A 144179-nucleotide genomic window follows, 5' to 3' on the forward strand; every position below is an offset into this window, starting at 1 on the left:
GTTCATCCCTCTTGGTTGCTGGATCCACACTGAGCACTGACTTCCAGTGAAGTTCTTACTTATATAGCAGAGTGGACAGAAGGGTTGGAGCCATGGTCTTCCACATGTGACAGCCGAGGTCTTCCTGAGGAGGCTCCTCTATTCCAGGGGTGCCCACACATTTTCAGCTTGTGAGCTACTTTTAAAATGACCAGGTCGAAATGATCTGCCTACATTAAAAATTATATATATGTATATATATTATATAAAGTATATTCATGGTATTTGTAGTCTGAATCACAATCTGATTGTATGGATGGTTACCTACCAGGTAAAGCTTGTAGTTGGTCTGCAAATCGGCAAACATCTGCCATGGTGCCCTCTTTCAGTTGCGAGAAGCAGATCATAGAATGTTGCATAGTTTTACTGTCAAATAATGCAAACAGTACGCGACACGTGTTTCGCCCTAATTCTGGACTCATCAGGCGTACACACTCACTGAACCCCCTCTCAGGAATCGAACCTCGGACGTCAGCGGCAAAGCCTCTTACGTTGCGCCACAGTGTGTGGTTTCGTTTATTTGACAGGATGTAGATCGGGTAATTACATTCATGACATTCGTAGTCTGAATCACAATCTGATTGTATGGGTGGTTACCTACCAGGTAATATATATATATATATATATAAATATATATATATATATTTACTGAGTATACTTTATACATACTGTGGAACGAGCCCACAGACAGGCAGACATGTTTAAAGTCACCACCACACGTTTATTAACCCTAATATTTACAATGTCCAAGTGCACCACAAACCCCAATCTTCCCCAAAGTCCAGGCCAAACCACACTGCCACCTCCTTCTCTCTCTTCAATGACCTCGTCCGTCTTCCACCCGACTCCAGCTCCGAATGAAGGGAGGCGGCCCCTTTAAATAAGCACCCGGATGTGCTCCAGGTGTGTTCCCGGCAATCTCCCACCGACACGCCCCAGTATGGCGGAAGTGCCGGCTGCATACCCGGAAGCACTCCGGTTGTCCCCACTCATCTTCCCCCCAGAACTTCCTGGTGTGGTGGATGTGCTGGGGTACAGGGTTCTCCAGGCATGGGGGCGCCCCTACAGGGTTGAGCTTCCCAGCCCCCAAAGGAACCAGGGCGGTCGCCCCCTCGTGGTCTGGAGGAGGCCTGAGCCCTCCTCCTGTCTTCCTGGGCGTCCCGGCTGGGTGCCACAATACAATATATGTTGTCGTACCTTGCATAACTGAATAATCTTTATGGCACAATAACAATTCAACACATTTATGGTCACTGCAGTATTTGGATTTAATAATCTTCATGTGGGAAAAGGCTGACTCGCATAAATAAGTAGAGCCGAATAATGCAGTCAAGGAGTTAGCACATTTCCTCATGTTTCGGTACTTTTCCAAAACTGTCCATGAGCCCTGGACTTCAGCTGAATGTCATCCTGTACTGTCCAGTGTAGAGGAGTTTTAGGTGAATCAGTGTTGCAATTTCTGATGCGAGTGAATCACCCTCAACATCTTCCCTAAATGGACAGCACTTAAATGTAGCGATTGGCTCAAGTAAAGCTGAGTCTTGAAACCGTCTGCCAAAGTCTGACAGGCAATTTTCAGTCTGTTCTGTGTGGCGTATGCTATCAAGTTGCGCACACGCCTTCCATTGCGTCTCCAGCTCTGACGCCAGGTTTTGGATGTTCCCCAAATCAAGGCGCCGCAGCTTTGAGGACAGATGTTGCATTTTTCGTTTGAAGGCATTAACTGAGCTAATCATATTGACCATATTGGTTTTCTCTTTTCCTCGCAGCTGTAAATTAAGCTCATTCAACATGTCGGTGAGATCGGAAAAAAAATGCCACGTCTAGCGGCCATTGATCGTTATTAAGTTGCTTGCATTCTGCATGTTTAAAGACGAGGAGAAACTCCTTCTACTCCGGCCAGGGGTCTTGAAATCTCAGCAGGAGTTTCTCCCTAGCCATCTGCCTCAACGAAGGCCTCTTTTTATCATCTCTCCATCTTGGAAGGACTTCTTATGCGTAATGATGGAGTGACTCACCCGGAACGATGCTTCAGGGTGTCTGCCTTTGCTTTTGAATTCAGCCGAGTGAAAAATGACGGCTGTCCCATTAACTGCGATTTTAGTTCCCTCTCCTTTCTCTTTCTCAGATTGCTTTTCGGAAGGAAGTCAGTTTCGTAGTTTTTATGAACAGTTCGAAAGTTCCTTGGAATAGCAAGGACAAACACACTTCGATTGTGAGAGAAAAAAATCCTCTTCCAATTCCACATCCAGCCCATAACCTCCCCAAGCAAATTTAAATCCCCTGTTTAGTTGATATAAATTGGAAGGCTAACTAGGTCACAGCCGGAGTTTTGCAGTAGCTAGCGCGTTTGATCGTTCGTGCGGGATGACCAGTGTGTTAGAAGAAAAGAGATCTCGGACTGGCTGCCCTGTATGTCAATCAAGTGACAAACACCATAGGGAGGATATATGATAGAATAACGTTTAAAAAATGTATTTTTTAATGCATCGTAATCTACCTGCACTAGCTTTCCAATCTACCGGTCGACCGCAATCGACGCATTGGGCACCCCTGCTCTATTCAATAGGCAGAAACAGAAGAGTGGTTAGCTCCTATGGCACCCCCAGTTTTCCCTCTGCACGATCCCTGTAGACATTCCCGATGCTCACATGTCTGACAGTCTTTAATTTCATTTTGGAAATTGCAATTTCTAGCTTTTGAACTGTAGTAATTCAGTTAGACAATATAACCCCATGATGCTTTCAACGCAGCATCCGCGATTCTAGATTGTTGATTGTTGTTTGATTTTTCATTCACGGCAAATCTTCATTCTTGCTTCTGTGAATATATTGGTGGCCTCGAGGATTCTGATTCCAGTACCGTTTTGAGTGTAGATTCTCAAGGCAGCTGGTTCTCTGGTGTTGGGGATTCAACCCTCAAACAATTTCAGTGTGTGCGATCAACGTATAATTCCGCTTTTGACGTTGGTAACAGTATTGCATCTCGCTTTAGTGACAGCATGTCTTTTGATTTTTTGCTTGTGGTAGTTGATCTTTCGATTTTGTCGCCGGTTTTGTGAACGTCTGGCTACGGTTTTGTGTTTCTGTTTAGACAATAGATTTCATTATCATTATCAATCCTTGTACTCTGAGCTGCATGTGTACCTATGAAAGACACTCTCTAAATAAGGTCATTATTATCAGGTACGATTCCAGCAATATGTGCTTGCCTACAAACATGAGTAGCGAGGGGTTCAACGGCAATTGCAAAAAGCACTGGCAACAGAGGGCAGCTCCTCTGTCCAGTTCCACAGTAAGAGTTTGCCTCGCTCCCAGCCACAGACGCTTCTGAGCTTGAGTATAATCTTTTATTCCCTGTGTGAAACTCCAGTCCAAACCCAACTTTACATAACACAGCATCCGTCAAAGGCTTCTCCTGTATTTGAAGATGAGAAGACCCCGGGAAGCTCAACAGCTGTGGCAGCATACATCACAATGAACATACATTGAAGAATAAGAACTTTAACTGTACTGACTGGACACTCTCTTGACAAAAGTACAAACGACTTCGGTGTCAAGAGCCACAGGAGCAACTTTTTCACTTTTGTTCTGAGAGTGAAATCAGAGCCGTTTGAGGCATTCTGTAAATGACTGTGCAAACGTTTGTCTTTTGACCACCCTTTGTGTGATGTTCACGTACTTAAGTATACAAACCAAATCTTCTAAAATGCTTTGTAAACGTTCACACACTTCAGGCTCTCTTTTAAACCACTGGACACCGCTGCCATCTTTGTTTGGGGTCTCTTCAAACTGCAAGTCTGGTCATTGTGGGGTCTCCTTAAGTGCTGTGAGCCTCAGCTTATGACGAGCACAATATTGTCATCTTCAGGCTTATGATTTTTATTACTCCAACTATCGTCTATCATCTATGGTGGGGGGGGGGGCGAAAGCTTTAGATTTGTCAGACATTTCGATCTCCAGTTTTCGACGGATCTCGGAGTTTTACGGTCCCCTGGATACTGAAAATAATCAGTGCTATGTGTGTGTGTCTCACAGTTTCTAGACCTACAATGGCCGAACGGAAAATACCAAACTCGAAACTTAAACCTGTTATGAGATGATGATGTGCTGATTCGTTTTTGAGCCAAATTGTACAAGAGAAAGAGGCGTTATAGAGGAACCCTCAAATACTGACATTCTGCAATTAATTAGGAATTCTAATTCTTCTCGTCAATTGCTATCGCAATGACCTGTTTTATGATCAGAAAGGTCAGCATCAGAGCGGTAAATAATTCATGACATCTTCTAGAACAGTAACTTGATTCCGAGGGTGCAACATCTACCGATGCTCACATCCAGATTTCTTCTCTTACTATTTTTCCATCTTGATCTGCCACCATCTGGTCTCCGTGCTGGGCACTTCCAGGGTGAAAGTAAATCTGAAAAGACACCAAGGCCTGGTCAGCTCTCTTCTGATGGACTTCCCAGGACTGGGACAAGCAGATTGATACGTGGCGAGGGTGCGTTATGTTATTGAATGAAGGACAAATGAAGAGCTGGGGGTCCCTGGGAGGAGACCTGGAGACCTGGCTGGTAAGGACTGTGCCACTCTGCACAGCAAGCTGAATGGGCACAACCATGAAGAGGCCTCTCAAAAGCATGGCTCACATGCAAGGGTGGTAGCACAGAATTCTGGGCCCAATATATAAGCGGTCTCTGTGGGCAACCCAACTTTCCATTCTAGACTTCAAGGCCAAGAGTGGGCCCTGGGTAATCATTACCCTTTAACTACGACGCCCATGCTCACATGAGCCCCTTCCCTAAGGCAGAGCCCCCACGTGCCCCCTTATGACACTCATATCTCAGTCAGCGGCGTGTTTTCTCTGTGAGGCTTAGCATCTGTGCGAGTCCTCCAGGGTGTGTCTGTCGGCACAAACAGGATTTTGACAGGCGAGCCGGAATCAGGTTACTAAAATTAGAATGTCGAACACCTTTGGGAAAAGGTAAGCACACCACCTCTCATTATTCGCAGAGCAGACGCGGAGGAGAGTCGACCTGCTGGGACCGATTAGCGGGAGTGAAGAGGACCAGAACCACCCCCCCCCAAAAAAATGCCCCAACGGACCGCAGACAAGGATGTTTACCTCCATATCCGGAGGAACAATGAGAGCCTAAATCCTGGAAGGAGGCTGAGATGCATCTGACCAAGGGGCTCCATCTTGTAGGGCTCCCTTCTTTGTTCTCACACCCCATGATGACAAAAAAAAAGTGAATTACATATTAAAATAAAAAAAAACCTTTGTAGTGAACTCCTTCATTGTTTAAGATTATTAGGAAAATCGAGGACTATCAAGGAATTAAAGATGGCAGGAGAAGTGATAGACTGGAAGGTCAAATGGGACAGCAGAGGGCCCCACTAGCAGTGGACAGAGTGACCACACGGAGCCTGCAGCTGCATGGTGGGGCTGGGGCACCTCAGGATGCCGACCTCTTAGACCAGTTACAGATGACCTTCAATCTCAATAAAGAAAATATATTTAATAAAAATATATTAGGGAAAAATTGAATTAAGCAAAATTAAAATAACAAGTGGATTATGTGCTGTTAAGGGGGCTGATCAAAAGAAAGACTGATTGAATAAGTCCTGGACTCAATGAAGCAAGGCGTGCAGTGATTGGCTGGCCAACTGAATAACTGGTTGCTTGATTGACAGATCAGCTGATTGATTAACGGATGGGTTGATGGATTAAGTGATGAACTTTTTCCTCTCTGATTTCAGTTGGGATGAGTGATCCCTAAAAAATGAGCTCTGCAGTAAGGACCGGTGGGCAGCACTCACCCAGTCATCCAACAAGCAGATGGCGCTGCTGTGCAAAAATCTAACAAGTGGCAAATGCACCCAAATAATTAAACACATTAAACTCAACTTAGTCGTCATAGTTAATAATATTCTAATATTCTATGATATGCTTTCTATTTCTCATTAAAAAAAAAAAAAACATGCTGTTAGGAGTGCGGCGCCTGTTTCCGGGTTGCCCGAGCCAACCTTAAGGGCCCTGCCATGTTTTCACTAGACCTTTGCTCAGGTGTGAGCATTTTCAGTTCCACCTTTAGCCTTTAACTGATTGGTTGAACATTGACATATCTCACTGTTTTGGGGTCGACATCATCAAGAATCATGTTGATTTCTTACAGGACATCAACTGGAAATTTATGAATTTTCATTTGTGTTTCTAATTTTAGTGTTGACTATTTGATGTTGACGTTAAAATATCTTTAAATCCTATCCTTTTAGTGGTTGTACTTTATTGAAAAAGGTTGAAAGATCTTTATTGTTTAATAGCTGTTCCACCTATTGAAGACGGGGTTGAACCTTAACGTTAATGTTTGCGGTACACCAGCTATTGGAATGTATTTTGTAATGCATATAGAAATAAAGTGCATTGCACTTGTCATTCCAACACATGGCGCATCACAAACATTTGCAGTGATAAGATGCGTTACTACAAAGATGTATTACTACAAATGTTTCTGATGCACCATCTGTTGGAAAGACAAATGCAATGCTTATGTCTCTGTTGTATGTCATTTGGCATGGGATTTGCAAAAGCAATGTTATAGTTTGTGATGTGCCATCTATTGGACTGACAGAGACATAGCATCAGATACAGAGACACACAGACACTTGTCCTTTTAGTAAGGTGGATGATTTTTTTATGGCACATTTGGCTGACGTTTAATCACCACCGGTGCCAGTAGCCTAATCCATTGTGACATGTCATGCCTCTCCTTAACTCCCTCATGTAAGGTTTACTGCAGGCCAACTGCAGGACACTCCCATTCTTCCATGGCCACTTCTGTGCAGCTCCAATGATTTCTTGCTTAGCCGCATCTCAGCCAGTACTTTCACACTATCACCTCTACTTCACTCCACACACTTGTGGTCAGCGGCAACACCCTCTGCTCTAAGTCACCCCAACTTTGTGAGTTAATTCAAGCCAGGATCCTCCTAGAGACACACCGGCAGCCATGCACAGAGGCCAATGAAGTAATGCAGAGGAGCGGGTCTCGTACGGGATACTCTCACCAAAGCCAGCACTCCTCCCAAGATTACTGAAGTGCTGTACTGCGATCACTTGGCCATACTTGACGGCTCAGTGATGTAGCAGGCTGCATGACAGTGGGCTTTCCTGTCAGTTGTTTTAAGGGGTGCGCGTATCTTATCAAGGACTGAAACCACGGCCCATACCTTCAATTCAAGGGTCACGTTCAAGTCAGACCAGCAGCGCGATCACTCGGACGTACAGTATTTGTGGTGGTGTCAAGGATGTTTACTACTACTACTATTACAAATAATATCTGCAATTATAATAATATCACTGCTACTAATACTACTACTATTAATAATGCAAAAACTATTACTATTACTACTAATGCAAAACCCATTACTACTACTGCTAATACCACTATTACAACTAATCATTATAATAATAATAATATCAACTCTGCTACTAATACAAAAAGTACTACTACTAATACTAGTGTGGTACTACTACTAATACAAAAGCAAAAACTATTACTAATAGTACTGCTACTGCTAATACTACTACTAATAATAATACAACTAACATGATTACTATTACTAATAATTAAATATTAATACTACTACTACTAATGCTAATAACACTAATACTAATATCACAACTACTTCTAATACTAATAACATGACTACTATGACTACTATAACACTACTACTCCTAACAACAATACTAATAACATAAATATAACTACTACAACTACTGCTACTAATAATAATAATATTACTATGAATACAACTACCACTAATACTAATAACACTAATACTAATACCACACTTACTTCTACTACTACTAATAATGCTAATACTAATAACACTAAAACTAAAGTAATATTGATAACACTACTACTACCAATAATAATACAGATATAACTAATAATGCTAATACTAATACAACACCTACTACAACAACTACTACTACTAATAGTAGTAATAATACTACAACTACTACTACTACTACTAATACTAATAACACTAATACTAATACCACACCTACTACTACTACTACTACTACTACTAATAACACTAATACTATAGTAATGCTAATACCGTTACTACCACTTTTCTTAATAAAATTAAAGCTAATGACACCACTACTACTACTACTACTACTACTACTGCTGCTCCTAGCACTAGCACTGCTAGTAACAATGGGGGTCTGTTGAGTGGTAGGCGGTGCGACTGTCTCACAGCTCCGGAGGCCCCTATTTCAAGTCTCCACTCTCTTGTGTGCTCTCAGCATGTTCTTCCTCTGGATGTCACGCTAGGTTCATTGCCACATACTGTGCCCATGTGTGAGTGTGTCCTATAACAGACTGGCACTATGACTGCTGAAAAAGCAGAAACTTCCATTACCCTGAACTGAGTCAGAAAATGAATGGATGCTAAATTGTAGTCTTCATTATCATCATCATCATCATCATCATATTATTGTTATTAATACCACTGGTCAGCAGAGATTTTTTCACAGAACAACTTAAGATTGTTTTAAAGGTTCTTTTTCAGAAATATTTCTTTCCGTCAGCCACAGCTTTTGAGTTATGTCTTTGTTTTAGGTTGTACTGTATGTTTAGTATATAAGCTCTTATTTAAAACAAAGCATTTTTGCCATTGAATTCAGGATTAAACGTTTCAATTGCTGTTTGTGAACACTTTATGACTGTCCAGAAGGTCATACAATCAGTCTGCCGCGCTCGAGTTTACAGGCTGTAACCTGCTTCGGCTCACCTGTTCCCCATCTAGGGCACAGCTCCGTGCCAGTTGTCTTTACAAATTCATCTCTTGGATTCACGTTTTCCTTGGTAATCTCAGAACAAGGCAGGCGGAGTTCCAGTAGGCTTGCCAACTACTGCTGGGCCCTTAAGAAGGACATCCCTGAGGCCACCTTTGCCTTTTAGGGGCGAAGCTCCCAGCATGTGCAGAACATGCAAGTCAGTTGTGTGCCACTTAAAATCCTTGCATGGTAGAGAATGTCTGATTAGATATTTGAATTCATAAGAAATAAAAACAAAGCCTGTAAGGTTCCCCACCTGCATACTGAGTCGTGTGTTTCGTTTTGTTACCCAGCATTCTCCTCACTGGCTAACATGCTGTTACCTTGAAGCCTCCGACCAACAGGCACACTCAGTTCTGCCCTCCTTCTCGGCCTGCTTTCCAAATGTAGGTCATCAGCTGTGCGGGCGTCGGTGGGATTGTGGTGACGCTCTGCAGGTGTTTAGAGCCCCCCGCTGGGGTCTGCCATTCTGAAGGTGTGGCTTTTCTTCAGGCGCATTGGCTCAGCACGTTGCTCAAGCTTGCACCACAGGCTGAAACTTTTGCTTTGGTTTACTTTCAGATTGTGTTGAGCCCTTGTCCCTTGACCTACCTGGAAAGGGGTCTCTCCTTGAACTGCCTTTCCCAAGGTTTCTTCCATTTTTTTTCCCTACTAGGGTTTTCTTTTGGGAGTTTTTCCTCATCTTAGAGACTCAAGGCTGGGTGCCTGTCAAGAAGCAGGGCCTGTTAAAGCTCATTGCAGCACTTCTTGTGTCATTTTGGGCTATACAAAAATAAATTGTATTGTATTGTATTTTCTAACCCGTGTTGTATTGAACATAGTCGCGGGGGTGCTGGAGCCTATTCTAGCCAGCATAGGGTGCAAGGCAGGAACAAACCCTGGACAGGGTGCCAGTCCACCACACGCACACACACAATAGGACCAGTTTAGTGTCGCCACACCACCTAACCTGCATGTCTTTGGACACTGGGAGGAAACAGGAGCAAAAGCCACGCAGACATGGGGAGAACATGCAAACTCTACACAGGAGTTTGAACCCATGGCCTCCTAACTGGGAAGCAGCAGTGCTACCACTATACCACCCATCAAAGTTAGAATGCTAAATTCAATTTTAAATTCAAGGTTTCTAAAGCTGAACTTGCTAAATGACCTTGTCATGTAATGAATGACCTGCATAAGAGCATTCGTGAGAGGACGATGAAGAAGGTGAGTTAGAGCCTGGCATTCTCAAGCTCGCATAATCCAAAGCAGTCGGCCCAGGAGGGGGGGGCACACACACTCACACACACACACACCCAGGCATTTGAGAATCACCGGTCGCACTAGTATGTGCCCAGCATTCAAACTCGAGGCGGTGGATGTTTGCTAACCAGCGTGCCGCTCGGCCATTCCAGTTTGCTAAAAGGCTTGGTGTTCTGCTCTGATTTTTATATTTGACATCTTGCCACTTCTGTTAGGAGTGTATTTGTATGAACACACTCTCACTTATACACGTCACGCCAGTACTGGGTCATTAAAAATGTGCAATGAGGGAAGCCGTGCAGGACAGTGTGGCGCAGTGGTTAGTGCTTTGAGCTGAGGTTGAGGGTTCAAATCCTCCTACTACTACCCATCTATGTATATATGCTAACCACTTCACGGCTCTGCCGCTCACGGATGTACATGTTATTTTCATGGGAATTGTTACATATGCATAATAGACCTAACTATTTTACGTTACAGCGAGTAATTAACCACAGTAAAAAATAGTATCCATCCATCATCCACTGCAGGGTTACGGGGGTCTGCTGGAGCCAATCCCAGCCAACACAAAGCACAAGGCAGGAAACAAACCCCGGGCAGGGCGCCAGCCCACCGCAGTAACAAATAGTAAAACGTAATAAATTGAAAGAAAATTATGTTTCATGTTGCGTTAGAGGTGTTTGTTGTGTTATACGTTCTGTTTTACTTTGAAATTAACACACAAATACTTTTTAAACTTACACTTTTACTGTAAAACCAGTAAAAACAATATCGCTTAGAATTTTGATTCCATGTGTGGACTTACATCGTGACAAAGCAACGTATAACTGCCCGTGAGTGAATATCTCTTCTTTCTCTCTAATAAATAAACCGACTTTTCGCATGTTTGTCCCTGTGATTTGTTAATTGTCACAGCAAAAGCTATTCTAACGGGAAACTGAAAAAGTTTTAATATGAATGGCATATCAAGATCTCCTTTGGAGTCTAATGTTATCCCCTGAAGATGTCCTACATTACCTTTCTTGTCGTCTGTTAAAATTTTACGTGTCAGAATTGCTCAACCAATACAACTAATCTCGTCCTATTGCACAGCCCATCACTCAGACATAAATTACACAATAACATTACGATGCTCCTTCTTTCAACAGTAATTCGGCCGGTGGTAGACCGGACAGTGTTAACGGTTGTAGATATTCTTTGGGATATTGTAAGTTGATGTTTTCATCTTCCACACAATCACCACCAACTTTTTCAGCAAATGATACGCATTTAACCAATTTGCTGTGTAACCGATCAACAATTTTTGCGTTAATTTGTTTAAATTCATCGTTTCTCGGTGCTAGGATTGCCCGTGTAATCATTTCTTCTGTTGATAACCCTTCAGGATGAAATTCTTCAATAAGATTTGGACGTAATAAGTCATCTTTTATTGGGAACTTAAAGTGAAGAAAACATTTTTGAGAGCAGAGAGTGCAGGAACTACGTCTGACAAAAGTATTCACACGAATGAGAGGTGAGAGGACCGCGGGCATGGGCTGTTAACCTGGCTTGGCAATAATCTTGTCTTGTCTCAAGATTTCTTATATATATATATATATATATATATATATATATATATATATATATATATATATATATATACACATATCTACTCTCTATATATAAAATCCTAAGCCTAAAAGTGGAACAATTTTATGTGACGATTTTATGTCACTTTTTTGTCATACTTTAAATTGGGCTTATTTTAAAACCTACATATATATGTTTAGTATCATTCTTTTCAGAATTCATCGAACTTTAATGTGATGTTGTTAGATTTTCAGATTCTTATTCCATTTTTAAATTATAAACTTAAAAATATCAATAACTCATGTCTCGCGAGAGAGGACTTTGTACCAAAAGATCTAACCACACCCGGGGCTGGAAATAGAGCACAAGCAGTGGCACAGCGGCTGTACTGGCTTTGAAATGTTCACAGCGCCGCACGAGATGCAAGCCAGCAGCTGATCGAGCAAAGAGGAGCTAAAAAAAACAAAAAAAAACCTGTATTTGTTGGCCATTGTATCACCGTTTAAGAGGGGGTTTCAGAGGAGCGGCCACGTCTCTTTGAGGTGCATTGAGCCCCCCTCTTCACAACATGAGCAGCAGAGACGTGAAGTGGTTGGTGTGTAGCGCAGGCCGGAGGGGTTGGTGAGCGAAGCAAGCAGGGGGCGAACCCCCTAGTGTGTGTATATATATATATATATATATATATATATATATAGAGGAGGTCCTCAGGGTACAACATCTCAGTATACAACATTTCGAGTTTGCAATGCTCACTCCCATAAAAACTTTTTTTTACATTCATTTTTTCTGTTACTACAGTACAGTATATTTATGTCATTTTCCTTTTTCTGTGGCTTAGTTGTGTTTTTATGTTCTAGATTATAATTTTGCAAATGTGTTAGGTTAGGTAAGTGACTTAGGCTAGGGTGTGTTTTGACTTACACCAAAATTCGGGTTACATCACTGTTGTAGGAACGGAACTGTGTCGGAACCCGAGGACCCCCTGTATACAGTATATATATATACAGTATATGTATGTATATATATATATATATATATATATATATATATATATATATATATATATAACCTTTGGACGACGTTTTCCCTTGCCCGGACGCGGGTCACCGGGGCCCCCCTCTGGAGCCAGGCCTGGAGGTGGGGCTCGATGGCGGCGCCTGGTGGCCGGGCCTGCACCCATGGGGCTCGCCGGGCACAGCCCAAGAGGTAACGTGGGTCCTCCTCCCCATGGGCTCACCACCTATGGGAGGGGCCAAGGAGGTTGGGTGCAGTGTGAGTTGGGTGGTGGCGAGGCGGGACCTTGGCGGTCTGATCCTCGGCTACAGAAACTGGCTCTTGGGACGTGGAATGTCACCTCTCTGAAGGGGAAGGAGCCTGAGCTAGTGCGCGAGGTCGAGAGGTTCCGCTAGATATAGTCGGACTCACCTCGACGCACAGCTTGGACTCTGGAACCAATCTCCTTGAGAGGGGCTGGACTCTCTACCACTCTGGAGTTGCCCCGTGAGAGGCCGAGCAGGTGTGGGCATACTTATTGCCCCCACTTGGAGCCTGTGCATTGGGGTTTACCCCGTGGACGAGAGGGTGGCCTCCCTCCGCTCGGGTGGGGAAGGGTCCTGACTGTTGTTTGTGCGTATGCCAACAGCAGTTTGGAGTATCCACCCTTTTGGAGTCTCTGGAGGGTTGCTAGAGGGCATACCTTCTGGGATTCCCTCGTTTTGCTGGGAGACTTCAATGCTCACGGGCAATGACAGTGAGACCTGGAAGGGCGTGATTGGGAGGAATGGCCCCGATCTGAACCCGAGCGGTGTTTTGTTATTGGACTTCTGTGCTCGTCACGGATTGTCCATAACGAACACCATGTTCAAGCATAAGGGTGTTCATATGTGCACTTGGCACCAGGACACCCTAGGCCTCAGGTCGATGATCGACTTTGTGGTCGTGTCGCCGGACTTGCGCCATATGTCTTGGACACTCGGGTGAAGAGAGGGGCGGAGCTGTCAACTGATCACCACCTGGTGGTGAGTTGGCTTCGATGGTGGGGGAAGATGCCGGTCAGACCTGGTAGGCCCAAACGTGTTGTGAGGATCTGCTGGGAACGGCTGGCAGAGTCCCCTGTCAGAAGTAGCTTCAACTCCCACCTCCGCAGAACTTCAACCACGCCCCGAGGGAGGTGGGGACATTGAGTCCGAATGGGCCATGTTCCGTGCCTCTATTGTTGAGGCGGCTGACCGGAGCTGTGGCCGCAAGGTGGTCGGTGCCTGTCGTGGCGGCAATCCCCAACCCGTTGGTGGACACCGCGTGAGGGATGCCGTCAAGCTGAAGAAGGAGTCCTATAGGACTTTTTGTCCTGTGGGTCTCTGGAGGCAGCTGATAGGTACCGCAGGCCAAGCGAACGCTGGCGGTTGTTGCTGAGGCAAAACTCGGGCATGGGAGGAGTTTGAGAGGCCATGGAGAACGACTTTGGACGGCTTCGAGGAGATTCTGGTCCACCGTCCGCGCCTCAGGAGGGGAAGCAGTGCAGTGTCAACACCGTATATGGTGGGGATGGTGCGCTGCTGACCTCACTCGGGACGCTGTGGGTCGGTGGGAGGAGTACTTCAAGACCTCCTCAATCCCACTAACATGCCTTCCACGAGGAAGCAGAGCCTGGGGACTCTGAGGTGGGCTCTCCCATCTCTGGGACTGAAGTCACCGAGGTGGTCAAAAACTCCTTGGTGGCAGGGCCCCGGGTGGATGAGATCGCCCGAGTTCCTTAAGGCTCTGGATGTTGTAGGACTGTCTTGGTTGACACGCCTCTGCAACATCGCATGGACATCGGGACAGTGCCTCTGGATTGGCAGACCGGGTGGTGGTCCCCTCTTTAAAAGGGGACCGGAGGGTGTGTTCCAACTATAGAGGGATCACACTCCTCAGCCTCCCTGGAAAAGTCTATTCGGGGTTCTGGAGAGGAGGGTCCGTCGGATAGTGAACCTCGGATTCAGGAGGAACAGTGTGGTTTTAGCCCTGGTCGGAACAGTGGACCAGCTCTTCACCCTTAGCAGAGTCCTGAGGGTGCATGGGAGTTTGCCCGACCGGTCTACATGTGTTTTGTGGACTTGGAAAAGGCATTCGACCGTGTCCCTCGGGAATCCTGTGGGGGTGCTCCGGGAGTATGGGGTACCGGACCCCTGATAAGAGCTGTTCGGTCTCTGTACAACCGTGTCAGAGCTTGGTCCGCATTGCCGCAGTAAGTCGAGCCCGCTTCCAGTGAGAGTTGGACTCCGCCAGGGCTGCCCTTTGTCACCATTCTGTTCATAACTTTTATGGACAGAATTTCTAGGCGCAGCCAGGGTGTTGAAGGGGTCCGGTTTGGTGGACTCAGGATTGGGTCACTGCTTTTGCAGATGATGTTGTCCTGTTTGCTTCATCAGGCCGTGATCTTCAGCTCTCTGGATCGGTTCGCAGCTGAGTGTGAAGCGGCTGGGATGAGAATCAGCACCTCCAAATCCGAGCATGGTCCTCAGCCGAAAAGGGTGGAGTGCCCTCTCAGGGTTGGGGAGAGATCCTGCCCCAAGTGGAGGAGTTCAAGTATCTCGGGTCTTGTTCACGAGTGAGGGAAGAATGGAGCGTGAGATCGACAGGCGGATCGGTGCGGCATCCGCAGTGATGCGGCTCTGCATCGGTCTGTCGTGGTGAAAAGGAGCTGAGCCGTAAGGCAAAGCTCTCAATTTACCAGTCGATCTACCTCCTACCCTCACCTATGGTCATGAGCTATGGGTAGTGACCAAAGAACGAGATCGCGAATACAAGCGGCTGAAATGAGTTTCCTCCGCAGGGTGTCTGGGCTTTCCCTTAAAGATAGGGTGAGAAGCTCAGTCATCCGGGAGGGGCTCAGAGTAGAGCCGCTGCTCCTCCGCATCGAGAGGAGTCAGATGAGGTGGCTCGGCATCTGATCAGGATGCCTCCTGGACGCCTCCCTGGTGAGGTGTTCCGGCACGCCCAACCGGGAGGAGGCCCCGGGAAGACCCAGGACACGCTGGAGGGACTATGTCTCCGGCTGGCCTGGGAACGCCTTTGGGATTCTCCCGAAGAGCTGGAAGAAGTGGCCGGGAGAGGGAAGTCTGGGCCTCTCTGCTTGCTGCTCCCCGACCCGACCTCGGATAAGCGGAAGAGGATGGATGGATGGATGGATATATATATATATATATATATATATATATATATATATATATATATATATATATATATATATATATATATATACCTATACCTGTATATATATACAGGGTGAGTCAAAATGATATTAACACTAATGGATTATTTTTATCTCAACCACACCTTTCCAGGTCGATTGATAGGTGATGGTGGACCATCACCATGGCCTCCACACTCCCCTGATTTGACACCCTATGATTTCTGGTTATGGGGTATGGTGAAGGATCGCATGCATAGCAGGAAAGTTTGTGATATCAATGATCTGAAGGACAGAATATGGACTGTGATGACATCTATTCCCCATGAAATGTGTGTCCAGGCTTTAAATGGTACTGTTGCTGGTTGGTTTTTGAGTGTTGAACGTGATGGCAAACAGGTTAAGTCATACCTGTAAATCATCTTGCACATATCAAGCATGCTTTGTGAATAAATTGTTTCTGTTATTCAAATGTTAACATGATTTTTGACTCACCCTGTGTATATATATATATATATATATATATACACAGTATATATATATATATATATATATATATATATATATATATATATATATATATATATATATATATTTATATATATATACAGTATATATGTATATATATATATCTATAGTCACGCATGTGTGTCAGAGGGTCCCTACCATGCTGGCACATGAGGGGGCACTACTGCTGACGTTATTGTCTCCTTTCCTACCCACAGCTCAAAGAGACCACCCAATCAAGTCAGCTGACTCCTTTCCGTCTGGTCCAGTGACCATAAAGCCGAGATTCTCCTGGAAAGAGTTGCCTAATTCCAGGATGAGAAGTGCCAGATGGAGCTCCATCCTGATGCGTTTGATTGCTTCACAGAAGCTTGCTTTTAAAACTAGAGCCTTGTTTTTCAGTTATTTTGTACCATCGAGCGCCTGTTTATTTTCTGGACTTACTAGTTATTAAACTGGGAAAACCAGGTTGGCGCCCCAACATTTCTTTGGTAGATGTGTATTTCCTCACTGCAGTCAATGACAAAGCATATTGAAATGCATATGTGCCTGGGGACCACCTTCCTGCCTCTGGTCAGATAAGCAGTTCCACCCCGGGGTCAGAGGGGGCACTGATGCTAACAATATCTTCTCTTTCCTTCTCCGCAGCCAGGAAAAGACACCCAAAAAAGACATCTAACCCTTGTCCCTCATGCCCAGACAAAGTTCTGCCCCTTCTGGAACAAGTGCTATAAATTTGGTCCACTCTCAGAAGGTGGCGTCAGAGGTCAAACTGACACCCAAGACAGAAACAGCTCCTGATCTTTTGCTGGTTTCTGATTTGCTTAACGCTTACTGTTTTGAGCCATTTGCTGGCTGTCTTTCCTTTTTGTTATAATAAAAGAGGTTACCTGGCTGGTACCCCAAACTTTTTGGCTGTCAATCCTGCTCTGTTTTCAAGGCCACATAATTTTATATATTGTTGTCAACAGAAGGATGATTGTAGTCCCAAAGAAATGTTAGGGTGCCAACTGGGCCATCCAGTTTAATGTAATTGTCCAAAAGCTGAATAGAAGCAAATGCTTGATGGCGAAACAGAAAACAGAATTCTAAAATACAGTCAGAGACAACTAGGCTCTGTACAAAAAGGGGCTTGTCTGAGTCTGAGTGGGTCAGTCATGGGGAGTTCCAACACATGGAGTCTTCTTCCTGAAGTGACACTCCTTCTTCTGGGAATGACTCAGTTTTATTATGTTCCAGTCCACAGGGATGGGGCTTCTGGGACACAGTGGGCGGAGTTCAGCTGACCTCAAGGGGCGGTTTCTCGATGCTGCAGAAACAAAAAAAAAGATGCCATGGTTAGTGACCATGCCCCCTCTCATCCTGGGGTGGTATTAAACATCTTAGTAGAGTCTGGAAGGTGACTATATAATTTTTTATTTAGGTTTTCTATTTTCCTTCTCTTAAAAATTACCATTTGGGGCCAAAAAGTACACAGTATCTTAAATATTTGCATAAAAAGATACAAAAATAGAAAACAGCAATTACAGAAAATGGTTACTATCATATATTCTAATGCAGACATCACTTATATATATATATATATATATATATATATATATATATATATATATATATATATATATATATATATACCAATAACATGGCTAACTATATATACCACTCTATATTCTCTACTGACTTTTAAAAAAAATAAGGAATGATGAATGTAAGAGAACTACTTGTTAAAGATTAATAAAGCGGCAATTCAAAAAAACGGGAAATGAATTACTGTAGTTTTGGGCAAGTCAAATTACGTCAAGAAAACAGTTTAATTGACAGTAAAGGGCATGTCCTACTTCTTGGAGACCAAGCGCACTCTGGCCTGAAGAGTTTCGCTCAGTGTAGCTCAGCTGTGGCTTCCCATCCCCCCCACCCCCAACGCCGTCTTTCTCCCACGAATTGTCCTTTTGCGTTGCTCTCTGGCGCCCCAAGCGGTTCCACACTACTCTACGCGGATTAAAACGAAAACAAATAATCGAGCGTGTATTGGTCGGCCGGAATGAGACTGAGTCCAATGACATTCCAGAGGGCGGGCCTCGAGCACGGAGCCCCGCCCCTTGGTGCAGTTTTTTTTCCGCTCCCAGTCTTTCACATGTATATATCAGCAGGAGTGACCCAGAAACAGACGTACACTGAAGTCGGGAGTCAATGTGCAGGTTGTGCGGGATTTTGGAAGGTTCAGAGGTTCTAATGCAAATCGCAGCAAGCCGTTGAGTTAACGAGAAGCTAACAACCAGGAGGATACACGAGCAGCGGTAGGCTTCGAGCTTTATTGTTCTTAAGCGGGACACAAAGTAGCTTAAATAAAAACACCTGGGGGATTCCGTTTGGCAAGTGCGTGCGGCTCCTGCAAAACAAAGAGGCAAGGCAAAGCGGGGGAGGGGAGGCAAGGCAAAGCCTAGCATTGCAAGTTCTGGGGCTCCGTTGCTGTTTTGGAGTTTACAATTCAGAGCCGGAGAAGAACGCTGCGCCCCCCATCGTGAAAAAGCGTGCAGTCTCGGATTCGCTACACGGTTCCGGTTGCTGTTTGGACGGACTGCCTTGAGCACAGTGCAAAACCGAAAGGTTTCTTTGTCACACCGGCCTGGTTAATGCATACTCCGCCCGGTAAAGCCTGGCACACACCGGCGTTAGCAAAACTGGGTCAGAACCAGGAGTGGCTGTCCGCGGACCGGCCATTGATGAGTCTGAGAAATCGTCAGCTGAGCTTCCGAGGCCTACATGTTCGTAAGAAATGGTGTAGATCCGGGGTGTGGGAGCTTTTGATTTTGCCCGACTCCCAGACGGCATTGTTGGCCTATAGGTAAATAGCATCAACTTGGAGCCGCCGAGTACCCTGCAAAGCTAAGGCTGGTGTGCAGCGTCTCCGGTGTGCCAAGCAGGCAGTTGGGAAATCCTGGACTGGACTTGCTGCCCACTTGGCCGGGGAGGGGGGGGGTCACAGAGAATCCCGCCTCTTTGTTGTTTTTCTGTAATTTCACTAAATCGCCGTTTTAGTTGATTGGTGGTTTCCGCCGGGCGTCTTCCTGGAAGAGGCGAGTATGAGAGATCAGTAGAGATTAGACTGCGCACTTTTAAAGGGCCAGACCGGAGGGTCAAGTGACCGAATGAGTGCTCCACTTTCAGTTGGGTTTGGTTTTCCAAGAAGAGTAATTCCAAAAGGGGGGGAAAAGTGTGTATTCAGTAATGTGGACCCTCAAAATCGGAAAGTAGTGCTCTTCAAGGGACCCTCGGGTCAGTGAAGCCGCATCCCTCGGCTGCCCCCCTTCATTTTGAGGGTCCAGTCAAGGAGAGACTTGTTGGTTCTTTACACTTTGTGTGTGTGTTGCCAGTTCCTAACCGTGTGGCCTGCCATCCTGAGGGAATATGCTTAATGCAAACAAATGTACTACTGATCAGCATTTGTGTTTTTATTTACATCGGAACGTCGCTATATAAAGTACCAGTTGGTCATTTTGGCTTTGTGGCCAAAATACCAGCAGGTTGAACTTTGAGTCCTAGGATTTAATTTTGTCCCTCTTCTCCTCCTGACCTTGAATGAGCTAAAAATTTAAAAAATCGGTGACAAAGTGCAGCACAACTAGTGTAGGAGGAGTTAGTATTAGTAAGACACTATATATATATATATATATATATATATATATATATATATATATATATATATATATATATATATATATATATATATATATATATATATAAAAAAAGTGTTTGGTGGTTTAGACTTTGTGACCTAATGGCTAACATGTTTTACTGTGGATTATCCATTGAGGCCCACCCCTTATCTCCACTTTTTAAGGGGACAAATGCAACAATGCTCTGTAACTTCTGAAACACCCAGGAGGGGTGTTCACAGTGGAAAGGCGCCACATAAAATGCCAGTTGCTGAATTAGCCTATGCCAGCTTGTTGACTTTTGCATGTTTGACCTCAAGTGAGCTCCGACTGTGATGTCCATGACAAAGAGCCCCCCCCCCAGCTTTATCAGGAGGTGTTTTTGCATTGGAAGGTTACATTATTTAGTTCAAGGTTGGTCTTTGGTAGTGTGACCTAATGTTGTACTTTGCTAGTCCCTGCCAGACCTTGATTGTGCTCCATTTGTTAAATTGGTGACAAAGAGTCGCTGGAGCTTGTAAAGCACAGTAGGGTGGTGGTCACAGTTTTAAAGGCACTCTACGTAATAAAGGTTGGTCAATTTAGGCAGTGTGAAGTAATGGCCAGCATGCTTTGTAACTGTACAGGTGGTGTTTACGTTGCAGAGGTGAGATCTATAACTATTGTGCTAAACTTTGTACTTGTAATGCATCATGGGACATTGTCACACTGGAGAGGCATTATATAAAATAGATCGTGGTCATTGAGATTGCTTGTTTGACCTAATGTCCAGCATTATCCTGTTTTGAGTCACTATTAGTCTGCCCATCACAAGTGTGGCACAGCTTTGGGATGGTGGCTGAGTGCTTGTTATTATGAAAGGCACTATAGGCCACAGTGTTTAGACTTGGTACTCGTGCGATTTTAAAACTGGGTATTTTGTTCTGTTAAAGTGTTTTAACTTCCAGTGTGTTTATTTATTTGGCACACTTGATGGTGGCCTGTGTCCCGTCCAGGGTTTGTTCTTGCTAGATGACTGCTGGACATCCGATTCTTGGCGGGCCTCTCATAAGCAGTCCATGGGACGTGAGTTTTGTGGTCTACTCCTGACCCCAGCCTGCCTGTACATTTGCTTGTGGGTCAGCATTTTTCAACACGGTGGTCCGTGCTGCTTTGTTAAAGTGAATTCATTGTGTGTCCACTTGATTTTATGTCTCTTGTGAGATGTTACTGGCATCAAACCCACCACTTTCTCTCGGAAGCCAAGGCTGGGACTGTTGTGAGGGGCTGCATTTATGTGTGTTTGTGCCACTGATGGTGACTTTGCACAATTGCCACTCGCTGGCTTGTCTTTGTTAATCTGTTTGCAGTGGCAGAGGCTCATCTGGTTAATATTTTGGTGGTGCCTGCCACTGTCCTGTCCTGGGCAAAAGTGCCAAGGGCACTATATAATAATAAGGTTGGGTGGGTTGTAGATTAGACTTGATGCTTTAGCACTTCAGTGATAATCTGAATTATTTATTTATTTTTTCCGTCTTCCAAAACAGCAGAAGACCATGGCTGACCACTTAATGATGCCAGTGAACCATGGGTCTGGAGGTGGTGGTCTGCACGGATATCGTATGGGAATGAACCCTGGCATGCAGGGACCCCCACAGCATCACCCACAGCAGGTTGGCCTCAGGGGGGTCCCTACTGGTCAAATGATGCACTATAATGGGAGCCCTACTGGTGCAATGGAGTCTGTTATGCGGCAACGGCCCAGCATGGTCAACGGAGGGCAGATGGGACATCCCCACCATCAAATGGCTAGCAGTCTCATGTACAACGGGCAGAATCATCACATGCAGCAGCAGCAGCATCAGCAGCATCAGCAGCAGCAGGCACACCACGTCTCGCACCCGCAGCAGTTCATTGGAGGAGGTGGTGGCGGACTCACTTCACAGCAGCTCATGGCTAGCATGCATTTGCAGAAACTCAACAACCAGTACCAAGGACACCCTGTCATGTCTATGAATGGGAACATGGCTTCAGGTCCCCCTTACAGAATGCCACCAAGTCAGCTGGCGGTGGGCATGCAGCACATGTGCCCTCCAGCTCTGACACTCAACATGATGGACTCTGATCTGGTAGATGAGGACGTCTTGACATCTCTCGTCTTGGAACTGGGCCTGGATCGCATCCAAGAGCTTCCGGAACTGTTTTTAGGTCAAAATGAGTTTGATTTCATCCCAGACTTTGTCAGTAAACAGCAGCCGAGTACAGTGAGCTGTTGAGGGCCGAAAATGTGGGTGGGTGGGTGGGCGGGGTTTCCTGGATGAGAGCCCCAGGAATGATGAGCCTGACCGGACAATCTGTTTTGCTGTTTTTAATTTATGATACTAGTAATTAGAATAAAATGATTTGCACTGGATAGCCACTTCAGGAGTCTTGGCGCTTCCGGGATACAATTTCATGTTACTCTTTTGGTCAGAGGTTGCACTCTTCTTTGTCTTGGTGGCTGAACAATTTTGTTTCCCTCAGGCTTCACATTAAGACAATGGCTAATGGCTCTGCTGGAAGGACGACTTCAGTAAGAGCCTACTGTGTTTGCGTGTGCGCGTTTTTTTTTTTTGTAATTTTTATTTATACATTTTATTGTACAACAGTAAGCACATTATGTGCTCGACTGGAGAAGAATGGTAGACTTGTGTCTTCATCTCATTCGACACAAAAAGAAAAGCAAAGCATCGTACTGTTGGTGCACAAGTAAGTGAAGAATGTGGACTATTTCTGTGAGAACTAGTGGAGTGTGTACACCGGTGACCGCTGAATTAACGTGGAGGTGCAACCCCCCCAGTTTAGCCGGTTTGCTTCACGTTTAAAAGATGCCTGTACAATTCCATGTTTGTCCACAAGGGGATGCACTTGACACCATAACTGGATCCATTTACCTTGAACCTTCTCCCATTGCTCTGTTCTTGTGGACACTCTCCAGGGTTCTGCTCCAGTGTCTGTTTTTTTTTTTAATCCCCCCCCACAGTGTTCAGAGCCATGCTGAAGGCTGTTTTTTAATCCCCCACAGTGTTCAGAGCCATGCTGAAGGTGAACCTCTGCTTATGATATATGCAGTAACTTTTTAGGCGTGTAAGAGCAGACTTGCGCTGTACATATAACATTAAACATTTCTGAGATTCTCCACACCTTATTTTTGTAACAAGCTAGGCTGTGTCCAGCAGTGGTGTATTACTGTTAATGATCGTTATTTATTGTTTAATGACATATTTATTGGGCTGGTGGCTTATTTAGCCATCCTGTCGGTCAATATGGTGACTCTTGAGATATCCTTTTTCCAGGGTGTCATCCTTGCTTTGTGACCAATGGTGCAGAAGCCCTGCAGCTGAAATGAGAAGAGTCTCCTCTTGGACACAGATGAAGAGTAACTGGGAGTTTGGTTGAGCCTGTGGGGCTTTAACTAATTTAAACCTTTCAGGTTGTCAAGTCAGAATTTCTCCTACTAGGACGGAACAGTGAAATGATCTTCATCCACTCCCCTTCCTCCTGCAGCTCTTCTGAATTATTGAATGGGCTTCGTCGCTTTATCAGATGCATCGAGCTGAAAGCTGATCTTGGGCATCATTGTCCACTGCCTGCCATGCCGGGTGCCACTCTGACTTGGCAAAAAGCAAGGGGTCTCCTGAGCGGATTCATCTTTGGGGAATAATTGTAGAAATGGTTTGGTCATTCTTTCTGTTTAAGAAGAGGGGGGGGAAAAAAAAAAAAGTTTGCCTTGTTGATTTGGACGGTACAGTGCTGGGGCCGAAAAGGGGTTGCTGTTTAAAGGCTGGTCCTGTCTTATTTATAAATAGGTCCTAACTTTATATTTTTTTAAAAGCCAAAAAAAATTCTCTTAAGGTCCTGTACCTCATTTTTTTTTGTATATTATCTGATGCAATAAAATGTGACTTAATTTTTTTTTTGAGGCGTCACTCTGCTTGTTGGGTTTGGGATGTGTGTTGGGTCGGCCGGATTATTTCTTGATGTGTCTGTATCCTTGTTTTTGCTTCGGGGGGGTGGTGGTGGTCCTGTGTACAGAGGCTCAACTCAGTAAGTACACTTGCACCCCAGTTTAAACAGATTGTAGTAGTTTTATCATTGTTGATCAATGACAAGACTAAAATGTTGAACAGTTTTCAAACTTTGACAAAAATAAAAAAAACTATCAAACAGGTTTTTTTTGGACCTGCCTCTACCTGTTCTTTATATTGTAGCATTTTTCTTAAGAGATGGTGGGCAATATCAGAATGGGTAGCCTCTAGCATTGAGGCTGAGACTCCTGCTTTCTTATTCTGTATGATCAATCAGGTTGTAAAGTGCAGTGAGTTTATCTTGATTGAACCCACTTTGTTCATCACTGATGGCTGCCAGGAGCCAAAGCTTGTGGGAGCAGGATGGGGTGCCAGCTTGTCATGGTGCTTACCAAGCCAAGTTGCTCTTTAACCCCAACCTGCATCTCTTGAGACGTGGAAAGGAAGGAAAAACCTCAGTTTGAAAAACAAGCAAACTCCATGTACAGGCTTACCAGGCTGGGTGGTGTCATGCTGCCCACCTTCTATGTGGGGGTCTGTGTGGAAATAAGCTGCCTCACAGCCCAATTGTCCCATGTTAGACCTTCACTGCTGCTTTTTACATACAACTGGCATGTTCTCTGGATATGTGAAATGTCTTCCCAATTCCCTAAGGTGTGGGCGTCTTGGGTGACGAGCCTGTGATAGAGTGGCATCCCGTCCTAGGATTTGGTGCCCGTCTTCTGTGCAGTGCTGCCAGAATCCGGGAAGATGGAATTAGCATATAGAGGTACTGTGCACAGGGGTTCAAGTAACTGACCTATGGTTGTCTGAACTGCTGTAGTCACCAGCCCACCACACCATGCCAATTTTATGCATGCCTTCAGGAAGGAAGTGGTGGACCTGCTCAAGATCTGTGCTCAACTCTTGCTACTACAGTGCTCACCAAAACTTTAGAACTTTGGCAGTACTAGGGTGAAAGCATGAACTGATGCCACCATAAAAATTAGGATCTATCCATCTGTCCATTTTCAAAAGCATTTGTCTAATTACAGTGTAGCTGAGGGTCACTGTTGACCTGTGGCCAACCTGAAGGCCTATGTTGGTGCCATTCAGGCAAGAATGGAGTTTAAGGGGTGACTCTAAACCAGAGGAGTCAGAATCTGGCATCCTGTCCAGGGTTGGATAGTCTCTCCACTGCCCTGTGACATGGCACTACACTGGATGGGCAAATTTTACATCCAAGTGTAAGCTAAAATCCACAGATTTGCAGATGGCAGTTTTGCTTAGGGTCGCTTTATCAAGCTCAAGTGTCCCTCAGATTCTTAGTCTTCACTACAGTGTCTATGGGGTGGACAAGTAGCACCACTTATTGTCTTTTAACAGAGTACTGTGTGCCACTAACCAATGATGGTCTGGTCCAGTATCATCCCAGTACACACACCACAGAGAAACACACAACAGGAAGCACTTCTTTACTCGGATGTGAAGACAAGGAAAAGACTAACCAGCATGGAGTCAGTGTGATGGGCTTGTAAGGATTACCTGGATGGGACATTGGGACCAATAAGCAAACTGATTCACTAAATGCAAGTTTTTAGAAGGGAAACAACTAGTCTTCCTGCTAAGACACATTTCTAATTGATGGGCATAGACAGCATACAGATTTGGATGGAGAAGTGGCAAAGTTTAATGCAAATATGTAATGTAATGACAATTGAAAGTCACAAAGGTGGACAGTGTCAGCATGTATGGAAAATAAATAGAGCCGATGAGTATACGGTGTGGATTATACATTGGGAGGGTGAGGCAACGCCAGGTACTTGTGCTCTGGGAGAGTCACATACACCAGTGGAAATTAAATGGAAGTGTAGTTAGGACTGAAGCCTGGAAGTACTCGTATATACAAAGAGTTGTGTGAATTGGGGAAAAAGCTACTAAGACATGGAGCTGAAGCAGAAACCGGAGCCTTGACAAACCTTTAAGAAGAATCCAAATGAGATGTTGGGACAGCTTAGCTATTAGCTAAACAAAAAAGACTGATGGCCCAAATAGCCTCCTTACATTTGTCAGTTTTTTATGTTCTAATAGCAAAAGGGGAAGTCTAGAGATAGAATCTCCGTCATCCCCTAAGACCAGGGTGGTAGGAGCTTTATAGGATCTGTACATCTTAAGTGAACAGAGTGGTGTCTTGTGGCTTCAAACCCTGGCACAGTCACTGCCAGTAAGCAAGTTCTCTTCAGTGCTAAAGAAATACCTGTTGGGCAGACTGTTGTCTGTAAACTGGCTTTTCGTGGGTGAGCATGCTCAGCGTGTTGGTTCTTATTTCATGCCAAATGACAGATGTACAAGCTCTGGAAAAAGCAAGTTCTTCTGTGTTCAGTAAGCATGTTGAGGTTGACTAGCAGCTCGACAGGATGTCTGTGTCTCAGGCTCACTCTCACAGTAATTAACGGACATCCCATCCAGTTTCTACTTTGGATGCAATGCTGTCTTTGTTGGCTCAGGCTCCCTGTGACCCGGGAATGGCAAAGGTGGTTCAGAAAAAAAAATAAAACTGGTTCTCTGAATTTTTTTTTTCAATGCACTTCTGCTGCTAAACATTAATGTTAAAAAGCAATCAAACTGGAAAGGTTCTCCTTACTGCATATCATTTAAAGACGAAAAAGAAAAAAAAAATCCAGCAATCATTCAAAACAGAGACAGATGCTCATCTCTGAAGAACTCAAAAAATTAAATTTAAACCTTCAAAGGGAAACTTCAAAGAGAAGGAAAAAAAAATCTCCATGTACTTTTCAAAAGTTAAAATGAAACAGAAGAGCAGCAGCAGCATGAGAAAGTAACAGCTGCTGGGAGGAGTCAAATAAAACCAATGGGAATGGAGGAGCAAAATCCTGCAAAATGGTACTCTACTGCCACCTGCTGTGCACACAGCATAAAGTTCAGTCTACAAATGGCTGCCTGGACCGTAGTGTGCTGATCTGCAACTTTCCATCACACTGTTTGATGGATTCCTTTTCACTGGTTAGCAGCTGTACCTGCTTTACTGGTCCACTATGTCCATATTGTGCCACCATACCAAGCAGGTTACACCTACCACAACGTGACTGAGATCTTCTGTCTGCTGCAAATCTACCTCCTGGTCACCATTACAGACTTTATTTAACCTCTCAGGCTTGACGCACCGACTTTTTATCTTTTAACCTCTCAGATATTGGGGGATTCATCATTTCTTGTACTACTCACTTTAATTTATAACTTAATATGTGGTGGTGGTGCCTGCCATGAATTCTTCAATAATACAGCAGTTGTATGGTTGGTCTAGTATTTTTTGAAGTACTTAAATGCAGAAGCCACTTTTCCACACCCCTGGTCTAAGCTGTACAGAACACATAGGAAGGGAAGCACAAGAACAACAACATAACACAAGCCATCAAATGCTTTAGTGTTATAAAACACACCAGTGTTCGGTACAAGGCATAGAGAGGTCTGGAGCAAGTGTGCATATTCTCTCAGTATTTATTAGGATTTTCTTTAAAAGTCCGACTTGTTTTACATTAAGTGCCACCCAGATTTTATAACACAGACAGAGAGGCACAGACTGAGGTAAATATACGAGTATGAGAATGAGAAATAGTTTGTGGTAACGTATTGTCTGTTTCCTCAGAGTGATTCTGACATTCTAGTCTGTCTCTGCTGTAAGAAATACACTTCTCAAACAGCCCTTGGTCTAAAGAAGTTCAAGTTAATAGGTGCTCACAATTAATACTTTTTTTCTTTTCATACGGTGAGGTTTGTAGTATATCAAGTACATGTTTTTATCTATCTATCTACCTACCTGTTTTACAAACCAATTTGGACCAGTTTAGTGCAGCATGGACCAAACATTTTGGCACAAGTTAAGAACCAGCCCTGTAGGGGCAACCTGTTCACTGCAGGGCACACTGGTCCTATTTAGTCTCCTATCATCCTGCAATGGTTCATACTATATTTTCATCTTTGGAAAACAAATCTGTGATGTACAGTACATGTTCACCCCAAAGGACTTACTCATACAAGAAAGGATGGACATGTTTCTGACTAAGTAAAATGACAGTTTACTAGATCTGTTTTGGATGTTGTGCCCAATAAGATATGGGAGACAACTTCCCATCAGCACTCTGGAACAGAACAGCCAAGATCAGAGAAAGGGTGTATGCCTGAGGAAGCTGTGCTATTGATGAGGAGAAAAGAACTTTCACTTGTGTGGTATTGAGAAGACCTCAATATGTTTACACAGCATTAAAACAAAATTAAAGATAAACTGTTTTTTATTCTCTTTTTGAATAGTTATGTTATAAAAAGTGTTGGTTTGTAACAGAATAAAAAAAGAAAAGCTCCTCTGAGGTTTCAATTTCTGCACTTGACTTCACATCAGCTTGCTACATCGGGGCTGGGAGAGACTGAAGGGAACACCGCTGGCCCAAAATCTCACAGAGTTATTGTGCTAGGACCTTGCTCCACCTTCTCCTTGTCATAGAATCTCTTATTAGTGCATCAGTTTATAAAAAAAAAAGTATTAAACACTTCCTTAGAACTTGCCCTGTTTGAGTCTGTCTATATGGAAGGTGAGTTTGAGTGCAGGGCCTAACTTTAGGCCCATGTATTTCATCATCATGTCACTGCGCAGCAGGAGTAAAGCCTTCCCATCAATTTCCTGGAACAAAAAAGACAAAAAGCTGTAAAATGGAGAAAGTAATCTTTGGTGAAGAATATTATTATCATTATTATTGCAATATTATTAATACCCAAGCTTAACAATAGGTAAACCAGTTTAAAAACAATCATCCTGTACATTATACATATTCTTCAGTTTCTTGGATCTTCTTCATTGGTTATTTAAAGATTCTACAAATTGTGTTTTAAACAATGACTTTCACAACATATTCATTATTGTAAGACACTTTATAAAGCAAAAAAGGCTGGAATAAGGTCTCACAAAATGTTTCTGTATTACAGTTGAAACAGTGGTCAAAGTATAGAAGTAAAACCTTGATGCATGTACTTCAATGGATAAATCTTTGGTTTACATTTAAAAACAGAGAGGAGTCTAGAAAATGTGTACTAAACCATACAAATGGCATATATGGTTAAATGGGGTAAAAAAAAAAAAACTGTGCTCGGCAAATTTAGTAAAGAAGAACAGCAAATAACATTGAGAACCTCAGATTTGTCATCATCTGTTTTCTGTGCAGTTAGGTTGATTGCACTGTTGGTATGACAAAGCACCAACATTGGGATGTATGAAACAAACCAAATAATACCAACTTACAGTTGAGGAGAAGTGGAATAAAATTCCAAGGAAATATAAGAAAAAAATCATCTGCTGCTATTACTGAGTGTAAATCAAATGCAAACATTAGCCTGAAGATCATAATGTCACTTTTGTGCACACCAGATGTGTTCCCTGTCTTACTCTCCAGCTACTGTAACTCAGTTAGAGAACAGCCATTGCTTACATTATGTCCAAGTTAGGCTTGCTTAATATTTTCAAATCCTTGTACATATTTTACTGTTAAGATCCAATGTTTACAAACTGTGTACAGCTGAAGTCCTCAATTACAGTCCTAGAGGGCCACAATGGAAGCAGGTTTTCATTCCAACCAGTTTCCCAATTAGAAGCCTCAGTCCTTTCTTATAACCAAACTTGGTATTTAATCATATGGCTTGTTAGTACGGTCATTCTTTGAAGACAATTTTTTAACACATTACATATTTTCCTTTTCTAAGCACATTACCCACATGTTTTGTGGACAACAATGGATTTGCACTTCATTGCTCTTTCCTCTCTCATATTTCTAAACATTTTAACAACACAGGTACTTCATGATGCACATACTGTTTTAAATGTCAGCATGTTAGCCAGAGAGCGGGTGGTTCCTTAGTCATTTGCACCTCACTATTAATTGGTGGTTAGTTAAGAAAAAAAGAAGTAATTAAAATGTAAATGCAGCAGTTTAAAACTAAAATAATGAATTAAGGAATCATAACAAGTGAATTAACGGATAACTTTGGTGATTTCAAGTCAAAGTTATTTCTTCGCAAACATGGTATATATGCATTTACAGCACAAAACTGTGTTCTAAAGTGAAGTGTTTTCTATAAATTCTATAAAACACTTAAAGAGTTTTTATAATAGAACCTTATGGGGCCTGGATCACCTGGAACACAAAAGCCTACAAACTTACCAAATACATCAATTTTTCAAAGCCCAAAAAGTTGTCATGCATTGATCTGCAACTTGTGATTATACATACATTGTAAAATAGCTCATATATGTAATTTTCCAAAAAAAAAAAAACATATTATGAGATTCAGCCATTTAAAAGAAAGAACAGCAAACAGTCCTTCACTCAGTAAGGAAATAACTTCGACTTTAAAAAAAAGTCTAAACTTAAATCCAGAAAAGTATGTCACTTTAGCAGTATATACTTGGATTCTAATTAAAACACTGATGTGAAAAAATGCAGCCACGTTTTTTTTTAATTGTAAAAATTTGTATTAATGCTCACTTATTCTCTTCAAGTGACAGAACTTTCTCATTAAGAGATTATACTTTTTTCCTGTTTATTCCTTTTAAGAAACTGAAAAAAAACATATTCCAATCTAAAATATAAATACATAAAGAACACCTTTCACAGTTTATATATGAAGTTCATTGATAGTTATTTTTTATGACAAAGTCTTTGCCATAAAAATGTAAGATAGTAAAGATTAGAATCACAAATATGTGAATTCTTCATCCCCTATGAAGCAAAAATCCCTTCCTTACTTGCTTTGGTCAGCAAGTTGGATAACTGTTATATGATTACCATTTTCCTTCTAAATGATGCTATAACAATGACGAAATATTAAAATATAAAATAGCAAATGATAAGAATTTACAATACTTTTTCGAATCCCTAATATGGCTTATTTTTAACACAACTATTCCAGATAAAGAGTCTAAACATACATGTTTTCTGAAAAGCTCAGCATGTGGTCCAAGCTGGGGATCAGCATCTCGAACAAACTGCATAACATCATCAACCGACCAAAGATTTGGATCCCTGCTTAAGGAACGTGGGCTGTCTCGTGAAGTTAAGAACCGGTCTAAGGAAATATGACATATAGTGAGATATATAATTAATCAGTGGTTCCAATTTCTTACATGTAATCTTCAAAATAACATGAAACCGTATTTGAAGCCAAGCATGGAAGTATCATAAGAACCGTAGGGCGTGAGCTGATGTTAACTTACCCCCGGAGCTAAGGCGCTGCAATGAGTTTGGCAGACTGCTGCTTTGTGTAAGTGTTCTGAAGGATGGCGAACGGAAGTCTCTCCTGGACGGGCTAGCAGAGTTTATAGATGCAAGAGGTGACTCAAAGCTGTCGAGACGATGTTCAGTTGCTGCAGGGAGACCACTCTCTATTTGGAACGTTTCCGCTAATACAGAAGATAGAACTCAATGTAACCCATTAGTATGCCACTAATGTATCAAAACATTTCAAGACATGAATGCAAATGAAACAGCTGGAAAGGTTTCTCAATCTAATTCTAATCTTTGATTAGTATGAGCTCTTTCATAGACTTGCTTCATTTAAACCTGCTAATAAGGTTTTGTGAATTAGAAACTGAATATGTTTAAAACAACTGTAATAATCATGACTATATGTAAAGATAAACAACCAATATATTTCAAGCATTACTTTTTACATTTCTTCTGTTTATGATGGAATTGGGATTTCTATCTATCTGACTCTAAATTGATGAAAAAAAAATCTAAAAAACTGTCATTAATTTGAAACCTCATCTTAATCCAGTCTACACAAAATGCCAATAGAATAAACAAGCAAAAGTTACTAAAAAAAATGTGAGCTAATTAAATTTTTAGTTGGTGTACATTCACTATAAAAGTACACTTTATTCTTTTGAAAAATGTAATCAAAGAATAAAATTTTTAGTAAAAGGAGAACTTAATTTAAACCAGGAAAGCTTGTATGTGGTTACTAACATCAAAGAGTGTATGTTAAACAGAAGGCATTACTTTTCTAACAATGGATAAGAACTTTGCCTCTGAGTTCATATACATTTGTACATTTTCACGGAGGATTAACAACTCCCGTGGCTCTGTCTGCAGGGTCCTTTTATGAAGTCTGTATCAAACTACTACAATATTAGTACTAAAAAGACCTGAGGACAGTAGGATATTGCCACATTACACAACTTTACAATGCAAGAGAAATTTCAAAAGGCAGAACATTAGTTCTTTTGAAAGGTTCACTGTCTACTGTATGTACAGTAGTTCTCCTTGTTATTGGCTAGCCTTTCATGTAGAACTTTAAATTGCAAATCTCTCTCAGACCTTTATAAGTCCTTATGCCCATTCAATAGTCAACAGTATTTAACCAGATAGGTTTATACCTCAAATTCAACAACTGTGTCATATAAGATGAATTCCTCTTATATCTTATCTCAAGTGGTTTGTGTTATTCTTTTGGAAATAAAATAAGTCACTCTAAAGGGTAATTTGTACCTTCTGTGGGGTGTCGGTCATTTTTAGTAAGTTTTGGGGAGAGGGGAGCACTATAAGGTGGGGAATCCTGGTATCTTTTGCTTCCTCGACCAGGAACAAGAAGGGGACTTTCACCATAACACTTCCTATCTGTGAAAAGAAGAAATGAGAATTTAATAAAAATACACTACAGAACCCTATGTAATTAGTAATTTTAACCATTGAAGTTCAATTACAAGGCAAATGAAGTGAAACATTTTATTTCATTTTGACACTGCAATGTTATTAAGTACACACAGGCCAATGACTTTAAATTACAAGTCAGGTGATCAATTGGTCTATTCCATTTATACTCATTGTTTCCATTACTGTGTCTTCAAACATAGTAAGGAACCAGACACATAATTACTTGTGTCAGTGTTACAAAGAACTAATCCAGCTCTCCATAGCAGTTATGTTAAATTTGATAGCATGTGTTATAATATTTCAAAACCAAAGCATTACTCTAGAATATGAAAAGGAAGAATTCTGTAATAGAGGGTTCTTTCTGTAAAAAAGATTCATCTCAAAATATGTTGGAGTGTAAATAATTATTTAGGACTTCAGGTGACACTGAAATTCTTTATAGAGCAGATGTTCCTGAACTAGGATTCAAGTGGTACCTATATATTTCCAAATGCATCATTCAAACTGAAGACCTAAAGAGGGCACAATAAATTTGTTTAAAAGGACTTTAAATAAAAGATGGATATATTTTAAGGAAATATTATTACAAACAGCTACTAACATCTGTGAAGTCAAAATAGTAAGACAGGATTCTGAGCAACAAAACTAAATGGTGAAATGAGGAAGTAAAGAGCAAGGTGGCAGTGGAAAAAAACAAGGTATGGAAAAAATGCACAGAAACAAAAACGGAAGAAGACAGGGTAGTATATACAAAAAAGCAAAAAGAAGTTAACAAAATTGTAAAATCAGCAAAGAAAAGTATAGATAAGAATTTGGGAAGAAAATTGAGGGGGGAAAAACACTTCTGGAAATGTAACCAAAAGTTTAAAGGGAAATTGAATACACAAAATTAGAGTAAATAAAAAATGCAAAAAGAGAGGCAGATGGGATACACAAAGCATGGAGAACTAGTATTCAAAAAAATGAAGAAGTAATGAAAATCCTATAGAAAGGGAAAAATGAAGATGGATGCGGAAGACCATGAAGGAATAACAAAAGAAGAAGCAATAATGCTCTAATTAAAAGCAAAGACAAAGCAGCTGGGGCAGGCGGGTTAACAGCTGAAATGTTTAAGAATGGAAGAACAACAGTTGGCAAATGGCTAGAGAAAAACTTCCAGCAAGTATGTCACATAGAGGGAATCCTAGAGGAATAGGAATGAAATCGTACCAATATAAAAAAAAGGGACTCCCTTACAAAACAATATGTTTTTCATCAAGAAGTATATTCAAAGTCAACAGTAAATAGACTGAGAATGGTAATCTATACTAATAAAAGGCAAAGCCCTCACTCACTCACTCACTCACTCACTGACTCACTCACTCACTCATCACTAATTCTCCAACTTCCCGTGTGGGTGGAAGGCTGAAATTTGGCAGGTTCATTCCTTACAGCTTCCTTACAAAAGTTGGGCAGGTTTTATATCGAAATTCTATGTGTAATGGTCATAACTGGAAGCAGTTTTTCTCCATTTACTGTAATGGAGATGAGCTTCAACGCCGTGGGGCGGAGTTTCGTGTACCATCATCACGCCTCCCACGTAATCACGCAGTACATAGAAAACCAGGAAGACCTCAAAAAAGCGCTCAAGAAAACATGCATTATATAATTGAGAAGGCAGCGAAACAATAAGAAGTGAGCGAGTGACATATACAACCATATTGATGAGTTCTGCTACTTCGGAAACAAAGCACGATGTAAACCTACACTTTAAATTAAGTTCATAGACAGGCTGCGCTGGCGTTTGTAATTTAGTGCCTGCCCATATAAGGCCGTCCGTCAGCGGCAATCCAATAGCAAACTGCCACGGGTAAATATTCACGGGTGAAGGACTGTGCTTATGGAGAGGAAGATGAGATGGTCAGGGTGGCGTTTGACACAAACTCAGCGAAACTGCGAGAGAAAGTTTTAAGTGCCAGGACTAAGGTAACATTAAATACAGCCATGGACATAGCACGAGATGGCACCAGCACAGCTGGGAACCTTCGATGCAAGTACACCGAGTGGCTCATGTGAACTGGCGCGAGTGCACAGATAAAAAGCAACAGTTCCAAAGAGCGCTGAACAAAAACCGAATTACACAATTGAAAAGGCAGCGTCTGATAAGCATATTCATAAATGCAGCTACTGTGGAAACAAAGCACACGGTGGAAAAAGTCAATGTCCGCTAAAGGAAGACAGCGTAAAAAACCCGTGCATGCAGTGTGTCAGGTCTCAGATAAAGAAGAAGACGAGCTGTTTATTGATGCAGTAAGAAACGAATCGATGAATGAAACCTGTCATCTTTACAACGATTGACAAACACGGAATGTAACTTGAACACAACACATCCTACAAATACGAACCTGATTGAAAGAAATAATGATAATCAAATCCTTGATGACAGCAACACTCAGTAACACTCACAAAACAAATACTGTATATTGACAGTCATGTTACGTTATTTTTAAAATGTTCCCTTTTCTTTTTCTACCTTTTTTAACACACTACTTCTCCGCTGCGATACGCGGGTATATATATATGTATATATATATATCCCGCTCTACATACTCGAATAATGGATACTTTATTCGCCATCAATGATTGTTTTGGTAAAGCCATACTCAGTGTATTCATTAGATGAGCGGTAAAAAGTAAGAGCGAGGGAGGATGACTCATTGAGGCATGCAGGCTGTAGTCTTGCGTCAACTCTATCTGAATTGCGTGATCACATTTGAAAAATATATCTTTTCAAGTTCTATTTAGTCCATATGTGTCAAACTCAAGGGCCGGGCCACATCCGCCCGGCGTGTAATTATATCCGCCCCTGAGATTATTTTATATACTGTATTATTGTTATTAAAGCCGGGTATATGAAGCGCTGGTAACACAATAAACTACAGATCCCATAATGCAGCGCTTCAGCTGCCTTGCAACACTTACCGCGTTAATCAAGTCTACCTTATGATGCTGCAAGTTATTGCAAAGCTAGAGTTATTGCGCACTGAGTTTGCACGGCGCTTTGGTGACTTTGAAGAACAAAAAAAGTCCGTCTACATGCGGCTCGAACCTTGCGCATGTTTGCTAGCACATATCTGTGTGAGAAGCTCTTCTCAGTGATAAAGACTAACAAAACAGCACACAGCAGTCGCCTCACTGATGAGCACCTGCAATCCATCCTGAGAATCTCCACAACACAGAACCTCACACCAAACAGAAACGAACTTGTGGCCAAAAAAAGATGCCAGGCGTCCAGCTCTAAAATGACATATGAGCAAAGATAACTGAATGATTTGATTTGTTATTGCACGTAAGAGCGGAGTCAACCGTTTTAACAAACAGCGTATTGCACTGATACGAAATAGCTGTGTGTGTATATATGTAGATATGTATGTATATGTATATATATGTGTGTGTGTATGTATGTATATATATATATATATATATATATATGTATTTGTGTGTATATATGTGTGTGTATGTATGTATATGTGTGTATATATGTGTGTATATATATGTAGATATATATATATATATGACAACAACACTCATCACTCACAACAGTGACAAAACAATTACATTGACAATCAGGTTACGTTATTTTCAAAATGTTTCCTTTTCTTTTCATTGCGTCTTTAACACACTACTTCTCCGCTGCGAAGCGCGGGTATTTTGCTAGTAGGGAATAAAATACAGTGATCCCTCCTCGATCGCAGGGGTTGCGTTCCAGAACCCCCCGCGAAAGGTGAAAATCCATTAAGTAAAAACCATACATTTATATTGTTATTTTTATATTGTCACGCTTGGGTCACAGATTTGCACAGAAACACAGGAGGTTGTAGAGACAGGGACTTTAAAACACTGCAAACAAACATTTGTCCCTTTTTCAAATGTTTAAACTGTGCTCCATGACAAGACAGAGATGGCAGTTCCGTCTCACAATTAAAAGAATGCAAACATATCTTCCTCTTCAAAGGAGTGCGCGTCAGGAGCAGAGAATGTCAGAGAGAGACAGAGAGAGAAAAGCAAACAATCAAAAACCAATAGGTGCTTTTAAGTATGTGAAGCACCGGCCGACAAAGCAGCCGCAAAAAGGGAGCAATGTGAAGTTAGTCTTTTAGCATTTTTTAGAGGAGCGTCCATATCCTCTAGGCCAGTGTGCAAACAGCCCCTCTGCTCACACCCACTCCGTCAGGAGTAGAGAATGTCAGAGAGAGAGAGAGAAAAGCAAACAATCAAAAATCAATAGGTGCTGTTAGGTCATGTAACTATGCGAAGCACTACGCGGGAAGCATATCGTATATCATTGAAGAGTTTTATTTACTACATAATACGTGCTCTGATTGGGTAGCTTCTCAGCCATCCGCCAATAGCGTCCCCTGTATGAAATCAACTGGGCAAACAAACTGAGGAAGCATGTACCATGTCCGCAGAAATCCGCAAACCAGCGAAAAATCCGTGATATATATTTAGATATGTTTACATATAAAATCCGCGATGGATTGAAGCCGCGAAAGTCGAAGCAATATAGCGAGGGATCACTGTACAAGAAGCACAAGTAGTATACAGACTAGGAAGACAAATGTGGGATCACATTTTTCACTGTGAGAAAAATAATTGAGAAAAGATTACATACAAATAAAGATGTATACCTAGTGTTAATTGATTTAAACGCATTATTTGATGCAGTACCATAAAGATGTATGGTTGCAACGGATGTGCCCTGAAAATCCAAAAGCTTCATTAAAAGTAGTGATGCTCCAATTGCTTGGTTGAGTTAAGAGTTAGTGTTGGCCGATTTTCACTACAAAAGTCTCATTTGGTGTTCAGTAAATTGGACTATCATAAAAAACAATCTTTTCGGTTCATGCTTTGAAAGCTTTATGGTAAATTAGTAGTAGTGCTCCTTTACATTAAATATTAAGGTAGATGAGCCTCTTTTTTTTTGCAGTGAATTTCCTATAGTCTAAACTAAGAGCAGCGAGTCAAGGCTTATTTCACCAGAGAGCAAGTGACAATTAAAATATTAGTCTTTATGTTAAAGATCATGGAGTAATAAACCGAGAAAAAGGAAATGGAGAAGTTGTCCCGTGTATTTAGACACATGCAATAAAAGCTAGCTTAATGAACTCAGACCTTTTTCTTTTTGTCCTTCAATTAAAACGGACACCGCTTGTCTGAGTTTGGACAATGAGCTTGTGTTAAGTACAGCAGCTCACATTTTCAACTGAAAAAAGAAAAAGCGAAGAATTTTAAACTGCTTCTTAGTAAGCAACAGGCTTGTTAACTTAACAGCAAAATGTGTCTTTTACTCGTAAACTTGTTCAGCATGTTAGTCATGTGTCTTCTTGATAAACACTTTATGAACATTTGATACATTTACATTTTGGTAAGAAACAAGTACTGCATAATTAAAATGGTCATCGATATTTTTGATTACATCTAAAGAATTATGACTGTCTAGCTGAATTTGGTTGCGACTGCCAAACCTAATGTGATGTAGGAGACCACAGACCCTGAATGTTGCCGAGGGCTGTGTTCGTGATGATGGTGTTCCCAGAAGGAGATGTTTTATCTCGCAAGGCACGCTGGATATCATTGAGACGCGTCGCAGCGCACAGCTTGATGGCAACTCTGGTCTGTACCGGGAACTGAGAAGGACAACTGTGAGGGCTTTCAGGGCAGATAAGGAGGCATTTGTTAGAGAAATCTATGAGCAAGTGACACGCCATCTATGGTCTAGTGACCCACATCATGCTTACAGAGGAATCGAAGCATTATGCACATCTGAAAATGTTCCTCAGAGAGTCGCAGTCAGGGTGGCTAATGGAACAGTCCATATGGATGACACTGCAGTTATGACCCGCTGGGCTGGCTACTGTGAGCAGCTGTTTAAAGCTGATCCTCCAGCTAGGATGTTGGATATCTCTGGGTCCAAGGTTCTTGAGGCTTATCCTCCAATTAGCTGTGAACCACCCAATCTCACACAGATTGCACAGGTGGTGAACCACCTGTGGGTAGGGAAGGCTGCTGGGATCTGTGGCATCCATTGTGAACTTCTCCAGGCTGGTGTCATCCCAGCTTACTGGAAAACGAGACTTGTTGTCCCTATCTGGAAAGGGAAGGGTAATCATCTGGATTGCAGCAACTACAGGGGGATAACACTGCTCTCAGTGCTGGGTCATCCTCAATAGAATCCGTGATCACTTATTCACCTACCACTGACTAGTGCAGTCTGTTTTTACACCTAAGAAGTCTATCATCGACTGCATCCTGGCACTCAGGGTTCTTGTGGAGCGTAAACGTGAATAATGGCAGAGTTTCTTTGTAGCCTTTGTCAATTTTTGTAATGCATTCAACTCAGTTGACATATGTGGGGCATATGTTGGTGAAGAAAGATTCAGAGACTGAGTGAGGAGTCTAAGTGTCTAGGATAAAAACTAAGATCCAGGCCTTTAATGACCTCTTCGGCACAGCAGTGTGTTGGTCTGTGGAGAGGGTGTCGACCTTGTTGAGTGGTTTACTTACCTCAGCAGTGACATTCATGTCTCTGGCTACTCTGGCTATGAAGTCAGTAGACAAATTGGGAGAGCACAGGGGGTAAATGAGGTTGCTGGAAAGGGGTGTGTGGCGCTCCCGATATCTTTGCAAAAGGACGAAGGTCCAAGTCTTTAGAGTCCTGGTGCTTCCTGTCTTGCTATATTGGTGCAAGACATGGACGTCATCCAGTGACCTGAGATGAAGACTGGACTTCTTTGGTGCTTTGTCTCTTCGGGGAATCCTTTGGCACTGCTGGTTTGACTTTGTATCGAATGAGTGGTTCCTCACGGAGTCCCAAATGAGGCACGTTACCTTCATTGTAAGGAAGCATCAGTTACGGCACTACGGTCATGTGGCGCCATTCTACAAGAGTGATCTGGCTCGCAGGATCCTCATTGTTGAGGACCTGAGTGGCTGGAACAGGCAAATAGAGGGTCATTTCCGGAGGGTGGGACTGGACTGCGTGTTTACCTGGGGGGTTGCCAACCTGGAACCTGAGCTGTTTCGTCATGTGTGACCTGACCTCAGTTGGCACACTCTCAAAAAACCTTTATAAATATAGTAAATAAGAAGTTTCAAAACTAGACTTAATGTTATTTTAGAATACTGAAGTAGATAGGACTGTTGAGCTTTGTTGCACTGAAAGGTCTGTTCTTGTTCAGATTATTTGAATATTCTAACAGCAATTATATAAGAAATAAACAATTTTTAAAATGAAAAAATAAAAAGCTGTAGTGCAATTAGTGATTAAAAATGAATACAAACTATAAGTGCATGAATATTTACATTTAAGCTGTGATTAATTGCAATTAATTGATTGTGTTAGTATATATATATATATATATATATATACACACATACTGTATATATACAGTATATATAGTTGGAGAAATAGTGAAGACAACGTTGTTTCAAATTAGATACATTACAGAAGAAATTAAACAAAATGAAAGCTTGATATTGGAAGAAACATTTCATTTTCTTTAATGCCATTATGTATTATGGATAAATATTTTTGTATATGTTATTAGTTAAAGTATGTATATTGTACTAGTACTTTGTATTAGTATTTTAATGGTCACTGAACAATAAGCCTATAGAATTTTATTTTGTTAATGAAAAATGAATAGTTAACACCCATGCTCCATAGTTTAACTACAAAAATACCAAAGTTACCACTTTAATATTGGAAATAAGGCTTCTGTCTGTCGGATTATGCAGAAGCTTCATGCAAAAAGTTTTTTTAAAGGGATAGAGAAAAAAAAAGAATTGGTATTGGAATCGAAATCGGTGATCAGTATTGGCCTAAAAAATACCTGATCAGAGCATCCCTATTTAAAAGTATTAATCAGAAATGTACATGGTACAGTTAAAAGGACAAACATCAGAACAACGGAACATGGAAACGATTATTAAAGAGGAAAATAGTCTAAGTCCTTTACTATACTAATTTGGGATACACTGAATTTAAACCAGCATTGACTCAGTAACTTAACAGTAAGTGAAGATGGAAAGATGGGCGAAGAAACTAGAAACACAATAAACAAGACAATATAGTATACTAGCAAATTAACAACACCCTAATGGGAAAGAAAGAATTAAGTATGAAAGCAAAGATCTATAAAAGAAAAATATATATAATGTCAAAAACATTATATGCTGCAGAAACTTGGGGAACAAAGGATAAAAAAAGATGTAAAATAACAGTGTGGTAGGTAGAACAAAAAGAGACAGGGTAAGAAATGAACAAATCTATAAAGAACTGGAAATGCAACCACTCATGGAAATAATAGAAATTAAACAGCCACAGTGGTATGGGCACATAATAAGGATAAATTAAATAAGGTATCCCAAAAAGTATGAAGGAAAAAGACCGAAGGGAAAACATCAACAAAGCAGCCAGAAAGGAAAGGGTTGACCATGGAACAAATGAAGATCTTGGCAAACAAGACAATAGCATTATTATCTCAAAACCCCAAAACTGTAAGGTATGATGGGGAGAGAAAAATAAGTCAGTAAGGAGTAAATAGCATACTGCCTCAGAAACACCAATAGTATGAGTAAAGTTTTAGTACTGCACAGTCCCTTATCTTTCTCTACTGTTTAAGACCAATAGTACCATTTTTACCCATAGGTCACTTGAACAGACTACTGCATGGCAATTTCTATTCCCATGCAGCAGTCTGTTCAAGTGGCCTATGGGTAAAAACTGTCCCTGAGTATATCTAAAAATATATACTGAGTATATATATATATATATACTGTATATATACACATATACACACACCCACACATACATATACAGTACACCCCCAAAATTTGCGGGGGTTACGTTCCTAGAGCACCTGCAGATTGTGAAAAACCGTGACTTTTGGATGTGGTTAGAAAATGCCTTTTAAATGCCTATTTTTATAGTTTAAACCCTAAATACAGTATGCCCCCAAAGCAGTTTAATTTCGTTGCAAACTCAGCTTAATGCATTACCTAAAAAATGACCTTAATACATTACCTAAAAACAGAATGTAAAGGTAAACCCATCAACTGTACAGTACTGTACTGCTATGTCTCCCGTGGTGCTAGAATGTAAAATACCGATGTTACCGCTATACGTACTGTAATTCATGCAAGCGCGTTTTCTTTGGTATGCGATGTCATTTTCTATGTTATAAGTAAATACATAATAATTTCATTTAATTAAAATACAGTAAAATCTATGGGTGCTCACCAATGATGAATGATATTGATGATGGTGATGATGATGAAGTAGCTGTGCAGTAAGATGCAGAGGATTTAAAACTCCTCGGGTGGCGCCTATTCTTCAGGTGCTTCAGGAGGAGTCGTATCTTTGGACGGGTCTTCTTCTGGTGGGGTTTCGTGCTGACTTTTCTTTATAGGTTTCAGGAACATTGTGATGGAAAGTTGCTACATTGTCTCCTGTAGCGAACTGCTGGTACAATTTCCGTGCTTTCTCACAAATGATGTTGCCGTCCAAGGGGATGTTCTTCTTCCTGCAGTCAGTGATCCACAATGCCAAGGCAGATTCTGATATTTTTATTCCTTACACTCGTTACCTTTTTGGCACTATCACAGAAAGTTACAGATTCGGTAACTCCAGATAGCTGCTTTGTTCTTTTTTATGTAGTGTGCGGTGCTTTCATTAATGCCATAATGGTGCGCTACTGCAGCATAACTTTTTAGTTCCCAGAGCAAATCCAGTAGTTCAGCCTTCTATTGGAGTGTTTTAAACCTCTTCTGGTGCTTAGGCTCAGTGCCAGAAACGTTTAGAAGGTGCAGAGCGATTCAGCATCATCTTGTGCATTTAAGAGTAACAAAATGAATACAATAACAAAATGGAAAACACGAGGACACTCAGCTAGAGTCGTGTCACAGGGCAGCAATCAATCAGCAGCAAGGAGAAATGAATAATGCTCTTGGATTGGCTACTTTCACCATCCCAAACCGCATTTCCCTCAGCGGTGGTAAACCCACTTACCTGGAGACGCGTCACAGGGCAGCAATCAATCAGCAGCAAGGAGAAATGAATAACGCTATCGGATTGGCTACTTTCATCATCCTAAACCGCTTCCTGTTCTCTCTAAAGCACGGTATTGTCACGAAAAAAGCTATAAAAAATTGTGGAGGATATTTGCGCTTTCCGCGAACAATTAATAGTTAGGTTCTAAGGAAAAATCCGTGAACCCGGAACCGTGACTTCGTGGGGGTCTACTGTGTGTGTGTGTATATATATATGCACACACACCCACACTTTTTTTTTAATCATATTTAAAGTAAGGCTTTTGACAATTTACAGTATGTACGTTGGTAATTAACCATACAAGAAATTAGACAGTCACATCAAATAAGCAAGTAATGATCTTATTTTGGCAAACATGAAGACGTACCTGGGATGTATGTGCCGCACTCAAATTCTAAGGAGTTGTGCTGCACGACAGTGCCAAGTGTAAATGGCTGGTTTCCAAATAAGTTGTCACTACGCAAATTGTGGCACAGTTTCTCCAAAAATCGGAGAATATAAGTAACACTGTTGACTGCTGGAAGCGTCAAAGTATGCTGTTCTCGGTCAAATGTGGCTGAAATAGAAAAACAAAATAATTTATCATCAGTCTTTGTTGTCTTCACATGGGCAGCTACTGTATATTGACGTTTCATAATTTTAGACGCACATTAAATACAAAAATCTGAACTGAATTTCTGAAGAGCTGTCAAAATGATAGCAGCAAGAACAGAGCTCCAATGTTCTAAATTTAAAAGGTAAATAGGTTAAGCCATTTGTCATGTAATCAATAATAATGCTAAGAATCGTTAAAATATGACATAGGAAGTTTATGTTAAAATGTTGAGGAAAACTAATACTGTACTCTACAAAGTATCAATAGAAGTCTTTCACCAAGTCTTATAATATGATGCTTGGCTGATGAAAAGGAGGGGGCATAATGTTTAGCAAACCCGTCAAGCAGCACTAGAACCCTAAGTTTAACTCCAGTCCTGGCCATCACTTATGTGAAGCTGAGCATATACTGTATGGATTTTTCTCCAGATACATAGGTTTTCCTCCATTACCCCAAAGACATGTTTGTTACAACCACAGGTGACTGAACATTGGGCCAATGGTAGTAAGCTTGCTCTGTGATTATTTTCCTGTATTAATTCTGAAGGAATATTTGGAAAGCTGTCACACTTTTGAATCAATGGTGGAAGAATAGTGATACTATGTTGATGTTCTGTGGTTTAAATTTGTATCCTAATTGTTTTTTGTATAAGGTAAATGACCTTTGTATTTACCTGAAATCACTTCGCCTCCATGACCTTGTTTAAGGAACGAGAAGACAGTTTTTTGTTGGTAGGCACAGTCAATACAGGCCTGGACAGACTGTTGCAGAACCACTGATGCTCGAGCTGGGCCAAAGTGATCCGGAAGCATCTGCACTTTCTTCTTGTCCAAGTGAGGGCCAACATTGCCACTTTTGTTCAGATACACACACACTTTTCATTGAAATGAGAAAAAAGGAAAAATATGAATAACAATTACTATAATTACTAATTATATTTCTTTAGAATGAAATTAAACAATGCTACTGTATAACTATAACTGCAAAGCCACAAGTTTTTGGGCTTGTCACTAAGAAAGTACAGCATATAGTTTTTTTTTTCTCTGATTTTTGCTTAAAGGTTTTGTTTCCAGTAAAAATACAAGGCAATGGTATACAACCTAATCTATTGAAAATTGTTATATTTTCCCACAAATTTAACAAATATAAATTTCAATACAGTAACTTTATTTACAATAAAGGACTGTGAAAATGCATTTGACCTGCAAATGTATTCAATCCTCTATTTTTGCAGATATTTAATCAACATTCATTAAAAAGCTGCAAAAAAGCTGTAGGTACAGTGACATAATCAATCTTTGATCATCTTGGGGTGAACTCGTTGAGGTAAGTCTGAAAATGTTGCCAATATCTTCATCATCACTAGGCAGAATTGTGTCAACCATAGATGGAATTTCTAAAGACCTTTTAAACATAATTTCTAATGTGCATATAACAAAAGTGGCGTGCTATACAAAGATTGTATTTCATCCATCCATCCATCCATGAGTTAAATGCTGCATAAATTAAGAATGGCTGCAAACAATGATTATCATACACAGGATCAATTCAGCATATCGTCTTAGCTTTAACATGTTTCCTACATTGGCATTGTATTTTGAGTGTACGCTGCACCACTGGATTAGTAATAAATTGACAATAACTGGTATATCCAGGGCACTAAGCACATAGTGAAAAGATTAAACAGGATTTCCTTTCCATGATTAACTAATCAGGCAAAATTTCACAACTTTGTGCTTCCTTCTATTGTCTTAAAGTGCAAATTTTCAGAGCACAGAAATTAGGTAGTGCCATTGCTCCACTACTTAATAACTTTGTAAAAATTTCTTGTTTATATAAGGCCTTATTATGTTCAAAAAGGATTTGTTTGTATCTAGGGTTACTCTAAAAAAAGATACCCAATAGAAATTTTGGATGGATATTCATTTTAATGTGAGACAAAGGAGTCATTGTCTTAACTTTATTTCATAATTTCTATCAGATTGCAAAACTGAATTTAAACTGAACAGATCTTTAAGCTTTTATGTAACTGCAACTCATAGATATGGCAATGTTTTTGAGATAATCAGGGGAAAAGGACAGTATGTTTTTATTCATGTTAAATCTAAACCTAGAAATCCTACAGAATCTCCCCTGTAGACTCAGTAAGTGTGGCATTGAGAAGTATAGGTTACTAATACATTGAACCATGTCATCAATATAGAAAGAAAACCTTTTTTTCCCCAAATGCTTCCCTTGTCATTGCCTTAATTCCTAGCTGTTTTACCCATGGATTGCTAGGGCTTAACAACAATTGGGAAGCACATTGGTAATGATGGTCAACAACATTTAATTTCATGTCCTAGAGCAAGATTGTCTGAAATTATATTGTTTATAAAAACTGTGGGTTCTTGGATGGAATATAATAATTCAATCCATGTACATACAGTATGTTGGCTATACACCTACATTTTTGTGGCAAGGTATACTAGTATTCCCATTTTAGTTCGGTCATAGTTTTTTTTTTATATAGCTACAGGTAAGAAGGCTTCTAGAAGCTCAGAAACTGCAGAATTATCTCTTACGCGAAACAATCACTGATAAATTTGGTTTGGTTCCGAGTTGTTATGGAGCTGAGCAATTGTTATAGGATCTGTACTCAAGATGTTCTTATTTTTTGTACTGTTGTCTAGTATAGCTCTTAAGTAATATTTATATTTATTTTGCCACTTACCCTATATATACAGTATCTCACATTAACTGAGCTAACCTAAAGAATGTATTTTAATCAAATGCGGCTGGAGAACACCTGTGGTCCTATGGTTTTCATGCTATGTAAGTAGTATACAGCATCTTAGATTTCAGAGAACCTAAATAATTTATTCAGCTCTTCTATGCACTGAGTATAAAGCTGCAGTATTTACACTGGATTCAGAAATTACTGGCATGAGCCTCGCTTTCATTACATTCTAAAGTATATGAAGTCTTTCAGTCATTATCAGTCATGTCAGTCAATCAATCCCAGATAGCACAGGGCACAAGGCAGCCCGCTGCAGAACACACACACACACACACACACACACGCACACATACGTACACCAAGCACACTAGGTATAATTTAGGATCGCCAATACACCTAACCTGAATGTCTTTGGACTGTGGGAGGAAATCGGAGCACCCGGAGGAAACCCACGCAGACACGGGAAGAACATGCCAGCATTCCTTAAATATGGTATTTTCTTTTTTTCACTAACTGCAGTTATGAATGCATTGCTAGTCTCCACAATTGCATTTTAAACTTCCTTCTTAAGTGTTTGTTGAGCTTCATTCTTATTAGTTACTAGCAAAATACCCGTGCTTTGCAGTGGAGAAGTTCTGTGTTAAAGAAGTTATGAAAAAAGAAAAGGAAACATTTTAAAAATAACATAACCTGATTGTCAATGTAATTGTTTTATGAGTGTTGCTGTCATCAAGGATTTGACTATCATTGTTTCTTTCAATCAGGTCCGTATTTGGAGGACGTGTTGTGTTCAAGTTACATTCCGTGTTTGTCAACTGTTGTAAAGATAACTGCTTTCATTATATATATATATATATATATATATATATATATATATATATATATATATATATATATATATATATATATATATATATATATATACACACATACACACACCGCGGCTTTATTTAATGTTAACTAAGACATGGCACTTAAAAGTTTCTCTCGCAGTTTCGCTGAGTTTGTGTCAAACACCACCCTGACCATCTAATCTTCGTCTGAATATTTAGCGGTAGAGTGTTTCTATTGGATTGCCGCAGACGGACGGCCTTATATGGGCAGGTACTCAATTACGTGGGAGGCATGACGATGAGGGATGCGGCGACCGAGATTCAGGCTATGGCCGCTATATATGTACATAAGTAGGTTCCAGTTATGACTGTTACGCATAGAATTTAGAAATGAAACCTGCCTAACTTTTGTAAGTAAGCCGTAAGGAATGAGCCTGCCAAATTTCAGCCTTCTACCTACACGGGAAGTTGGAGAATTAGTGATAAGTGAGTCAGTGAGTGAGTGAGTGAGTCAGTCAGTGAGTCAGTGAGGGCTTTGCCTTTTATTAGTATAGATTTATCTGTGTTCATATGAAAATGAAGTACCTTGATTATTGCTCCATTTCTCTTGTGGTTAAAACATTTCATTCTGTTTATAACAAAAACAACTTTTCTGTAGAATGCAGCACTTAATTATCTGACATAAACCATATTTGTATGAGAAATGATTTGTCCCCTCAAACGCCCAAAGTGTTTACACCGAGATGCAAAGAAATGAATTCCATCAAAATATTTGCCATAATTTTCCATTTGCTAGTTGAGTCACTAATTGGACTTATAAAGCATAATGATTTGACAGCCAGAATATGAAAAGCTTAGTTAAGAGATAAAAACAATATCATTACTGCATTTTTTGACAGATTGTAGCATTATGTTATTAAAAAAAAACTAGTCAATTCCTGGGAAGCTGAAATTTACTGATACTGTAAAGTTGTTGATCACCTATGTAAAGCAAAGCTTAGCACACAATGAAAATCCTTTTTTCAAGCTCATGAAAACTCATATTGAGAATTAAAGCAAAAAACTTTGACTATGCAATCTGTATCTAAGCCAATATTCTGATTAAAATGAATGCTAATAATAAAAAAATATGTACAGATATTTTGCGTTTTCATACCCGTAGGAGCCTGAAGAGCAGATGTGGGAATTGTAGCATTGTCCTGTGGCACACTGCTGGTATCAGGTTCTGGAGTACTACTGGTTGGTGAGGTTGGTGCAGGATTAGGCACAACACGGGGCTTTCTCTATAAACATCAGAATAAATGAAGGGTTCAATACGAAACTCAAATGTACTGTGTACAGTTCTCAGAGGTTTGAACATTTTTATTTGCTATACAGACCTTAAAATGTAATATGTAGAAAATATAAATTCAAAAATGTGAAAAGAATTAGACTTGTCAAAAAATTTGTGATACAGGAAATATAGATTTACGTATCAAAAATGAGTGAAGGCATAAGCATAGCTTCAAGAATAGATACAGTACACTATTATCTTCCTATCAATAAAACATCACTCATTTTTGAAACCTTGGCTTGCACTAATTAAATATATAAATTAAGCCTAAAGAATGTATTAAAAAATTATCGAAATGAGAATTTGAGCCTGAGGACTAATATTAACCATAAGATATCTTCAGCACTATACAAAATATGATGATTGATCAGAAAAATATTTATGCTTTGGTAGAAATGGACAAAATTTCAAGAAGAATAAATGTCACTCTTATCTTAAATGGAATTAGGCAAGCTCAAAAATGATTGGACAGAGTAAATATTAGTTGATGTTAAAATAATATATCCTACTAGGTTGTGCACTACAAAAAATAAGGATGTTATATATTTTTGCATCTTTGACACTTTTGCTTATAAACTACTACTTTGGTTTAACATACAACCAATATTTATTTTATAGTGTAGAACTCTCAATATGTTTTACAAGAGCAGCTTTCATTTTTTCACGAATGAAGCACTGAAACAAACCAAAATGACTCCAGTACCTTTTTAAAAAGAAGTACTTTTAGTCACTGCTAAACAATGGCTGTCAATAAATAAACATAAATAAGACCAAAACAGTTGGAATATGGTGATTATAATGTAGGTGGTGATATCATATTTCAAAAGTTAAAATTTTTTAAGCAGTGACATTTTGGATTTAGAATCTTTAAAGATCACAAAGCTTTGTAAAAGCTGGTATGAATTATCTGGGATATTCCCAAGTTTCCTTCACCATTTACAGTTGTGCTTGAAAGTTTGTGAACTCTTTAAAATTTTCTATATTTCTGCATAAATATGACCTAAAACATCATCAGATTTTCACTCAAGTCCTAAAAGTAGATAATGAGAAACCAGTTAAACAAATGAGACAAAAATATTATACTTGGTCATTTATTTATTGAGACAAATGATCGAATATTTCATATTTGTGAGTGGAAAAAGTATGTGAACCTCTAGGATTAGCAGTTAGTTTGAAGGTGAAATTCGAGTCAGGTGTTTTCAATCAATGGGATGACAATCAGGTGTGAGTGGGCACCCTGTGTTATTTAAAGAACAGGGATCTATCAAAGTCTGCTCTTCACAACACATGTTTGTGGAAGTGTATCATGGCACGAACAAAGGAGATTTCTGAGGACCTCAGAAAAGGAGTTGTTGATGCTCATCAGGCTGGAAAAGGTTACAAAACCATCTCTAAAGAGTTTGGACTCCACCAATCCACAGTCAGACAGATTGTGTACAAATGGAGGAAATTCAAGACCATTGTTACCCTCCCCAGGAGTGGTCGACCAACAAAGATCACTCCAAGAGCAAGGCGTGTAATAGTTGGCGAGGTCACAAAGGACCCCAGGGTAACTTCTAAGCAACTGAAGGCCTCTCTCACATTGGCTAATGTTCATGTTCATGAGTCCACCATCAGGAGAACACTGAACAACAATGGTGTGCATGGCAGGGTTGCAAGGAGAAAGCCACTGCTCTCCAAAAAAACATTGCTGCTCGTCTGCAGTTTGCTAAAGATCACGTGGACAAACCAGAAGGCTATTGGAAGAATGTTTTGTGGATGGATGAGACCAAAATAGAACTTTTTGGTTTAAATGAAAAGTGTTGTGTTTGGAGAAAGGAAAACACTGCATTCCAGCATAAGAACCTTATCCCATCTGTGAAACATGGTATCATCATGGTTTGGGCCTGTTTTGCTGTATCTGGGCCAGGACGGCTTGCCTTCATTGATGGAACAATGAATTCTGAATTATATCAGAGAATCCTAAAGGAAAATGTCATGACATCTGTCCATGAACTGAATCTCAAGAAAAAGTGGGTCATGCAGCAAGACAATGACCCTAAGCACACAACTCGTTCTACAAAAGAATTGTTAAATAAGAATAAAGTTAAAGTTTTGGAATGGCCAAGTCAAAGTCCTGACCTTAATCCAATCAAAATGTTGTGGAAGGACCTGAAGCGAGCAGTTAATGTGAGGAAACCCACCAACATCCCAGAGTTGAAGCTGTTCTGTACAGAGGAATGGGCTAAAATTCCTCCAAGCTGGTGTGCAGGACTGATCAAAAGTTACCAGAAATGTTTAGTTGCAGTTATTGCTGCAAAGGGGAGTCACACCAGATACCGAAAGCAAAGGTTCACATACTGTACTTTATGCCACTCACAAATATGTAATATTCGATCATTTTCCTTAATAAATAAATGACCAAGTATAATATTTTTGTCTCATTTGTTTAACTGGTTTCTCATTATCTACTTTTAGGACTTGAGTGAAAATCTGATGATGTTTCAGGTCATATTTATGCAGAAATATAGAAAATTTTAAAGGGTTCACAAACTTTCAAGCACAACTGTATATAAAATATCCGGCATTGTTTTTGACTTCAGCTTAATTAGACATCTGTGGTCTGTGAAGGAAACACAGACAGCCGAAAATAATATTGGTTATGTTTGTTATATCCAACGGTAAAATACCTAGCCAGTGACAAGGCAGCATATGTTTAAGCAGAAGGATGCTTACCTTGGTGCCTGGCTTGGGTCCTCTCTTTTTTGGAATTTTAATAGGTTTTACAGATTTGGAATTGTTAGCCATTCCATGCTGGGCAGTTCCTCCTTTATGTAGCCAGTTCATCGGTTGTCTCCCTCTTCTGCGTCCTGGCTTTCGGCCTCTTTGTACCGCAGTTCCCTTGCCTATAGGGTGCATGCTGGGAGACTCTGTGACACCCTCTGCAGGTATGCTAAGGCTCTTTGGCAACACTACTGAAAGAAACAAATATTGTGGATGCAAGGTGCTAGACTTTTGACAGAATGTTAATTGCAGGGTCACAGTAGATGTAAAAACAACCTTCAGTTAGAAATTAAGTTATTTTTGTCCTTCCATGTATTATATTGAACCAATTAATCTATTTTCAGGGTCACAGTATGATGTCTAACCAAATAGCTTCAAAAATAAAATAAGAACCAACTTTGGATGGAATTTCAGCCCATGAAAAGGCACCTTTACTCAAAATAAGCCAATTCAGAGTTAGCAATAACGGGTGACAGCAAAACCAAAGTACACTGAGACAAAAATCCAAAAAAGCCATGCAGACACTAATGGAAAGTGCAAACTGGTTTAGAAGTAAGGTTGATATACACACTAATTATGGCACCGGAGAATGATGTTGAGAATGTGTTAAATTTTGATTAGCACATACAAGTAAGAATTTCACTGTACACTTGGCAATAACTCCATAAACCTACATAAATTATATAAAGTCCACATCCATGGTGACCAAATTTAGCAAATCATTATCATTTCTGGATATCTGGGATACACCTTTACTTTTTGGTGACTCAGATGGTCAGGACTCCTTCTTATATGCAATTTTTTACAAATTTACAAACACAGGCTGGATGAGTTAAATGTATCAGTTTTACCATTATAGGCTATACAGTGATCCCTTGCTGTATCGCGCTTTGACTTTCGCGGTTTTGCTCTATCGCGGATTTTATATGTAAGCATATGTAAATGTATATTGCGGATTTTTCGCTGATTCGCGGATTTCTACGGACAGTGGGTCTTTTAATTTATGGTACATGCTTCCTCAGTTTGTTTGCCCAGTTGATTTCATACAAGGGACGCTATTGGCGGATGGCTTAAAAGCTACCCAATCAGAGCACGTATTACATATTAACTAAAACTCCTCAATGCTATAAGATATGCCTCCTGCGCGGTGCTCGATTGTTTGCTTGTCTCTGCCTCTATCTCACCCGCTCTGACATTCTCTGCGCCTGCCGGAGGGGGTGTGAGCAGAGGTGCTGTTTGCACAGAAGCTGTTTGCCTAGTGGATACAGACGCACCTCTAAGAAATGCCGCTTTATCGAGGTGCGTCCAAAAGCACACTTATTGATTTTTTGATTGTTTGCTTTAATCTCGTGCGCTCTCTCTCTCTGACGTTCTCTGCGCTTGACGGAGGAGATGTGAGCAGAGGGGCTTTTTGCACAGAGGCTGTTTGCTTAGAAGATACGGACGCTCCTGTAAAAAATGCTGAAAGGCTACCTTCGCATTGATCCCTTCATTGCCGCTGCTTTATCGCGGTGCTTGCATACTTAAAAGCGCAACAGCCCTAATGATTTTTCATTGTTTACTTTACTCTCTCTCTGACATTCTCCACTCCTTACGCGCACTTTGAAGAGGAAGATATGTTTGCATTCTTTTAATTGTGAGAAAGAACTGTCATCTCTGTCTTGTCATGGAGCACAGTTTAAACCTTTGACTAAACGGTGTTATTTCATGTCTAGAGGGCTCTAATAATGTTAAAAAACGTATTTAGAAGGTCGTAAACAGGTTTTCTATGCTCTAACTGCAAAAATATTAGATTTATAAATAAAGAATCCTACTTCGTGGAAATTCATTTATCTGTCTGGAGCGGATTAACCGCGATAAACAAGGGTTTACTGTATAACTGTGCGGAGAATATTTATAAACAGTGTGGGAGAGTTTCTAAGGGCTTAAAATATATAAAAATAATCATACAAACATATGGTTTCTACTTGGATTTTCACCTATCGCGGGGGGGTCTGGAACGCAACCCCCGCGATCGAGGAGGGATTACTGTATACATACATAATTGACAAAACTCACTTACAAAAAGTAAAAACTGGCAGCAAAGAGCGTTAATTAATTACTTACTTTTACATACGGTAGCACTTTTCTAACACACTCTAAGCACTTTTCATATACATTGGGGAACCACTTAAATCACCACCATTGTCTAGAATCCACCTGGATGACATGTCAACAGCCATTTTTGCAAACTACGCTTACCACAGATGCCATTAGGTGGTGACAGGGTAAGAGATTCTTAGCCTGCAAGGGACAGGGCATTATTAAGGGACGAGTATAATCAGGTCAACGTGGGCATTTTAATCAGGACATTGTGGTACAATGCACCCTACTCTTTTTGAAAGATGCCCAGAGATCTTTTATTACCAGAGCAAGTTAGGACCTTTATATATTTTTTATTATAAATATCTACGAAAAGAAACTATATACTAGACAGGATACAAAAGTTCTCAGAATCGATCAATACCATGGGAGTAGGGTGAAGTTAACCACTATGCCTACATTCTTGTTAATCAGTCTTCAAATGGCATTGTGCCGAGTTGATCAAGATGCGTTTTTCTGACAGTTCTAATCGGGCGTGTGACCAGCATTTTTTTGTTCTTCAAGCCAAAAAAAAGCTTGTTAGGTTACATCGAACATCAAGGCAATTTAGTATAGTATTTTTTTGCATAAATTGACTTGTAAAAAATAGTTTCCCATGAATAAACTACAAGCATAGGAAGCATGGGAAAGGTGCTATATACATAAAATGTATTATTATGAGTCAATGAAATTATATTGAACTGCTAAGTGTCTATGGGAAAGCAATGAGGGATATGGGGGCGATGTCCCAAACAGTGCCACATGTAAAGTTGCACCACAGCATTACCACTGTAATCACAACAAAGACGTTGTTAAGTGCCATAAAAATAAGCCAAAACCATACATATAATGCAAAAAATAAAACCAAAACTAACCAAAATCATGACAGCTAGAAGTAGTGGTGCATGGATCTCAAAGAGAATTTTTATTTTTCATTTGCAGTTACATGAGTGAAGCACCATCAATATGACTTTATATGCATGGGTTTGAACACAACAAAATGAATGGACCCACCTTGTGCATATTGTCTGCTTCATTTTCAGCAGTGACCTATATGTGGGGCACTGCTTTTCTTGCATTACAGATCCTAATTAACTGATCTATTGTCAAAACTGGCAAATACATTAATATTCACAGAATTTTAACAAGTTAATCAGTGAAAAGTCAAGCTATTTCTGACCGATTTTAAATCGTATTGCAATGTAGACGTTCATAATACTGGCTTAGGCTCTAGGACTCGGCATGTGATCCTCGTTGTTTATAGGCTCATCAGTTTCTGATAGGTTTCTTGTTAGAATGCATAAAAGATTATTTTTTTGCAAATGATATTCTGCGTACAGTATATAAAACTCTAAATTATACAAAATGATGTTCAGCATATTTCATAATTAAATGGTATTCACATTAAATAATAGAAAAGTGAAGAAGATTCACATTAAATAATCAGCAGAGAGCAGGTGACAAGCTATTGTTCTCCATGTTTTTCTGTTTATAAAATCACATATTTGAATGATAATAAAAGATGTGAAGGAGGCCTGTCACCCTCTCAGGCAGCCTACTCTCTATTCTTACATTCTCTGATCACAAGCTATGCCATTCCTATAAAAAAAGAAGCTGCCAGGCAAAATACCACATGATCTGCTAAAATCATATGGATAGTAGACATTGAGATCTTAAAATTAGATAACTGCCATTTGTACCAAATTTAAAAAGATGTATAATTCTAAAATACTGGAAAATGCTGGTTATTATTAATAATAAAAATATTTAAGACTGATTTTACTCTTTTTGTTTTTTGTGCAACAAGATACAAAGTTTATTAATATATGGATTAAGCTTTAGAAGTTCTCATTATCTTTCACAAATCACCCACACAAAATTGAACTGTCTTTGTTACTCATAGAATGACTTTAAAGCATTTGTAATAAATCATTTGTTCCAAGAATGTATTTGCAAGCTAATAAGCGGTTAGAGTATCTTATCATAAACACTGCTATCTCTTTAGTAATCCAGTGTACAATATTTCCTCTTTGATATCATAATTGTTGACTACAATACTGCATACAGCTGACAAGAGAGACACTCCTTATAAGATGACAGTTGACTCTACATTTTTCCATCCAAACATCAGTAGCCTCTATTCTAGTTAGTAAATTAAAATTAACAGTTGTGAAAAATGAAACAGCTACAGAAACGAAAAAATGATTGCAGAAAGTGCCACTTCCGCTTTAACTGAAAAGATGTTAAGAAACTGTGTCAACTGTATTTTGATGTGGTTAATATATGCTGTATCAAGGTGCTCTACTGCATGTGCCTTTACCTAAAAATAAAACAAAACAAATAAAACGGATTCTTGTAAAAGACTGAAATTAATTTTACACAAATAATGGCACTACAAGCCTATGAAAATGGGCACCTCACACTTACTCTAAATATATACTGCCCCCAAACCGATTACAATAGCTAATTAAAGAAAACAGCTTAAAAAGCAGGTTCAAACAAAAGGCTCTGACTACCAATTCACAGCATAGGCACAAAATTTTATTCTACAACAACATACTCCCTAATATGCGATAAAGCCAATGTGAAGCTACTACATTATATTATATTGATTAGCAAAATACCCGCGCTTCACAGCGGCAAAGTACTGCCTTAAAATTTTTATTAAGAAGAAAATTAAACCTTTTTAAACTGAGGTAAAATATACCAACAATTATTTGTTAAGGATCTCTTTGTATACCATGTTGTCAGTTCGGCCCTCCGGTTGTAATATGACCAAGCTGTGCGCTGAGCTTACTCTTGAGCATGCAACGTACAGTTGGCCATGTGAACAGTAATCTTGTTTCAAATCTCACAGCTTGGATTGCTGCTGTCGTAATCGGATTGAGTTTCATGGTTTGTTTCAATTACGACAGTATTTGTAGGACTTATGTTGAAGAGACATTCGGCATCTGTCAAGCGTTGAAAGTATACAACCGGTTTCATCGATAACTTCACATCCAGCTTTTGAGAGTTTAAACATTCATAAACATCAAAGTGTCCACTACTGAAATCGTCACCTGTCAATCTAAGATGTTTAAGAGGCATTGGCGGTTGTCACAAGGTGTAAAATATTTGGCCATTTCGGTACACTTGAAAGCGACAACCGAACAATTCAGCGGCAGCCATCAACTCACATGCAGATGCATAGGTGAAGGGCTTAAGCATTTCACTCTTCTAGTGCTCCTGTGTAGTATAATTATATCCTGTACTGTCATCAGTCCACACCTTGCACCTGTCCCAGTCATTCAATACATAAGACACAATGTTCCTCCGGATATCAAGAGTGAGCTTGATATGGCCGTGCAATAGTTAACAAAGAGAATGGAAAAGGTAGGTGCTATCTCCGGGCATGGAAACCACTCGGTAAGTGACAGTTCTTTGATCGATGGTGATCACCTCGATAGACATGTTAATGGGGGTACGGTTGGAATGATAAAGGAAATGGGTACCTGAACAATGTAAAGTAAGTCTAAAATACCAACACAATAACTATAATCGTAATAAATGAACAATAAAACTGCGGAGAAGCCGTGGATTAAATAAAAAGGCTGTAGTTATCAGCAGGGAGACGTGAATCCCATGGCAAAGCAAAGAAGGGAATGTAGAGACTGGAGCGACGGACGGCCTTATATAGGCAGGCAGCCAACAACGTCTCACACGTTGACCGAGCTGCAGGCTATGGATGTATATATGTACGTAAGTAGGATTCATTTAGCGTTGGGAACCCGCATACCAAATTTCTTGAAGATGGGCCCATAAGTAACAAAGACCGTTGAAAACTTCAATATGGCGGCCAACAGTGGCATCATACCACCGAAATAATTACCAAATTTCAGCCTTCTACCTACACGGGAAATTGGAGAATTAGTGATGTTGGAAAGTTCAATATGGCGGCTGACAGTGGCGTCATACCACCGAAATAAGTACGTACATCGGTTTTGGTTAGCGCAGGGAAGCCACCTACCAAATTTCCTGAAGATGGGGCCATAAATAAGAAAGTTCAACATGGCAAACGTTGTCAACCGTAGAATTTCGAAATGAAACCTGCTTAACTTTTGTATGTAAGCTGTAAGGAATGAGTCTGCAAAATTTCAGCCTTCTACCTACATGGGAAGTTGGAGAATTAGTGATGAGTGAGTGAGTCAGTCAGTCAGTCAGTGAGGGCTTTGCCTTTTATTAGTATAGATAGATAATCGTGAAAGTATCTCTTTACATAAAAAGGTTAGAAATATCTTTAATGGAAAAAAGTTAAAAAAGCAAACTGCTAGATTAGTGTACTATGACAAGCACCATGATACAATGCAAAACGTGTACAAATATGTTGAATGTTAAGTCCAAAAGAGAAGGATAAACTTTAAAGATTTATCATTACCTTCAGTGTGAACAATGTTTAAACCCTTGACACTGTCCTCAAGGTTACAGAGACAGATATCCCAAAAGGCTATCTGATGTCCTCTCTTTTTGATCATTATACCAATACTGACTGGAGTTCATCGCATGATGTTGGAGGGCTTGTGTGTTTAAGGAAAAGTTATTTAATTCGGGGATAATTCTTTCCCTAAAACTATCCTTTCAGGTTTAATGTGGAATTAATAAATATGATGTGATAAAGTGTTTAGAAGAAACTCACTGCAAATATTTGAAAAATAAGTTAGAGATCCATCTGCAAAGTTAAAAATATTTGCAATAAAATACTGTAAACATTAGCAGTGTAGAGAGAGAATCTATTTCAATATTTAGAAGCATATTATTCTGCTTAGTCTTTAGGTTGATAGTCTGAACCAGAAGTTGCAGTAAAGCAAAAAAGGGTTACAGGTGTCTGAGTTAGCTGAAGAATCCTTATTTCCTCTTTTCACTTCTGCAATTTGCTTATCAGACATTGTGCTCCAAGGGCGGACAATACAGAACATGTCTCAGTTACCTATTAACGCTACCTCTGGATTGTGTAGTGGCTTGCCTCTAGACACCAGCAGACATATTCCATTTTCTAAATGTGGGCTATAATTTCTTTCCAACACTCAGCCTAGTAGAATCTTTCTGCACAAAAACAAATGAGCTTTAAATCATTTAACACTTGGATGTGTAAATGAGGATTGTATTTTGTGTTAAATTATAAATATTTGAATCAAATGTATTTATTAGCCTTTAAAGCTCTCTTTCAATGATGCATCTAGATAATTGGCCAATATAAAACAAGGTTTAAATATAAGGTATTTTCGCCATCAGTTTTAAAATTTCAAATAGTTAATCTTTAAGCTTATCTGATTATTTTAAAGCTATTGTACATATAGTACTATGGGACAGTGGTGCAATGGTAGTGCTGCTGCCTTGTAGTAAAGAGACTAGGGTTTGCCTCCCGGGTCCACCCTCCCTGGAGTTTGCTTGTTTTCTGTCTGGAGTTTTTTTTTGTTTTTTCTGTCCTCCCTGGCCATTGGACCTTACTCTTTTTCTATGTAACTAATGTCTTATTTTAATTTCTTATTTTGTCTTTTATTTTTCTTCATTATGTAAAGCACTTTGAGCTACTTTTTTGTATGAAAATGTGCTATATAAATAAATGTTATTGTTGTTGTTCTCCCAATTTCTATAGGGGTTTCCTCCCGGTGTTCCTGTTTCAACCCACTGTCCAAAATCTCGCAGGTTTGGTGAACTGGCGATACTAAACTGGCCCTAGTTTGCGTTTGGTGTGTGTTCGCCCAGCAATCTAGGGTTTGTTCTTTGCTTTGCAGGCCCTGAACTGGCAGTTTTGAAAAATGACATCAACAATGACATTACACATAACAGTACTCTACTGTTACAAGTACTGTACACTAACTTGTGAAGAAAATCATTAAAAAAAGAAAAAAAAAAACATCTCTGTCACTGAAGAATGCTCAGCTGTACTCAATTCCTTTTCAGTGTTATTTTTCACGTGTTTTTGAAAATGCATGGATAAATAAATGGCTAATTTTTTGGTCGATGTCACTCCAATATGGATACACACTAATCTACTTTTGTTTCAGTAAAAATATTTAGGCACATAAAAATTAGTAAAGTATTTCTTTGACTAGAATTTTATATACTGAATCATTAATACAATAAATTACAAGATACTTTTATATCCCAAATAAGTAAAATGGCACTAACTACTCTTATGTCATGATCTGCCTGCTAAAATAAGAAAAGGCCCTTCCTTCTCAGCTTTTAAATTCAGACTAAAGACTTACTAATTTAGTTTAGCAAACCCTGACTAGAGCTGCTAATTATCTGTGCATACCGCGTGTACAGAAATTTAAGTATCACAATATTTTTAAACTGTGACTAACCCTCCTCTATTCTTTTCCTTTTCTCGGTATCTGGATGTGGCTTCTTGGTGCCACTGCTCTCCTGCCAGACTGCTTTCCCAAGTATGGATAAGTCATCTTATATAAAGGAGTGTCAGAATCACTGGATGGAAAGATAATCTTGTCAGATTAGACAGCATAGACTCCGCTATAGAAAACCCAGGAGTGATGGGGGAATGTTGGTAAAGGTCTCCAAGACTGGGCCTTTATTTTTGACTTTCTCTTTTACAATTGTAATCTCCACCGTTGTCAACTGGCCATAGTTCATGAATTAATTATTGGACAGATATTATTGGTTTACATTTTTGTTTAATCAATTCCTACCTTGTTCTTTGTGTGTTTATGATACGTGTATCAGTTCCATATTTAGTAATTAGTATTATCGAAACTTGCTCACAATGCTCAGCGAAGAACGGCATACAAAAAGTAAATTGTACTGTATGTCATGAAAACAAAAACATTTTAAGCTTGCTTGTGTAAATTTGTGTGTAAATGTGCGGTATATACAAAGCACATATAGCTTGATGCAAAACAACCATTTCTTTCAGGAATTCTGTTACTTTTATAGGCTGCAGTAAACAAGATCACTTGTTCTGATTTTTAACCTATGAGAAAATGTGTTAATGTAAGCGCTGTTGAACTAACCAAAACATTTTCTGAACTCATTTTTTGGAGTCACTCCTGATACCATTAGGTACAAGACAAGAACCAAACAGGGACAAGTCACCTGTAATCTGAAGAGGACACTTACACCATGCCAAAGTGGAGCTGTCAGTTGCCATAACATGCACATTTTTGGAATGTAGGAAAAAACCTGTGAGAATTCTGGGAGAGACTGCTTTGGACATGAACAGTGACCAGGTTAGCAAGTAAACAGTATGAACTTCTGCACCATAATCCTGATCCAATGTTTGATTTACATGACTTATTTTAGTGCTCAGAAGTTTTTTCTTTTCATTTTATGATCATAAGATGCAAGTTTAAAATTTTGGGACAAATAACCATACACAAACATGGTGCCTGTTACCAATCTTTTCTTCCTACATTTTTTAACCCTCCCACTGCTGTGTGCACTGACTTTCCAAAATCCTAGACAGAATAAGCTGGTTATGAAATGGATGAAAGTACTGAGGGATACTTCAGAATGCAAACTTATAAAACATATATTTGAATGCACACTATTATTAATATTTCTTTTCTTTTTTTTAACTTTTTCTCATGAGTGCTGCAGAAGGAACACACTGGGCTGGGCCTCCCTATCCTCAGTAACTTTCTCTAGCCCTTCCTGAGGAATACCCAGACACTCAAAGTACAGCTAAGAGATTTCATCCCACAAATATGCCCATGGGTCTGCCTCTCCATATTGCCTCAGAAGGCCATGTCAGAAGTGTCTGGGAGGGCATCTTATTTCCATGCCCAAACCACTTCGACTGTCCTTCTTGATCCAGAAGCAGCAATTCAGAACTATAGACAAATACCCCACTGTCACAGGTACCTTATTTTGACCATTTGTATTTGTGATCTCATTTGATCTTTTACAAATGTCCATACATAACATTAAAAAAAAGAAAAAAGTGAACATCAGAAAATATATATTCCACTATAGCTTACTCTTCAAGGGCCAACAAATAAACAAACAGTGGCAATAATATTAAAAAGAGTTGGTAAATATGTGAATGTACTCTAATTACTGCAATTAAACCAAAGATCAAATGCGATTTGTGCAGTGATATGAGCATATAAATACTAAAAAAAATCCAAAAAAGGATAATTAAAGTGAACACAAAACTTTGTTTACTGTTCTAAAAGTAACTAAACTGTCAAAAAATCAGTCATACATAGTAAAAAAAAAAGGCCAGAAACAGAATTGTATCAGGTTAATACTTACTTTTTAGTTTGAAAATGAGAGACAGAAAAAACTACATATACATAAACTACAGATAACTGAAGTTAAAAACTCCACACCATACAATCTTTATAAAATATAGGTCACCTACCAGAAATGAGCTCTCTGCTTCATTCAGTTATGCCACATGCCTTGGTTAAACCACTCCAGTGTGGAAAGTACTGCAGTGAACAAGGGGCTTCTAACAGAAAATGAACTCCAGAAACTTGGCTTTGACTAAAAGCTTTAAAATACAACAGTATCCAACTCTTTTCTTCTACTGCATAAAACTCGGTCTTCAAATATATACTGTAGCTGAATTTTTAAGGAGTCTGTCCAATTTTTTTTTTTAAAAGTATTTATGCTTTTCCAGGATAACAAAGGTTAGTTCTGTATTAACCAGCCCTGCATTCTGAACCATGCCCAGCTCTGTCTGCCAACTGGGTTTCTGCCAAGGCTGTATCTCCACTCCCAAAAATTCCTGTTTGCCCATTAAGGGTAAACATCCCCTGAGGCGACCTGCTCCATTCAAGCCAAAGAGCTGTTTTTTTTTTTTTGTTTTTTTTCGCTCTCTCATGAATTTTTTTGGTCTCATTTTTTCTCTCTATCGCACATCTGGCCAAACATTTAACTTTTCTCTTTACCATACATAGTTCTCTCACAACCTCTAGTTTCTCAGATAATATTACTAGAAAAGCATTGTACAGTACCTCACAGGTAATTCTTATACTTTCAGAAAATACTATCACATGGTTAAACATTGTTTCATGCAAAATAAATCTGTCTCTATTTATTCTAATTCTTAAAAAATGAGGATAATCATCAATCAGTTCATCCATTTTCAAACATGCTCTTACAGTCATACAGGATGCCACAGTGAGAAAGTGATGAGGACTGCTGCCGCAGTTGAATCTTGCACCCAGCTGTGTCTGTGTGCAGTATGCATGTTCTCCTTGAGTTTGTGTCAGTTTTCCTCCCACATCCCCAAAAGCATGCATGTTAGGTTAATTGTAACTTAGCCCTGTCTGAGTGTGAATGTGTGAGTGTGTGAATTGGGCTAGTGGAAGACTTGCTGTCAGAGAGAGTTGGTTGTCCACAGCCCTTACCTGGATTAGGCAGGTGTGAAAATTTGACATTATGCCTTGCTGGGTCAGGGGGAGCCAGTAACTATTTTGGCAACATTGAACACAAAGTAGGAGCCAGCCTTGGATGGGGATTAATATATAGTAGAGCACAAATTTAGAGCTTTTAATTAATCTAACATGTGCATGTTTGGAACTGGAACAAAATCCACTAAGACACCTGAAGAATGTCTGTATTCCATGTGGCCAGAGCCCCCGTGATTTGAACCTAGCACCCTGTAACTGTGATGAAGTAGAGTAAACCACTACACTACAATTTCACTCTAAATGAGGGTACTCATTCTGAAAAGAAGCACATTCCTATAGTTTGGTGAATATTCTAAAGTATCTCTAATAGTTTTCTAAAATTATCTCTCTACAAACGATGATTTGTGAGCAAAAGACATGGCCTGATTTATATTTTTATTCAGTATAATCTATTCAAGTTTCCATATTGTTTTACAAGAGTGCATTATTAATAAGATACAAACTTTCACCAATCTGTAAAGACTAGGGCAAATATTATACATTTTTAGCTAATATAGCTAACATATACACTTTCACAAATTGCTGTCAAATGGTTTAGAATTATTTCATGATTAGCTGCAATAAAATTACTGCATATCTGGATCAATACAAATTCCTAAATAGGGATCTTCACTCATCTATTTTCTAAGCAGCTTATCCAGTACAAAGTCATGAGGAGCTGGGGCCTAGTGAGGTAGCACTGGGCACAAAACAGGAAACAACATTGGATGGGGAATATCATATGTGAATATACACTACCCACTCACTCATCCTGGCTCAATTTGTTATTGCAAATAAACTTAATATGACTAAAATAAAGCCCACTATAACATGGAAATAATGTAAAAAGTAGTGCCATATTAGTACATACCACAAACATTAGTAAATACATTCCTTTTTTAAATTCCAACAGGTGGCCCACCGGAAAGGGTAGCGCTGCTGCACAGGCTCTCATATCAAATGGTCTGCATATGTTTGGATTCACTTTGGTATTGACAATGTCACAGTGAAGGAAGGCGTTAATATTGAACATTTAATATGCAGGCAGTGTCCAAGTAGAACCAAAACAAAACATGGTGCTTTCTCTTTAACTTTAGTTGGAAGAAGCAATGATTTATACTTTATATACAATTTATAATCTTAAACATTTTTTTAAAAAAGAAGTGGATAAGCAAGAGTTCTCAGCTCAAACACACTCATAAGCTCCTGCAGACTTTGTTTGCTCTATTCCAGACTTACCAAAGTTAATCTCCTCAGGAGCAACAATGAAGCGCCTCCAACAAAAGAAAGCTAATGCTTTTAAAATAAAAAAAGAAGTGGATCTAAAGATCAAAGGATGTTATTTTGTTCCCCATGATTAGTGAAATAAAAGAATAGTGTTTATTTATTTACTTGCATAAAGGGAAATGGATAGTTTACATCCTATTAACAGCAATGCACACATACTGTATGTAGCTCCAGAAATTTTAAATCAGAACTTGCATACTCCATATATTCAAAAATATTTTAAATCTGAAGTATTCTAATGCTAATTATAGGCTGACAGCCCTACTATAAAAATACAAGCTCATCCCACAAGGACTCACCCAGCACAATGGTCAGACTACATACCGATAGGTTTGTGCATTATGTATGGTTACTGCTTATTCCAAGTCTTACTGTTGAATATACTAAGACAATATTGTGTCATGAGGTCCTTTGACACTCCTATACATTTAATGACAATTGGTAATATATCAACTTAATGTCTGACTTGCTTGAAATGCAATGTTATTGTATACATTTATAAAACTGTTTAACATGCAGGAATCCTAAAATAACAACCTTTTCTATTAGATAATGCTTCTTCACACTCAGGCTGACAATGTATTATTTTCATTGTGTTGTAAGAGTTACTAAGAGACCACTTGATTTTGAATAAGTGGCATGTACATAGTCAACAACATGCATAATCAAATTAACAGAGAATACAGTTATAGTAAATTGTGTTGCCGCTCTCTGATTATTACAGAACCCACTGCAAAATGCTTCAAGTCAAATTAATACGAAATATATAATGTGGATTTACTAATTCTGCTATTCTCTTACTCTCCTTGAAGAAAAAAGGTAACACTTTAGGAATAATATTACTTTGATTTATGAATCACCCGTCACAATGTTTGAAGTCAAGAAGAAAAAGGATAAAAAAGAAAATGAAGAATACCTTTGGTGCCTGGTGGTTGTAGGTTATCTCCAGTAAGGGCACACCAGCCAACTGGAAAGATGTCGCGTGAGTCATAGCGGCAATAATAATCAAAGGCTCCCCTCCATCCATCAAAGGTGACCAGCACCTCTACACCTCGCACCTCTCCAATGGTGGCAGGGCAGATAAAATGAGGGTTCTTACGATCAACTGCCTCTAGTTTCATTCCAACTTTGAAGTAGTTTTGTGCAGGGGCAGGAGGTTCCTGCTGGGAGAGGTTCAAGGAAAAAGAAAAGTTAGAGAATTTTCCTGGTTGTTATAGTTCAGATTTGCTTGTTAAGTTATAAATCGTTCATTTTCTTTTAGTAAATACTTGAGATATAATTTAAATTTTGTTTCATAGTTTGGTTTTAATAAAACCAAATTTTTGTTGCAAAATACTTGATTCTGTGTCTTCCAAAATATTATGACTAACTGAAATTGTGACCAAAATAGAGCAGAAACAGTACATTTATACCCTGTTTTAAGGAAAAGAGACATTTGACTGTACTCAGTTTTTTCCCCCAAAGGTGTTTATGTGGCTGTGAGATAAAACAAACAGTTAAAAACAGATAAAATTACAGTGTCATTGTGTAAAGTACTTATCTGGTACAATCTATCTTTATAGGTCTTGTCAATGGCAAAAATATTGCATTCAAATACTTTGGGACATATGGAATATTTTGCTTTCCTGTGGGAGGAGAGAAGGTTAAAAAAATAACACTGTTACTAAAAATTGCTGACGTGATATTTCGCTGACCTCTTATCTCAGTTATCATATATATAGTATATAGTATAGTAAAAGCCAGAAGTGTCTTTTTGTCCTCTCGCTATATTCACAGCAAAACAATATCCTATATATTTTCAAAAACTAATTTACAGCAAATCTTTAACTGATTTCGGGTTAAGTCAGATCTCAGACAACAAAAAAATAAATAAAGAATGACAGGAAGCAAATTTATGTAAACAGTGCAAAGTAGCACTGCCCATTTATGCTGGAAGTGTAAACTTACAAATACATAAGTGATTGATCAGGAAAGTGTGTTGGGTTACTGATGGGGCAGGATGACTGCCAAAGACAAATGAGACTCGTGCTTGTATGAATAACTGTGCATGTGATTCTTGCAGCAGTAGCACACAAGAGAAAATAAAGGAGAGATTTAGTAACAATTCTTACAAAAAAAGCGCACAAGAGATCAGTGGTTTTGTAGAATAGTGCTGCACTTTTTATAGTGTCTTTCTAACATGCATCATCTAAAAGTATGAAAAGGCCAACCAAATGCCTTAGTGGTTTTAAATGACCTGCATTTTATACAGTTTTCCTGCATATATTTGTCAATTTTGTATGCTTCGCAAAAAAACTCGCAGCTGCACAGATATCACCTGATCTGTTTTCACAGCTAATTTAGTTTACAATCCTGTCAGGTGGATTCTTGTGTCAAAAGGTCAAATTGAAAAAGCACAAACTTTAAAAGTACAGTGTCCTTAATAAAGAAAATTCTCAATGATGGAAGCTTTTTCAGCTAACCTTTACTGAAAAAGACTGAAAGTAAAACGTCTTGACCTGTTAAAGCTAGTATCAACTTGAAGAATGTTTCAGCCTGACTAGTAACAATTTAATGACTAAATATTTAGCTTATTGTTCATACAAAAGTAAATTTTGCCATTCCTGCATTGCTGTCTAATATCAATCACAACGCAGTACACTATAAGTTAATTATTAAAAAAAAAACTTGGTGAGGCAGAATGTCACAGAACAGGAGTATCCATCAGTAAATAAACACATATCTTGTGATCTAAACTTGTATTTGTACTTAAAAGAATTAAATTTACAAATACGTTAAGTCTTGGATTTAAGAGCAGCAATGTTTAAAAAACAAAACACTGCACCACTATCACATTTCATTTATAGAACACAGTATGTTAGAAAATTGAGTGGTAATATACTTGTGGTCATAGGCTGCTGTTAGCTCCCTAATTTTCCTATTAGATAATGATTACCCCAGTTTGGTGGACATGAGTGTGTTTTCTTCAATTTACTACCTTATTAAATAGAGGCAAAAAGAAGTATTTGTTAATGTTCCTGGAGAGGAGTATAGTTTGCACATTCGCCCAACTTTTTTTCCCTGTTACTTCTCTCTTACTCCACCAATAAAACCAGAGCAAATTATATTAACTTGCAACTTAAAACTGTCTTTGTGTGAGTATTTATGGGTGCATTAGTCTGCGCTGGTGCTTCTTCTTATGTTGATTCCTATATTGAGAACAATGATGAAGGAATAGGTTTGAGCCCCTTGAGACCCAAAACCGGATTAAGTAGGTTCAAAATGTTAAGTTATAAATCGTTCATCTTCTTTTAGTAAATACTTGAGATATAATTAAAATTTTGTTTCATAGTATCTTAATAAAACCAAATTTTTGTTGCAAAATACTTGATTCTGTGTCTTCCAAAATATTATGACTAACTGAAATTGTGACCAAAATAAAGCAGGTTTTGTAGAATAGTGCTGCACTTTTTATAGTGTCTTTCTAACATGCATCATCTAAAAGTATGAAAAGGCCAACCAACTGCCTTAGTGGTTTTAAATGACCTGCATTTTATACAGTTTTCCTGCATATATTTGTCAATTTTGTATGCTTCGCAAAAAAACTCGCAGCTGCACAGATATCACCTGATCTGTTTTCACAGCTAATTTAGTTTACAATCCTGTCAGCTGAATTCTTGTGTCACATGGTCAAATTGAAAATGCACAAACTTTATAAGTACAGTGTTCTTAATAAAGAAAATTCTCAATGATGGAAGCTTTTTTAGCTAACCTTTACTGAAAAAGACTGAAAGTAAAACGTCTTGACCTGTTAAAGCTAGTATCTACTTGAAGAATGTTTCAGCCCGACTAGTAACAATTTAATGACTAAATATTTAGCTTATTGCTCATACAAAAGTAAATTTTGCCATTCCTGCATTGCTGTCTAATATCAATCACAACGCAGTACACTATAAGTTAATTATTAAAAAAAAAAATTGAGTGGTAATATACTTGTGGTCATAGGCTGCTGTTAGCTCCCTAATTTTCCTATTAGATAATGATTACCCCAGTTTGGTGGACATGAGTGTGTTTTCTTCAATTTACTACCTTATTAAATAGAGGCAAAAAAGAGTATTTGTTAATGTTCCTGGAGAGCAGTATAGTTTGCACATTCTCCCAACTTTTTTCCCTGTTACTTCTCTCTTACTCCACCAATAAAACCAGAGCAAATTATATTAACTTGCAACTTAAAACTGTCTTTGTGTGAGTATTTATGGGTACATTAGTCTGCGCTGGTGCTTCTTCTTATGTTGATTCCTATATTGAGAACAACGATGAAGGAATAGGTTTGAGCCCCTTGAGACCCAAAACTGGATTAAGTAGGTTCAAAATGAATGGATGTGCCAGCTTATTATCTTATGTAGCTTGTGTACATATTTATTCCAAGGTATAAAGTCACCAGTATTACACTGAATACTCAAATTTTAATTAGCTTTCAATCATCCTTGTGAAGTAACTGACACCTTTATCAGCAATTTGTAATCTTAACAGATTTTCTATATTATGACTGCCAAGTAAAACATCATACAATTGAAATGGCACTCACTACTTATGCATTTCTGTTCCTGATCACTGCAGTACAAACCTGTGTATGCTAAAATATTAGATGCAGCATCTAGTCTTTCATTGTTTCACATCTCTGTGACAGGAGTTTTCTGTATATAAAAACAATCTTTCACATGACATTATTTAATGCAGATTTTGTTTCTTTGCAGGTTGTCTTGTTGTAACTGCATGGACAGCATGAAAGATTCAGTCCTATAGTGCATTAGGAAGTTATTAGTACTTAGTAGCTACTGTATCTGTTAAACACTGTTGGCATTTCAGATACAGCATAATGTTTGAAACTTCCATGTGAAACCAGTTTTAACATTAAAGCTGGCACCCCCAACATTCCACTAAATTTTAATATAAATGTAATATGTAAATATGTGCCACAAATATGAGAAATGTTTGCGTTTTGTGACAAGCAGGGCAACAGTGCTGCAGACAGAAAAGGGTGAAATGTGATAAGAGCAAGCAACAACAAAGCCCTGACTGGAAAGGGGAAGCACACACAGGCACAATGATAAGCAAAGGCAGTAGGAAGGGCATTGCCAGGGAGTGGTATTTGGTGCACATGAGTGGGTGCCCCACAGAAAAATTCACTGGGGTACCAGCTTAAGAAAGAAATGCTAGAAGGCACTCCTTTTCACAAGAGAATAGTTAATACAAGCAGCTTATGGAGCTGTTTGGAGTTCTAGCAATTTAAATGTCCATGGAAGGCTCAGGACTGCAGTGACATTAGGGTCCACACAGCTGGGCTCTAGACTGGTGTCCCAGTTGCAAAAACAAAGATGAAACTGAACCCAGGAACAATTCCAAGACTAGACCAGAAACAGCATTTTAGAGGGAGTTTACAACTTTGGCCTGAACTGTTTGAGAGGCAGTGAGTTTGGTGACCCTGGTGTAGCTACTGTGTGGCCATAGTAAGAAACACAGAGCTTGAACAACAGTAGTTATCTGAAGCGCTGAGGTAACAATTAAATGCCACTGTTTTAGTAATGATTTTTTAAAAATCACTAGTCAAATGCATAAAACACAAAAAAATGGCATAATGAAAATGGAATGATTGAATCTTTTAAGCAGTAAAATTATTATATGCATCCCAAATCTGAATAACCTGTTCTTAATGTTTTAATAATGGGATCTAACCACTATTGCGTACTGTCATGCTGACTACATAGAATAGGTGAAAGAGGCCTTATTGCTCAGAACTACCACATGCAGACATTTATGTCTGGGGGACAGTTTTATTTAGGGTTATGGATGCTTCAACAAAAAACTTTGTAGGCCTTTCTTTAACTTACTTAAAAAAATAAATGATAAGTTTGCAAACAAGATGTCCATGTTTTATGTCAGGAACACACTAAATCTGTTATGTTGTCTTTGACATGCTGAAATTTCAATGGAATAGCTGTGTGTTCTTACTTTGGTCAAAAGTACAATTAAATGTAAAGGTATATTTTTGGTAATAAGTCCTGTTAAGATGTGTTAGTGTTTTAGCTGATGTCTATTTAATCTGTATTTCTTTCAAGCAGCTAATTTTCCTACAAGGTAGCCAAAAATATTAGCAGTCTGAATTACCTTATGAAATATTCGGACTGGTGCCATCTCTGCTCCATTTAGTGTTTTTAAAAGAAACATAGGCCAAGAAGAAGCATTCAGTCGGAAACCTGAAACAAAAATCATCCACAGTTCAGATGGCTACAGTAAACTAAGAGTCAACATATAGTAAAACATACAAATAATGTTTGTCAACCAGTTAGCCATTCAAAACTACGCTACTAGTTATGACTTAGAAAGGTTACAGAAACTTGCAATTGATTTAGAAAGTATTCATTTTCTGCCAACTTTATAGTGTTGTCGATTTACTTTAAAATGGATAAAGTAGCCATTTTTGCCTATCAATCTACACTCAATAACCCATAATGACAAAGTGAAAATACGTTGTCAGAAAGGTTTGTAAATTTCTTAAAAATCAAAACCTGAAATTGCTCCATCATGCGGATATTCCAACCCTTTGCTATGACACTTGAAATTGTGGTCAGGTGCATCTTGATTGCCTTAATTATCCTTGAGATTAATCTAGAATTTGATTATAGAGTCCACCTGTGGCAAACTGAATTTACTGAACATGTTTTAGAAAGGTACAAGTGCATCTGTGTACAGTAATCCCTCACTATATCGCGCTTCGACTTTCGTGGCTTCACTCTATCATGGATTTTATATGTAAGCATATCTAAATATATAACGCAGATTTTTTGCTGCTTCGGGGGTTCTGCGGACAATGGGTCTTTTTACTTCCTGTACATGCTTCCTCAGTTGGTTTGCCCAGTTGATTTCATACAAGGGACGCTATTGGTGGATGGCTGAGAAGCCTACCAATCAGAGCACGCAGTTAAGTTCCTGTGTGCTGAATGGCTCAGCGACAGAGCGCCAAATTCAATTCCGTGGCGTCAACCAGGAAGTCTCGTCTCGCTCATTTAGCATCAACATGTTTCGCTGTGTAAAGAGTAAACTTTTGTGCTCTTTTGTGTTTATCTTTGTGCATAGTCAAGCCCTTCATTATGGCTTCAAAACGATCTGCTCCTGCTACTGCTTCAGGGGCCGTGCCCAAGCACCAACGGAAGATGTTAATGATTGCCGAAAAGGTAAAAGTTTTGGATATGTTGAAGGAAGGGAAAAGCTACACCGCTGTAGGACGCCATTACGGAATCAATATGGCTACGATTCTTTTTATTTAAAAAGTAGGAAAGGAATATAAGCTCTACGGCCACAGTGTCCTTTTAACCAGGGTGCAAAACAAGTTGTAAGTGGATGTAATAAGGCAGTAGTCTGGTTGGAATCTGCTTTAAGGATTTGGATTTAAGACTGCCAGAAGAACAGCAATGGCAGTGCTACACAGTCGCCTGATGTGGCTCCTTTAGAAGAGCTGTAACGCTCTCCTTTGTTGTGCAGTAAAATTAAACTCATTGTTATCGGACAAGTCTTCGTGTCATTGTTGGTGAGTAACCATAATTAATTTTCTACTTATAGTACTTAGTACATGTACGTAAGTTTAGTGTCACTGTACACACATTTACTGTATACAATTTTTCTTGCATTGTACATATTTATTGATTGTGGCCTGTCTATCGTAATGGCTGTAACATATGTGATATCGGAGATACTCGATATTTTTAAAATAATATTTAGGTTTTACTGTATATAAACAGTGTGTTTACATACATAATTCCAATGACTCTTACCTAATATCTAAGAGAATACAAAGGGTTTATGCTGTATAAATGTGCGGGGAATATTTATAAACAGTGTGGGAGAGTTTATAAGGGCTTTAAATATATAAAAATAACCATACAAACATATGGTTTCTACTTTGCGGATTTTCACCTATCGCGGGGGGTTCTGGAACGCAACCCCCGCAATCGAGGAGGGATTACTGTATATAAGGTCCCATAATTATTACTTCATGACAGGACAAAATCCAAGCCATGCCGTCCAAGGCACACTCTGTATACATCTGTGTTTAAATTGTGGTGAGGCATAAATCAGGGCAAAGTTATAAAGCCATTTCTAAAGCTTTGAGCATTCCAAAGAACTCAGTGGCCTCTCAATAATTGTGAAACGGAAGAAGTTTGAAACCACTAGGACTTTTCCTAAAGATGGACGGTCAGCCAAAGTGAGTAACTGGATAATAATGGCTTTGGTCAAAGAGGTGACCTATGACCTAATGCTCACTCTAACAGAGTTTCAGAAGTCCTCTGCTGAATGGAAGAACTTATCAGAAGGACAACAATCTGAGCAGCACTCTATTAATCAGGCATTTATGGCTAGGCAGGATTGACTAAAAGGAATGTGACAGTTTGAAAGCGGAAAGACATTTTTTTTTTTGTTCTTTATTTCGCCTTATACAATTTCTCGTATTAGGAATTTGTTAGTTTTCGCATACCCCTTGGGGTCAGAGCACAGGGTCAGCCATTGTACAGCGTCCCTGGAGCAATTGAAGGCTAAGGGCCTTGCTCAAGGGCCCAGAAGAGTAGGATCTCTTTTGGCAGTGCCAGGGATTCGAACCAGCAACCTTTGGGATACCAGCGCAGATCCTTAGCCTCAGAGCTACCACTGGTCTGATAAGACAAAAACTGAACTGTTTAGGAAGAACTCTAAGCATTATTTATGATAAAGATCAGGCACTGCTCATCAGCTGCCTAATACCATCTCTATGGTGAAGCATGGCAATGGCAGCATTATTCTACAGGGGTGCTTCTCAGTGGCAGAGACAGAGAGACTGTTTAGAATTGAAGGAATGGCGAACGCAGCAAAATACAGAGAGGTCCTTGAAGAAAACCTGCTCCAGAGTGCACACAGCTTCAGACTAGGGTTGTGGTACAGCTTTTAGTACAACAATGACCTCAAGTATAAAGCCAAGACAACACTATTATGGCTTCTGGAGAAGTCTCTGTCCTTGAGTGCCTGAGCCAATGCTCAGACTTAAATTCCATAGAACATCTGAGGAAAGACCTGAAGATGGAAATTTAGAAACTTCGATCCAGTCTAATGAAGCTTGAGAGGCTCTGCCAGGACCAATGGGATACACTGTCAAAATCCAGGTGTGTAGAGCTTGTATAGACTTATCCAATAAAACCCAAAGCTACAATTGCTGCCAAAGGGACTTCTACAAAGCACTGAATTAAGGGTTTGAATATATGAATGAGATCACAGTTTTTCTTTTTTAATAAATTTGCAAACCTTTCTAAAACAAACATGTTTACGCTTTGTCATTATGGATCATTGAGAGTAAATTGATGGGGAAAAATGTCTAATTAAATCTATAACACATAAAGTGTGCAGAAAATGAAGGGGTCTCAATACTTTCTGAATCCAATGCACATGAAATCATTATGGTCACTGTTATCCATAATGAATGTACAATGGTAGTCAGTTTTTTACTGCAGTATCATATACAATACATTTTAAAGAAATATACTTGTTATCAACGTCTTCTGTTCTTCCTGCCTCTTCTGGTTTTCTATGGTGGCATCTTGCACCTCTGCCACCTGGTCAAAGCACTACGAAATAACCTTTAATGCTGGAAGGAAGGTGGATGCCCCAAATGTTGACGAGACCCACTACATCTAACAGTTTATGATAGTACACCTAAATATTAATGAACCACTGCATTGCAATTATGTTTGGTAGAATGGGTGGTCTTTTGGCCTTGGAGGTTTATTTTCTCAGGTATCTTGCCATCTAATGCTTTTATTTTCTTCCCTGGCCATCCAACCATAGCACAGCACTTCCTGTTATAACCATTAGAGACTTAAAAACGAGTTTAGTTGATAGCAATTTAATTTATGCTTAAGACTTTTCTCTTACATATTTGTTAATTTGCATTCTGAAAATGTCTATTTATTTTGATTATTTTAATAATGTATGTATTTTCTTTTTTATTAGTCATTGCACTTTTTTCTTTAATATTTTTTAAAACACTTTGGGCAACATATTTTGCATGAAAATGTGGTATATACATAAATGTTTTTGTTGTCCAAAAGTGATTTTTAACTGTTATAGTGTGTGTATCTGGCTTCTCTGATCAATAGTAGAGACTAAGTAGCATTAGTGGACTTTTGTCAACGAATGAAACCAGAAAATATCTCATATGAATGCACTTTGGAAAAGTAACATAATACAACATAACATTTTCAAATACATATATTTGAATTTTAGATCACAGTAGGCTAGAATTTATTCTATCAGCACTAGACACAAGGCTAGAACCAAGAATGGCGAGAATGTTAGCCCACTGCAGGGCACTTTCATGCACAAAACCATGCTTACATAAGGCTAATTCAGAATCACCCAGTTGACATTTGCTTCTTAACAATAGTCTCCTTTATTTTCTATTTTACAGCATTGGAACATCTCTGTTCTTGATGAATTGAATGCTTGCCTCTGAAAGACAAAATCTTGGACTAGGATGAGGATGTTTGCAGCAGAAATGACTAAAAGGTGGTGGTGCTTGACCTGGTGGTACCTCATAAAACCCACAAACATAAAGTAGCTATTTAGACCCTGTTTCTGGATTAACCACGTGGGTTATGAGATTACCCTTTAAGTCCCATTTCAGCAGTGCCCTTCTGTGGGCCCATGTTTCATTTTATTTCTGAGTCCTGCTTTCTATTCATAAGTTCGTGCAACAGAAACTGCTAGTTATATACCGTATCTTTACATGCGACAGAAGCCCAACATTTCTTTAGTAGATGTACTTGCTGCCTTCTAATATTCTGGAAGACATATCCAGACATTTTATGGTGTTTCCCATTCCGCCACCATTGTGTACTGCTCATTACTGCAATTATGGAGCACTGACTGAAACTAATTGCACTATTCCCTTTTAGCAGCACTCACTTCCCAGAACACATAGATTGTGACAGGCTCTTCATTGCCCATTACACTGTAATCACATTAGAGGTGCAACTGCAGGAACTACAACGCTACGTTAAACCAATCAGATTCAGGGTGCTACTGTAGGAGCTTAACAATTAACAATGTGTTGGTATTTTGAACTAGAATTAGAGAGTGTACTTTGTTGATGAGGCAAAAATGGACTTGTATTAAATAAGGCTTTTGACTAAGCAAGAAACACCTAGCACATAAATGTGTTAGTTTTCCAGTAAAAGTCTGTCTGGGGCTGATTTTACTCCCCACTACTATAAACTTTGATTTTGTGATTCTCCACTGCTGGATACCTTTGAACAAACTCCTGTCTATGGTCACACAGAATAACTATATTTTTTCATGATAAACCAATGAGAACTCTCTGGTATGACATGTTGTTTTTCACTGCTACTACAAAAGGGTCATCAACTTACTGTTTGTTCAGCTGAGCCTCTTGAAGATGAATGTGGTCTGGCATCCAGAAAAAGCTAATGCTTTGTCTCTTCTTCTGCCTAAAATACTGTTGTTGGAAGCCTTCAGCTTTTCAGAACAAAGAATGGACATGGCTGTGATGTATGGAAGCTGTTTACTTCTAAAAACGTAGTTGTTTCTACAGAAAGGCTGATATGAAATAATTTCAGCATTCTGAGTATGGTGGTTTTACCTCCCACAACCCCAAAGAAGTGCCAGTTAGGTTAACTAGTGGCTCTAAATTGGCTCCAGTGTGAAAGTGGGTATGCGCATAAGTGGGCCTTGAGATGGACTGGTGCCTTTTCAGGGCTGTTTCCTGCCTCGGACCCAGTGCTGCTCTGACATTCCATGGCCTCCGTGAGGCTTAAATGGATTAAGTGCTTTTATCTTTTTTTCCGTTATCTGGTATTTAATTATTTAGTTACCAATGTCATTAATGATACTAGTATGTGCAGAAGAACACAGTTGAAAAAGCATTCTGTATATCTAGTACTTTCATAAAATAATTTACCGTTGTCATAATGTAAGACAATTAAAAAGTATTACTTTAGAAAAGATCCACTAGATGGCACCTTTAAGCCAAGAAGGCTGAACATAATCTGCTTCATGAAAAGCCTGGCGAGTTAAAAATCATTTTACACTCAAGCAGGCCATCCTAGGAATTATCCATAAATTGCAAGAATGAGAACACTAAACACAGATACCTTGCATATTACAGCCTAGAATAATTCTCAGGAATTTGTCAAGTCCAATAATGACCGAACAAAGCTGTAACACTGTTGGGAGGAGAATTTAAAACACCATGACGGATAAAAACAAAACATAAAACAATCACAAGAGAGTCAGGATATGAAATATATTCTGTGTCTACAATTGTCTTGATTGTTTATCTAAGGTTGGTTGTTTTTTTAATATTAGCAGTTTAAAAATTGTTTGGCAATTGGAGAGATCCTGAAAATAGGTAACGTCTCTCCATTCAAATCAAGTTGAAAGTAGTTGAGACATGTGATGTGGCAATGTACCATCCACCAGAGTGTGCTCTGGCAGAAGTGAAGCAGTGCATATTAAGTTAGTGCTTTTTCTTTCAGCAGTGGTGGAAAACATGATACAGTGTGCCTGACTGGTGTAAAGTCAGCTTTGTGCAAAGTTTGTAAATAGTAAAAATGCAAAAGCATAAATCTTTAGACTTAGCTGCTTTTTATGCCATGCTATTCCTTTTAAGCATTCCCATGTATAATAGTGTTAATGACCTAAATTTGACTGATTTGAACAAGATACACAAAAAATAAAAGTAATCCAAAAATAATACAGCACTTGATAATTTTCTGGTCATCTTTTGCATAGTATTGCACTTTTGAACTGCAGACAGGGCTCTCTTCACCAATTAATGAGGTTAATGTGTTTCCTGCTTATAACGTGCACTGATTTTTTTTTCCCTGAAGTATCTGCTTAACAATATTTTAACAAAAAATGTGTGTTATGCATATTGTGACCAAATGACTGTATGTGGATTACATGACACGAGTAACATAAGATTTTGTTTTTCAGGAACGTTGTACTACAAAGTACATGGGGGTAAGTAACATACAGATTATTGGTAAAGTTTCCCTCCAATGTCCTCCTTGTGATGGTGTTGGAATTTAAAACTGGACTGGTTTTTCACCCACATCATACATGACAGAAGGCCTGGTATGAACGAGCATGTCCCGTAGCACAGCTGTGCTCTTCCTGGGTTAGTTCATGCCTAGATCTGGCCCTGTTCTCCCCAAGAACAGCTCAACCCCAACACCATCCTCTATGATTGCATTAAGTGGGCTAATTAGATGCATGGATAAAAATAAATAAAAAGCTGGTGATCAAAAACCTTTCCCACCTTCTTATCTTGGGACCATTATGCATGACCTCTGTTTAGTCAAATACAGTAAGTATTGAGCTGTCTTGGTATGTATGTAAGTGATGGCAAACCCAAGGATTTTTTTAGATTCAAAGTGGGACAGAGGTATGAGGCAATGAATAAAGCAAGCAGGCAACTGCCATGCCAGACCTGTCAAAGCAGTGCAGCAACAACTCTTACAATAAAATACTAAATACTTGTTAATATTATTTATTGCTATAACATAACCCTAAACTTGGATTAATCATGTTTAAAACATTTGATACAGTGAAAAACAATGATAAACCACTTTATATACGCCCTGTATTTGCTAAAACAAAATAAATTACCAAATAATTCAATCTATCTACTGCTTTCTGGGCATACTTTTTCTGTTAAAGAGAGTTTGTCATTTTGTATGCATTATTTTATGTCATGTATCTATTTATCTGTTAAATTAGAAGAATACAGTATTGCATCTTTATTATTGACCTTGTGAGGCAAGCAGGAAAACGTTTGTTAAAACAGAACACATAAAATGTACAGTAGATATTTTAGTGTTATAAAATAACATTTAATAGTATTATTTTTATGACTTAAACTTTTGTGAGTCAACATAATACAAGTATTGTACTTTGCATCCATCATGTAAATTGTAATCGATTTTACTCATAACTCACCCAAAGGTGGTTGAAGCATGCCTCCATTCTTCTCACAATTTCCAATTGGCTGAATTTCTGATGAATCAACCAAACGCCAAAAGTCATTTTTGTTGTCACTGCCATCAAGCCGCAGGCGAAGCCTGGCACCTGTTAACCCCACAACTGTTGCTATGCAAGTAGAAGTTGTATTGCGAGGGTCCTGAGCCTCTAGCTTCATCCCTGCTTTGAATTCATTTGCTGGTGGTGTAAAGCACTGTGGAGGCGAAAATGAATATTAACCGCCAATATTACATATGTAAAAATAACACTGACATAAAAAAAATTAGCTATAGACAAACTTGTGCAAGAAAAATGCCAAGGAACTACAATACGTTGATTTGATGCTTGGCAAACTAAATATTTGTCATAATAACAATCATGAAGTTATTAAAAGATGTACAAAACTTATTTTTATGATGTTGGAAACATTTGATTTAAATAAACAAGTATTAAATATGGTTAACTCCCGAGATCAAATGCTTGATTATTTGACCATTCCAAAATAATCATTCATTTTATTTGTTAAAAACAGGTTAAATACTGAAACAAAAGTAATAAGAATAACCTGATGCTCTGCGATATTGCGATCAACAGACCTAACAGTGCAACACATTATGGCAGCAATTGTACATTTCTTTGCACATTCTTTCTGTACAAGTGTCTTTTCTTCTTCATTGGGGTGCACAGACAAAAGCGCTCTGGACAAAAGCATGTAGTAACAAATGCACGTAGCTAGTGGGTTGCTTTTCCATCTCAGACAGTTGCTGTGGAGAAAAGTGCAGGAATTTAATTTAGTGGACGCTTACAAACAGAATGAAAAGGTTCCCTTACATGTTTAAATGTTATCTGCTTTAAATTTTGTGCCTTCTGATGACATACCTGCTGCTTTTGAAGAGCTTGTGGATACTTTCCCTCCAGAGCTAGAGGCATTCAAATAGGTTTCGGCAAAAAACCAACTGATCCAATATACCTGATGCAATTCTTCTTGATGAATGGATTTTCAAAAAGCGTTTTATCAGCATGCAAAAATTTGTGAAAAACTTGTGAACACGTTTAAAAACATGTCCTTTCTCAAAATATGGAAATCAATGTATGTAAAACGAAAGACGGAAATGTCACTTTTATGTTGTATTGGTGTCTAAAAGGTAACTTATTTGTGTATAGATATGTGAAATGTGTGTAGTAAATCCACATACTACTTTAAGAATATTGCCCAGAATGACTTTGATTCAAACTGATTGGCGAGTCCATAAATGCTCTGGCCCCTTATGGCACTGCATTGAACTATGTGGATTTGACAACATATGTATGTTGAACGATGGGGATTTGAAACAGATAGGGAAAATGGAAAAAAGCTGGGTCTGGTCCTGTTTTTGCTTGGCAGTGGCATGGACTTGTGAGTGAATGAGAGAGAGAAATATTTCTGTCAGATTAAGCAGAGAGGTGAATACCCGGTATTGAATCCATTTGATTTTTGTCAGTGTGCCTTCCATTAATTTTTCTAAAATACACTGCACATTGTTATTAGAAAAAATATTAGTGGTGCATGACAAATTGTTTCAGTCATTACTAAAACAATTTAAAAAAATTAATCGTATATCAGTGTCTCAATAATTCAAGTAGGTTTTGATGATAAAAATGTATAATTGTGAAAAACCCTAAGACTTTTAATTAATCTTGGGCATGTTAACAAATCAAGTGCTTTAAACTGGAAAACAGACTTGTTGAAATACACTACATGTTGCAAGGCTCCAATATGAAACGCACATTTAATGTGACTCTGTAGGATTAAGTAAAAAGTTAAATTATGTTTCATAGTAGAAATGAAAGCCAAAGGCTCACTGGTAAATGCTTGTACCCATACCTGTCTGAAACAGTGTGCAGGTGCTGCTGAAGCACCACATTCTTTCAGGTATTTCTCCCAGCTGAAGTGACCTGCAAGTCAAGATGTATAAATGTCAAATACTGTACACAGTGTGAAACAAACAAATAGAGTCAGTTGCGGACATGTGCAGACATCTTAATCTTTATATTTCACCAAATTTCAATCAAATTTAGCATTTTTTAAATTTTAGGATATTTAGTTTTTCTTTTGTGGGTGGATTTTGTACCCATAAATATTGATATATCAAAATGTTCTATCTTAGAATATACATACTGGTCTAGATCTACAATCCTGACAAATTTCAGCTTTTGTAACTAAGTGGGATATTGTGTTTTTGGTGATGAGTGAACTTTATAAAAATACATCTTAGTAGTTCACTCACTCATTATATATTTATAACAGAAAGACTTTTTTAAGGCAAGCATCATATTTCAACCATCATTTCTTTTTGGTGGGTCACCAATGAGCATCACTGCAGCTGAAGAGACACTGGCTGGCAATCAATTTTGTGCTGCCCCATAGACACAGAGCTTTGTACCCACTCCAGTAAGCAATACAGTATATATGTTTTTTTCCTGCAACCTTCTCTGTGTGCTATGTTATGAGTCTTTTCACCAAATATACTCTGTTTTGTATTAATTTACCAAAATGTCTATTTCAGCATTGAACATGAACAATACAAAAGATGATGAAGCATCCTAGTTGGTAACTCCTTTCACATACTATTACACGATAGGCCATTAAAAAACTCTTACTACTGTATGTTTTTTGATTTTATATATTAACTGAAACATCACCTTAATGTTACTGAAAGCAATAAAGTATGCTGTACTGAATTGGAATTTTGCTGATGCAAAGTATGAATTGCATGCTATTTTGGAAAGTAATTTCCGACAATGTTAAAGAAGGTTTTCAACTGGTATTTTCCACCAGGAGCTTCTACTACAGTACTGCAATTATACAACATTTGTGCTTGATTTAAGGGTTTAATATATATTACATATATAAAAACATAAATATGCATTTGTCACTTTTTTGTTTTTAGTAGAGTTGAACAGAAATGAATTTGTGGTAAAGACAATTGATATATGTAAGTATTGGAACCTATGTGTCCTAGGAAACAAAATTAGAATCTATCCATACTTCTTCTTCACCACATTCCTAACTCCAGGGTCAGATATTTTGCAAAAGACAGCAATAAAATCTGGCTGGGATACCAGTTGAAACACACATCCGTACTTTCTTATACAAGCCCAGTCAAACAGTATCCCATTTATTTGGGAAGTATGAGAAAACTAAAATCATTATAAATTTATGAATTAATGCTACGAATAACTGCTTACTCAATACCGGGGTTGTGGGGATCTGGAGCTGTTCATCTCAACAAATTACCTTGCACATCATAGCAACCGCTTTAGGGCAGTCTTCTCTCAGTCTTGTATTTTGATATAACTGATAAACTTAAGTATCACTGGGAAGTCCTTTCCGAAGTAACACTGTGGAATAGGTCATATTCGATGTCACAATGATAGACACATGAGGATCATACTGAAAAAATACAGGGAACTAAATTACTAAAAGCTAGTAGTAAAAAAATGGAGGGGCATTAAACTGCATGGAGTTTCTTGCTTTTCCTGTGTAAGTGTACTAATAATAGAATGATGAACTTGAAGTAAATTTTAAAAGTAGTCATTATATATTTTCATTAAAACTAGCAATATCCTTTTTTTATTGAAAACCACACTTGTATTTCTGAAAACTATTTGGAAACCATATATCAAACTGACTCTGAATTAAATATTCTGTTAATTTCTACTTTTTACCTTTACAATGACAATCCACAGTAATAGGATTATAGGGGATATTTATGTTTGTACAGAGTGACCACATTTTCTGCATCTGGGCATATGATTTTGCCGCCTTACCAGTTTTTAAATGCTTTGGTAATTTAAGTCAATTATTACTAATAAGCATGCTGATGAAAATGATATAAAGTAGCATCTATTTTATATCATTTTTGTTGAGTTTGTATTTACCTCTATTTTGATATAATTAAGAGATCTAATTCTGCTTTAAAAATGACTTTAATATAATAAAATTAAAATCTTTAAAATTCTCATAAATAAACTGAGACTACAAAGATAAATTTAAATAGGCAGACTGTATTTGTTTCAGCCAAGTTGATTTTATCTACAAACGGTCTCAGCCCTAAAAGTAGTGTGTTCTACATCATCAGGAATTAAAAAAAACAAAAAACAAAATGCGTTGCCAAATAGCTGAATTTCCAACTGGAGATGCCTTAGATTAGGAATCCTTAGAGCTGTGTATGCAATATCCACTTTGTTGTTGATCTTATTGTGACATAATCAGGTTGTTACAAACACATGCTTAAATATTTGACATCTGATTAATTATGCCTATTTTAACACAAGTCATTTTTAACATAATCTACAACTTTTCAATTAAACTTTATAGATATTTACAGTACAGGTAGTCCCCAAGTTACGGACATCCGACCTACAACTTACAAACGGGGCCGCGGCTGTGACGCATTCGCCTCAGTAACTGCCGCTCCATCATCTTTGGCCTAGGGACACTGCAAGTGGGGGCTGGAGGGGGGCGATTTCGCTGCTCACGCAGTGTAGTGTCCCTTGGGAGGCTCCCGGCGGACCATAGTCACCGGGGCCACAGCTATCGCTCGTGTGCAGGATGGAGGCTTGATGGGGCAGTTCGCTGCCCGCCCACCACGCCGCCACTGCTGCTACTCCTGACTGGACGCAGGCTGGATGGAGCGGAGGGGGGCGTTTCACTGCCCGCCCACCACACACGGCTGCTCCATTCATTCTCGGTGGGCGGCTGGTGATGCTGCAAATGGTGACCCGGTTGTGGCTGAACGGAGGCCACTGAGGATGAACAGGGAAGTGGGGGGTAGCATTGTATTGTGCCTCGGGTGGCTGCCTGTTGAATGGGGGCAATGGTGGGCGATACACTACCCGCCTTTGGCAGCGCCGTGTTCGTTCTCGGTGGGCGGACGCTGTAGGCAGCATACTGTAGTGGAGGTAACTGTGTGTTGGGAGGGTGGTGAACCGCCCCTTGCCACCCCATTCATTCTCAATAGCAAGCCTGCTTGTACTGTTACACACATTGCAGGAAGTTGTCGCTTGTCAGTACATCAGACGTGTTGACGACGGATGCCATCCTGCTGTGACAGCGTGTACAGTGCTGTGCAGAAGAGCTCATCTTAACCTTTTGTCTTCACCCTTCAAGAATTTCTCTGAAACACAAATCTGATGCAAGTGCTGGTGATACAGTAAAGAAGAGAAAAAACATCACAATTGAAAATAAAGTAGAAATAATAAAAAGGTCAGAGAGAGGTGAAACTTCATCATTCTTTGGCAGAGCACTTGGTTAAAGTTGGTCAACAATAGCATTTATTAAAATAATGTACCTGTTCTGACTTACATACAAATTCAACTCAAGTACAAACCTACAGTCCCTATCTCGTACGTAACCCGGGAACTGCCTGTATTTTGTAATTTTACAACTACAACTCAACAAAACTGTAGCAGTCTACAAAAACAGGACTGGCTTGAACATGGGAAGATACAACTCTTATTCTATTATTTTTCTGATGTGTAATGGCATGTTAGCCAGGTGGAATATTAAAAGTACTGGATCCAACTGTGCAGGAAAAGGTGCATGTGGTTTAATAAACGTTAGGGCAGCGGCTTAAGAAAAATAATCATCTCCATTGGACTGAAGACTCTTTAATAATTTGCTGAGCTACAGGGAGTGGTTTTCAGTCAGATTTCTGCTTTTGCTAGAAGTTAACCTTTCATTACTCTCTTAGAAATATTATATGGCAGTTTGTCTTTACTTTGACACATGAAAATATGAACTTTGTTTAAAAGCCTTGGGTTGTGTAATCCATCTAGAACTAACTTTGTTTAAAAGCCTTGGGTTGTGTAATCCATCTAGAACTATAAAACATAAGGTCAAGGTTTAACTGATGTGAAAACACAAGAGCACAGTAGTAGGCCATACAAACACATAGCATGATTAAAAGGATCAAATAAAATTTTACATTTCTATTACTTTAACAAGACATTGAATGAGTAAATATTTTTTGTGTAAACCATCAACAGCAATATAATTCTAAAAAGATTTTTTAAATATTACATAAGTTGATAAATGCTGCAGAGTAGACATTTAACATGAACAGGTAGTTACTAGCAATGAATAAAAAATATGTACAGAACAATAAGTTTCAAAAATCTGACATAAACCACTCAGCCTGAGGAAACATGATTATCATTATAGTGCTGATCACAAGACGGAGAGGATAAATAAATAGATTGTGTGTATATATTTTAACTATGCAAGGTCAAAATGTATATAGGATTTTTTCTATAATTTTCAAAATTATTATTTGACCTGACTGTTGTCCTTAACAATGCTAGCTAACCAAACCCATTAAGATGAAATTCACACAAAACCAACCATAAGGATTCCAATATAATAATTCTATCATGACTAAGAAACAACCAGATAAACACACTTAAATATGTTATTCAAAAAAGTGCAAGAGAATATAAAGTAAATATTCTAAGTAACATTTTAGAGCTTAAAGGCAAGTCCCATTTTGAATTCTGGTAGACTTTGTTTTAATAGACGTAAGGTGATTAATAGACAGAATAATAGTTAACAGAGAAGGGGTAGGGAGCAAGAATTCATGTAAGATATTTTAAGTTTTAGATTTCACCATGAAAGTGTAAAGCAAATACATAATGTGAAACAAAACCCTGTGAATTTTGAAATCAACATACATCACTTTCTCCGCTTGTTTTTTTTTTTTGCATTGGGGAGGACAAATTCCCATATTACACAGATTACAGGGTGATAGCGAAGTTGAACACCATTTCAATATCTGATATGCAGAAACAAAAGTTAGTTATTCCTAGGTCACCCAAAACTATGCTAAGTGCCTTAAAAAGAACAGTCTCTGGTGAGCTTTCCTGAACATCATGTATCTGTTCACCTCGTATGTTAGAGTACCAGAAATAATGGCAACCAGGACCTTGAAATTCATCTCAGTATTACATTTTCTACCCCTTTAGGAGACTTAGTCCTGTCTGCAACTTGACGCCTCTCAAATTAATAGACTGGCAAGGTAAGACTATGAGATGGCAAGGCCTTAAATTAAGCATCTCTGGATTAGTAAGGATATGTTGCACAAGTTGCTGACTGTACTAATTTAGAAAAAAAATATGTCGCCAAATGCAGTTTACCAAAGCAATCAAGATGGATTGAGTTGTCCAAAGCACCATAAAAAGTAAAACTATTAAATATTAAGATAATGGCGTAAATGTACTATAAAAGCATGCCTAATGACAGAATGACTAACGTGAATTGTATGCAATTGCACAAACCATATTTAGAGATGCGTTTACACCACCAGTTTCACCTGACTAACTTTTATTTTAGTCATTATGGAATTAGAGAAATAAAACTACATGCATGTCTTGAGAGCACAGTGATACCACCAATCAGCTGTAAATTGCATTTGTTTTAACTTGTAATGGAGATTAATCCAGAGCCATACTTATCTCTGATAAAGAAATGGAGGCTTTGCAATCATTCTTGAATTGTAATGAACACAACAGCTGTCTATCCAATCATACATCCAATTTGTAACCAGTCTATCAAGTCCAACAAGAAGGGTTGTCTCCCTAATGATATAGTAAATATGATGTTAAGGAAGTGAATACTTGCAGAGGCACACAATTGGCAGGGATACTAAAACAGTGTACCTCATTGATGAAAATGAATGAGTAAACACAAAATTTGTGCCCTTCCTTGGGTTTTTGAAGCCAAACAAATGTTGATTAGAGTAAGAACTAAAATGTGATGAATGAGAATGCACATACTACACACATCTGAATGATATAGGAGCAAATAGGATGCAGTCTTCATTAATGAGTAATTACTGCAGTTAAGGTCAGTTTGATTAAATGGCTACTTATGGATCTGTACACAGGCAGCAAAGTCTGGTCACTTATATGAGGCAGTATGAAAACAGCCAAATGAAGGTTGTTTTATAGAAATTCTAATTAATCTTATATTGATAAGTCTGATTTCATGAAGGTAGCCATCAAGTTAGAGCACAGCTAAAAAAGGAGGGAGAGATTTGGAAAACGAAAGCGTGAGGTGTTTGCGGCCATTTTTCATTTGAACTAATTTAACTTGTCCATCAATATTTCTCTTCAGCGGCATCAGCCAGCTAATGTCTCCTTTCTCTGCTTACCTGGGTATTGAGGTGGGGTAATGGAAGGGCGTCCACTCCTTGCATGTTTATTTTGTCTGCCATCCTTCCACTCGAGACCTACAGAGAAAATAAATAACAGAAAGTACTTTTAGACAAAGTGGTTCAAACGTGATACTCTTGCTTAAAGTATGCTAACATTTCATGAATTAGTAAAAAAAAAAAAAGCTAAATTATGAACTCTTTTTAAACATATACCCTAAAGTTCCTTAAACATTAACCAAAAAAATCTAACTCTGAAAAGAAGCATTTTTGACAACATAACAATTAACATTAATTAATTACTAAGGGATTTTATTTCTGACTGGCAGCTTTGATAATGCAAAAAATTTGAATGATTAAAGGTGATAGAAAAATAATCACTCCAGAAATAAAATGAAGTACTTAAGGAAACCAAGTAGAGAAACTCTTGTCTATTGGTGGAGCAGATTCACATCTTGGACAGCGATGTTTATAGGGTCTCATATACAATGCTTCACATAGAATTCACACTAAAACATGGCATATGGACAAAAACAGAATTGTGCGTATGCACAAAAAAATACAGATGCACAAAACCTGTGTAAGCAAAGTTCCACACACTTCCCCTTTATAAATCCCAATCAACATGAATTTTAATGCACATGCATGTGCTGACAGCCCCATGCTGACTCCTCCCAGAATTTTGCATATTTGAATATGTAAATCGATATAAATAGCCCCTTCCGTTCTGTGTTTTGTTAAAAGACAATGGTAAAAGCAAGCATACTGCTTTTACTGTATAAGTCATTAAATGGCTTAGGTCTAAATATATATCACAGAAATGTTAGCTGAAAATATACAGGTATATGTATATTCTTATACACACTAGAAACTACGAGACAGACTGTTTAAGATTCTTCTCATATGAAGTATTACAAAAATGTCTTTGATGACTGCCAGTAAAGTTTAAAATAACTGGAAAGCAACTCTGTGTTACTAGCAGTAAAAATATTTAAACATATCAAGTCTAGAATAAATTCAGTTTAAAACAATGAGGGCAATGGCACCTTACCTTTCTGTAGACCAGGCCTTCTCATCCTCCAAAGCTGTGAACGAGATCTTCCTCTACTTGCCTTACAATCTGCTGTCTCCAGACTATTAGGAGAGACACAAACAGAAAGGGTTAACCAGGCTTCATACTACAATGCAGATGTAATTCTCAACACCATAGCGCACATTGAGTTTTGAGTTGTTCCAATAAAAGTAAAATGTTTTTGTGAAAACAAAAATATAGCATTCAAAAAAGAAAAGCAGTGTTATGTCAGTACAGATTTTCATCACTAATGGAATACAAATACATTCTAAATCCTAGTAGATACTATTTTATAGACTATTTCTCCCAGTTAAATATAATTAATTGCATTACTATGGAGCTGCATGTTGCAGTAGGTTGCACTGCTGCCTCAGAGCATTTAAATTTGATATTTTCTGAGTGGCCTTGTCGTTACTACATTGGTTTTTTCTAGGGACTCGAGTTTTATGGTCAGAATGCTATGACATGCATTTAATTTTTGAATATGTAGTTCAGTGGACTGGCTGGAGTAAACCCTGGCTCCTTACAACACGATACTGAAAAAGGCAGGTTTGTTAGTACAAAGTACATAATGGATAAAGATTAGTTTACAATGGATATGTATATATTAATTATATTAATATACAGTATATATATTTTAATTAAGTTATATTGGCACTGACTCTACAGTGTCCTAACTTGTGTTTATATTCTTCTGGCATGGGCTTTGGCTTCTTAATTTACATCCTTGGAAGGAGTTATATGAAAGTACAGAGATCTGCCCAAGAATTAATTAAAAATAAATGAATACATATATAAGCTTATGTATAAAGGTTATGTATTTTTTTTACTTCTGTCCTGCCTTATATTTGTAAAGCTCCATGTTTTACTAAAACTGAATTAAATTACTGGGTAAGAGATAACTCTGCACAAGGTTTCAGTGTAGTTTTTTTAGTGAACAGTGCACTAGTTCAAAAACTGAGGTTCAACTGACAGTTTGTATAGATTATGCACAAATTCCACATCCCATAAATTTATATGTTAGGTCAAGTGACGCCTGTATATGGGCTCAGTAGGAGTAAACAGCGGAGTGAGCTCAAGTGTGTACTGAAATGCACTGGCATCCCAGCCAGGTCTGATTCCGAACTTGCATTCCAAAACTATAAAATAATAAAAGAGGCACATTCACATAAATTATGCCTGTGTGCGTGAGAATTAAAATTACACCCGATAGCCTTCACAGCATAGTATGCCATGTGTGATACATTTCAACTATTTTGAACAAAGGAGTAAAGAGGAATAAATAAAATATGTAACATTATTCTGGCACCTTGTTATTTTCACAATATCATTTATTTTCAGCAAATGAAACTAAAAAATTAAAAATAAGAATAGGAAAAAATTCATTTAAAAATTAAAATAAAAACAGCAGCAACCATAGTTTTTCAACAGTGTTCAGGTCCTGGGCAATTTTGTCCTTAAACAGAGTGGCATGACTACTAGTTTTCCTGCCCTAAATATGACTGTGTTACCTAGGTATATAAATGGGATATATATATATATATATATATATATATATATATATATATATATATATATATATATATATATATATATTTTTTTTAAATGGTAAAGTTAGAGCCCAGTGTTAATTCAGCAAGTCACCCAGGAATCAAGCTATGAAAGTGTTCAAACTTGGTAGTGTCAATCTGCAGCTGGACCCATTTATTGAGACTCGTCTTTGATGCACTTTTTATGTGTTGCTGTCACTCATTTTCATGGACTCAGCTTTGATTTTCGACCTGGTCATTTTTAGTGTGGAGTGTACACCTCCTCCCTGTATTCACTTGGCTTTTATCTCAGAGACATGTGTACTAGCTTAGTTAGAGATTATAAATCAGTATGATGTGTGTGGCAATAGTCTTGCAGATTCATTCTGTACAACACATGCAAGGTCAAACTAGATCCGATGGGACTATGCAGCACAACTTCTAGTCCAGGCTTTGGTCCTGTCACATCTGCACTATTACAACTCACTACTGGCAAAAGTACCAACATATCTTAGCAACCCGATTCAAAACGCAGTGAAAATAAATGATATTGTGAAAATAACAAGGTGCCAGAATAATGGTGCTCAACTAGCCAAGGCTGTCACATTCACTCCTCTTTTCAGACCATTACATTGACTCTGTGTAGCCACACATACTGTATTAAATTCAAATCCTTGATGCTTATCTACAAAGTGGTCAGCACCAATGTATATGAAGTTACTTGTAAGGTCCTATGCTCCTTTTTGCCCACTTAGTTCTGCTGATGAATGGTGTCTACTGATGCTACCTCTGGCATGGCACAAAATCTCAATGCAGACTTTTAATACGATGGCTAGTGGAATGCACTGTCCACCTCTATTCAAATTTTGCATTCCCTCAAGGTCTTTAAGAATGATTTGAAGATTCTCTTGTGTGGTGAGTTTCTGTCTAATTAATTTTAGATTTAAGTTTTTTTTTTTTTTGTTCTGAGCTCTTCACTTGTAATTATCAATTTTGCAACTTTGTCCTGTAGCACTTGTCCCTAAGTGGCCTCCCAGACTGATGTTTACTCAATTATATGGACCTCTTTTGTAAGTTGCTTTGGAAAACAAATGTCTGCTAAGCACATAAATATAAATAAGCGAGATTGTGTCCTATAGCGAACTGCAGTTGTATCCAGAATTATTTCCATGCATGGCTTCTTCTAACCCTGTACTGGAAATTCAGACTTGCATGATAGATGGATATGTTATTCTGCCTCTGCTATGCATCACTTGTAAAGTCTCACAGAGAGCTAAACAGGTGACAAAGGAAGAATCAGATTCTTAGGTAAAATTAACAGGTTTAACATGAATGTCTTTCACTGTATTGAATTACTAACATGGTGAAACTGAAAAAGCGTACATAAAAATGAGTTTAAAACAATATTACGTATGTGAGATTGTCTTTTGACAGACAGATATCCCATCCAGGATTGGTCCCTACCTTGTGCCTATTGTTGCCAGCTCAAACTTCAACTTTCTTCTATTGCAAATTGAAATAACTGGGCGTAGAAAATGTAAACTAATACCTCTTTCAACCTTCACAAACATATGCAGTTTTTAATATCTGGAAAAAATTAGGAATTAACTTGCTTAGAGATCTTTATATAGACAATGTCTTTGCATCCTATGAACAATTACATTCCAAATTTAACATTCCAGCTACACATTTCTTTCACTAGCTTCACATCAGGAACTTTGTTAAACAGAACCTTCCAGATTTTTCTCATCTTGCACCCTCATCCATGCTGGAAAAATATTGCTCAATGTTAAGGAATTAAGACTCCATCTCTACAATATATAAAATCATTTTACAATCCCTCCCTTTCAAAGATCCAAGAGGACACTGGGAAAAAGATCTCTCAATTAATATATCAGAAAAGGAGTGGAAAGTAGCAATGCAGAGAATTCACTCAAGCTCCATATGCGCAAAGCATACAATTATACAACTCAAAATTATATATCGAGCACATCTATCTTGACTAAAACTCTCCAAAATGTTTCCAGGGCATGATTCAACCTGCGAACGTTGCAACCAAGCCCCAGCCTCACTGGGTCACATGTTCTGGGCCTGCACCAAATTAACATTATTCTGGACAAAAATTTTTAATTACCTCTCAGACAGCCTTGGACTCACAATCCCTCCTAACCCATTAACAGCTGTGTTTGTGGTTCTTCCAGAGGGGCTTAAAGTGGAGAAGGACAAACAAACTGTGATTGCATTCACTACACTGATGGCACGCAGACTTATTCTGATAAACTGGAAGAACCCAAACTCTCCTCTTTTAAGTCAGTGGGAAACCGATGTGTTATATTATTTGAAATTGGAAAAAATCAAATACTCAGTTAGAGGATCTGTAAAGACTTTTTTCAAAACATGGCAGGATCTAATCAGTAATATTTTAAAATAAGTTTATAAAGCACAGAGAATTTATTAATTTAGGTATTTTTACAAGCCTTAAATTTTACACCGTTTGGCTTGCTCTCTCTCTAAGAGGTGGGGATCGATCTGTTCTTAACATAATTCTTTTTTTTTGTAAAAACTTGATTGCTACGTATGGATTGTAATAAAATTAATAAAAAAAAAAAAAAGAAAATGTGAACTAATGAATGAATCTTGGACAACTTGTCCTTGTCACTCTAGCCGTGAGGTGCCATTGCCGTCGGCTACGGTGGCCTCACTTCTATTCACATGGGCAAATGCACCCTGAATATTTATATCAAATGGCCTTTGATGTAGCCTGTACTGGAATAAAGGGATTTCAGGGGAAAACTAAATAGAAAGATGAAACCTTAACTTTTACAATTTCCAACTTAGTGTTAAATCTGAAATCATCGCCTATACTATGGCCGCAGGGTTTCGCCTTAGTGCCAGTCCACTCACATGACATGTCCCAGCTACCAGAAAGACTCTCTTTTGTCATAGCTTCGAGGGGCACAGATTTATTTTATCAACACATTTTAAGGTGTGCAGTGCACTGTGAGATCGCCTTTACGTGCCAGCTTGCCCCTTCCAATTCATAACATTTAATTCCTTACAAATTTGAACAAGCGCACCATTTCCCACAACCTGGTAAACAGACACAAACATGTCACATGGATTTAGATAAAAATGTCTGCTATGCACATAAATGTAAAGGTGTCAGATTGCGCCCTATAATAATAACAACTTTATTTATATAGCACCTTATCACACATTTACATGCAACTCAAGTGCTTTCCACTGATTAATTGACAAAATACAAAGATATACCACATTTACTTGGATTCTTATCATTAACTAATACTATGATGATTTCTAATAAATGTAAGTATACCAAATATAAAATCAACCAGGTATTGTTAAGCAAACCTTAGCCACTAAAGTGCAAAACAAACCTTCCCTCTTATCAGAAAAAGGTTTTCTAATTAAAATATTTATAGATTAAGGTTAATAATAGATCTAATTAATATATAAAAATAAATATATACAGTATATATCTACATTTTACCTACGCATATGTACATGGCAACGCATTGAGTAGAAACAGTTTGATGTTATTAAAGTTAATGAAAAGATACAAAAGCAAATAAAACAGTCCAAAGTGGTTTCCATTGATTTAGGTTGTACAGCATATGAAGTTCTTGATTCCTGAATGTAATTGTTTGATCAGCTGACACAGAGGAGATTAAAACAAAAAAACTTCTACGATTGGCCACAGGAGAAAAATAAACCTCTGGAGGGCCACGGTTGGAAGATAAAAACGAGCAAATCAAATAGTTAGGTCTGATGGTAATCAGTTTCTGCATCATGAAAATCAGAATGACCTAGGCCAGCTGGTCACAGTCGATACAATTAGCACAGTGGATAATAAGGTTTCTAAGTCCTCCTTGTTTCCTCCAGAACCCCAAGTGACTGCACTTTAAGCAGGTGTGGGTAATGCATAGCACCACCACACAGAATGGGAGACAAAAAAACATAAAAAAGCAATGGGATAATGTTGGGTACTTATTCATGCATCAAGGAGCTAAAAATATAACCAGATCACTATAATATGATAGAATTACTGGAAAGCCAGACATTTTTTTTTTAAATGTTTCATAGATTTAGCCAGGCATATTTCTAGTTGTAAATGATTCCAAATTGTAGATGCATAAGAACAGAAAGCTGCCTCATCAGTTCTTTTACGCTTAGACCTAGGGATAACAAGCAAACCGGAATTTGCAGATCTAAGACTGCAATTTGGTACATAAGGAAACAGACATTCTGAGTTGCATATTGGGGCAAGATTGTTTAAAGCCTTATATACAAGTAGAAGAAATTTAAAATCAATTCTAAAGGACACTGGCTGCCAATGTAAAGATATTGGTATTGGGGATATAGGCTCATATTTTTTTCCTTTTGGTTAAAATTCTTGGAGGTGCATTCTGGACAAGCTGTAACCAATTTACGTCCTTTTAAGGTAGTCTGGATAGGAGAGCATTGCAGTAATCATGAACTGAAATCCTATCCAGAATTATTTCCTTGCTTGGCTTCTTATGACTCTGTATTAGAAATTTAGGCTTATATGATGGATGGATAATCTGTTATTTTACCTATGTACCGGGGACTGTAAGGAGTGAAATTTTGTTCAATCGTATGGTATGTAAGTGAATGAATGACAATTAAATTGAGTTGAGTTGTTATTCTGTCACTTGCAAAATTTGACACATAGTTAAAGAGGTGAAAAAGAAAGAATCAAATTCTGAAATCAAATGAACACATTTGGCATGAATCAAAAAGATCTGTATCAAATGACCAGTACTGTGAAACTGAAAAAGCACACATGAAAATAAAATGAGCTTAATATTACATATTTGCAGTTCTCCGACAAACAGCCATGCCATCCAGGGCTGGTCCCTACCTTGTTACTTTCTTGTATACGATTCAAGTACAGGGAAAGTATTGTTTTCGTCCAAAAAATCAATTTTGATGAATCTTGACAGTTTAGACTTCCCCAAGTCCAATTTACTTTCTCATAGAGAAAGTATTGTAATCGTCCAAAAATTCAATTACAGAATCTCAACGTTTTGGACCTCCCCGAGTCTGAGAATATCATTTTTTGGATTATGTCTGTGTGTGAGTATGTATGTAAACACGATAACCTGAGTACGCTTTCACTTAGGTCAACCAAATTTTGCATACAAATATTATGTTCAAAACATTAATTTCTATCAACTTTTGAGCTATTTACGCTAACCAGAAGTGGTACTTTTTCATTCATGCTGCTGAGGAGTCCGATTTGTTCAACTTTACTTTTATAATAATTGATTTAATATTTTATTACTTTGTTGTTGATGGTTCTTTAATGTACATAATATAAAAATATAATCATTGTCTTGCAGTGTACTCCTCAAATATCCATTTCCATATCTGAGTATATGAGAAAGTCTAGAGGAGATCACTGCCGATTTTGCCCAGTGCTGCCAGGTTACACATCAACATGGTTTAATTGCATACAGAAATAACTGAGCTCAGAAAACGCCTGACCTAATGAATCAATCCTGGGCAACTTGTCAGGTTGGCCCTTAGGTGCCACCAGCCGCCGGCTGTGGTGGCCTCAACTTCTAATCACACGGGTAAATGCCCCCGGAATCTGTATATCAAATGGCTTTTGATGTAGCCGTATTGGACTAAAGGGGATCGATAAACAAAAAGAAAAAACGTTACGTTTTACAATTATTCATTTCAGGTGAAATTTGAAAGCAGCGCCTATACCACGCCCGCGCCGTTTCGCCTTATCCCCGGCCGGCGCCCGCTGCACCTGACAGGTTCCAACAACCGGTGAGAATCGCTCTTGTCGTTGGCTTCCCTCGAACCGAGGGACTCCGATTTATTTTAGCGACACATTTTATGATGCGCGGCGCACTGTCAGATGGCTTCCCGCGCCAGCTCGCCCCTTCCAATTCGTAACATTTCATGCCTTACGCATTTGAACAAGCGCGCCGTTTCCCACAACCTCTTCGGCGGCATGCGCGAGATAAACAGACACAAACAGGCCACATGAGCACAACGAAACGCAATGAAATAAAGAAAAAGAAAGGCAACCCGAACGACGGCTGCCTGCCATGACTTGACAGCCGATGCTCATCTGACCATTTGTAGCCGGCGTGACCTGCAAAGCAGCATCAATAGCCCTCGAGCCTCGCACTGCGAACAATGCGACCTCCAGCATCTCCATCCATGCACAGCCACGCGAAGAACTAGGAGCAGCAGCAGCGGTAGCGACGACCGAGCTGAGCAGACGGAGCTGTCGCGTTTCCCCCCGCCAAACTGGGACGCACGGGTGCCACTGCCGCTCCACGCCACAAAAGCAGCCGCACGCGCACACACAAGACGGCGACACGCGCGCTTTCTGCAAAGAGAGAGAAAAAATAACAACAACAACATAAAGTCGCTGCGCCTCACCTGCAGCCGTCCGCGCGCCCGCTCAGCCGCGAGGCACGAGTCGGACCGAGGGACGCCGACGGGCCGCTTGCGTTACCTCGGTTTGGGTTATTTTTTAAAAAATGTTTCTGATGTGGAATTCAGTATCTATCCGCCATTTTTGTAAGGCGAAGTGGGGGATTGGATTCGGTTTGTTTGGGAGAGAGAGAGAGGGGATGGGGGAGGAGAGCAGTAACACCGCCGAGCGGAGCTTTACGACCCCTGCCGGGGGGTCCGCGTACAGGCAAGCGGCTGGTAGGAGACGGAGGACAAACTCGACTTGAAAGCGCTCACCGATTCCGGCAAGTAATGGCTTTCGAAGTCCAGGTTTCAAATCGATCATGAGGTCAAAACCAATTCATTATGTCATCTGATATCCGGAGTCCAGCTGGGGTCTGTGTGTGAGGTAGCTTATACAGGGATCAGGGGGTCCTGGTGGGGTCTGCGTGTGAAGTGGCTTATACAGGGATCGGGGGTCCTGATGGGGTCTGCGTGTGAGGTGGCTTATACAGGGATCTGGGGGTCCTGATGGGGTCTGCGTGTGAGGTGGCTTATACAGGGATCGGGGGTCCTGATGGGGTCTGCGTGTGAGGTGGCTTATACAGGGATCTGGGGGTCCTGATGGGGTCTGCGTGTGAAGTGGCTTACACAGGGATCAGGGGGTCCTGGTGGGGTCTGTGTGTGAAGTGGCTTATACAGGGATCAGGGGGTCCTAATGGGGTCTGCGTGTGAAGTGGCTTATACAGGGATCAGGGGGTCCTGGTGGGGTCTGTGTGTGAAGTGGCTTATACAGGGATCAGGGGGTCCTAATGGGGTCTGCGTGTGAAGTGGCTTATACAGGGATCAGGGGGTCCTGATGGGGTCTGTGTGTGAGGTGGCTTATACTTTAGCCCTGCTGTCCCTAAGGTCCCAGAAGCGTGGATTCCATCCTCAAGAGTCTGCATGATTTTATTTATTTACGTTTTTGCCCATCTGGCACGCTGGCAAACCCATCACATCAGAAAGTATTCATTATATGTGATTAATTGAGACAATGTGAGGCCTGAGCTCGGTGGCTTAGCCTGAGGTTTTGTTGCCTTTGACTTAGCCACCCCTACTAAATAAAACAAAAATTTAAAACAACGAAAATGTTAACATTTTTGAATATTAATTATGACTGAGGTATTTCAGCAATGCTCTTTCAATCTTTTTTATACTTCTTTAATCACCTTTTTCTTTTTTCTAAAAGGAGCACCACTCTCTTTTGTTGTCATCATCTTGAGATTGAGTGAATAACAGAGGGGTGTGAGAGGCCTAAGGCTGACCAAACCTACACAGGGCTGGTTACATCAAACGCTGTTACCGGAGTGTGTGGACTGTATAAACCTGTGCGTGGAATTTAATAAAAATAATGTTATCATATACCTGATTTTCTCATTCCAGTATTCACCTAAATTTTTGCAAGATAACACGCAGACTTTATATCAAAATATAACTGGAGAATATAATTTGACAGATCCGCTCAAATGGGACACACAGACCTCAAAAGCTGGGCAATCGCCCCACTTGCCACACCCAAACGCCGCTCTTGGTGAATAATACAATATTAATAATGATATTGAAGTGTTCAGCCCTTTTGGTAAGAATTAGTCGACATAGAAATTATTCGGTCGAAGTAAGTTGGGAAACTGGTCAAAATTCAAATTTGCAAAATATAACTTTGCAACCTATGTATTTGTAATAGTTTTTAAACATTAAAAATGGTGTCATTTTTACATAGATAACTCATATTAGCTTGCCAGCGCTGTATCAAACAAAATTGTTACAAAGCCTACACAGTCTTGTACTAAAGTTTATTAAACAAGTGCTGGCCTTTGTGGACAGCATCTCTGCCCCATAGCTACACCATTGCCTGAGCTCCCCACAAGGTTGATCCTTGCTACTTTCAGCGCTTACTGGGGGCTCAGCCCCTTTCACATGCTGTGGTAAACTGGAAAAACCAGGTTTCGCGTATAGAAGAAGATGTGGGGGTATATGCACAGGTGCATTGCTCTCAAAGATCAGGGGTTTAAACCCTGGAACGTGATTGCCAGGGCCTTAAAAATATATATATCCCAAGGTCATCTTAAAATAGTGTAGTTGACCAAAACCATAGCCCAATACCTGCTATAGCCAAAGTGACACACTCTATGGTGAAGGAATAGGTGCATACCATCAAAGCCCTGTTGTGTAATGGTATAATCTCATATCATCAATCTTAAATGTGTCTGAGGTAGACCATCCTCCTTACCCACAAGCTTTGATGGTATGTACCAAATCCTTTGCTATATTTACTATCTGTACAGAGTGCTGATGGTCGCCCCGTGAATGTGTATGCAAAGCTCGCTAGTTTTACCCACCTAATTTCTCCAAATCAACATTAATTTTTGAATGGTCCTAGAGTCCTACTATCCGGCGGACTACTGGGTAGCTTATTCCATGTGTCTACTTACTTACTCAGTACATCTCACAGATACCCCGAGAAGCATCATCAGCGATGTAACCTGGAGTTCTTGTGTCTTTCAACATCAGAGACCCTCATCCATGCAACCAACTGGAGGTGATTAATCCCCAGCTGCATTCAACAACGAGAACTCCCTCTTTAGCCAGAGCCATTCAGTGGCTCTTTGTGCAGAAGCAGTGATTATCCTGATGGTCTTCTTCTTTGCCAGCCCCACCACACCCAGCTGGGTGCAAAGCCCCAACAGTCACCTCGATTGACTCACAGTGGCTCTGTGTTCCAGCCCTGTCTCACACATTGCTCTACCAGCTCCTGGTACTTGGTGAGCTTTCCCTTATATGTCTCCTCGATGCGCCTTTCCCAGGGTACAGTGAGTTCCACAGTAACATCATCACCTTTTTGGTGGAGTTCAAGAAGATGACCACGTCTGGATGGAGTGCTGTTATGGCAATGTGTTCAAGAAACCTTATGCGCTTGCCCAAATCTACTCTTAACTGCCAGTCTACATCTAAGGTGAGGAGGCCTGCTGCTGGTGTTAATCATGGGGTGAGCTTTTCTCTAGTCTTGATGAAGGAGATGATCTTCTTTGAGTGGAGGTGTTCACTGATAGTTAACTTGGACTAACATTTGTGTGAAATTTACTTTTAATAAGTTTCAAGCTGTGCCCCCATGTTCTTGTTAAGCCCATTTTAAAGTAACAGCATGGATCCATCGTACTAATTCCTTTTATAATGTTAAACACTCTTAATCTCTGTTTATTTAAACAGAAAATGTTCAGCACCTTCAGTCTCTCCTCATAATTCATACTCTTCAATCCTGGAGTTATTCTGTTTGCTCTTCCCTTTGAATGCTGCCATGTCTTTGTTGTAGCCCAGAGACCACAACTTTGCAAAGTACTTCAGATGAGGCCTTACAAGTGCTTTATAGAGATTAAACATAAACTCATTTGACTTGTGCACTACACATCGTGCTATACAGTCATATGAAAACATTTGGGAAACCCTCTCAGCCTGCATCATAATTGACTCTACTTTTAACAAAAAAGATAACAGTGGTATGTCTTTCGTTTCCTAGGAACATCTGAGTACTGGGGTGTTTTTTCCAAAGAAAGATTTTTAGTAAAGCAGTATTTAGTTGTATGAAATTAAATCAAATGTGAAAAACTGGCTGTGCAAAAATTTGGGTCCCCTTGTAATTTTGCTGATTTGAATGCATGTCACTGCTCAATACTGATTAATCCCATCCATCCATTTTCTAACCCACTGAATCCAAACACAGGGTCACGGGGGTCTGCTGGAGCCAATCCCAGCCAACACAGGGCAGGAACCAATCCCAGGCAGGGTGCAAACCCACCGCAGGACACACACAAACACACACTAGGGCCAATTTAGAATCGCCAATCCACTTAACCTGCATGTCTTTTGATTGTGGGAGGAAACCCATGCAGACACGGGGAGAACATGCAAACTCCACGTAGGGAGGACCCGGGAAGTGAACCCGGGTCTCCTAACTGTGAGGCAGCAGCGCTACCACTGCGCCACCGTGCCACCCTACTGATTACTTGCAACACCAAATTGGTTGGATTAGCTCGTTAACCCTTGAACTTCATAGACAGGTGTGTCCAGTCATGAGAAAAGGTATTTAAGGTGGTCAATTGCAAGTTGTGCTTCCCTTTGACTCTCCTCTGAAGAGTGACAGACAGCATGGGATCCTCAAAGCAACTCTCAAAAGATCTGAAAACAAAGATTGTTCAGTATTAGGGTTGAGGGAAGGCTACAAAAAGTTATCTCAGAGGTTTAAACTGTCAGTGTCAAATGTAAGGAATGTAATTAGGCACGATTGCTGTTAAACCCAGGTCTGGCAGGCCAAGAAAAATACAGGAGCGGCATATGAGCAGGATTGTGAGAATGGTTACAGACAACCCACAGATTACCTCCAAAGACCTGCAAGAACATCTTGCTGCAGATGGTGTATCTGTACATCGTTCTACAATTCAGCGCAATTTGCACAAAGAACATCTGTATGGCAGGGTGATGAGAAAGAAGCCCTTTCTGCACTCACGCCACAAACAGAGTCGCTTGTTGTAAGCAAATGCTCATTCAGACAAGCCAGATTCATTTTGGAACAAAGTGCTTTGGACTGATGAGACAAAAATTGAGTTATCTGGTCATAACAAAAAGCGCTTTGCATGGCGGAAGAAGAACACCGCATTCCAAGAAAACACCTGCTACCTACTGTCAAATTTGGTGCAGGTTCCATCAGGCTGTCGGGGCTGTTTGGCTAGTTCAGAGACTGGGGCCCTTGTTAAAGTCGAGGGTCAGATGAATTCAACCCAATATCAACAAATTCTTCAGGATAATGTTCAAGCATCAGTCACAAAGTTGAACTTATGCAGGGGTTGGATATTCCAACAAGACAATCACCCGAAATCTACAAAGGCATTCAAGCAGAGGGAGAAGTACAATGTTCTGGAATGGCCATCACAGTCCCCTGACTTGAATATCATCGGAAATCTATGGGATGATTTGAAGCAGGCTGTCCAAGATTGGCAGCCATCAAATGTAACTGAACTGGAGAGATTTGTTATGGAAGAATGGTCAAAAATACCTCCATCCAGAATCCGGACACTCGTCAAAGGCTATAGAATGTTGTTATATTTGCAAACAGAGGCTCAACTAAGTATTGATGTCATATCTCTATTGGGGTGTCCAAATTTATGCACCTGTCTAATTTTGTTATGATGCATATTGCATATTCTCTGTTAATCCAATAAACATAATGTCACTGCTGAAATACTACTGTTTCCATAAGGCATGTCGTATATTAAAAGGAAGTTGCTACTTTGAAAGCTCAGCTAATGATTAACAAAAATCCAAAGAATTAAGAGGGGTTCCCAAACTTTTTCATATGGCTGTATATACTAACATTCTGTTGGTATTCTTAATGGCTTCTGAACACTATCTGGTTGCAGATAGTGATGAGTCCAGTGTGACACCTATGTCTTCCTCATAAGGGTTACTTTCAAGGTTCAAATTTCCTATTGTGTATTCAAGACTAACTTTTTTATTTCCTAAGTGTAATAACTTAACAGTTAAAGTCAGAAATTTATATACACTTAGGGTGAATTCTTTAAACTCACTTTATAACCCCTCCTCAGATTTTACACTAACAAGCTATAAATTTGGCATATTGTTTAAGACATGTACTATGTGCAGGGCAAAAGTAATTTTTTTCAACAATGCTCACAGTCCTCAGAATATTTCACTTTATGACTATATCACAATTCCAGTGGGTCACAAGTTTCCATACACTTTGTTAATATTTGGTCGCATTGCCGTTAAATAGTTTAACTTGAGCCCATTTCGGGTCGTCTTCCACAAGTGTCTTACAATAAGTTGCTGGAATTTTGGCCCATTCCTCCAGACAGAACTGATGTAACTGGGACAGGTTCATTGGCCCCTTTGCTCACATGCGGTTTTTCAGTTCTGCCCATACATTTTCAAATGGAATGAGGTCAGGGCTTTGTGGTGTCCTCTTCAATATCTTGACCGTGTTGTCCTTAAACCATTTTGCTACAGTTCTGGAGGTCTGCTTGAGGTTGTTGTCCGTGTGGAAGACCAATTTGCAACTGAGCTTCAACTTCCTTGCTGAGCTCTTGAAATGTTGCTGCAGTATATCTCCATCATTTTCCTTCCTCATGATGCCATCTATTTTGTGAAGTGCTCCAGTCCCTTCTGCAGCAAGGCACTCCCACAACATGATGCTCCCACCCTCATTCTTGACAGTTGGAATGGTGTTGTTTGGCTTACAAGCCTCACCCTTTTTCCTTGAAACATAATGATGATCATTGTATGCCAGTCAGTTCAATCCTGGATTCATCAGACCAGAGGACATTTCTCCAGAAGGTAAGATCTTTGTCCCCATGTGCAATTGCAAACAGCAGTCTGGCTCTTCTATGGCGGCTGTGGAGCAGTGGCTTCTTCTTTGCTGAGCACCTTTTCAGGTTATGTCGATACAGGATTTGCTTTACTGTGGATATCAATACTTGTCTACCTGATTCCTCCAGCATTTTCACAGGGTTCTTTGCTGTTGCTCTGGAATTCAGTTGAACTTTTTGTGCCAAAGTCCATTCTTTTCTAGGAGACAGAATGTGTCTTCTTCCTGAGAAGCATAACAGCTGTGTGGTCCCATGGCGTTTATACTTCTGTATTATTGTTTGTACAGATGAATGTGGAACCTTCAGGCATTTGAAAATTGTTCCAAGGATGAACCAGATTGATGGAGGTCTACATTTTTTTTTCAGAGATCTTGGCTGATTTCTGTTGATTTTCACATTATGTCAAGCAAAAAGGCACTGAGTTTGATGATAGGCCTTAACAGACATCCATATGTTGACTTCAATTAGGATATCTGGCTATCAGAATCTAATTGTCTAATTGCCTGGAGGCTTGACATCATTCTCTAGAATTTTCCAAGTTGTTTAAAGGCACAGTTAACAAAGTGTATGTAAATTTGTTATCCACTGGAATTGTGATACATTCTATAAAAAGTGAAATAATCTGTCTGTGAACATTGTTGGAAAAATAATTACTTTTGCCCTGCACAAAGTAGATGTCTTAAAATGATATGCCAAAATTATATCTTGTTAATATAAAATCTGTGGAGGGATTATAAAGTGAGTTTTAAATAATTCACCCTATGTGTATATGATGTTCAATCTTCTCCTTAATACATCCATCCATCCATTTTCTAACCCGCTGAATCCGAATACAGGGTCACGGGGGTCTGCTGGAGCCAATCCCAGCCAACACAGGGCACAAGGCAGGAACCAATCCTGGGCAGGGTGCCAACCCACTGCAGGACACACACACACACACCAAGCACACACTAGGGCCAATTTATAATCACCAATCCACCTAACCAGCATGTCTTTGGACTGTGGGAGGAAACCGGAGTGCCCGGAGGAAACCCACGCAGACACGGGGAGAACATGCAAACTCCACACAGGGAGGACCGGGGAAGCAAACACAGGTCTCCTAACTGCGAGGCAGCAGCACTACCACTGCACCACCGTGCCGCCCCTCCTTAATACATGTATTCCTTATATTAATTTACCCATAATGCATGTAAAGCTTACTAGTCTACAGTTACTTGGATCTTCCCGATCTTCCTTTTTATGTAATGGAATAATATTTTCTATTTTCCAGAGCTTACAAATTTCCTGAGTGTGTAGTGACTTTATAATAGTATGTGTCAAAGGTTTATATCTGCACTCACTAACCGCCTTAAACACTTGTAGGAAATGGCTGGCAGCTCAATCCGGCCAGGACATCCCTGAAATGGAAGGATGGGGGAAGGCAGCTGCTTTGGGACTCTGCCTCCCCCAGGACACTAGTTGGCATCTTCCCTGCAGCATAGCAGTGCCCTAGATTCTCTCAGGGCACCATGGGATCTGGAGTTCAGCTTCACAGCCCTGCTGGGTACCGTGGGTGCTGCCAGGAGATGCTGCAAGGAAATTGGGGAGTCCCTATTGTCTACATAGCCTGGAAGTACTCCAAAGTCACGGGGACGGAAGCACAGAAGTACTTCCGGGCTGAAGGAAATACACCTTCTCCATCTGACCCAGAAGTGCTGATGAGTCATGTGGACAGAAGGACAGAAGCACTTTCAGATCAAGGACTATTTAAAAGGACTCCTGTGCACACAGCAAGTGAGCCAGAGTCGGGTGGAGGTGGATGAAGCTTGTTGGGAGGTGTGGTGGAGAAGGAGAAAGATAAAGAGAAAAGAATTGTGCTTAGTTATTTGTGGCTGTGGTGCTTGGGGCACTGTACAAGAGGAAAAGAAGAATAAAAAATAACTTCTTGGTGTTTTTACCCTCTGTTCCTGTATCTGTCTGTTGGGGTTAAAGGAGACAACAGTGACCCCTAGTGTCCATTCAATGACACACTGAAGGATAAATGTTATCTGCTCCTGGTGATTTGTTAGATTTCAGCCTATTTAATCTCACTTCTCTCACTACAATTTCCAAATCACTCAGTAACTCCTTAGTAGTTCCTGTTACTGCTGGCAGGTTATCCGCTTTCTCACATGTGAAAAATGTAAGGGAGTTGGTCTCGTCTGTTACGGGAGATGGATGTCTGAAGCAGCGCTCCATTGCAGCAGCTTTATTTTTTCTCTTATTTCTTATTAACCCAGAGGTATGCTGTATTTACCCAACCTGAGGAGTTTCTACTACAGTATATAAACATGAGTAACAAGAAAGGGGGTCAGAAAGAAATAGAAAAGAAACCTAAAACTACACCCAAGTCTAGACAAGCATCAAGCCCAAGTGCAAGGTATGGCCTTTCAGAGACTGATCTGGAACAGGCAGGCGAAAGCACAGACTTCCCAGGACCTTGCTCCACTGCATCATCTCCAGTCGAGAACAAAAATGGGAGCAAAGGTGCAAGTGATGCAGGTCACGATAGCTCACTGATTCCAGAAGATCACTTGAAACTAGAGCTGGCCTTGCAGTCCGCGCAGTCATATACTCATCGCGAGCTGGAAGCATCGGCTGTAACGGAGGTTGCCACTTCACCCGCAGAGCATGAAAGCTGAAACAATTTGTCTGAACTGAAGGAAATGATCACCATGGCCATAAATGAGCTCAAGAAAGACATTCAGAGAAATATGAAGAAAGAAATAAATGGCTTGCTCAAGACAAATGGCTGGAGCTGCAAGAGATGTGGCAGGAATATAAAGACTTAGAAAAACGTATATATAATCGTTTTGATGCAGCCTTTAAAGGTTTGCTGGGAACAATTGAGGAACACATTCAGTAAAATGCGTCTAAACTGAGAGAACTTGCTGATCAGCTGGAAGACGTTAAGCAGACATTCATGACTCAAATTGAAACAGCGGAACATCTGCCATCTACCGCCGGTGGAAAAGCTACAGCTGCAAATTCCAAATGCATAAAGCCTGGAGACAGACTTGCGGCTCTGGAAGATGGATGCAGAAGGAATAATATTAGAAGGTCTACCTGAGAATCATGAAAGTCCAAACACAGTGAAACTCATAGCTGAACTATTCTCAAAAATAATTGCAGAAGACTTTAAAGCAGATCCTGAGATACTGGCAGCTTATCGCATACGTGGATCAAATACCTCTAAACCTAGGACTCTAATTGTCCGCTTCGAGAGATTACAGTTTAAGCTTAATGTGATGGCATTTCTCAGACACAAACAAGAGATTATATTTGAAAATAACCACATACGTATTTTCCCTGATTTCTCACCCTCAACAGCTGCTAAACGTGCAGCTTTTTACAACATTAAACAGTGGTTACGGAAAGCCGATATCAGGTACAGTCTCTTGTATCCTGCTAAACTGAAAGTGGATAGTCAAGATAAATATTACATCTTCTCCTCCACGGAGGAAGCAGAAAAGGAATTAAGAAAGCTGATCCCAACACTTTTTTGGAAATACGATAGTGAGTCACATCCTGTCATGGTATGGCAAGAAGATATTACCTGCTGTCTGACCCGCTTGCAACAATACGGGTACCATAATTTTACATCCTTTTCTCTTCTCTGACACTTTTTGTTTATGTTTTAATTACAATTATACGCGTATGTGTGGTAGAATTGAAGTAGATTTTTTTTAACTATTCTTAAGGAGACTGTTTAATATCATACCCTTGGTTTATTTTTATTGTAATTATTGCATTAGGGTTTACTATGCTTATCCAGGGCCCTTTTTTAACACCATTCCCTGGGTTTACTGTCTTAAAATTTCAAGACTGTTGAACATTATATTTTATGCTTATAGTATTTAGACTATCGGCAATAAATATCTCTACTTTTTAATCCTCAAACGTCGCTGCTGCGGGGCTTGTTTTGTTTTGGATGTGCTCTGTCTCTAGGTATGTCAGAGGACTGGGACTTTGTGAAGTGGGGTCCAGCCTCATGTGGGAAGGCAAAATGGGGGTGGGGTGGGGGGATAAGGGGGGGAGAGAAAGAGTGCAAGCTATATCTAATCTATCCTTTTAATCCTTATAATTATAACTTCCAACGTAACAATAGGCTGCATGGCAATAACTCGTGGGAAAATTGGAAATTAAGGTTAAAGCTGTCTCACTTCCAGTTAAGAATACAAAATGACATCAACATTTCAGAATCAATGTCTAAATGATGGGACAGTTAACTTTGTCAGCTGGAATGTTAAAGGCCTGAATCACGAATTAAAGAGAAAGAAAGTATTCTCTTACCTAACAGGTTTAAATGCTAAAATAGTATTTTTACAGGAGGCCCACTTACTAAGCAAGGATCAGTTCTGGCTGCAAAAAGACTGGACTGGCCAAATGTTCCATTCCAGCTTTACAAAGAAAACTAGAGGTGTGGGAATTCTTATACATAGAACAGTCTCATTTGTAGCATCAGATGTAGTATCTGATCCTGAAGGGAGATATGTGATTGTCATGGGCAACTTATTTAACTGTAAAGTGATTTTGATAAATGTTTATGCACCCAATGTCGATGATAGGGAATTTATGCAAAATGTATTTACATCCATTCCCAATGTGAACACTCATACAATTATAATGGCTGGGGACTTTAATCGTGTTTTAAATCCACTGTTAGATAGGTCTCCTGTCACAAGGGGGATCACATCTAACACTGCCAAGACAATTACACAGTTTTTAACTGACCACAACTTATCAGACCCCTGGAGGTTTCTAAACCCAAACTCAAGAACATATTCCTTCTACTCACCAGTGCATCGTTGCTACTGAAGAATTCATTATTTCTTAATAGATAATAATTTCTTGCCTATGATCAAATCTTGCAAGTACAATGCTATTGTTATTTCCAAAAATGCCCCTCTGATCTTGGAGCTAAAATCATTATGCCCCACATATTAATCTTGCAGATGGCATCTTACTCCACTTCTATTAGCAGACGAGAACTGTACAGAATTTATATCAAAACAAATCAGTTTCTTCCTAGAGACAAATACATCCTCAGAGGTCTGTGCAGAAATACTCTGGGAAACTCTAAAGGTCTTCTTAAGAGGACAGATTATTTCATATCTTTCCCACAGAAATAAATTAGAAACCAAGAAGGTATCAGAGCTAACCAGCAAAATTACTAGAATAGATCAAGAACATGGCAGGTGTCCAAGTGAGACTCTGCATTCAGAGCTTAACCTCTTAACAATCAAAGAAAAAAAAATCAAGACATCATTACTATGAACACGGAGAGAAAGCTAATAAGCTCTTAGCTCAACAAATCCACAAGCAAGAAGTTCGCAACGCAATCCCAGCAATCACCAACATGAATGGAGATAAAATCATTAACCATCTATATATATAATTCACTAAGGCAAGACAACCATGGAAAGCACGCCGGAAGGGGCGTGGATTCACTAAGCCTCCGACAATTGAGACACCTATGGCGCATGCAGGAAGGAGCCACACCCACCAACTCTAAGACCATTGGATACAACAACAACTCGCAGAACCACGCCCACCAACTCGGACGCGATGACACAGGAAAAACGGCGTGATTTATTTTCGTCTGTCGTAGAGTTCACATGCAGCTCTGAGCCACGTTGACTATTCATAGAGGCATGTTTCTTGTGGAAGTGAATCGCTGTATGCAGCGTGTAAAACAGTTTGCGAGGGGTATCCCATGGGATCCTTAAAACAATCCTTTAAAACTGAGGTTAAAACACAATGAAGGAAGCAGTCTTTAAAAACCAATAAGCCCTGTGCCTCTGTTTCATTACCGTCTCACCTGCTTCACCAATGCAGGCCCTGCAACAGTTGAGATGCTCTCTCAGCAGCTGACCTTCTCTGTGCCTGACCGGTTCACACAGAGACACCACATGACGCGGCAGGACTATCTAAGAGGAGGCATGTTTGTCACGGATGTAAATTGCTGTATGCGGCGTGTAAAACAGTTTGTCGCGGATGTGAATCGTTGTATGCAGCGTGGAAAACAGTTTCCAAGGGGTTTCCCATGGTCTTAGACTCGGTGGCCGGGTCTCTGTCAGTTGCTCTTGCGACCGGGCACATGACCAGGCAGTGTGTATGCTTCATGTGCGAGGGTGGACGCGACAGGACCATCTAAGAAAAATCATGTCGCGGCTGTGAATCGCTGTTTGCAGTGTGTAAAACAGTTTGTTTGTCGCAGATGTGAATCGCTATATGTGGCGTGTAGAGCAGTTTGCGAGGGGTATCCCATGGTCTTACAGTTGGTGGGCGAGTCTCTCTCTGCCCAGACGATTGTGTGTTGGTTCGTTCCATGCATTTTTACAATGTTGCTTTTCCTGCTGATTTATTACATTTCCGATTTTTCAAATGTTAATTTTCTCCCTGTGCTTAAAAATCATTAAAAAACCGGCCTGATTATGCGGAGTATGGTACGCTGCGGGTTGGCTAGAAAAATATAATGCATACATTTAGAGACTACTATAAATCCTTATATTCTACTGAGTTTAAAGAAGACAACACACAATCTACTGCATTTCAATATACATTACAGATAGTACAAATAGATACTTTTATTGCAGAGGAATTGGACAAACCTCTGGCGCTATCAGAATTAGTAGATGCTATAAAGTCACTTCAGAGCGGGAAAGCAGCAGGCCCTGATGGCTACCCTGTCAAATTTTATAAAAAATTCTCCACTCAGCTAGCTCCCCTCCTATTAGCAACATTTACAGAAGCTAGAGACAATCAAATTCTTCCTCAAACTTTTCGCCAAGCATTAATCACCATCTTTCCTAAGCAAAATAAGGACTTGAACATACACATGCTTGGTCCGCAATAGAAATAAAATCCTGCAGTACTTCTTTATATTCCCTGCTTTGTGCCCCAATAAATACAAGTTATCGGCAATATACTAACAACCCAATTGTGCTTCACTCACTCTGAATATGGAACCAATATAGAAAGCATTTTAAGATGGAGAATATTTTATCTGTGGCACCTCTGCATGAGAACCACCTTTTTCAACCCTCGCAAACATATGCAGTCTTTAATATCTGGAAAACATTTGGGATTAAATTGCTTAGAGATCTTTATATAGACAACATCTTCGCATCCTATAAACAATTACATTCCAAATTTAATTTTCCAGCAACACATTTTTTTCATTATCTTCAAATTAGAAACTTTGTTAAACAGAACCTGCCCGATTTTCCTCATCTTCCACCTTCCTCTATGCTGGAAAAAATATTGCCCAGTCTCGAGGATTTCTGCAATATATAAAATTATTTTACAGTCTCCAAGAGGACAATGGGAAAAGGATCTCTCACTCAACATATCAGAAAAGAAGTGGAAGGTAGCAATGCAGAGAATTCACTCGAGCTCCATATGCGCAAAGCATGCAATTATTCAACTCAAAATTATATATCGAGCACATCTGTCTCGCTTAATATTGTTCAAAATGTTTCCAGGGCAAGATCCAAACTGTGAACTCTGCAGTCAAGTTCCAGCCTCACTTGATCACATGTTTTGGGCCTGCACCAAACTAACATCAATCTGGACAAAAATTTTTAAGTGCCTTTCAGACCGCCTCGGTGTCACAATCTAATTCTAATTCAAATCCATTAACAGCTGTGTTTGGTGTTCTTCCAGATGGGCTTGAAGTGGAGAAGGACAAACAAACTGTGATTGTCTTTACTACACTATGGCACACAGACTTATTTTGCTAAACTGGAAGAATCCTAACTCTCCTCATTTAAGTCAGTGGGTAGCTGATGTTTTATATTAATTGAAATTGGAAAAAATCAGATTCTCTCTTAGAGGATCTGTACAGAACTTTTTCAAAACCTGGCAAGAACTAATCAATAACATTTTAGAATATGCTCTTAAAGCACTGAGGAAGTAGATTCTCATCCGATTTCTTTTTCTTCTCCATTTATCTTTATCTGCCTATTACTCTATTGTAGGATTAAAGTTGGACAGTTTAACATCTGTGGCAGAGCGACGGGCACTAAGCAAACTCCTGTCAATCATGAATAATCCACTGCATCCACTGAACAGTGTCATCTCCAGACAGAGGAGTAGCTCCACTGACAGACTATCCATCTATCTATCTAATCGCATCAGTTTATTTATTTTTACTAGCTTTAAATTTTATTCATTGATTTGTTTCCAATCCTATTTTTTGTAAAAATGGATCTATTTGTATGGAATGATTACCATAAAATCATTAAATTTAAAAAAAAAGAAAAATGTAAGTTTAGAGTATTTGATATTTTACCGTCTTTATGTTTTAATTCTCCCTTACTATTCCTGATACACTTCACCACCTCCTTGATTTCTCTTTTACTACTAAATAACTGAAAGGATCTCTTTGGGCCATCTTTCACCTATCTGTATAAGGTCTTATGGTTCTTCTCCCACATCCCAGAATTGTGCATTTTGGGTTAAGTGGTGACTCTGAATTAGTTCAGTTTTAGAGTGCCCTGTGACGGATGGGCATCCCATTTTTGACCCTTCACCTGATGCTACCAGAATAGATTTTTGTTCTACAGAAATACAAATTGTATTTATGGGGCTATTAAATGAATTGATAGGTGGATAGATACATGTTAACATATAGATATATTATGCTAAGGATTGTGGGGGTAAAATTGTAATCTAGCAGACTGCGGAGAAAATAAAACTGTGGACTCCATGGCTGTTTGGAAGGAGATGTAAATTAATAAACTGACAAACAGTTTGCTCCATAAGTGTTCAGAATTTGTTAAATGTCTGACATTAAGCAGTCACAAACCTTGCCAGTGCCTCAGCATTTAAAATATGGTAACAGTTGCTCGATACGCTTATGATTTCTAATTTTGCTTTGGATAAAAGCATCATCCAAATGTATAAATAAAATTAATGAAATTACCAGTGCTTGACATCTGGACCTGAACATCAATACAGGGATAAGAAATTAAAGTGTGGTTCATCAAAAGAGCGTAACACTTTCAATTTGAATATTTGTCTTGTTGTGGAATACTAAATGTCAATGATATTTATACTTGCTCATTTGGGTTGATTCAATATGAAAACCACATTCTGAAAGACATTTTATATTGTTCTGTCGGTTTAAATCCTGAAATTCACAGTAATGAGGAGCAGGAAACAAAATACAAAGTGTCCTTGGTCAGATTAGAACGGTTTAGTCGTATGGTCAGATAGTACAGACATAACATGGCACCCCAGAAACTCATAGCCAGGAAGGAGCCTGAGAGAACAGCACAGTTTAAACTGTTACAGCTTTATTATAATTCTCATGATGTGACATTTTCTGCATTACATAAACTGTCAAGGCATCATCGATTGCTTCAGTATAGCAGCTCTTCAAGGTATATTTCTGTAAACCTTTCAGCTAAGATGACCCCCTCAGTCACCCCGAGTAGGGTGCAATTAGGGGCTTAGATGTCTTAGCCAGCTTATGTCAAAATATAAGGTAATTTGGCAGAGCGCATGGGTGTGTGTGTGTGGGGGTTCTTATTCTTATGATCATAATTGAAGATTACAAAACACTCCTATTTTACTATTCGTCTTGTACGTCCTCTTCCAATTCACCATGAAGAATGGCAGATTTAATTAGCCGATGTCACATTGCACAACGTCTAGTCTGAGGGGATGTCAAACTTAATGACTGCAGTTACCGATCTTCTATCCTCAGCATGTCATATTGCATTACTAGAGATTGCAGGGTAGCTGACTGCATGTTGACTTTCCAGCACAGTTTACCTTTTCTGAAGTGTCATGAACTCACCCCTTTTTCTGACAGCCAATAATGTGCTGCCTGATGGAGCTGCTGAGGTGTGAAGGTTTTACAGGTGTGGTGAGTTCAGCCTCAATCTTGATACTTCATTATTGCTTTTTTTTACTGTTCTCTTGTGGGTACCACTGGTTTGACTTTGTGTTGAATGAGCGGTTGCTCATGGAGTCCCGAATGAGGCACATTGCCTGCATTGTAAGGGAACGTCAGTTATGGCACTATGGCCATGTGGCGCGATTCCCAGAGGGTGATCAACATCTCATAGGATCCTCATTGGTGGTTGGACCAGGCCAATGGGACGCCCACATAACACCTGGTAGATAGTCATTTCCAGGGGGTGGGAATGGAAAGCGTGTCTCCCTGGGGTGTTGCCAACCAGTATCCCAAGCTGTTTTGTCATGTGGTGGGTGTGGCAGTGCTCCCCGACCTCACCTGACCTGACCTGTTGTGGCACATAAAACACACATGAGACCGACAAGCCTTTCTTCTGTTTATGAGGTCCAAAACACAACTGCTCATTATTCTTCATCGCTATTTTCTATGCATTATACTTTGTGACACTAGGGGGCACTGTTGCCCCGTGAAAACCAACGGACAGATGCAGACAGTGGTTTAAAAACACCAAGAAGTATTTTAATTTTCTTTGATATAGTGCCTCTAAAGCACCACATCCACCACAATACACAAATAATCAATAATACAATTCAATAAATCAATCCTCCTCTCCCAGCAGCTCCGTCACACTCCCTCCCAACTCCGGCTCAACTTGCTGGGTCTCGCATAGTCCCTTATATAGTCCTTGAACCGGAGGTGCTCCTGTCCTTCAGTCCATGTGATTCAATAGCACTTCCGGGTCAGATGAAGACTTATATTTTTCTTCAGCCTGGAAGTACTTCTGTTCTTCCGTCCCCGTGACTTGGGAGTACTTTCGGGCTATAGGGAAAATAAAAATCCCTGCGTCTTCCTGCAGCGTCACATGATGGCACCCAGCAGGGCTGTGAAGTCGAACTCCATCTCCCATGATGCCCTGCGGGAATCCGGGGCACCTCCATGCTGCAGGGAAGACGCCATCTATCGGCCTGTATGTGTTGACCGGGATGAGCTGCCAGCCATCCATCACAATTTCCAGTCTTTGACAGCTCCCATACATACAGAGCCTGTTCCTATGACTTAAAACAAAGTGAAACCCAATTGATTTTGTCTTGGTGAGTCATAGACTCATTGGACGGAGTAGCTGGGGTATGTCAGACTTCATTACTGCCTCCAACTCACTTGTATTACGTAAATGAAGTCTAAGACTGAAAATCACGGGAAAAGTTGTATAATGTGACATGCCTTAAATGAAAATAATGACACATCATATGTGTTTGGTCGTACATGACCTAATGAGAGAAGCAACAAAATCCAACATTTGGACGGACTCACTTTGTTAATCCTTAATACAAGTAGTTCCACGTAGAGCAAATTGCAGCCAATTTTTTCATTCACGAGACTTCTCTGACATAGCCAGGAGCATGATTAAATTATGGAGGTTACTGAACTTCTGGGTCATTGGTATCAACGCTGACACCAGTAGAATCTTCTGGATTCAAGACTCATCTCCCCATTCTGGGTTTCTCCCTTAAATCTTCTCCATTAGAGTTAGTTTGCATCCATATTGATGACACATTAACAAAACCCTGAGGCTGAGAAGCAAAGTAAGGTGTTTTTATGAGATTACATTGAAGAAAAAAGGTGACCAGAAGATGAACAATCAAAAATACTAGAACAAAGCTGAATACAATGTAAAAGAATAGAGAAGAAAATATTTTTGCACAAGACGGTGATCCACGTATGTTTTTGGGAAGAATGAAAATTTAGTTTTAGTTAATATTATAGGAAGATGTCTTCTCAGATGAGAATCCATATGATGACTTAGATGACTCAATGATGGAAAACTGGAACTGGAAGTGACATCATAGATCCTCAACATTCTGAGCTTCTGGTCTGTAGTTGAAGAATAGGATGTAAGTAACAGCACCACCTGTCAACTCAGGGTGGAATTATCGATAATACATAAGCCCTTTGAATGCTTCCCATTTGCACATGAGTGACAGCAGAAAATCAGTTCTATCTTCAGTAATTCAACGTAATACATTTAACTTGGAATCAAAGTGGAAGCTGGTAAAAAGGTTCTGGTATGCTAAGTAAGAAAATAAAAAGTGACACGCAAAGATTTCATTTGAATTATCCACAAACTTGGATGACCAGGAAGTACATGGTGTCAGCCTTTTATCCCATCGCAGCAAAATGTCAGCTGTGTGCACCTCTGAGTCATTCTACTTTTAAATAGCAGAAGCAGGTTTTGAGAGACAGATCACGAGATAAGACATAGTCATAATGTAGCGAAAAGTCAAAATATTAATAAAAAAACAAGAGTGTTACTGTGATAATCAAAAGGTTTTCTAAAATAACACAAGATCAGGTTTATCCACAAACTCATATACAAAAACTCTGAAAGGGTAACCTTTCAATCGGTCCTGAATTAGCATTGGGGTTGTAACCTTTGTAACCACATCCCCAGTAACCGAGATGGCATCTCAGGCAGAAAGTGGAGGTAGAAATGGCTCAAAATAAAAACGCGAAATACAAATGAAATGTTGCAACATAACTTTGACAGGAAAAGAAAGATTCCTTGAACCAAAAATACACAAAAAGGAAGTTAATTTGATACAGATTTCCATAAACAGAAGAGCAAAAAATATTTAATCAGTGTCAGACATGTGTGTGTATAGGGTACATCTTCAGGGCTTATGGGAATAATGTAATGCCATCTGGAGGCTCCTCTGTCTGGTAATAGGTATCTGTAGTTGTTCAAGATGGTCACTCAGCATCGTGGTGTGGGTTGCAATGTCCATTGGTTTGGTTATTTCTTGGATAGATCCTGCTGACTACGACACTGTGAAATAGAAGAAACAACAACCATAAAGATTTAAAGCATCGAATGTTGAAATCCTTGTTTAATGGCAGGCTAAACTTCAGAAAAATGAAGCTGAAATATATGATTTCAACATGTTTTGATGGTGTGTGGTGTTCAGATGTGGGTTTTTTTCAGAGTGAGGTCAAAATTGGTACTTTTTTATGTGTCTTGCTAAAGATCCACAGATCTGAGAATAGGAGAGGGAAGGACATAACCCATCACACCAACCCTCATACCTGGCAACAGGTTTTATTTAACAAAACAATGTTAAATAAAACCAGAAGATAATAATGATAAGGAATGATTGGGCAAAATCAAGGAAAAAATTTGCCAAATGTGAAACAACAACAACATTTATTTATATAGCACATTTTCATACAAAAAAGTAGCTCAAAGTGCTTTACATATTGAAGCATAACTTACATAAAGTGGTACAATTTATAAAAGATAAAACTCCCAGAGAACAAGAAAAAGAAATCTGTTGAATGACTTTTAATTGAAAAGCTAAGTAATGTTCAGAAGGTTGTACCTTGGAGGTTTGCCCACAACATACTGCAAGCTAACCACCATTTTTTGTTGCTGCCCTATCTGCTTTGCGTACGAGTGATGGTGCTACCTGATCAGCTGTATTTGCACTCCACATGCATTAAAAAAACAAAACAAAAAAGTGTAGTATTTTCATGTCATTGACATGACATTAGCTGACCATATTGAGAATATTAGGAGTACTGCAACCAGATATGTAATAGTGATCCCTACGCACTTACTCACTCACTCACTCGCTGACTAATTCCAAATGCCGGCCAAATGCCTGTGCAATTAGCCACACACCACAGCTACGAGTCAAAACAAGCCTTAAAGGAGTGAGTCTGAAAACACACAAGACCCCTCAAACTAATAATAATAAGAAAGATTTACTACTATTTACAATACATTTCTATCTTCTTGATGGAAGAAAAAAGTGCAAAGCATCTGCACAGATAGATGGGAAACAAAAAAGACATTCCAGCTGTAGCCGGAGGCATCACTTCAAATGATGGAGCAAGCCAATCCCTCTCCGATCCGGCCAATGTGTGTTCCAAAGAGCACAATTATATATATATATATATATCTATACTAATAAAAGGCAAAGCCCTCACTCACTCACTCACTCACTCACTCACTCACTCACTCACTGACTCACTCACTCACTGACTCATCACTAATTCTCCAACTTCCCGTGTGGGTGGAAGGCTAAAATTTGGCAGGTTCATTCCTTATAGCTTCCTTACAAAAGTTGGGCAGGTTTTATATCGAAATTCTATGTGTAATGGTCATAACTGGAAGCAGTTTTTCTCCATTTACTGTAATGGAGATGAGCTTCAACGCCGTAGGGACGGAGTTTCGTGTGACATCATCATGCCTCCCACGTAATCACTCAGTACATAGAAAACCAGGAAGACCTCAAAAAGCGCTCAAGAAAACATGCATTATATAATTGAGAAGGCAGCGAAACAATAAGAAGCGAGCGAAGTGACATATACAACCATATTCATGAGTTCTGCTACTGAAACAAAGCACGATGTAAACCTACACTTTAAATTAAGTTCATAGACAGGCTGCGCTGGCGTTTGTAATTTAGTGCCTGCCCATATAAGGCCGTCCGTCAGCGGCAATCCAATAGCAAACTGCCACGGGTAAATATTCACGGGTTAAGGACTGTGCTTATGGAGAGGAAGATGAGATGGTCAGGGTGGTGTTTGACACAAACTCAGCGAAACTGCGAGAGAAAGTTTTAAGTGCCAGGACTAAGGTAACATTAAATAAAGCTATGGACATAGCACGAGATGGCACCAGCACAGCTGGGAACCTTCGATGCAAGTACACCGAGTGGCTCACGTGAACTGACGCAGTGCACAGATAAAAGCAACAGTTCCAAAGAGCTGGACAAAACTGAATTACACAATTGAAAAGGCAGCAAAAATATGAAGCGCCTGATAAGCATATTCATAAATGCAGCTACTGTGGAAACAAAGCACACGTTGGAAAAAGTCAATGTCCCGCTAAAGGAAGACAGTGTAAAAAAAACCTGTGCATGCAGTGTGTCAGGTCTCAGATAAAGAAGAAGACGAGCTGTTTATTGATGCAGTAAGAAACGAATCGATGAATGAAACCTGTCATCTTTACAACGATTGACAAACACGGAATGTAACTTGAACACAACACATCCTACAAATACGAACCTGATTGAAAGAAATAATGATAATCAAAGTCCTTGATGACAGCAACACTCAGTAACACTCACAAAACAAATACTGTATATTGACAGTCATGTTACGTTATTTTTAAAATGTTCCCTTTTCTTTTTCTAGCTTTTTTAACACACTACTTCTCCGCTGCGATACGCGGGTATATATATATATATATGTATATATATATATCCCGATCTACATACTCGAATAATGGATACTTTATTCGCCATCAATGATTGTTTTGGTAAAGCCATACTCAGTGTATTCATTAGATGAACGGTAAAAAGTAAGAGCGAGGGAGGATGACTCATTGAGGCATGCAGGCTGTAGTCTTGCGTCAACTCTATCTGAATTGCGATCACATTTGAAAAATATATCTTTTCAAGTTCTATTTAGTCCATATGTATCAAACTCAAGGGCGCGGGCCACATCCGCCCGGCGTGTAATTATATCCGCCCGAGATCATTTTATATACTGTATTATTGTTATTAAAGCCCGGGTATATGAAGCGCTGGTAACACAATAAACTACAGATCCCATAATGCAGCGCTTCAGCTGCCTTGCCAACACTTACCGCTTACTAGAGTTATTGCGCACTGAGTTTGCACGGCGCTTTGGTGACTTTGAAGAACAAAAAAAGTCCGTCTACATGCGGCTCGAACCTTGTGCATGTTTGCTAGCACATATCTGTGTGAGAAGCTCTTCTCAGTGATAAAGAATAACAAAACAGCACACAGGAGTCGCCTCACTGATGAGCACCTGCAATCCATCCTGAGAATCTCCACAACACAGAACCTCACTCCAAACAGAAACGAACTTGTGGCCAAAAAAAGATGCCAGGCGTCCAGCTCTAAAATGACATATGAGCAAAGACAACTGAATGATTTGATTTGTTATTGCACGTAAGAGCGGGAGTCAACCGTTTTAACAAACAGCGTATTGCACTGATCTGAAATAGCTGTGTGTGTATATATGTAGATATGTATGTATATGTATATATATGTTTATATATGTGTGTGTGTATGTATATATATATATGTATTTGTGTGTATATATGTGTGTGTATGTATGTAGATATATATGTATGTATATATGTGTATATGTATAGATATGTATATATATATGTTTATGTGTGTGTGTGTAAATATATATATATATATATATATATGACAACAACACTCATCACTCACAACAGTGACAAAACAATTACATTGACAATCAGGTTACGTTATTTTCAAAATGTTTCCTTTTCTTTTCATTGCTTCTTTAACACACTACTCCGCTGCAAAGCGCGGGTATTTTGCTAGTATATATATATATATATATATATATATATATATATATATATATATATTTAGTGTGATGGAAGGACTGGCATCTTGCCTGGGATGGATTCCCTTTCCTCATCTGGCTGGGAGGCCAACATCATGAGACATACAAAAGAGTGGTACACGAGGTTCTTTCTTTTCTTCTTTGGTTCCTAGCTGGCGTTTGGTCTGGACCTGGTCCTAAGCCCGTACGCTGCTGTGGGTGCCAATGGTTGTCAGATTTCATTTTGCAGGCGTTTCCATGCAAGGTGATCCATGGCGGCTGTTCTGGCCTCGTCAAGGTTGAGTCAACGGTTTCTGATGTCGTCTTCGACCTGCTTGAACCACGTTTTCTTTGGTGCCGTTCTTTGGATTCTCCACTGGGTGGGTCCATCGCACCAGAGGAGTTTGTTTGGTAACCGGCTGCCTTCCATTCTGCAGACGTGGCCAAACCACTGTAGTCGTCGTTATTGGATTTGCTCCTCGATTGTTGGCTGTTGATCACACCGGCGACGGATTTTCTCATTTCGTATGCGGTCTCGGAGTGAGATTCGTAGGATTTGTCGCAGGCATCGCATTTGGAAGATCAAGTTTGTTGAGATCTTGCTTGACCAGTGTCCACGACTCGGATCCATAGAGGAGAATTGGCAGAATCAGAGTTCTGAAGAGTCGAATTTTGGTTTTGTTGGAAATATTGATTTGTTTCCACAGGCACCACTTTAGGGAAGCAAATGCCGCGGTTGCTTGACCGATTCGACTGTGGACCTCTACTGTGGACACCACTTTCTTCTCCTGGACCAGCGACCCAAGGTATTTAAATTCTTGGACCTGCTCGATCTGCACACCATTGAGTTGCACGTTGGTCTGCGATCTGTCTGTTGTCAGCACTTTCTTCTTGTCTGTGTTTATTTTTAATCCATATGGCTGGGCGATGATAATTTATTTCGGATGTGTACTTGGCTGGAGGACCCAGCGTAGCTTTCCTGGAGAAGTTTGATGACTTTCTGAGGCACAAGTTCGGTCTCCAGTACTTTCCACAGTGCTGGCCAGTGGACACAGTCAAAGGCAGATCGAAAGTCAATGAAGACAATGACTGCTCTTTCCCGCATCGGATTCTTTCCTCCATCAGTTGACGGAGGGTGAAGATCTGGTCACTGCAGCCACGGTTTGGCCTGAATCCGGCTTGCTCCTCCCAACTGGTCTGTTCGCGGTGCCTCTGCAGCCTTAATTGTATGATCTTCATGAAGACCTTTCCAACAATGGAGAGCAAGCTGATGCCTCGGTAGTTCTTGCAGTCTCGATTGTCACCTTTTTTGTGAATTGGCATGATAGTGGCCTTCTTCCATGATTGTGGTATTTGTTTAGTATGCCAGATGGTTCGGATGATCAGGAGCAATCGTTGGAGTAATGGATCCCCACCAGCCTTGATCGCTTCGGCCGTGACCTGGTCCTGTCTTGGTGCCTTGCCATTTTTCAGAGTTCGAACGGCAGTCCGGACCTCTTCCATAGTTTACTCAGCGTCAGACATTTGGACCTCTGGCGGGTCGATGCTTGGTGGTTCCAATGGTGCGCCTTGTGGTGGGGGGGTGATTGTAGAGCTCCTGAAAGAATTGTTTCCATCGTTGAAGGCGCTCTGTTAGTGATCGAACGAAGGTTCCATTGGCATTTTGGATGTTGTCATTTGTTGACTTGGCCTTTCCACTCAGTCGTTGAAGAGTTCGATAGAGCGTGTGGTACTCGTGTTTGGAGGCTGCCTTTTCCAGGTCGGCCGCCACTTGGTTCCAGTAGGCCCCTCGCTCTTCTTTCATCTGACGGCGGATTTCTCTGTTGAGCTGCCGATATCGTTCGACATTGGACAGTTTGACTAGCTTTCGTTCGTTTACCATATCCAAGCATTCATCAGATATCCATGGCTGTGTTCGATGGCGAGTTGGCGGACACATTTCCTTGGCGCAGTCCATGATGGTGTTCGAAATTTGTCTTTCTTCGACGTTGACATCCTCTGATTGTGCCAATGCTGCGAAGCAATTGGATAGCTGAAGTTGGAATTCGGCCTTGTGGACAGGGTCTACGAGACTTTTCCACTCCAGCTTGATCGGAGGACGTGATTTGCATTTGGCCTGTTGCAGTCTAAGTTGGAACTTGGCACGTACAAGGTAATGGTCCGATCCACAGTCTGGACCACGCATCGCCCGGACGTCCTTGAGCGACGATCGAAACCGGGAGTTGACCAAAATGTAGCCTAAAACTGCAGAGTCCTTGCCAGCTGGGTTTCGCCATGTGAGTTGATGTTTCAGAGGATGCTGGAAGTGGCTGTTTCCCACAAGGAGGTTGTTGGCGCAGGCGATGGATAGAAGACGCAATCCATTGTCATTGATATGTCCATGTCCAAACCGGCCCATCGCGTTTTCCCATCCCGTTCGATCAGTGCCGATGTGTGCATTGAAATCACCAGCCAGGAGGATCACATCTGTCTGTGGGAGGGAATCCAGCGTTTGTTGTAGTTGGTTTTTGTTGTAGTTGGTTGTAGAAATCATCTTTGACTGGATCCTGACAGGTCTCTGTTGGAGTGTACACGGAGATGATGTGGATTTTGATAGTGCCTTTAATGGTAGGGACTGCTAGGCGGTTGGATATTGGTTGGAATACAATCACACTCCTGGCCGCGTGACTGGTAACCATAAATCCGACACCTGCCTCTTTTTTGTCTCCACCTGAGTAGAAAAGTGTCATTTGATCGTCGATGGCTGGTGGTTGGACGACCATCGTCCCTGATCCTGTGAATCGTAATTCCGATATCGCTGCGATGGTGATTTTGCAGGTTGTCAATTCCTTCGGGATGATTTCCTTTTGTCCGACGTGGTGACCAGTTCGGACGTTCCATGCGCCGATGCGAAGTTCTGTTTTTGGCGTGGAAAGTTTGGGTCTTCGGCCAGTAGCCCACTTCACACCAGTACCCTGGCTCCTCAACACTGGCGCATCGGCTGCCCAGATGCGGTAGCATGAATCGCAATACTTGAATTTCGATTATCCATTGGTTACGTGCCTAATTTCCCTGGTTTCCCGGTTCTGGCCACCTTGGCAGGGCGACCACCTTCCTCCTTTTGCAGCCGGGCTTAGGACTGTCCTTGGCGGATAGATATCCCAGTAACAGTGGGAGGGACTTGCGGACACAGTTGGGATGCCAACTTACAGGACAGACAAAATGGGTGGAACATCCTGACCAGGATAAATCAAAGTAATTTTCCTGGTTGCAGGGCCATACATATGGGACAATGGGGGACTGCCTCCCATGAGCTGGTTATTCCTCCATACGTTGGATGGCAGCATCCCTTATGGCAAGCTCCAGTACGTTCACCCGCAAGGCAGCTTGGGAATTGTGGTCCCATAGAACTACCCTGATGGGTTCCTTTGGGGCTGCCAGGGAGAGCTGGTGGGATGTGAGGGTTTGTGTTTCTGCCTAACCAGGAAGTGTTTTCTGAAAATGATGTGAGGATGACTTGAGATTGATGTGAAGTGTAAATCTAAGGGATGTGCCCTTGATTGTGTCCCGTATTGATTTATTCCCTGTATTATAGTTGTTAAATCAATTGAATAAAAAATAAAGCTAAAGAATCTCTCCTTTTAACACATTAATGCTCTAAAATGCATCGTCGATTCAATAAAGGAGTGGCACAAAAAAGGAGAATTATGGTGATGAAATGGCCCAGTCTTAAGGTTCTACTGATATTTCTGGGCCAAGTCTGCGCCATAACCCACATAGAATGATGCCCACCTCCTCAAAAATGTGACTAAGCATCGCATCAACGTGGACCATAAATAGACCCCCACGACTCTGAAATTTCAAGTTTGGTGACTACAAGTGTGTTTCCATTTGTCTGCTGTTATTCTGAAGCAAACATGGAGCAGCCTGAGAAAAGGCTTGTCGAAGAAGTTAGAAAATGTACGCAGTTATAGATACCTCATCACAGCACTACAAGGACAATCAGATGGTGGGCAGTTCACGGCATGAAATATTGGTGAACATCGGTTTGGAAGCCGGAAAAGTAGACAATGGTGATAGACGAATAAGTTCGCCAATGGAAAAAAATGCATAGCAAGAGGGGATGTGATCCTGGAGGGAAAACAATGCCTGCATTTTAATGGATTGTTCGTTTTCTTGAGTGCTGCAAACACTAGTAGCCAGCGTTCACACATGTGCCTGCAGTACAATGTGACGCCGAAGTATAAACTGCTTTTGACAGTTTAGGCTCAACGAAGAAGATTAAATCAGCCGTTAGCCTCAATCCAGCAGAAAATCCGTGGAATCGTCTAAAGTGGGCCATCAAAACATGAGCTCTTCTGCAAGATCAGCGGGATAAAGTTGAAAACTCAAAAGTGCAAAGTTAGAGATGAATCGAAACAGACTTGCTGTTGGAATCAAAGCGAGAATGTCTGTACTTACACACCTAATTTTATATTTTAATTACTTCTCTAAAAATAACCAACTTGTTTTCCCCTTCGATATTGTTGGCTACACGGTCACAGACTCAAAAATGCAGCGGCATGTCTTGTGTTCAACCAGCTGAGACGGGCACGTGTCACTCCTCTTTTCAGGTCACTCCACTGGCTCCTTGTAGCAGCAGACTTTCACCACAAGGGGGTGCCACTGAGCCCCAAACCTCAGACACAATAGTACCCAACACAGTTCTGGGTTCAATTAAAGGATTTTATTTCACAAAACATGATTCACCAAACATGCAGAAATAACCAACAACAATTAGAATCAAGTGTCTCTTTCACTCCCTCTCTCTCCTTGAGTGTTTCTCACTACTTCCCAACTCTGACTCATCCAAGCGAGCTGATGGGCTTCTTTTAAGCTTATGGTGCCAGTGTGTCCTCCTGGAAACACTTCCAGGTCATATGAACACCAGGGAGGTCCCTCCTTTAATGACACTCAGGGACCCCGACAGGACTGCACTTCCAGACTTCAATTCCCATGTACCCCTATCAGAGTCCAAACTGGGATGCCTTGAGAGAACCACTGCCACCTGTGGTACAGGGGATGGAACTGCTCCTAGCCTCTGGCTTCCAGTGGTCCATCCATTATCTGCTTTCGGCCAGGCAAGATTTGTCCAGCTGGCGTGCCTGTCTTTCCTCCATGGTGCTTAGAACATATTAAGTTCAAATCTTTGATGCTTGCCTACAGTGTACTCAATGGATCAGTGCCCACGTACAGTATATGGTGGCACTCACAGCTTCCTATGCTTCTTCTTGCTCGCTCCAGTTTGCCAGCGATATTTAGAACATTAGAACACTCTAGACGAGAACAGGCTATTCAGCCCAACAAAGCTCACCAGTCCTATCCACTTATTTCCTCCAAGAAAACATTAAGTCGATATTTGGCGATACCACTTTTGTGTGGCATCAAATCTCAATCCAGACTCTTTTTACGTGTAGGCCTGTGTCTCTGTGGCTAAAGGACCTGGGCAGGTAAGTCAAAGGTGGCCAGTTTGAATCCTACTCCATTGGGCTCTTGAGTGAAGCCCTTAACCTGCATTGTGCTCCAGGGGTGCTGTCCTAATATAGCGGACCCTGCGTTCTGACCCCAAAACACTCCATGTGTGTCTCTGGAGAGTAAGTTGGAGTATGTGAAAAATGATCAATTCCTAATACAAGAAATTGTATGAAGTAATTGAAGGATTAAATCATCAATTTAAAAAAAATGTAGCACCCAGCTGGTGGAATGAGCTTCCCACCTCCATCCAAGCTGTTGACTCCTCATTGTATTTAAGAAGCATTTGAAGACTCTCTTGTTTTGCCAATATCAGTCTAATTGATAACAGCTTGGATGTGATGTTCTTAATAGCTTAAGATAAGAGTAACAACAACATTTATTTCTATAGCACCTTTTCATATAAATGATGAAACTCAAAGTGCTTTACAAGATGAAGAAAAGTTTATCTCTATATTATAATAAAAAGTCCTGGGAGACAAGACTTTTTAGCCTGAGATGATACGTGACTTTCTCAGAGAGACACTTTCACGTCCCGCGAGACAAGACTTTGTGTCAAGAGATTTAACCAGGCCTGGAGCTGGAAATAAAAGACAAAGAGTAGAAGACAAAGTAGAACGTTGTAAAGAGGTTCAAAAACGTTGGCACGATACACATGCAGAGCAGGTTAGAGATAATGGTAGTATGAAAAGTCGAAAGTCTCAAAAAAATGATAGTAAAGATTGCATTACCGCAAACAAACAGAAATTATTACTCGGTGAAATAACTGAACAGCGAGAAGAGATTGAATATATTGTTTGGATTTAAACTTTAAGTCGGAGAATTGTAGATCGTCTAATTCGTGTTGCCATCAGGGAAAAGTAGTGTTTCTTCCCAATGAAGAGGCTTATCCTTGAGAATGAAAAGATTTGTTGTTTGGTGAAAGTGAAATCCTGTGAGAGAAAATTTCAAGCCCCGTGAGACAAGACTTTATGCAAAGAGATTTGGAAAAGTCCTGCCTACATCTAAAACATTTACAGCCACGCACACGGTTCAATCATTTCTCATTTATGTGAATTGTCAGACACAGTTTGTGTAGAGAGAAAGAAACGAAATTCACTCACAGGCAGTTATACGTTGTATTGTCACAATGTAATTCCAAACAGGGAATCAAAATTCAATGTGATATTGACGAAAAGGTAAACGCGAAAAGAGACTGAATATATGGACATAGGTGATATGACAGATATATGCAGAGGATGTCTGGGGGAGAAGAGAGACAAGGCAGTGGGACAAAAGGACAGCTGCTGTACAGGCTTTTAAACGTTTGAAGCACCGCACAAGATGCAGATCACCAGGCACAGCAGCAGCACCAAGCCAGCAGCTGATCGAGCAAAGAGGAGGTAAAAAACTGTATTGGTTTCCCATCGTATCACCGTTTAAAAGGGGGTTTCGGAGGAGTGACCGCGTCTCCTTGGGGTGTGTTCAGCCCCCCCTCTTCACAATGCGAGTGGCAGAGACGTGAAGTGGCTGGCGCATAGCGCAGGCCAGGGGAGTTGACGAGCAAAGCGAGCAGGGGGCAAAGCCCCCTCCTAAAAAATCCATCCATCCATTATCCTACCCGCTATATCCTAACAACAGGGTCACGGGGGTCTGCTGGAGCCAATCCCAGCCAACACAGGGCATAAGGCAGGAAACAAACCCAGGGCACACACCCACACACACACCAAGCACACACTAGAGACAATTTAGGATTGCCAATGCACCTAACCTTCATGTCTTTGGACTGCGGGAGGAAACCCACACAGACAGGGGGAGAACAAGCAAACTCCACACAAGGAGGACCCGGGAAGCAAACCTGGGTCTCCTAAATGCGAGGCAGCAGTGCTACCCACTGTGCCACTGTGCCGCCCTAGTAAAAAATAAGAATATAAAAAGAATAGCCAATACTAAGTAACAACAAATAAAGTAAGATCTGATGGCCAGGGAAGACAGAAAAAAGCAACAAAAAAACTCCAGAGGGCCGGAGAAAAAAAAATCAAGCAAAATCTGCAAGGGTTCTGAGACCACGAGACCACCAAACACCCACTGGGCATTCTACCTAACATTAAACCTCTATCAGTTCTCATGGTTTACAGACTTCACGTGGAAGAATTAGATGATGATGGTCATGTGGACTTTGATCAACCAATGCAGTTCATATTGTGTTGTTCTAGTTGGGTTTTTGGTATTTGGTAGGTGGAGTGGTGGCTCTGAGGCTAGGGATCTGTGCCATCAATCAGAAACCCGTAAACGCCAGAGGTGACTCTACTCTGTTGGGCCTCTGAGTAAGGCCCTTAACCTGCAATGTGCTCCGTCCTGGGGATGACGCTAACCTGCATCCAGCCCAGCAAGCAGGTCCTCCAACTTACAGGGAAAACTTGAGGGTTTCTGACAGGACTGTCACTCCACCAACCGTAAAATAAAACCCCACGGTGTTCCATTCCATTGAGGTGGAGGTGTGACATGTTGCACGGCTGCACTAAACTCGGACCCTGAGGTGGTTTGTCGTGTGGTGGGTGACAACGTGCTGTGTCAGTGCCCTACTCCCAACCTCTCTGTTCGGTTTAGAACTTTGACCTGTAATGGTCAATTCTGTAACCTGTTGTTACTCAGTTATGTCAACTTGTTTTGTAAGTTGCTTTAGATAAAAACATCTGCTAAATGAACAAATGTAAATCTAAGACCTTACTAAAGGTGACGATGGTCTGACTTGTCATTATTTCAGATTTACTTTCTGTAAGTGACGTATAGAATCATGAGAAACCTCGGAGGTTCTTCAGCCTATGCTGTGCCAGATGAAGGGCATGGTGTTCACAGAAAGTGTGTCAAGATTAGGCGTCCTCGTGGCGGCAGACCACTCATTGTCACTTGTCCAGGGCTAATCCGTCACACACTTGAGCCATTGTGGTATGTGGAGTGTAGAGGAGGACAAGATAGCAAAGCACAATGCACTGCCGCCTCACCATCCATGATGCGTGGCAGATTCTTTCTTGTGAGCGACATAATAAGAGTGGCAAACGATCAAAATAAACTTCTACAAAAGAAATACTCTTGTATATTCTTATGTGACCATTGTAGGCTGCTGATTATTTAGAATTTTTGTAATCATTTTGCCTTAATGTTTAAATGTTGGATCCATTGTGATGATTACAGTGGCTTCAGAAAGATTCTGACCCCTCCACTTTCTGCACACTTTATTGTGTTGTACATTTCACTTTTAATGGATACATTTGCCATTTTGCTCCATCATTCTACACACAATAACCCAGCATTGACAAATTGAAAGTATGTTTTCAGAAAGGTTTGCAATTTTCTAAAAAAATCAAAAACTGAAATCTCTCATTTTCTACTCTCTATATAAAAATCCTAAGCTTAAAACTCCAACCATTTTGTGCAAAGGTTTTATGTTACATATTTTGTCACACTTTAAATTGGGCTAATTTTAAAACCTACATATATATGTTTTTAAATTATAAAGTAAAAAATATCAAGAACTCACGTCCCGCAAGACGAGACTTTGTGCCATTGAGCAAAGAGGAAGTAATAAAAAACTGTATTTGTTTCCCATTGTATCACCGTTTAAGAGGGGGTTTCGAAGGGGCGACTGCGTCTCTTTGGGGTGCGTTCAGCCCCCCTTTTCACAACGCAAGCAGCACAGATGTGAAGGGGCTGGCGTGTAGTGCGGGCCCCATTGGCGAGCAAAGCAAGCAGGGGGGCGAACCCCTTATAAATAATAATTTTTTCTTTTGTACATTTACAGATTTTATTAATATTCTTGCTGCAATGGGCGGCACGGTGGCACAGTGGGTAGCGCTGCTGCCTCGCAGTGTGGAGACCCGGGTTCGCTTCCCTGTGTGGAGTTTGCATGTGCTCCCCGTGTCTGCGTGGGTTTCCTCAGGGTGCTCTGGTTTCCTCCCACAGTCCAAAGACATGCAGGTTAGGTGCATTGGCGATTCTAAATTGTCCCTGGTGTGTGGGCGTGTGTGTGTGTATGTGAACCCTGCGGTGGGCTGGCACCCTGCCCGGGGTTTGTTTCCTGCCTTGTGCCCTGTGTTGGCTGGGATTGGCTCCTGTGACCCTGTAGTTAGGATATAGCGGGTTGGATAATGGATGGATGGATGGCTGCAACTGGGGTTGGGCGCCCCTCCCAGTACAGTATAAAAGTATTGAGACCCTTTGTTATGGCACTCCAAATTGTGCTCAGGGGAATCCTGTTTGTTTTAACTCTCCTTGAGATGTTTCTTAAAGTTTTCTCTGACTGTCCATGAATTGCTAATGCTTATTGTTTTCCATGATTTCTTATTCCAGGTCTGAGTTTCTACTCATTATCTACACTATGTATACCTGCAAACAATGGGCTTTCTCGCTTCATATTTTATGGTATTTTATTCAATTTATATTTTATGTTGTCTCTGCATGTTCAATCAATGCTACCAAGACAAAATCCTAGAGCACATTTATTGCCAAAAAAGAGACTTTCCCCGTAGGTTTGCTTCTTCGTGACTGAAATTCTAAATAGTAAACACTAGGGGGCACTCTAGGACAGACAATCAGTCGATTAAGGCAGCCTGCTGTTGTAGTGTGAGGGGGACAGCTGTCTTTTCACATAAAATTCAAAACTCCTGTAATTCCCTGACATCTCCTCTGATAAGGCCTGGCAAGAAGATGTGGACTGGCAGCTCCATGACCTGGAATCTGTAAAGGGGATTTGAAATGACTAGAACTGCTGTCCCCTCCAATGAAAGTTGTGTTACCACACATGGCAGTCCATAGGGCCGAGTGTTTGCTCAGATTGTAACATCTATCGTAATGCAAAAGCTGCCCGCCTTCTCCCAGAGCTAGAGAGGTTCAGTGATTGTATGTAATGCTTCTATAGTGGGCAGCATCAAAACCCACCCACAGGTCAGGATTGTCCCTGCTTATTCAAAAGAGACCTTCTACACACAAGAAAGAACTGCAGATGAAAAACTCCACTCATCCTGTCTCCTTTCCTCTGCTCATCTTCATTCACAGGGGGTGGTGTGAGGGGGGGTGGGGGGCGGTTTGTGAAATTAACGCTATTTCCTTTGTACGAAGGGCTCATGCTGACTGCATGCAATCATACAAGAAGTGACACCCGCAACAAAAACACGTCAACTAAAGAACGGCTCTCAATCAACAGACAGCCACACCTGGACCTGCTGCAGAGCGCCTAATTGTGTCATCTTAATAATAGCCGACACGCTCGGTGTTCTTTCGTCAAAGTATGAATTACTCCCCCCTGTTCCCCTCACCTGCTGGTTTCTTGGTGGACAAACATTTCTTATTCATAAAACGAGAATGAGGAAAATAATTACAGAGGTGGCCCAGGGTTAAATTTACCAAAAAAAGAAAAGTTCCTCATGTTTTGCTATATATGCTACATGCAAATAAATAGCATGAAGACAGTTATACTAGATTGCCCATTGCTAACCCTACTTGAATTAAGTGAGTAAAGCTGGGACATAATCTCCAACCTACTTAATCTGTTTCAGACTCTCTCACAGCCCACTTGCACACTCATCTGCAGTAACCTAACATGCAACATCTTTTAAAATGTGAAATAAAAGCTCATGAAGAGCACAGAAACTCCTCATAGGGCACTGGATTCAAACCCAGGAGCCAGTCCCAAGAAGATACCCAAATATTGGATGCCACACTTACACATTTGGGGACCTCCCAGTTGGCTCAGGTAAGCCGAATGATACCACCACTGGGCAGGAGGGGGTGCCATTGCTGACCACGTCTCTTGTTTCTACCACAGTGCAGAGCCATTGCCAGGAGATGACGACCCCGCCTCTTCCAGGTGTCAGAAGTCCCGCCCCTTCTGGTGGAAGGGCCTATATAAACATGGGGCCAAGGAATGCAGGTTGTCTTATGACCCAAGCAACACAATGAGATGGTGCTTGCCATACTGCCAACCTAGGAGCCATGTGAGGAGCACACGATTGTTTGTTTATTTTTTTTTGTGTCCTACAGAACTATTTTTCGTTTATCGGACTGTTAATTATTAACGGGATTAGCACCAGAGGTATTACACCACGTCCGGTGATTTTCTCAGTTGACACCGTGTTCAAGTTGCTTGGTGAAATAAGGCAAAGCATTTTTTTACATTGAATTTGCTGAATTCACCAAATTTGTCCCTGAAAATTCACCAGGCGGGCCAGCTTGAGCAAGCAGTTTTTTTCCCAGCCCTAACATGATGCTTTACAAGGCCAGCGTCGCATCACAGCGCTGTAGCGACCAATGTTGGAGGCAGAAGGTCCTACACGATCTGTGCTACCGACCGGATTTTTGTTGCACACATGTAGAAGTTTCCTACATGAAGACTGTAAGCATACATCCTGTGTATGTGAATAATTTACAGCATATACATGCTAACCAAACTAGCCTGACAAACTGAAGGCTCTGCTCTTTCTTATCTTGTTTATCAAAGTTATGTTCAAGTTATTCATCTCCTTTTCCCAGGCATATGGGTGTGAGACCTGGAGGTGGTGGTCACTTCATGGCCCTTAACCAGTTCCAGAACCCTGGACCTACCACCTGGGCATTGGGCGTTACATTAAGGATATCTGTTGAAGCCCCTGTCATCTTATAGTTCCCCTCCCTAAAAGCCAACTTTACCTCTGTTGGATACCCATTATCTGAACTTCTGAGAAAAGAAGAACTTCAAAGCCTAGGCTAAAGTAATGATAAAAAGCTTTTGTCTTATTAATTTTACTACACAATGTAAGAACTTCAGGTTATGCAAAATATATAAATGAAATACAGAGTGGCCCATGACAATGTGGCTCACCTCAACCAAGATGACTGCATTATGTGGTGAAGAGAAAAATGATCAGATTCGGTACTCACATTTACAGAAGATGCTGCAAGTGATCTCCTTGTGCATCAATACATCTCATATTCATGTACACTCTTTGCAACATCATGGATTGACTGGAGATGGACCACTTTCTCATGGGCCACTTTGTACACGAAGGTAACTTCATTCTTTAGAGAGGTGATCAAAAAGCTATGAGTAGTGACAAGCAAAACAATTCATGCAATTCATGACCAAACTTAGGGTTTCAATATGTAAAAGAAATCACAAAATAAATGGTGTGTCGCAGCAGCGGGCTCTTAGGAAGCTCAGTCTTTTAGTTTGACATATCCATTGACTCACTCTGGTAAAATCAAACAGGACTCTGGGAAGAAACGAGGTCACACTCTGATTCTTCTTTGAAAGTCTCACTCTTCTTCTTCTTCTTCCTCATTCATCTTTTCCTGCTTCCATGTAGGGTTGATGTGCTTGATCAACCTTCTCCCTACAGCTCGGTCCTGCACCTCCTCCCCAGTCAAGTCAAACTTCTTGAATTGCCAAGCCAATCGCCCGATTTCAATCCAGTGGAGCAGACCTTCCATATACTGAAGAGAAAACTTAAGGGTAGAAGCCCCCTAAATAAGCAGAGGCTAAAAATAGCTACATGAGGTGCTTGGCTGAGCATCACCAGATAAAATCCTCAGAACCTGATGTCTATGAAATGTGGACTTGAAGTTGTCAGTGCATGTAAGGGATATGTGACAAAGTCCTAAGTATGACGGCTTTAAAAGACCTGCCATTGCTGTGTACAAACATTATGGTGCCCTGGAATGGGGGACCATGTAGAAAAAGTGTCATTGCTTCATGCTGGGACCAAAATGTATGGAAATACCCTTACATGAAATTCAGCAATGTCCATTTTAATCACGTCTGAATTGTTTGATTGTAATTTCAAACTGTGGATCAGGGTGGGGGAAATCAAGGAGGAGAACGTGTCTTTGTCCCAAACATTTTACATGGTGCTGTACATAGTCCACTGTGACTCCTTGGTCCTCCTCATGAGGGGTACTTTTCAAGTTTCAGGCTTCCCATTGCTTGTTCATCTCTAACATTTCTACTTTGTCGTTGTGATACTTCACATTTACTTACAGGTGGGTTCATTTCCCGAGCCTGTCCCTTAATATGAAAGTCTTCCTCGTTTGGCAGTTTGTGACCCATGGCAGTGGCCCTTCAGATTGTGGAGCAGAAGGTGGTCACTTGGCACTTTATCTAGAAGACAGTGTCTGGTGTCATCAGTTTAAATTCACTGTTTTTTGACCTTTGTATCCCAGGCAGGGTGAGGTGGGACATTGTGGATTGTTGGCAGCTTTAATTGCTATCTGTCCCCGAATGTCTGTTGCAAAGTTTTAAACATTCTGGATTCCCAACATTCACAGACTGCACTTCATGTTTATCGTTCATCAAAACTGTATATACACAAACTAATCTTTAAAGTGTCAGGATCTCATGCAATGTCACTCCTTAATTCTCCGTTATGACTTGCATCAGTGAATGATGAACTGCTCAGACTGAACAATTAGACATGAGCTGGGTGTGTGCACGTTGGCGGGCCAGAATGTTGAATCCTGAAATGAAGCCTTACTGCGTCGTATCCAATGTTCCTACAAGTAGAAACTTCTGATTTTGATTTAGGAGAAGTTTAAGAAGCATTTCATTATTGTAAATTAAACTTCGACTCCCAGCAATGACCCAGAATCCAAAAAACAATCAAAAACAAAAGCATAGGAGTTCTCCAATGCCATAGAAATTCAAGGTTCACACCAGTACTGGCAACATCATGAGCACATTCTTTTTATGATGTTGAGAGTGTAGTCCATATTGATAAAAGTACTTATAGTTGTTGTGTCAGAGAACCAATAAAATCTGAGAAATTACTGGGAGAATAGACGAGTAAACCTACAAGAGGTCAAAAACACGAGTGTCAAAAATTCAAAGAATTGTGGGCCAAAATTCAGAGCAAATGTCAGAACTAGGAAATTTAGGAAGAACAATTTCAAAAAAGGTTTTGAATCCACAGCTTGGAAAAGGAAGTGAATTCCTGGTTGACCTTTAATTCTGTCAGGTCCTACTACACCATGAAACTGAGGACACACCCCTGGCAACATGTGAAGCTGTCCAAACAATGGAAACCAAACATGGTGGAGATCCAAAATGGTGGACAAAAACTGTCCAAAATAACTCTTTAAGAGATCAATTTTCCCAGAAATTCATATTCAAATACCTCTTCAATGAATGAATCTCAGAAATCCATAGAGAGAAAAAAAAAAAGTATCAGATAGAGAAACCAAAACCCAAAGAACCACTAGGCAACATTACACTGATTTCCATGGGAAGGTAATCAGATAAGAGAGCAACACTGTCCACCATTCTGCTTCTACTTCACAAAAACTTCTCCTCTCGTACCGCATGGGTTGTAAAGGTGGTACTGGGAAATTGTCGATTCCAATTGATACCACCGTCACCCTGTTCTCCATACCTTGCTCTGTGTGACCACTGCACACACTCGCAATTTTGAAGAACTATCTACCTGGGATATGCTATGCCACTGACAAAGACATGAAGTCATTTGCACAAGATGGGTCACGTCAACTGTTATAATCTGAAATTCTGTTTATTTTTTATTTCTAAATTATATGGATAATGTTTTAATGAACTTATGAACACGTTATTTTGGTGACATCATCATAGAATTATATTGAGGTCTTGTGTTTGGTACGATTGCAACCATTGTGTGCATATTTTTGGCCAAGCATCACAATATTGTTGTTAAGAATGGCGCTGTTGGCAGTCATATGGCTGGGTTTATACAACACATGATGCGTGCTCCTGTGGACGATTCTGGTATGCAAGTAATGTACTGTTCATACTTGTGCACGTATTTTACATAAATCTGGAAGATCCCACCAGGTGGCAGTGCGAGATAGCCTCACGGTGAGAAATATCTCGGAAAAGGATGGATGTTTAATGATTACATCCAATAGTCCAGGGATGCGCCCATTGCAGTTAGCATTGAGCATGAGATAGAAACAAAATCCCTGGACAAAGCGTCAGCTCATCACAAGGTGGACACCAGCACACACACACACGCTAGCATCATTTTAGCATCACTAGATCCCCAAACCGCTGTGGAAACCCACCAGGAAAACATGCAGACTCCAGGCAGCAGCACTACCGTGACACCCCAATGTGTAATTGTTAACAGTATTCATTATTTAAATGAAGTTAATGATTTATCTGTAAAAAATAACATACATGCTTTAACACATTTCATCATGAAAGTGATATCAAATATAAATCTAGGGATTCTAAATGTGCAGAGAGCTGGAATATCATACATTTAATGTGTTCTGTGTGGCAATCACTGCCTGCTGCTGCTGTCAGTTCAGTCCCAGAAGTACATTAATAACTGGGTCAGTTTAAGATGATGTTTACAATGGTCTACTTTAATGACAAAATAAACTTTGAGATTAAATTGGAAAGTTCGATATTAAAGCCAAAATTTCCACCTTAATCTCAAAATAGACCTTTTCTTTTCTCTGTGGCTCAGATACGCTGCCATACATTCTGATGCTGTTGCAAAAAAAAATAAACTTTGTTGCGTCATTGCTTTGGGGAATATGCGACACTTGAATATAAAAGCACCATGTTCCATTTGTATTTCAGAATTTTGCTTCATCTCATTGAGCCATTCATCAAACATCGCAAGCACGCACATCGATCCTGGAGGATCCGCAAAGCGGCTTTCTGTCACATGTAGATAGTAAACAGAGACTCTGACGCCACACTCCTACTTGGTCACACTGCGCCCCCCGACTTTCTACCGTTACCGCAACTCAACTCGTGCACATCTCACGTTAATTTCTGAGGACCTGCTCAGAGGACACTTCAAATGAACGTTGGGAATGCGTGGCAGCCATGATGTGTGTGTGTATGCGTTCTTAGTGTGAAGTATAAACTGGCCCTATGACCAAATGTTGCCATGTGTTTGAGTGAATCATTGGCACACTATTTCAGGTGGCAAATTTCATGATAATTGTTTGCAAAATTCTAGTCTAGTCTGAATGAAAACTCACGCATCAGCCTCCGTTAGAGTCGCTCTACCACTCGCCACGTGTTGGAGTGTACCTTGCCTCCGCTTAGCAAGCGATACCTGCTTATTCAGCAGACATTATCATCTAGAGATTGTTAAGGAGGGCGGCACGGTGGTGCAGTGGTAGTGCTGCTGCCTCGCAGTTAGGAGACCTGTGTTTGCTTCCCCGGTCCTCCCTGTGTGGAGTTTGCATGTTCTCCCCGTGTCTGCGTGGGTTTCCTCCGGGCACTCCGGTTTCCTCCCACAGTCCAAAGACATGCTGGTTAGATGGATTGGCGATTCTAAATTGGCCTGTGGGTGTGTTTGTGTGTGTCCTGTGGTGGGTTGGCACCCTGCCCAGGATTGGTTCCTGCCCTGTGTTGGCTGGGATTGGCTCCAGCAGACCCCCGTGACCCTGTATTTGGATTCAGCGGGTTAGAAAATGGATGGATTGTTAAGGAGTAACATTTGATGTTTTTGAGAGATCAGAGCTACATGTGTTTTAGAGGGTACCTGTTGATTGGCAGAGATATCATGACCACGTGCTCTTCTCCCCACGCGGGGGACACTCTCCCGTCAGAACTGAATACAACCTTCGGCTCGGCCAGAATTACATTTTTTTTAAACTGATTTTTAAAGTTTGTCCTGTTTCACTACTACATGGGCAGAGCCGCAGGGGACAGCTAGTAAATAATAAATAATATAACACCAAAATACAGCAATGAAAGATACAAGCAGACACTGAGAGCAAAAACAAACCTGACAACTGTTACAAGATTAGCCACTTGTAGGCATGTTGGACAACATGCTAGAGAATAAAAGCACCGGTGTTAATATAGCAGCCACCCTGGTGGGTGTTGGGGTCACGGGTACAGAGCTTGGAAGCTCAACCTTGTGGAGACCCGTGGCCACTGCCAGGGGGCACCTGGTTGGCTCAGAAGCCACGGTATACAACACTTCCGCCACACCAGGAAGTGCTGCAAGGACAGCCAGAGTGCTTCCAGGAAGTTCTGCAGGAAGATCATCAGGGAGCACATCCAGGTGCATTATAAAAAGTGCCACCTCACTCTATTCAAATAGCCGGAGTCGGGAGGCAGAGACAGAGCTGGAGAGGAGAGGAGGCGGCAGAAGAGTAATGGAAGGAGAAAGAAAAGGACTGAGCTATACTTGTGGTGACTTGTGCGCTGTGTTCTGCGCTGATTTGGAAAAGAAGAAAATAAAAAGCGTGAATTTTTGTAAGTGTGCCTCTTGTGTCTGTCTGTGCCAGGTTAACTGCTGGTATAGCGCCATCTATTGTCACACCATGCCCAAGCAACACTTTAGATGAGGTAATTGGGTTGATTTTTGCACCCGGCTGGCTGAGATTTCAAATTACACTGGAGAAAGCCTGTCCACAGAGTATGAAGATTTTCAAGATGTTTTGTAATATAGAACAGACTAATCAACTTCCACAACATAGACCGTATGTGGTGAACGCACATTGAACCTCCAATTCATTCAGAATAATTACATGTGCACCATCACCAACTTGTGAAATCGAGACCCCTCTGCAGACCCATGTTGCACATCTCTCTCTCCTTACTGTTATTTCCTTTCAGGGGTCGGCCACAAAGAATCCTCTTAGCCAATCCTCCTGTCGTACTCCTCTGAAGTTCAGGATGGTGATCTTCTTCCAATAATGTCAGATTCTCCATCCTCTTCGGAATACTCCATTCTCTACATACGTTCAAAACCATCTCAGTCGGTTCTCTCTGACTTCATCAATTATTCAGAATCCTCTCACTTTCTTGCTAATGTGTCCATTTGTTTCTCTGCCTCTCAGACTTACGTTGCAAATTCACCTTAGCATTCTCAGTAGTTGTTCTTTGTGTCTCCTCATTGTCCAGGCTCTACAGATGGAAATTCACATGCAGGGAGAGAACAGCCATATAAGGGTAGTGGGGACTAAAGAGAGAGGGTATATTTTCATTGCAGAGTAGAAGAAGTGCATTCATGTGCAACCTAGAGGGGTGCTTGGAGGATATGATGATTCAGCTTAAAGACGAAGAGTTTAGGCAGCATCTTATGCATATTGGAGGACATAACAAAACCACAGAGAAATGTCAGATGATTTGGGTCTCTTTGTTCAATTTGATGCCATCAAGTATTGGCGAAGGCTTATACATTGGTTACACAAACATGCCTCCATCACACGCTGGTTGGATTTGTCAAACTCTGTGGTGTTCCTTCTGGACTTTCAAATCAGAGACACGGAAGAACCGTGGTTACTGACTTGTATGAGGCGTACTGACAAGAGTCCTTCCAGGTCGCAGACATCATGGCTTTAGAGGAAGAAGGGTTTTGGGTGGTTTCTGGTACTCTCAATATCTTTTTGCAGTGTTCCCTTCAAATTGGTCCTCATTAGATTCATAGTAGGCTCATGCCATTGACAACCGGCATTCAAATACACAGTGCAAGAGTAGAAGGGCATTTTTGATAGATAGATAGATAGATAGATAGATAGATAGATAGATAGATAGATAGATAGATAGATAAGAAAGACACCATATAATAGATAGATTGACGATGTCAAAATCAGATTAAAGGATTTGCTTTTTAGTTCCAAGAATACAAGCATACAAACTTCTGGTGAGTGGGGTGGGGGGTGTTGGGGGGGGTTTGGGGGTCTTCTAATGATATTTATTTAGGGTTACTGACTCCACAACAATATCAATTTGTCTAAAGACACAGGTTTAAAGTTTGGGTAGGACTTTTCACAAAAGGAATATGCAGTAAAGGAGAGACCCCAGATTGCAGCGATGTCACATATTTCTCAGAATGTGTCCGCACAGGTCTCAGGTACACTAACACACACTCACATACACACATACACACACACACACACACGCACACACACACGCACACACAGAGAGACACATTTTCACATTTGCATTTCAATGCATGCTGGCTGGTGGGAAAAACCTGAGCTGAGTTTCCCAATCAATACAGAACAATGAAGGTTAATATCAGAGACTGAGAGGCGAGCTACAGTTACACATTCAAAAAAAAAATCCAAATAACAGAGAGAAAAAGGATTTTTCAACCAATTTATTAAACCTTTTAGGCATTTTTTTATTCATGAATGCAAATTTAATAAATCTAAACTCAACTCTTTAATGCTTTCAAGTGAAATTTAATTACCACCTCCAACCCATATCATTAATTAGAATGAGGGCGGACTGCAAAAAAAAAAAAAAAGAAAAGGAAGAAAAAAAAGAAGCCGAGCCGCACTTTAAATATCTTCTGTTGCTGCTGAAGGGGTGCAGATCACGTCGTCAATGGGCTCACGTCAGGCACCCTGTCACCTTTTATAAAGCACCACTAAAAGCCGCCATTCTTTTAAAGAAACTCGGTCGAACTGAGTATGTAGGTAGGTGGGTGTTCAGGAACTGTGCCCGACTTTGGGGGCCAACACTGGGAGTCAAGTACTGTAGATTTAACTGGAAAGATTTGAGGAGAAGTTGCTGGAATATAAGATCAGTTGTGTTTTTTGGCCACTTGTCCTGCACTGAGGGAGTCCGGCTGTCTCTCACACACACACACACACGCAGGGCTGCCAGATGCTGTGCTCTCTGATGCTGGACTTCCTTTATCCGCCTTCCTGGCTGTCTTTACTGCCTGACCACCATAATTGCTCAGGTGGGACCAAACCAGTTTAGAGACCACCAATCGGTACAATTTTTTTTTGCATTTGCTTTACCATCTCAAAAGAAAACTGCAGGAAGGACAACTGGAATAAATGTGTGTATTTGGGGAATTTTCTTTGTGCTGCTTACTATATATCTGTACTTGTGACTGTGGAATGGGGAACGTTTACCTGATAAGGGTTTCCCACAAATAAGGACAGTTTATGTTTTTACACAGGCCGTCTTTGTCGGGTCTATCTATCTATCTATCTATCTATCTATCTATCTATCTATCTATAATATAGTTGCTCAGGGGTGACTGAGCTTCATAGGGAGGCCAATTTAGAGACCATCAGTCATTAAGATTTTTTTTCTTTTGCTTTCCCTTCTAAAAAAGAACTGCAGGAAGGACAACTGGAATAAATGTGTGTATTTGGGGAATTTGAACTTGTTTCAAAACTTATGAGCAGTTCTTGGCCACCTCATCATTCAGCCATGCAGTGTGATGTGTGAGGTGGAAAAAGAAAAATAATAAACCTGTCTGGACTAGGGGGAGCTGGATACTTCCTAAAATGCCTGAAGATGACAGAGGTGCAGAGAAGAAGAAGAACAAACAAAAGTACGTCTGTTTTAAAATGCCTTTCATGTCTGTCTATCACAGTGCCGATAAAAAGAACACACACCCTTTGACATTTTCACAATTTCTTGTTATACAACATGGAATCATAGCAGGTTTAATTTGTCTTTTTGACGCTGATCAACAGAAAAAACTCTCTAATGACAAAGTGAGTACAGATCTCTGTAACGTGATCTAAACTGATTACAAATATAAAAGACAAAATGATCAACCTCCTAAGTATTTACCCCTTTCAGGCCAGCATTTAGTAGATGGCAGCCATGACAGTCTTGAGTTCCTGTGCTCAGGTCTCCATCTGACAGCTCTGCACATCTTCACTCTGCCATTGGTCCTCATTCTTCTATCTGTCAGGCGTCATGGAGATCGTGAGTGACCAACCTTTGTCATGTCCAGCCACAAGTCCTCAGGTGGACTGAGGTCTGCACTCCAACTCGGCCACTCCAGGACATTCATGGTGTTATTCTGAAGTCATTCATGGGTGGCTTTGTCTTCATGCTGGGAGTTGTTGTCTTGCTGGAGAACAAATCTAATTCCAAGGTGTAGGTTTCTTGCAGACTGCATCAGGTTTTCCTTCAGGATTTTCCCAGTATGTTGCTGCATTCACTTTAGCCTCACAAGTCTTGCAGGGCCTGCTGCAGAGAAGCATCTCCATGGCCTGATGCTGCCACTGGTATTCCTTCTGGTGAAGATGGTGTACTTTTGATAACATGGCATTTAGTCTGATGGGTTAAAAAGCTCAATGTTGGTTTCCTCAGACCACAGAATCTTCTCCCAGATGACGTCAGAGTCTCACATTTGTGTCTTCTGCTGAGATGTCCTGTGTCTTGTTTCTCTTTGCCACTCTCCCTTAAAGCTGTGACTGGTGAAGCAGCCAGGCACAGTTGTTTTCTTTCCAGTCTGAGCCACTGTAGCTTGTCACTCCTTCAGCGTTCTCAGAGGTCTCTTGATGCCCTCCATCACTCGTCTTCATGCTAATCACTCAGCGTTTCTGGACGGCCTTCTCTAGCAGATTCCCAGCTCCGCCATCCTCTTTCTATTTCTTCATGACTGACTTAAGTGGATATTCAGTCACTTGGATATTCTCTTGTCTCCATCCCATGAATTGTGCTCTTTACGGAGTTGCTTGGAATGTCATTTGGTCTACATTGTGTTGGTTAGGCCACCATCCTGACTCACAACATGCTGGACCTTCCACAATCAATCAAGTGAAACCCCAGACAGGTGGTCTCCATTCAGCTAATTCTGTGACTTCTAAAACCAATGGGCCGCCCCAGTGATGATTTAGGGGTGTCCTATCAAAGGATCTATCTATCTATCTATCTATCTATCTATCTATCTATCTATCTATCTATCTATCTATCTATCTATCTATCTATCTATCTATCTATCTATCTATCTATCTATCTATCTATACAGTATGCCTGAACTCACTTTTTACAACACAAACTCCCCAGCTAAGACAACAATTGCCCATTTTCAGTAAATGCATGCACACACTGCAGCCTTCCTGCCTTCCAAGTGAGGACGCAGGAATTAGGCACATCAGGGGCCTGATCAAAATTGACATCTGGGTGTATAGAACAGGTTTGGTAATTATCACAGCGTGGCAGGCAAGGAGCACGACTTTATTGGGATTAATCAACTGCAGCAGACTCCAGCTTCCTGGGCAGGTACGATTAAATGCTGTTGACTTGCCTCAGAAACACAAATGAAAGTAGCAGTGTCACTTTTTCTAGCAGATCTATCTTTCTGTGTTTTGTTACTTGTGGGGGATGTGTATGTGCAACCATACTGTCCTTCATACACACACACCCACACAAAGATCTAAACATACTTATAATACTCTCTAGTAAGGACACACACACACTCAAGCTTGTAAATACTACATAGCGAGGTCACACACACACACACAGGCTTCCTATTCTTTGTTTTGTCACTCCAGCAGTATGCTTGTGCCAGCTGATTGATGAAGTACAGAGAAGGTGTACGTCAGGCCCTGATGCAGTCATAATGGAAAGAGTGCAGTGTTTATGGTCAGTGCACAGGGCAAGACTCCGGTTCCAGGACTCCTTCCACTTTGCCCTGATAAGAGGGCGCATTGGCCGTAGGATTAACAAGAAGTTTCTGAATTTCTACTCCAGTGTGCATTGTTAGGTGGAGCATTGTGGCTACGCCCATTGAGATCAAGTCAGGCTGGCACCATACAAACCCGCCCAGGGTCCTCATGTTTGCCTGGACCCCCTATATTAACATGACTTTTAGTAGGTCCTGATTACCCACACATTCTTTATATCAAAGTGAATTCTACTTTAATAAATTTCTTTTAATTAAGTAGTTTTTTTTTAACAATAAGACAGTTACAGCACCACATAAACGAAAAAGATGTTTGAATTCACAAATACAGAAATCATTTTGTAACGATTAGGTTTGCATCTCTTTGTAAAATTTCAGTGACCACTTTTGAAATGATGACATTTGATGGCCAAGCAGACTTCTTCAGTCCGGAGTGCTGTTGGTTAGACATGAATGCAAAGTGAAGGTCCTCTGTAGGCAGATCCCTTTTTTTGGGGTTATGATGGAGGTACCCAAGAGGTCTGCTGCCATAACTGAGACACAAAGAGGTGTCAAAAATGGAGGTTTGATAAACCCAAAGACACAAAGAAGAGGATGAAGAAAGGCAAACCCCAGGCGCTCCATTCGTGTGAAACAGGAGCTCATCCAAGATCTTCAGACTGTCTTCAAAATAAAGACAATATTGGTATCAGTAGAAACTAATCATCTACAGTCAGAGATGTGGTGAAGAAACAGTCACACCCAGTTGTGAGCACATAGGAGAGCCATGGCCATCAGTTGAGGTACAATCTGTGAAACAAACTTACTAAAAAAATTAAGACGATTCAACTGACTACAGAGGTCTCCAGTCATAAAGATATTATACTAATAATGTATCAAATGGTGGGATGTAGAGGAGAGTAACATCCAGCATGATAGTTGTGTTGATGGTTTTTATTTGTAAGATTATGTTTAAGTCAGTCCATTTACCTTTGAATTTAAACAGGAATTGACTGACCAGCTAGACTTGGGGAATACAGGTGGGCTGACATGAAAGGCCATTAACAGACCAGCAACAAGGCTAGCCTGAAGAGGAAGGGATAGGATGAGTTTCTGAGCCTGTGGAAGAGGGGAAGGGGCAGTTTTTAGAAATACAAGATGTCACACATGTGCTCTTGGGAGGCAGCTAAAGGGCTCAGAAGAAGGGAATTCCTGGGGGTTTCCGGGGGTGGCAGAGTGCATTAATTCCTTCTCTTATCTCCCCGCAGACCAAATGCAGGAAATTCCGCCTTGCTCTCAGGATGACGTCACTTACCTGTTCCACCCCAGAAGACATCACACCCTGTTCTGCCCCAGAAGACATCACTTCCAGACCAACAGAAGAGCCCACCTCCTAATGACATCATTTCCACAGCCCAAGCCAGATGACCTCATTTCCAGTTCCGGTCCCAAGATCCCTCCTCTTCCTGCTTTTCATCTATATATCTATCATATTTCCTAACCTGTTCAGTTCTGTTGTGGACTCTTGTCTGTAAAGACCTTTGCGTCATCCTTTTTTCTTGCAGTCAGCAGCCAATTCTCAGCTGCCCCAAACCATTTTATTGTGTCATGGCTTGATTATTACCAACATGTGCTGGCTGGAATGGGGTGAAACAGGGAGCTGACTTGCACTGTGATATCCTATTGGTCCAGGAGAGACCTTCTCTCTCGCCAACCATACTCAGATAGGCCATGCTACCTGCCATTCCATCTAAGGGCCATGATGAAGACTAAGCCGGACCAGATATTAATAAGACACACAGCCATCTTGTAGCTTATTAACAGGTTGTGTTATTTTAACCAACATTTTTGTACTCTGCTTATATTTTAGTTTATTATCTAGAAAACGTGATGAACATATTTGTAACTTTTTCTACTGCCTGTTCTGGTACTCAAGAAGTGTAACAAATGAGGGTCATAGTAGGGATTTGGGGACATGATGGTCAAGTCTGTTTAACAAAGAGTATAAAGTGGAGAGTGGGGTCCTGCTAGGGTGGTAGCCGGGTGTCCTAGGGTGATCCTTTCCACTTCATACACTGCTACACCACTACTACATAGACCAGAACAGAATGTCTGTATCAGAACAGACCGAAGAAAAAGTTAGACATTTATTCATGTCTTGATTAAAATTAGATGTGGCCAAATATAAACAGTGCAGGTGCTCGTGGCTTAGTGCTGAACAGGAGCCAAACTGGAGTCTTGCATCAGGTTGGCGCCATGCTAATGTGGGTATCAGGTCAGGTAAGGTTGGGGTTCATGCACTGGTATGACATGTGGCCGCACATACCACATGATGAAACAGCTCGGGATCCCAGTTGGCAAACCCCTCAGGCATACACGTGGTCCAGTTGCACCCTCAAGAAATGACTCTCTATCTGTCATATGCAGGTGTTACGTGGGCATCCCCATGGCTTGGTCCAGCAACAATGACAATTGTGAGCCGGATCACCCTTGGGTAATCATGCCACATGGCCGTAGTGCCGTAACTGACGCTCCCTCACAATGCAGGTGATGTGCCTCATTTGGGACTCCATGAGCAACCACTTATTGGACACAAAGTCAAACCAGCGGCACCCAAGGATTCTCTGAAGAGACACAGTACTGAAGGAGTCCAGTCTTCGTCTCAGGTCACTGAATAGCGTCCATGTCTCTCAACCTTAAAACAAGACAGGAAACACCAGGACTCTGAAGACTTGGACCTTCGTCCTTTTACACAGATATCGGGAGTGCCACACACCCCTTTCCAGCAACCTCATGACCCCCCCATGCTCTCAAAATCCTTCTACTAACTTCATAGGAATAGTCACTAGATATGAATGTCACTGCCGAGGTAAGTAAACCTCTCGACAAGACAGATACACTGCTGGTGCCTGTGCCCAAGAGGTCATTAAATGTGGTTATGTGTTTATTAATTATTGTGGACCCTAATGGCCCACATCAGAACAAAATTTGAAACATGCAGACCAGGTCCAGGCAAAAATAATATAATGCAAAAACAAAGGTTTATTAATGCTGACAGTGGGGCACCTGCTGGGCAGGAAATGAAAGGAATGCACATCACTCTGTCTGCCAATAAAAACCCCTCGTATACCTGGATGGGCACGACCTGCATCATCCTAAGGTGACCGGATGTTGTCAGGTGAGGCACAATTAGCAGTCAGCTATTCCTTGTGGTGCTCCGGTGTTGCTCACAAGGTCCTTGAGCCTCACAAACTGCACTCTGCCCGACAGACAGTCCATTATCCAGGACACCACCTGCATGTCCACCTGAACATCTCTGTGCCCTGACACAAAGGGGCACTGCATTTTTATAGCACTGATGCTCCTATGTGGGGTCTTATGTGGAACTTCCCAACA

The 144179-nt window shown here is 40.1% G+C and overlaps 2 protein-coding genes across 7 annotated transcripts; one reads left to right on the plus strand and one right to left on the minus strand.

Annotated features, from left to right (window-relative positions):
* Positions 1–18504: 18504 nt before the first annotated feature.
* On the plus strand, positions 18505–23068 carry cited4b (Cbp/p300-interacting transactivator, with Glu/Asp-rich carboxy-terminal domain, 4b). 2 transcript variants are annotated; one of them, XM_039740436.1, is made up of 2 exons: positions 18505–18676; positions 21562–23068. In XM_039740436.1, the coding sequence occupies exon 2, from the start codon at positions 21571–21573 to the stop codon at positions 22288–22290; it is 720 nt and encodes a 239-aa protein (XP_039596370.1). In that variant the 5' UTR covers positions 18505–18676; positions 21562–21570; the 3' UTR covers positions 22291–23068. The 2 variants fall into 2 exon arrangements, with proteins under 2 accessions (XP_039596370.1, XP_039596371.1); XM_039740437.1 differs by having other exon boundaries at positions 21565–23068.
* Positions 23069–28352: 5284 nt separating this feature from the next.
* LOC120517920 (polycomb protein SCMH1-like) lies at positions 28353–95372 on the minus strand. 5 transcript variants are annotated; one of them, XM_039740432.1, is made up of 15 exons: positions 95203–95372; positions 87206–87288; positions 86155–86232; positions 79830–79900; positions 77945–78179; positions 70070–70158; positions 64839–65082; positions 51069–51307; positions 48177–48303; positions 44142–44342; positions 43241–43429; positions 32616–32744; positions 31340–31525; positions 31055–31191; positions 28353–28756 (listed from the first exon to the last, which is right to left on the minus strand). In XM_039740432.1, exons 2-15 carry the CDS (start codon positions 87228–87230, stop codon positions 28631–28633), a joined length of 2076 nt encoding a protein of 691 aa, XP_039596366.1. In that variant the 5' UTR covers positions 87231–87288; positions 95203–95372; the 3' UTR covers positions 28353–28630. The 5 variants fall into 5 exon arrangements, with proteins under 5 accessions (XP_039596366.1, XP_039596367.1, XP_039596365.1 ...); XM_039740433.1 differs by having other exon boundaries at positions 51069–51304; positions 64839–65085; XM_039740431.1 differs by having other exon boundaries at positions 64839–65085; positions 95203–95371.
* Positions 95373–144179: the final 48807 nt, after the last annotated feature.

This window comes from Polypterus senegalus, chromosome 17 (assembly GCF_016835505.1).
Source record: "Polypterus senegalus isolate Bchr_013 chromosome 17, ASM1683550v1, whole genome shotgun sequence".
Taxonomy (NCBI): domain Eukaryota; kingdom Metazoa; phylum Chordata; class Cladistia; order Polypteriformes; family Polypteridae; genus Polypterus; species Polypterus senegalus.

Coding starts and splice junctions, on each gene's coding strand:
- cited4b (XM_039740436.1), top strand. CDS start 21,571: ATGGCTGACCACTTAATGATGCCAGTGAACCATGGGTCTGGAGGTGGT.
- LOC120517920 (XM_039740431.1), bottom strand. CDS start 87,230: ATGAGAAGGCCTGGTCTACAGAAAG. Junction 78,180..79,829: donor CTGCACACTGTTTCAGACAG/GTATGGGTACAA, acceptor TCGCCTCCACAG/TGCTTTACACCACCAGCAAA. Junction 65,086..70,069: donor CAGTCCGAATATTTCATAAG/GTAATTCAGACT, acceptor AACCTCTCCCAG/CAGGAACCTCCTGCCCCTGC.